This window comes from Sorghum bicolor, chromosome 4 (genome assembly GCF_000003195.3).
Source record: "Sorghum bicolor cultivar BTx623 chromosome 4, Sorghum_bicolor_NCBIv3, whole genome shotgun sequence".
Classification (NCBI taxonomy): Eukaryota; Viridiplantae; Streptophyta; class Magnoliopsida; order Poales; family Poaceae; genus Sorghum; species Sorghum bicolor.
The window spans coordinates 2,523,024-2,660,374 of record NC_012873.2 but is presented as its reverse complement, the minus strand read 5'-3'; the positions used below and the strand labels follow the sequence as shown (position 1 = coordinate 2,660,374).

At 44.8% G+C, this 137,351-nt stretch overlaps 16 protein-coding genes across 30 annotated transcripts; 7 read left to right on the top strand and 9 right to left on the bottom strand.

Moving 5' to 3' along the window:
• Positions 7,825-10,226, bottom strand: LOC8069940 (protein O-linked-mannose beta-1,4-N-acetylglucosaminyltransferase 2). The gene is made up of 3 exons (XM_002451449.2): positions 9,845-10,226; positions 9,598-9,684; positions 7,825-9,464 (listed from the first exon to the last, which is right to left on the bottom strand). The coding sequence occupies exons 1-3, from the start codon at positions 9,969-9,971 to the stop codon at positions 8,179-8,181; spliced, it is 1,500 nt and encodes a 499-aa protein (XP_002451494.1). The 5' UTR covers positions 9,972-10,226; the 3' UTR covers positions 7,825-8,178.
• LOC8069939 (wee1-like protein kinase) lies at positions 18,509-22,717 on the top strand. The gene is made up of 10 exons (XM_021459259.1): positions 18,509-19,109; positions 19,203-19,263; positions 19,375-19,441; positions 19,636-19,902; positions 20,105-20,169; positions 20,259-20,368; positions 20,450-20,490; positions 20,571-20,716; positions 21,461-21,814; positions 22,441-22,717. The coding sequence occupies exons 1-10, from the start codon at positions 18,703-18,705 to the stop codon at positions 22,537-22,539; spliced, it is 1,617 nt and encodes a 538-aa protein (XP_021314934.1). The 5' UTR covers positions 18,509-18,702; the 3' UTR covers positions 22,540-22,717.
• On the top strand, positions 23,051-31,762 carry LOC8069938 (mitogen-activated protein kinase 13). 5 transcript variants are annotated; one of them, XM_002453224.2, is made up of 11 exons: positions 23,580-24,288; positions 27,622-28,028; positions 28,114-28,241; positions 28,314-28,373; positions 28,656-28,805; positions 29,518-29,673; positions 29,752-29,889; positions 29,967-30,040; positions 30,866-30,967; positions 31,086-31,329; positions 31,424-31,762. In XM_002453224.2, the coding sequence occupies exons 2-11, from the start codon at positions 27,632-27,634 to the stop codon at positions 31,445-31,447; spliced, it is 1,473 nt and encodes a 490-aa protein (XP_002453269.1). In that variant the 5' UTR covers positions 23,580-24,288; positions 27,622-27,631; the 3' UTR covers positions 31,448-31,762. The 5 variants fall into 5 exon arrangements, with proteins under 5 accessions (XP_021314937.1, XP_021314935.1, XP_002453269.1 ...); XM_021459262.1 differs by lacking the exon at positions 23,580-24,288 and adding an exon at positions 23,051-23,558 and having other exon boundaries at positions 28,114-28,373; positions 31,424-31,687; XM_021459260.1 differs by having other exon boundaries at positions 23,577-24,288; positions 28,114-28,373.
• On the top strand, positions 36,072-39,566 carry LOC8057526 (CASP-like protein 4A1). The gene is made up of 3 exons (XM_002453223.2): positions 36,072-37,079; positions 37,224-37,359; positions 39,234-39,566. Exons 1-3 carry the CDS (start codon positions 36,127-36,129, stop codon positions 39,423-39,425), a joined length of 1,281 nt encoding a protein of 426 aa, XP_002453268.2. The 5' UTR covers positions 36,072-36,126; the 3' UTR covers positions 39,426-39,566.
• LOC8069937 (L-aspartate oxidase, chloroplastic) lies at positions 39,604-44,440 on the bottom strand. Its single transcript, XM_002451448.2, has 8 exons — positions 44,124-44,440; positions 43,692-43,850; positions 42,927-43,281; positions 42,517-42,759; positions 41,524-41,580; positions 41,320-41,400; positions 41,104-41,165; positions 39,604-40,860 (listed from the first exon to the last, which is right to left on the bottom strand). The coding sequence occupies exons 2-8, from the start codon at positions 43,820-43,822 to the stop codon at positions 39,825-39,827; spliced, it is 1,965 nt and encodes a 654-aa protein (XP_002451493.1). The 5' UTR covers positions 43,823-43,850; positions 44,124-44,440; the 3' UTR covers positions 39,604-39,824.
• LOC8057525 lies at positions 54,480-55,696 on the top strand. The gene has a single exon (XM_002453222.2). It carries the CDS (start codon positions 54,588-54,590, stop codon positions 55,440-55,442), a length of 855 nt encoding a protein of 284 aa, XP_002453267.2. The 5' UTR covers positions 54,480-54,587; the 3' UTR covers positions 55,443-55,696.
• LOC8057524 (phosphopantetheine adenylyltransferase) lies at positions 59,902-63,299 on the bottom strand. Its single transcript, XM_002451447.2, has 6 exons — positions 62,886-63,299; positions 62,361-62,432; positions 61,513-61,572; positions 60,696-60,790; positions 60,536-60,605; positions 59,902-60,450 (listed from the first exon to the last, which is right to left on the bottom strand). Exons 1-6 carry the CDS (start codon positions 63,096-63,098, stop codon positions 60,283-60,285), a joined length of 678 nt encoding a protein of 225 aa, XP_002451492.1. The 5' UTR covers positions 63,099-63,299; the 3' UTR covers positions 59,902-60,282.
• Positions 63,937-67,624, bottom strand: LOC8057523 (transmembrane protein 53). Of its 2 annotated transcripts, XM_021458328.1 has the most exons (5): positions 66,915-67,624; positions 65,914-66,016; positions 65,488-65,696; positions 64,431-64,683; positions 63,937-64,347 (listed from the first exon to the last, which is right to left on the bottom strand). In XM_021458328.1, the coding sequence occupies exons 1-5, from the start codon at positions 67,487-67,489 to the stop codon at positions 64,321-64,323; spliced, it is 1,167 nt and encodes a 388-aa protein (XP_021314003.1). In that variant the 5' UTR covers positions 67,490-67,624; the 3' UTR covers positions 63,937-64,320. The 2 variants fall into 2 exon arrangements, with proteins under 2 accessions (XP_021314003.1, XP_002451491.1); XM_002451446.2 differs by having other exon boundaries at positions 63,937-64,683; positions 66,915-67,580.
• Positions 70,516-74,216, bottom strand: LOC8069936 (proteasome subunit alpha type-1). Its single transcript, XM_002451445.2, has 2 exons — positions 73,674-74,216; positions 70,516-71,212 (listed from the first exon to the last, which is right to left on the bottom strand). Exons 1-2 carry the CDS (start codon positions 74,022-74,024, stop codon positions 70,751-70,753), a joined length of 813 nt encoding a protein of 270 aa, XP_002451490.1. The 5' UTR covers positions 74,025-74,216; the 3' UTR covers positions 70,516-70,750.
• On the top strand, positions 75,407-79,281 carry LOC8057522 (phosphatidylinositol/phosphatidylcholine transfer protein SFH12). 5 transcript variants are annotated; one of them, XM_021460327.1, is made up of 9 exons: positions 75,407-75,803; positions 76,209-77,007; positions 77,119-77,196; positions 77,321-77,422; positions 77,552-77,601; positions 77,737-77,830; positions 77,993-78,094; positions 78,175-78,885; positions 79,028-79,281. In XM_021460327.1, exons 2-9 carry the CDS (start codon positions 76,321-76,323, stop codon positions 79,061-79,063), a joined length of 1,860 nt encoding a protein of 619 aa, XP_021316002.1. In that variant the 5' UTR covers positions 75,407-75,803; positions 76,209-76,320; the 3' UTR covers positions 79,064-79,281. The 5 variants fall into 5 exon arrangements, with proteins under 5 accessions (XP_021316002.1, XP_021316003.1, XP_002453266.1 ...); XM_021460328.1 differs by having other exon boundaries at positions 78,169-78,885; positions 79,046-79,281; XM_002453221.2 differs by having other exon boundaries at positions 78,169-78,885; positions 79,043-79,281.
• Positions 80,318-84,932, bottom strand: LOC8057521 (phosphatidylinositol/phosphatidylcholine transfer protein SFH6). Of its 2 annotated transcripts, none has more exons than XM_002451444.2 (15): positions 84,777-84,932; positions 84,511-84,652; positions 83,336-83,633; positions 83,130-83,229; positions 82,761-83,027; positions 82,595-82,672; positions 82,408-82,509; positions 82,270-82,319; positions 82,086-82,185; positions 81,872-81,970; positions 81,649-81,765; positions 81,366-81,492; positions 80,881-81,284; positions 80,611-80,685; positions 80,318-80,520 (listed from the first exon to the last, which is right to left on the bottom strand). In XM_002451444.2, the coding sequence occupies exons 2-15, from the start codon at positions 84,542-84,544 to the stop codon at positions 80,491-80,493; spliced, it is 1,881 nt and encodes a 626-aa protein (XP_002451489.2). In that variant the 5' UTR covers positions 84,545-84,652; positions 84,777-84,932; the 3' UTR covers positions 80,318-80,490. The 2 variants fall into 2 exon arrangements, with proteins under 2 accessions (XP_002451489.2, XP_021315999.1); XM_021460324.1 differs by having other exon boundaries at positions 80,321-80,520; positions 80,881-81,278.
• LOC8069935 (uncharacterized protein At4g10930) lies at positions 97,895-106,268 on the bottom strand. Of its 2 annotated transcripts, none has more exons than XM_021459177.1 (15): positions 105,995-106,268; positions 105,752-105,910; positions 104,451-104,536; positions 103,704-103,794; positions 103,500-103,549; positions 102,887-102,959; positions 102,673-102,782; positions 102,513-102,578; positions 101,782-102,389; positions 101,428-101,476; positions 100,135-101,341; positions 99,983-100,057; positions 99,118-99,598; positions 98,445-99,028; positions 97,895-98,345 (listed from the first exon to the last, which is right to left on the bottom strand). In XM_021459177.1, the coding sequence occupies exons 2-15, from the start codon at positions 105,815-105,817 to the stop codon at positions 98,133-98,135; spliced, it is 3,759 nt and encodes a 1,252-aa protein (XP_021314852.1). In that variant the 5' UTR covers positions 105,818-105,910; positions 105,995-106,268; the 3' UTR covers positions 97,895-98,132. The 2 variants fall into 2 exon arrangements, with proteins under 2 accessions (XP_021314852.1, XP_021314851.1); XM_021459176.1 differs by having other exon boundaries at positions 105,752-105,894.
• On the top strand, positions 108,948-112,963 carry LOC8057520 (cyclin-T1-1). 3 transcript variants are annotated; one of them, XM_021460076.1, is made up of 6 exons: positions 108,948-109,399; positions 109,563-109,644; positions 110,853-110,987; positions 111,104-111,282; positions 111,379-111,527; positions 111,639-112,963. In XM_021460076.1, the coding sequence occupies exons 1-6, from the start codon at positions 109,209-109,211 to the stop codon at positions 112,562-112,564; spliced, it is 1,662 nt and encodes a 553-aa protein (XP_021315751.1). In that variant the 5' UTR covers positions 108,948-109,208; the 3' UTR covers positions 112,565-112,963. The 3 variants fall into 3 exon arrangements, with proteins under 3 accessions (XP_021315751.1, XP_002453265.1, XP_021315752.1); XM_002453220.2 differs by having other exon boundaries at positions 108,949-109,399; positions 111,107-111,282; positions 111,639-112,890; XM_021460077.1 differs by lacking the exon at positions 108,948-109,399 and adding an exon at positions 110,168-110,630.
• On the bottom strand, positions 116,813-119,292 carry LOC8069934 (zinc finger BED domain-containing protein RICESLEEPER 2). The gene is made up of 4 exons (XM_021458938.1): positions 119,139-119,292; positions 118,810-119,044; positions 116,989-118,040; positions 116,813-116,880 (listed from the first exon to the last, which is right to left on the bottom strand). The coding sequence occupies exons 1-4, from the start codon at positions 119,290-119,292 to the stop codon at positions 116,813-116,815; spliced, it is 1,509 nt and encodes a 502-aa protein (XP_021314613.1).
• LOC8057517 lies at positions 119,907-122,254 on the top strand. The gene has a single exon (XM_002453219.2). The coding sequence runs from the start codon at positions 120,009-120,011 to the stop codon at positions 122,010-122,012; it is 2,004 nt and encodes a 667-aa protein (XP_002453264.1). The 5' UTR covers positions 119,907-120,008; the 3' UTR covers positions 122,013-122,254.
• Positions 122,703-129,236, bottom strand: LOC8069933 (probable LRR receptor-like serine/threonine-protein kinase RKF3). 2 transcript variants are annotated; one of them, XM_002451439.2, is made up of 3 exons: positions 125,762-129,236; positions 124,685-125,687; positions 122,703-124,314 (listed from the first exon to the last, which is right to left on the bottom strand). In XM_002451439.2, exon 1 carries the CDS (start codon positions 129,117-129,119, stop codon positions 127,149-127,151), a length of 1,971 nt encoding a protein of 656 aa, XP_002451484.2. In that variant the 5' UTR covers positions 129,120-129,236; the 3' UTR covers positions 122,703-124,314; positions 124,685-125,687; positions 125,762-127,148. The 2 variants fall into 2 exon arrangements, with proteins under 2 accessions (XP_002451484.2, XP_021315738.1); XM_021460063.1 differs by having other exon boundaries at positions 124,685-129,236.

The window sequence follows — 137,351 nt, the reverse complement described above, 5'->3', positions numbered from 1 at the left end:
CTTTATAAATGTGTCTAAACATTCGATTGGATGGTTGATAAAAAAATTAGCTCTAACCAAACGGGGCCTTAGCTATTTGGCTAGCTATTCTCGTATAAACATGAAAAAAAGAAAAATTAGTCACTAACGACAAATAAATATTCAATCTACTAGTATCATTGCACGGGTGACGACGTCTCACCTCATCTGCGTGGATCTGGCGGCCATGCATGAGAGACGGGACGCACACAAGCAGCTCACTGATTAATGCGACGGAATCTCGTTATGATGAAAATAATAGATACTATATATATAATAAATCTTTGGTCACAATGACACGACGCCTAAGTTAAGTCGTGAAGACATGAACAATATTTTATTCTGCTTTTGTTTTGTCTGCATTTTTTTGTGAGCTAGGGGACACGAGGAAAAGACTATTTGGTCGGTTGCTTTCTGGTAGTTGAGCGGTCCGTCCTCTCCGGATATGGAAACCAGTTGGGCAACCGCTGCGTTATGTCATGCCTGCCCGTTCCTAGTACTAGCACTAGCAACTATAGCAAGCTTTGATCAGCTCCAAACTTCCCGTGTCATGGGTTGCTGCTTTCGTGCTGATGCGCTTTAATCTCCTAAGTTTTTTTAATAATGTTCTCCTATGCTGTTCAAATGAAATTTGCACACAACTCCTTACATTTGGGTTATGCACGGTACTGTTATAGTAGTTCAGTAAAAAATTCATGTTATTGACTTTTTTTATATATGTTTTCAAGTATGTACTTTGGTCACTAGTAGTTCTTAAGAGGATGGATAAGCATATGAAGAAATAATAGGCAACGGAACTACTAACTTCATTACAAATTATAAGTCGTTTCATTTTTTTGAGAGTCAATATCTCAAGTTTAACTAAAATTATAAATAAAATTATAAGGATTTATAACATCATAAGAAGTATACTATGAAAATATAAGTGATGAAGAATCTAATGACACTTATTTGGTATCATAAATATTGATATTTTTATTATATAAACTAGATCAAATATGAGATGTTTTGATTTTCCAAAAAAGTTAGAATGCCTTATAATTTGGAATAGAAAAAAATAATTTTCTACACGAATGTACACGCATGCCTTTTGCAATCGCACTGTTGATCGTCAAGGTTTAAAAAGTTTAACCGGCATGTCTTCCCACTTGGAAAAAAAGGTAATAAGTACGAGTAGTTGGCAATAATAAACAGGCCTTCTTTAGTTTCGAAAATTTTTCGGTTTTCAAAACTGTAGCACTTTCGTTTTTATTTGACAAATATTATCCAATCATGAAGTAACTAGACTTAAAAGATTCATCTCGTGATTTACATGTAAACTGTGTAATTAGTTTTTATTTTCATCTATATTTAATGCTTCATGCATGTGTCACAAGATTCGATGTGACGGAAAATCTCGAAAAGATTTTGGTTTTTGGGTGAACTAAACAAGGCCACAGTTGCAAATAACAAACCTGTGCACTAACAAAAAAAAAGAAAGGCAAAGGGTTTAAAAAAACAAAAAGAACTCGTAAAAAAGCACGACAGGGCAGTTTACAATTAGCTCAAACAAACACGAGCCATCGCCGGGGGTTGACGGTGATGGGCTGATGATGATGTGCGAGTGGGCCAATTTGGGAGTTGTTAACCTCGGCGGTTGGGCCCACTAATCCACAACCACGAGCAGCGCACATGCATGCGGCTTGGCTCTCTCTGCTCCAGCAACGGAATCTATGGCGCGTCGTCTTGCGTCCTACCTGTCGGCCATGCCAATACCATGCGTGCCGTGCCACGCACCGAGGTCGGCGGACCGGCGGCCGGGACACCGACATGGCCGCCGGGACAGGGCAACGACGGGAGACCGGAGCAGCAGGGGTGAGAGAGAGGCTGCACCCGCGGTGCATGCAGTACCCTAAACCCTTTGTTGTTAGCTTAGCTTAGGTATTACTTTTTTTAAAAAAAAAGTTTAACAAAGTTTATACAAAATAGGTGAAACTTATAGTTGGTTATAGGTTTATTGTGACGTAACATGTCTATCTGTCTATAATATTCAAAAAAAATAACATCAATATTTATATCTTAAGCTCCAATATAGAAATATATTCTACAATACAAAATACAGGGGTGTACCTACCGAACTTGGGTTGGTGTGTGTACCAAAGCCAAGCCGGCTATAGAAAGGCCCCCTAATCTTATGGCGAGAGAATTAATCATACTTTTCCTGATACGTTTTTGTTTTTTTTAAGCATCTCCAAAGGTTTTGCATAATTGAGTTTTTTTTGTATTTGTTGTTGTTTGCAAACTCCAAATAAAATCCAAAGTCTAAAAATAGGTCATCTCTAAAGATTTTGCATAATTGAGTTGACAATTAGTCAAAGTGGACCCGGCCACGATTTTTTTTCTTCGCGCACGCTCGCGATCGTCTTCCCACGCGACTTTCCTTCGAGCGCGTAAAGTCGCCGCCGGTTCTCGCGTTTTCCTCACAGGTCGCGCCGCCAGTTCTTCGTGCTCCCCTCCGCTCGTTGCAGGTGCCGTCGCGATGCCGACGGATGCGACCTGCCCCAGGTAGCCGACTGCTTCATCATTAATCTGCCTGGAGGGCTGGAGGCTGTCATGGGAGGGACGGAGGGCGTCCTTGAACTCATGGTGTGAGGCGACGGTTTTCTGTCGCGATGGAGTCCCTTGCGAGTTCTGCAGCGGACGTCGGCGATGGTGTTGCTCGCGATCGCGGTATATGACGCGAAGAAAGTCCGGGTCGCGCGGAGGTCCGAGAGACGCGCGCGATCGGCCTTTTGCCAAGCCGTGCGCATATATGCCAAGTTTGCTCTCTCATTTGCCAAGTTGTCCAAAATACAAACTACAAATGCAAAACCATTGAGTATCTCTTTTTGCAATTTTTGACAAATTACAAAAATATAAAGTCCAAATGTAGAACCTTTGGAGATGCTCTTAGATCTAGTTGCCTTGTAACCTCTGTAAATTTTGTATCATCATATTTTGTACATTTTCATAAATGGAAAGACAAAATAATAGGTAGAGGACTCCTCTGCCAACTTATTTTAAAAAAAAACTGCCCACAACACGGACACTGCCACAAGACAGCCGGAAGGTGGAAGCTCGGGCAAATCTCAAATTATCGATTCGATTTCTTCCCTAAATTCAGTTTGTTTTGACCCGTAAACTGTGGTTAAATTTGAAAAGCTAACCTTTTGAAAATCGACTCTCTCTTTCTTTTTTTTTGGGGGGGGGGGGGGGGGGGAGGGGGGGCATCCACGATACATTCATCACAGCTTCACAGGTCGGTCGGTAGCAAACTATAGCGGTGATGATGCCCCGCTAGAATTTTCAGCTCGGCGAAATGTGCAATATTTTTGTGATCTTGTCAGGGTTCATCTGCATCTGCAATAATTCTTGACGGGCACAGCATGCATGCATGCATGTTTGATACGTGGGCGTCTGAAGTCTGAACTTTGCTTGTTCCACTGTACAACTTGGCTTCGGCCTTGTTTAGTTCTCAAAAGTGAAAACTTTTCGGAACTGTAGCATTTTCGTTTGTTTGTGACAAATATTATCTAATCATAGACTAACTAGGATCAAAAGATTCGTCTCGTGATTTCCAGCTAAACTGTGTAATTATTTTTTGTTTTCGTCTATATTTAATGTTTCATGCATGTGTCACAAGATTCGATGTGACGGGGAATCTTGAAAACTTTTTGGTTTTCAGGGTGAACTAAACGAGGCTTGGCTTGGGTATTTGTAGTGGTATAGTAATGGATCGGAGTACTATACGCGTACGACCTGTTGCTGTTAGTGCTGTTACCCACTGCTGTACCGCTGCCACCGGATGGCAACAGGACGACGACGCTTCCTTCGTTTAAAATTATTATTATTAGTGTAATAATATTACCTCAGGCCGAACAGAACCAAGGTCTTGTTTATTTTTCAAAAAAACATTATAAAATATTTTAGATTCTCAGTCATATCGAATCTTATGGAGCATTAAATATATTTTGTCTGTAATTTGTAAAACGAATCTTTTAATTTTAATTAGTTTATAATTAAATAATATTTATCAAATACAAACGAAAATGTTAGCTATTGTGTCTATTTTGTAAAAAAAATTGAAACTAAATAAGGCCCAAAGTACCTCACCTCACCTGCTGTGCCGCTGTGTACTAGCCCTGTTGTCCCTCACCAGCAGCGACGGCTGAATCGGCAGATCCATCTCCATCCATGAACATCCATGCATGGACCGTGGCTGAGCTGAGCGAGTCATCCAGTTGGCTTGTTGTTGGAATTAATGAGCTAGCGAACGAACTGGTCCGGGTGATTCGTGGATGTGTCGAGTCTAGGAGCTAGGCGAACAACGGGTCGATCGGTCGGACGCGATGGCACGCACAATGCAAGTACTACACAGCTAGCTGCGTCGTCAGTGTGTGCGCGCGCGCGCGCTCCGGTTGCGGCGTCCACGTCAGACCACGCTCTTGTCCGAGATGCCAACCGCCTCCATTCGTCCGTTTGTCCGTTTGTTTGTCCACCCCGTAACTTGATCAGCATCAGTCCTGCAGGTACAGTCCTATCACTGTCCTGTGTCTGTGTTTACACGACGACAGGGCAGAGATTACAAGAGATCAAAAGTCATCTCACCAGCCCCTCCCGTTCGTTCGTTCGTTCTCGAACCCATTTCAAAATTATAAGATATTTTTGTTTTTTCTAAGTATATTTTTTGATATTGTATCTAGACGCAATGTATATGTAATCCATAGCATAATATATGTATCTAAAAACGTCACGTCTATAATTTGGAATGAAAATAGTAGGAGACATTGAGCTGAGTAAATATGATAACGAGTACTTCCTCCATTCCAAATTATAAGACTCTTTTTTGATCTCATGATCTAAAATTTCACCACTAAACTTTAGACCACTTTAGAGGCTCAAAACAATAGATGTAAAGTGTTGTCTAAAGGTTAAACTATCGAACAAAATCTTTACACTACACACAGTAGTGTGTGCCACACAAATCTATAGACTTTGAAAATGTATTTCTAAGGCCTTGTTTACTTTACCCCAAAATTTAAAAAACTTTTTAAGACTTTCCGTCACATCAAATTTTGCGACACATGCATGAAACATTAAATACAGATAAAAATAATAACTAATTATGTCTGTAATTTTTAAGATGAATCCTTTGAGCGTAGTTAGTCTATAATTAGATAATAATTATCATATACAAACAAAAGTGCTACAGTTCCTCGGCTTATTCGCTTGTGCTTATTAGGCGAATCTATCAGTCATTCAACAGTATTTTTATCTCACAACAAATCAGCCAACAGTATTTTCTACCATGATTTACCAGCCAAACAAACAAGGCGTTAAGGAACTAAACAAGGCATAAGTCCTTAAGGCCTTGTTTAGGTCACCCAAAAACAAAAAACTTTTCAAGATTTTCCGTCACATCGAATATTGCGGCATATGTATGGAGTATTAAATATAGACAAAAACAAAAACAAATTGCACATTTTGCATGTAAATCCCGAGATAAATCTTTTGAGCCTAGTTAGTCCTAATTGGACAATAAGGCCGTGTTTAGTTCCTGATGGAAAAAATTTCGCAACATTGTAGCACTTTTCGTTTGTTTGTGATAACTATTGTCCAACCATAGACTAACTAGGCTCAAAAGATCCGTCTCGTAAATTTCGACCAACTGTGCAATTAGTTTTTATTTTCATCTATATTTAATATTCCATACATGTGTCTAAAGATTCGATGTGACGGGGAATCTTGAAAAAATTTAGGTTTTGGGGTGGAAGTAAACAAGGCCTAATTGTAAAATAAGGCCTTGTCTAGTTCCTGAAAAAGTTTGCAAAATTTTTCAGATTCTCCATCACATCGAATCTTTAGACGTATGCATGGAGTATTAAATATAGATGAAAATTAAAACTAATTGCACAGTTTGGTCGGAATTGACGAAACGAATCTTTTGAGCCTAGTTAGTCCATAATTAGACAATATTTGTCAAATACAAACGAAAGTGCTACTATTCCTATTTTGTAAAATTTTTTGAAAGTAAACAAGGCCTAAAAACAAAATGCTACAGTACTCCAAACTAAAAAATTTTGGAAACCAAGGCCTTGTTTAGTTCCGAAAAAATTCAGATTTCGGCACTATAACATTTTTGTTTTTATTTGAAAAATATTATTCAATCATGGACTAACTAGACTCAAAAGATTCATCTCGTGATTTACAGGTAAACTGTGTAATTAGTTTTTATTTTCGTCTATATCTAATGCTTCATGCATGTGCTTCAAGATTTGATGTGACGGGAAATCTTAAAAAGTTTTTGGTTTTCAGGGTGAACTAAACAAGGCCCAAATAAGGCCTAAATGTGTAAGGTCTTGTTTAGTTCACCCAAAAAATCAAAAACTTTTCAACATTGTCCGTCACATTGAATCCTGCGACACATGCATGAAGTATTAAATATAGATAAAAACAAAAACTAATTGCACAATTTGCCTCTAAGACCCTGTTTAGATTTGAATTTTTTTGGGCCGAAGAGAAAAAATTTTATGGAATTAGGGTCTGAGAACTAAACGGGGCCAAAAAATTTGGGGTAAAAATTTTGGGCTGCAACTGTGCACGCACTCCCATAAAAGCCCACGAATGACAACTGCAATGCGGCCCAAGTTGTGTCAGAAAAAAATTTGTCAAACTAAACACCTAAAATTTTTCGCGTGTTTTGACCACAAAATTTTTTATCACTTTAGCCAAAAAATTTCAAATCTTAACAGGGCTTAAATCGCGAGATGAATCTTTTAAGTCTAATTATTTCATGATTGGATAATGTTTGTTAAATAAAAACGAAATCGGTACAGTATCAAAATAAAAAAAAACGAAGATTCAATATGACGAGAAATCTTAAAAAAGTTTTAAATTTTTGGTGGTAACTAAACAAGGCCTATGGTGCCACAAAAGATCGGACGTTGGATATCCACGCCCTGTACCCGAGGGCGGACTGGCTTTTTCCCATGGGCTACACGGTCTACGACACGCGGGGCGGGCTACACGGGAAAAGCTCGGATGGAAGCTTCTGGTTCCCACTTCTCTCGTCTCCGCTCGCTTCCTTCTCTCGTCCCCGTCCAAGGTGACAACACGGTGGGGCAGTTGGCCGTTTGCCAGCCGGCGTCGCACTTCCGCGAAAGGGACGCGTGCGTGCGTGCGAGCGTTGACGACGAGCCATGGCGGGCGGAGAAGGACCCAACGAGGCCGTCCGACCGGCAATCACGCCCGCGATCCCGTCCCGCTCGTCACGAGACGGCCCATCCTCCGCCGCCGCCGCGGCATCCTCCGCCGTCGACCCGTCCTGCCGAACCGCGCCGCGACAAGCCGGGGAGAGCAAGCCGGGCCTGCACGGCAAAGTCGCCGACCTTTTCATCGGCTTCGCTCCACTACCGCCTCATCCATCCGCGCGCCTCCGGCCGCTGTCCGCGGACGTCGCCGTCGCGGTGGGTGTGGGTGCGCTTCCGCTGCCGTGGACGCTTCCATTGGCTGGCCAGTGGCCAAACCAGGCTTTGCCCAGTCACTTCTGCTGCTACCACTACCCATTCATCAACCGACCCGATTCCATTTGGAGGCAGGCACAGAAATCAGAAATACGATCCCAGCCACCGCGATAGGGAACTTGCATACTCCTACTACACGACAATGGGCTGAGCTGACAAAAATCCTGAAGAGAAATTCAGAAAATGGGGGAAGTTTCATGATCCTTGCTGGAGTAATTTAAATATTGGCATAATGGCATCCATGCACATGAGTATGAGTAACCAATAATCACAAAAGGGTTTACTTCCTATTACTATATACTAGTATAAAATTAACAAATCAACATCTCTGCTGGATTCAGCTGGCCTCTCTCACTGTATACATAAATTTATAACAACAACTTGGTCTTGCTTTGGTTGCTCATCATTTTCCCATGAGATTCCTTATATGTAGTAGTAATAATAACACAACAAAACAATGGATCAAATGAATCTTGCTAGTAAAAAGGAAGCAAAAAGGGGAGAAAGACGAAGAAGAAGATTAAGTCAACTTGAGAGCATACAGCGGGGAGCCGGGGACGATGGATACACCAACCTATCTACCTCCTCCCACCTCCGGACCGGGCAGTTGGAGCTCCGGTCACGGAGACGGCAACCGGCTCATTGCCTCCCGCAGCGTGGCTCTGAACCTGTCAAGATCCATCCGGATGTTCTGCTTGTCCAGGTACGCCGTCTTGAGCGCGTCCCAGCCCTGCTTGTGCACGGCGTAGGGGTCGGTGAGCACCTGGTGGTTCCTCGGGTACTGGTCCAGCAGCGAGCTCTCCTCCAGCTTCACGTTGTAGTCCATGTAGTTCACCTCCATGTCCGCGGCGGGGTCCTTGAAGGTGACGCTGGTGAGCCACTCCAGCCCGCCGAACGGCACCACCTGGATGAGCACGGCGCCGCGGGGCAGGAACACCATGTTGGTGAGCCCGGCGCCGTGCACGCCCACCATCACGTCCGCCGAGTTCACCAGCGCCGCGAACGTGGCCATGTCCGTGTGCTGGTCGGGCTCCGCCACACGCACCTCGAACCCGGCGTCGGCGGCGGCCCGCGCCATCTCACGCTCGTTCAGGAACCGGCGGGAGCCACGGCGGGAGATGATGAGGAGGCGTGGCTTGCCGTGGCCCGTGGCGCCGCCGCGGGACGCCGCCTCGCGCTCCAGGCCGAACGCGCGGCGCAGCGCGCGCTTGAAGTCCACCACGGAGACGTGGCCCGGCGACCGGCGTGGGTCGACGCCCATGTCCTTGTGGAAGGTGGCGCCGGCCACGATCCGGGGGAAGCAGTGCACCTCCTGGTCGTTGTCCACGTCGATGACGTCGTACTTGGTGAGCTGCCGGAAGAACGGGGTGAACTTGGCCACCCACCACGGCTTCATCCCGCTGAGCAGGAACTGCACGCGGCCACGGAACTGGTGGGTGCTGATGAACAGCGGCACCAGCACGTCGGTGTAGTCGTGGTACAGGTTGCCGGAGAAGCCGCCGTTGGAGAAGAGGAAGCCAGGGACGGAGTGGTTCCTGGTGCACGCCGGCGCCTCCGCCGCCGGGAGCGGCTTGAGGGTGTACTCGCGGACGTGGGCCATGGCCACGGGGTCGTGGTAGCGCGCGTACGGCTTGGTCTTCCACTCCTTGTCTATCCCGCTGACGTAGATGGCGGAGCGGTTCCCGTCCACCCGGATGTCACCTGACGCGTCGCACCGCTCCGACCGCTTGCTCGTCATGTAGCACGTCGGCTTGCCCTTGCCGCCCTTGCTCACCTTGCCCCTGTTGCCGGCGGTGGCCGGGACGGCCGTCGGCGTCGTCTTCGTCACCGCAGGCGCCGTGGTGGTGGCGGGGGTCGCCGATGCCCCGTTTTCTTCTTCTTCCTCTTCCTGCTCGTCCTCCTCCTCTGAGAGACCGCAAGAGAGAGAAAAGAAATTTGTCAGCGCAGACCGTGGGGAGGCCGAATTTCCGAGAGATTAGAAACCCTGGAGCTCGATTTGGTTCCGGGAGCAGAGCAGAGCAGAGCAGAGCAGACAGACCTCCGGGCGTCCTGGCCGGCGACGACTCCTCCGGCTCCATCCTGATGCTGGAGTTCATCTGCTCCTGGAGCTGGTCCTCGGCCTTGCCTGCACGAACCACACCACAGCAGCGTCAGCAAGGGCAGCTCCCCACGCAGTCCCCACCACCATCTCCAGACAGACGAAGGAAAGGGACGAGATGAGAGAGGGGAAGGTGACGAGCGAACGCACGCACGCACGCACACCGCACACGCAGCACGCAACGCACCGAAGGGGGTGGCGCAGTATCTGGCCTTGACGATGCTGAGGACGCAGAGGGACAGCAGCATGGCGCCGATGATGACGCCGTTGCTGACCCGCCGCGGCTCCTGCCGGGTCCTCAGCGACGACTTCATCCCGCCCTCCGCCGTCCTGCTCCTGCCGCTCGCCGCCACCGCCGCCGGCCCAGATCTGAGGGGGGCTGCGCCGCGCCGCGCCCAAAGCAGCCCCCTTTACTCCCGACGAGACGCCGCCCGAGGGAGGGGAAGGGTGGGGAGGAGACAGGAGAGCGGGCGAGGTGGCAGGGGGGTGAGAACGCTAGCCAAGCAAGGAAGGGAGGAGATGCCAAGCTGAAAGGGAGGAAGAGACTGGTCTTAAGCTGCCGTGTCGAGCTGGATCTACGGGGCGATTAGACCATTAAACAATGCGGTAATAGGAGAGTTCGCCATCAGCTTACGGCGAGAAATTGATCCATACTGTTACTGTTCAGGGCATCTATCTAGGCCTTGTTTAGTTCCCAAAAATTTTGCAAAACTTTTCAGATTCCCCGTCACATCGAATCTTTAGACGTATGCATAGAGTATTAAATATAGATGAAAATAAAAACTAATTATACAGTTTGGTCGAAATTTCCGAGACGAATCTTTTGAGCCTAGTTAGTCTATAATTAGACAATATTTGTCAAATACAAACGAAAGTGCTACTATTCATATTTTGCAAAAAAAAAATTGGAAGTAAACGAGGCCCTAGTGCAATAATCTAATCCTGGCACTTGTAAGCGAGGAGGCAGGCGGCCATCGCGAGTTCGCAGTCGGTGGGGGGCTGCAGGCTGCAGTGCAATGCAGGAGCAGAGCACGACGCGGTTGACCGGGCGCGCGGACAGCGAGGCGGCCGGCGATCGGGGCAGGAAGCATCGAGCGGAGGCGAGAGAAGTGGGTGGGGCCCAGTGTGGAGGGCCGTTGATTCGTCACTGGACGGTAGGGACAGGGGACTGACGGCCGATTAGGAGGGAAAAGTAGTACTAGTACGTAATCTGCTTGGCCATGTGCTAATCACAAATCAATCGGCCTCGGACCGCGTCTCGTGTCTGACCACGACCACTGACGCTGACGCTCCCCTATAATCCTCTGACCACGGACGGACGGGTGCCGTGGCGACTGGTGGTGCTGGTGCTGAGGTGAGAGGGTGAGGTGTCTCCATCCTGTGCTGCTTCTTCCTTCATGGTGTGACAGCGCTCCGCTGCTGGCCGCCGGTTCGCCGTGATGCGTTCACGTTGCTGCGACTGTGAGTGCGTAAACAGCTAATACAATTTTGTTATCGTTTAGCTATATATAGAGAGAGGGGGTGAATTATCATTTAAATGTTATATTGTTATATCATTTTCAATTGTGTAAGATTGTTGCCTAAAATTTCTTAAAAATTAAGACACATGAACAGCTAGAAATTAAGATTGTCATATCATCATTTGAATTCTGACAAGCAGACTGATAACGGAAGTATGTGCCTGACCGAGTCCTCAGCCCAACGGGCGGCCACGACGCACGCGGAGCGAAGGCGCAGCAAGCGGCCAAGACGGAGTCATGGCGCAGAGCGCGGTCACGACGTGCATGCGCATGATGTAACGGCACAGACGGCCGAGTCTTCCTTGTATGTAGGATCGGGAGACTGAGAGCTGAGCGCCACCTGATGTATAAGTACCTGAACCAGTGAATCAATACATGTGTGGCTTGTGTCTATTCTTCTTTATGGTATCTATTAGCTCGGCTGATCCCCTGTGAACACCCTCCTCTAATCTTCTTCCTCTTCCGCTGCTCACTCCTCCTCCACCGCTGCTCACCATGGATAATGATGACAATCCACTCTTCGCGTTTGCCTACTCTAACCATGGCTCTCCCTCCTCTGCTTCCAGCGCTTCGTCTGCCTCCTTCACCGCACCAGCAGCTCCACCCCATCAGCCTCCCTCCGCGTCCGCTCTCATGATGGTGAACATCAAGTCCCACGTCCCAGTGGTACTTGACCTTGTCAATCCAAACTACCAAGAGTGGCGCTGCTTCCTCGACTCCGTCATCGGGAAGTTCGGTCTTCTCGGCCACATTCAAGGCGCCCCGACAGCTGCTCAACGCGCTGATCCGGACTGGGCGATGAAGGACCAGTGCCTCGTCAATTGGCTCTTCAACACCATGTCGCGTGACGTCATGCGCATAGTCCGCGTTCCCGGCGCCACGGCCTTCACCATTTGGAGCGCCGTCGTGGAGCAGTTCCGCGACCATCAACTCCACCGCGCCGTGTACCTGGAGGCTGAATACCGGAGTCTGCACCGAGGCGAGCTCAGCATCACCGACTACACCGCCAAGTTGAAGGAGCTCACCGACGCTCTTGGCGACCTCGGCCAACCCGTCTCCGATGCGTCGCAGGTGCTGAACATGCTGCGGGGTCTCAACCACAAGTATCGCCGCGCCACCGGCACCATGACTCCCCATCAGCTTCTATTCGGCACTCCCCCCACCTACGATCACCTGCGTGTATTCGGGTCCCTGTGTTTTCCTAACCAAACGGCGACTGCGGCGAACAAGCTCTGTCCGCGCTCAGTCCCATGTGTGTTTCTCGGATATCCTGCAGATCATAAAGGCTACAGGTGCTACGACGTGGCAACGCGACGCGTGATCACATCACGACACGTCGTCTTCGACGAGCTCCAGTTCCCCTTCCGCCAGGCGAGCCAGCCGCGCGAGCCTTCCACAGTGGTCATCCGCGACATCGACCAGATTGTAGCGCCCCAGACCACTGCTGGTCTTGGCGACGCACGCCTACCCAGGCGGCGCATCATCTCCGACGGCACGAACAGCTCCGACACGACGACCGCGCCGCCGTCCTCGATCCAGACGGTGCCCCGGTTTGATGACACACCGTCGTCCTCGGAGGAGCGAACGTCGACCGCACCGTCCCCAGCTACATCACCCACACCATCGGCGCCTCGGTTCGACGCCACACCACCACCTTCCTCGACCTCGTCCTCCTCGAGCGGCACTGCTTCGTCAACACCACCTCCAGTTGCTGCAGTACGACGACACCCGATGGTGACCCGCGCCAGGGACGGCATCCACAAGCCGAACCCACGGTACGCCATGACGGCAGCTGCACCAACAGTCTCGCCGATCCCCACGTCGGCGCGGGCTGCTCTACGCGATCCAAACTGGAAGGCGGCCATGCAGCAAGAATTCGACGCTTTGCAGGCCAATCACACTTGGCGGCTCGTTCCACGCCCGGACCGTGCAAACATCGTCACCGGCAAGTGGGTGTTCAAGCACAAATACAACCCTGACGGCAGCCTTGACCGCTACAAGGCACGATGGGTGGTGTGCGGCTTCACGCAGCGCGCCGGAATTGATTTCGGCGAAACCTTCACTCCAGTGGTGAAACCGGCGACCATCCGAACCGTGCTAACACTTATCGCAGGTCGCCGGTGGCCGGTCCGACAGCTTGATGTCTCCAACGCCTTCCTCCACGGTCATCTCGACGAACGGGTCCTCTGCTAGCAGCCGATTGGCTTTGTTGATCCAACACAGCCCGACGCCGTTTGCCTCCTGTCCAGGTCCCTGTATGGCCTGCGGCAGGCGCCGCGAGCCTGGTTCACAAGGATCGCGGGGTTCCTGCACACCATCGGTTTCGTCGCAACTCGATCAGACTCTTCATTGTTCGTACTCCGTCGCGGCTCATCGACAGCGTACCTGCTCCTGTACGTCGATGACATGGTGTTGAGCGCGTCCTCCGACGCGCTTCTTCAGGACATCATCGCCCAGCTCCAAGCCGAGTTCGCCGTCAAGGACATGGGACCGCGGCACTTCTTCCTCGGCGTTGATGTGCGACGTCGCGGCTCCGACTTCTTCCTGTCGCAGACCAAGTACGCCGAGGAGCTACTCGACCGCGCGGGCATGATGAACTGCAAGCCAGCGGCAACTCCGATCGACACGAACGCCAAGCTGTCCTCCACCGCCGGAGCTGCAGTTCGTGATCCGAGTGAGTACCGCAGCATCGCCGGGGCACTGCAGTATCTCACCATCACGCGGCCTGACATCGCCTATGTCGTTCAACAAGCGTGCCTGCACATGCATGATCCGCGCGACAGCCACCTCGCCATCGTCAAGCGGATCCTGCGATACGTTCGGGGAACCACGGCCTATGGCCTTCATCTTCGTGGAACGACGTCGACACCAACCATCATCGCCTACTCGGATGCCGACTGGGCCGGCTGTCCGGACACACGAAGATCCACGTCGGGATACTGCATCTATCTCGGCAACGCCCTCATCTCGTGGTCGTCGAAGCGACAGGCCACGGTGTCCCGCTCGAGCGCGGAGGCCGAATACAGGGCTGTCGCGAACGCGGTGGCCGAGTGTATTTGGCTACGACAACTCCTCGGCGAACTCCATATCGACGTTCCCAGCGCCGCGAACGCGTACTGCGACAACATCTCCGCCGTCTACATGAGCAAGAATCCGGTGCATCATCGGCGAACCAAGCACATCGAGCTCGACATACACTTCGTGCGGGAACGCGTTGCGTTCGGGGATCTCCGCGTCGTGCACGTTCCAACCGATCAGCAGTTCGCCGACGTAATGACGAAGGGCCTGCCAACTACGACGTTCAACACCTTCCGGTCCAGTCTCACCGTCGGGCCACCCGACGCTGTCACTGCGGGGGGGTGATAACGGAAGTATGTGCCTGACCGAGTCCTCAGCCCAACGGGCGGCCACGACGCTCGCGGAGCGAAGGCGCAGCGCGCGGCCAAGACGGAGTCATGGCGCAGAGCGCGGTCACGACGTGCATGCGCATGATGTAACGGCACAGACGGCCGAGTCTTCCTTGTATGTAGGATCGGGAGACTGAGAGCTGAGCGCCAACTGATGTATAAGTACCTGAACCAGTGAATCAATACATGTGTGGCTTGTGTCTATTCTTCTTTACAGACCACGGCATCAACAATTCAACAATGCTGATCGGTCGCACCGTACCTGCAGCTGTCCTCGTACTACACTACACATCAAAAAAAAAAACTTTGCTTCCAATCCAAGGCCGTGTTTAGTGTTTAGTTCGTGGACGAAAAGATTTCGCGACACTGTAGCACTTTTGTTTGTTTGTGGTAATTTTTGTCCAATTATAGCCTAACTAGGCTCAAAAGATTCGTCTCGTAAATTTTGACCAAATGTGCAATTAGTTTTTATTTTCATCTATATTTAATACTTTATGCATGTGCCTAAAAATTTGATGTAACGGAGAATCTTAAAATTTTTTGGGATTTTGGGTGGAAGTAAACAAGACCCAAACTAAACATGAATCCCTCCGGTACACACAGTGCATCGGATCCCCGATCAGCTGATGGCCGACCACCGCACGACATTCGGGTACACGTGTATATAATGTAACGACCTTTGATCCGTACGTGATTGCGCTGCACTTGCTGCCACGATCGGCGTCCGACCCAGCAGCGGCAGTCAGGCACTCGGGCTCACTCGAGCCCCGGCGGATGGGCCTGGCCCCGCGCCGCGGTCCACGGCACGGGCTCGGGCTCCTCGTCGTCGTCGGTTGCCGCTGCTCTCCGTCTCGCGCTCCACCGTCGTGCCGAGCACTCCGGCGCACGTTGCCCGTCGGGGCACATGTGACGGCTCGTGTGTGTTGGGATCGGACGTGACGTGAGGGTCTGAAGGATCCAAGCTGGAAGCATGGCATGCATGTCACGGTCGCCGATCGCCGAATATACTACTACTAGTATATAATATAATAGATTTTATTACTGTATGGGCGTTGCTTATTGTGCTTGTGCTCACTCTGTCTAAAAACGACAAAAAATAAATACAATTCTAAAATATGAACCAATTTAAAATCTGATGACATCTTTTAAAAAGTAAGCATTATAATACGAAATGAGTGCTATTAAATCAATGTAAATTATTTTTTTTTACAATCAACTTATTCGAGATGAATATTTTTCTAGAACTTATTCAAATTTAAAATATTCATCTTGGCGTGAATATACGATTTCAATCTTTTGATATGTTATATGCCATCGGGATTTTAAAATATAAGCTGTTTGTAGTTTCGTTGGGTCAAAGTTTACGGACAAACATTCTGATACTCCATTTTGTTTCCAGAATCGTGAGTTGGACTAGTTTTGTTGTAGGTTAACTCCGCTAACATTGTCTAAGCTTAATTAGTTATAGCCAAACATCTTAGCGCGCAGATGCAGCGCGACAACAAATAAATACGCCTCGAAGACATATTCTATGGTGTAGTATAGTAGTGGTTAACATAAGCACATCTTAAATATCATCTTTTAAGAACAATGGAACTAAAACCTTATATGTATGTTTTCGATATTGATGCATTTATCTTGTTTACTTGTAAAATATTTTGCAAAATGTGAATAGTACCAATTTCGTTTGTATTTGATAAATATTGTCCAGGTCTAACTAGGCTTAAAAGATTCGTCTCGTCAATTACAACCAAACTATATAATTAGTTTTTATTTTCGTCTATATTTAATATTTTATGTATTGTTATATACGTTTAAAGATGCGATGTGACGAAAAATCTAAAAAAATTTGTAAAATGTTTTGAAACTAAACAAGGCCATAAACTTGCATCGATCAAACATTGGTGAATTGACATGTACTCGTATGTTCCTAACCGACAGCTACGTGTAGACTACGTAAGAAGGCCGACATGCTGACTCCCTTGCTCGTTTACACGGAGCCGTGTCGTTTATTTTGAAGCCATGTTGCTGCATCTTGTTTTTTTTTTCTTTCTTTCTTTATTTCTTGCGAGCAATATCTACTGCCCTTTCTACCCACCAAAGGGTGGTACTGCTACCATCTGGCTGCTGCTGGTACTCGATACCCGGGTTGTTGCCGGCTAGACAAATGCGTCTGTCCGTATGCGCGTTCGAAACTATGTATATTGTACGTACGTACGCCGCCACGTTTGGCACGCACAACGCTGCACACAGGAAAGGAAAAGAGGAAAACACACAAACACACACGCTAACGAGAATTCCGGTGTGACGTCGGTGTCGCGCCCTGCCAGCCTCCCGGTCATGGTCACGAAATACTCAATTATGATCTAAATTAATTATTCTTTCATCTAAAAAAAACCTACCTGTCCCGTGCGTGCCCATCCGCTTCTGCCAGCGTGCGACCAGTGTGATGGTGTGTCTTCCTTTGTCAACTGAAAAATCATGGATAGAATACTGTGTATCGAAAATTTAAGTGGCATTTTTTTTAGGATTCTGAGAGTCTAAATCCTAGAGGGCTTCATGTATGCATGATTTTTCTTTTGACAATTTGAGAGCACGTTTTTTTGAATCCCACAGTATTAATTGATAATCCTTTAAAAAAACAATGTTAATTGATAATACGACATATTAGCATTACATGTTATAGTTGATTCTTGTCACGTCACGTACTTTCCTGTGATGTATTTTACATTAGTTATCTTTGTTTCTAAAACTGCATTGGTCCAATAAATAAAGACACATTTTAGGCTTTTGTCCTAGAACCCCCAAAATAAAGAGTCATCAATCATATGCCGGCTACATCACCACCTGCCGCTCACCTAAGACAAATGGTGGGTCCTAGCTTATGAGTCTTATTTTTCAATGACGAGTACCTTATTCGTGTTCACATATTATAGGTGACATAGTAAACATAGCAACATGGAAATTTTTGTTGTAGAATGGTTCCTCATCCTCGTTTTTGCAACGAGAAAAATTCTTTGTTCCCACTCATGTGAAACCTCGTGAGGAAGTTTTTCTTTACATTTTCATTCTAGGGTTGGGATCCCCATCCTGAAGACATGAAGAGCATGTCTTTAGTTTAGATTTCTATGAAAAGATTATATGACCTTGTCCCCATCCCTTAGTAGAGAAATTCATGAATATTAACGTCTCTATATAGCAGACATCTCCATTTTTACATGGCAGTCTTAATAACCATCAAATTAGATGCAAATAATATGTCTTTCTCTCTTTGAAACAAGGTGCGCATCAGGACCTATATATGATTTAATCATTTTTATCTTTACATATTACCATATCTCTAGCTCAATATTTTCCAAAAAAAAAACCTACTGAACTCAATCACCTGCTGTCATTACTCGACAATGTTAATGCCTACCGCGCAGATTTATCCAATTGGATCATTGATCGGGCCCCTTTGTGTGCATCACTCACTAGCAAACTTTTTTTGTCGAATGTGCACAACAATGCAAATTCGCGCATCTTCTCTGGAGATCTTTCTACAGGTCGAGTTTTTTTTTTTTTCCAGGGGAAATAGTGGTACTGGTACAGCTATGAGCATCCACGCGGATTCCGCGTCATAAAATGAGGCCCAAAAATGGAAATATTTCATTTAGTTTTTTTTAGAATCAAATATTTCATTTTTACCAAGTAAAGGAAAGAGTCACCAATTGCTGGGCCGGCCCAAATTCGGGCCCAACACCCGAATCAAGAAAGAAACGCCTCCACCCAGGCCCGACAGCACGCATTCCGACCGGGGGAGACGCGACCGAGGCGGCGAAACGCCGTCATGGCTCCTCCCGCCAATTCCACCAGCGCAGCTGCGCACCCACTCATTTCAAATTCCCAATTATTTTATCCCTCCCCGTCCGCGCTTCTCTCTCTCGCGTGCCGCCCTGTCAGTGGAAACCCATCTCCGGCCCCGCCGCACCCCCCCTTCTCGCCTCCCCCACGAATCCCCCGCCCCGCGCGCGGCGGCCGCAAGGGATCCGAATCGACCGCGGGGCAACAAGGGGGCGCGGCGAGAGAGATCTCTCTCTTACTTTCTCCCTCCGCACTCACTCGCTCTGCTCCCGGCGATGCTGAGGACCAAGACCCCGCGGTCGCGCGGCGGCAAGGCGCGACGCGCACCCGGGGGCGCCTCGGCGGTCAAGCCCGCCAAGGCCGAAGGGAGGTCGCCGTCCGGGGAGCTCTCGCTGCAGCTGGAGCACGTCTCCCTCATCTCCTTCCTCTCCGACCGCCGCCCCGCCGCCTCCGCCGCTGGCCTCACGCCCTTCGAGGCGCTCCTAGAGGAGGAGGATGGGGATGGAGAGGGGCTGGGTTGCTACCGCGCCGATCTAACCCCGGCGCCGCCGCTTCCCCAGCCGCAGTCTATGCCCCCGCCGCCACCGCCGACGGCGGCACAGGTCCCGCAGGCATCGCCGATGGACGCGGACGAGACCATGGAGGAGAAGGATTGCTGCATCCTCAGTCAGGATTTTTTCTGGTACGTTCTGGACTGAGGCTCTGTGTTGGTTTGCCGAGTGACACTGTGTGTGTGGTCTCAGATTAACCCTGTTCCTCTTCCCTCTGTTTGCAGCACCCCAGACTACATCACGCCGGAGATGCCGCAGGTGGCTAACGAGTTCGACGATGACAAGGTGGGGAAGATGAGATTTTTCTCTAGTTTGAGTGTGGGCATGCCGTTGCAGTCATAGTGTGCTGTGTTGAGCAGCTCCTGTTCCCCTAACCGTTTGTCTGGTTTTGTGCAGGAGAACATCCCTTGCCCCAAATCTCCGGAGAAGTCAGCCAACCCTCGGAGCAAGCGGTACAGAACCGGTGAGTGAGAGTTCCACCCCCCAAACTAATTACCGATTGATTGGAATGTGAAATCATTTCTGCCACAATATCCAATGATCCAACTGTAATCCGTGACTGCTGTAAACTCAATCTACTGAGTGATCTACTGTGTTTCTCCGTTTCCTTGCTCCCTTTTAAGTGGGTGAGTGGTTGAATGCTGCTAATATTTGCAGATTGTTCCCCTAAAGGTCTGGAATCCACGGACTTTTCTTTCGACCATCAGATTACTCCGGTTCCGTTTGACAGTCTCACTCGAGATGATTCGGAAGAAGAGCAGCCGATGCAGCCTGCGCTGGAAAAGAGGGGTGGTTATGTCTCCCAGTCAGCAGTGGCTCTGCGCTGCCGGGTGATGCCTCCACCATGCGTCAAGAATCCATACCTCAATACTGATCCATGCATAGATGATGCAGTTTACGGTGGGAGGCAATGCAACTCAGCAGGTATCGTTATTGCATTTTGTGCTATCAGTAATTCAAAAAGTATGTACATTTCCCTGTTATGCATCTGTGTGAGTCACTTGTACATATAATATTTGACTATAACATGCCTTTTCAGCCTCAGCGTAATAAAAATTATCAATATCTGTGTCTTTGTAATGAATGCTCAGACAGAGCTAATTAGTTTCTTCTGTAATGTAAAAAGGTTTTTCTCCTTCAATTGGTGGTAATGGTCTTTCACGCTACCGAACTGATTTCCATGAAATAGAGGTATGCTCTGAATATATATTACCATGTTGCAGTAATCCAAAGTGATCTATGTTTTTATTCACTGATATAATGGCATGCTCAATTCCCAGAAAATTGGCTATGGCAACTTCAGTGTCGTGTTCAAAGTTCTGAACAGGATAGATGGGTGCTTGTATGCTGTTAAACGGAGTATCAAGCAATTGCATAATGATATGGAAAGGTAGTCTCATAGTAGCATTGTGTTTTACCAGAAACAGGGTTGTTCATCAACTGATGTTGCATGTTGTATCTTCCGTTGCAGGAGGCAAGCAGTGAAAGAAGTCCAAGCTATGGCAGCCTTAGGTCACACACGAAACTTTTGGTTCTTCATTTTTAGCCGCATTTGCTAGGACGGTTATAACATCTGTATCATGTCTTTCCAGGTTCTCATGAGAACATAGTTCGATATTTCACCTCTTGGTTTGAGAATGAGCAACTTTATATTCAGATGGAACTCTGTGATCACTGTCTATCTATGAATCGGAACCAGCCAGTGAAGCATGGGGAAGCCATGGAACTGTTGTACCAGGTTTGTAGTTTTGTTGTTTACCAATTTTATCCCTTCTTCCACACTGAGCCTGGTCTTGTAGGATAAGAGGCCTAAGCCTTACCACTTTTGTTTCTTACCCAATAACTTTCTAGAACATGGCTCATTGAGGATGTTTCACATCTTAGCTCCTATGCTCAATAACTCATTTTAGTCTGCTAATTTGGTTCAGAAGGAATATCTTCTGGGAACTAATCATGCGGGTTACAAAACTGTTGCAGCAAAATTTCAATTGGAGAAAAAAGTAAAAAACACATCGATTTGCCCTAGGTTGAATTAAAGAGATATTTGATTGATAGATTTGGTAGTTTGATGTTATAGTTAGATCTACCACTCCAGCTTGTTGACCAAATACAAACTCCAGTCTGTAAAAGATGCCAAGAAATATATGCTGCTATTTTTGTAGTGTGTAATATATATAATCTACAAAGTCCATATGTTCTACTTGTGCAAGCTTTTGAATTGGACTATTGAAGCAATCCATCTCAAAGTTGTCTTTATCAAGTGAGGAAATATGTCATCCTATTTGTTGGACATACATTAGTGATGTTTCTTTTTTTAGCCCCTGTGAAGTTCATTTAGCATCATTCCTTTTCGATTATATCTGGTTCTTTCTTACAAAAAATTACATCTGGTTCACTTCACCAGAAAGAATTTTCATCTTACTTTTCATGTGTATATCCTATCTCGGGAACAATACTAACATTAAACTTTGTGAATCTGAAGATCTGCAAAGGCTTGGATTTCATGCATGAACGCGGCATAGCACACCTTGATGTGAAGCCTGATAACATATATGTCAGAAATGGTATTTACAAGCTCGGGGATTTTGGCTGTGCTACACTTATTAACCGAAGTTTGGCAATTGAAGATGGAGATTCACGATATATGCCTCCAGAAATGCTGAATGATAAGTATGAGCATCTTGACAAGGTTGATATCTTTTCTCTTGGGGCAGCCCTCTATGAGCTTATAAGAGGCACCCCGCTTCCTGAGTCTGGGCCTCACTTTACAAGCATCAGAGAGGGTAAGATCGCATTACTACCAGGGTGCCCAATGCAGTTTCAAAGTTTAATTAAGGTATAACATCTGGCTTCTTCTACCCAGCTGCTAACTTTGTTTGGCCTTTATTTCATAATATGCAGGATGAAGATAAAATGCTACTATTTATGCATAACTTTCTTAATTTTTAAATCTAGGAACAAAAAATTTATCCTAGCTAATGAAGTATTACCTACGTCATACCTATCTTCTAATTCTAAACCTAATCCCATGGATCATTAGTGTATAAACACAATATGAGGTTGGAAGTGGTACTTCTGATTCTTTTGTTGAAATTCTATTGTGATCGAACATATGACACATACACTGGCAACTCTCAACTCTAGGGGAATACATGCAGGATCTTGTTTTTGTGGTTCACTTTTGAGCAAGTTTTTAGTAGTTCTATGTTAAAGTGGCAGAGCCATGGGCTAGTTGATAGTAAATTTGCTTTTGTACATACCTATTTTGTTCTTAAAGTCGGAGCTATTGTCTCTGATTCAGTTGCTTGCTTATTTACAACTTTGGAGGATTCTGTATGTTCCTACCATGTGACCTTAGCAAACTCTGGTATCCTGGATTCATACCATTTTGCAGAAACATTTCTTTGTAGCATGTAGCATGTGAAAAATAGCCTAAAACATTCTGTCACCATCCATTTTCAGTCTATGATGGATCCTAATCCCGTGAGGCGGCCTTCAGCAAAGGAGATCCTGAGACACCCCTCCTTTGAGAAGCTCCACAAGGCCCCAGCGAAGAAGTAGAAACGCCGCTCTGCGCCATCAGATCAGAGCAGCCGGCAAGGGAATTGCGCAGCTGTCACATTCACCATCAGCTGCTCCCAATTTTGTATATCTATCTATATGTGTGTGCTGTGTGCCCTGATCTGATTGTAAAAGATTTTTTAAAAAAAATGAAGCACGGATCTGATTTTAACGCCAAGAACTTGAGCACGAGCAGCGTCTGTAAAGGCCGTGGCTGCTGTTGTGTTAAGGTTGCCTCTTTGTTTCCTGATGCTATTTCGCCACGGCTGTGCTTGTGTAGTTGTGTGGAACTTTAGAAGGACTGAACCGTGTGCTTTTGGTTCTTGCACTTGCATGCATAGCTCATCCTATTTTTCACTGTGTTCTCAATTGCATCTGGGATTCTGGGCAGTGAATGTTGAATTGAATTTTTTTCCCTAGTTAAACTTCGCTTGTCAATAGCCATCAAAACATTCAGTTTATAAACATAGGATTTGCCTTCGAAAATACTTTACGATCTCATACGTATTTTCAAATTTTATTACTTAAAGAAAATGGTACTAGTTAGCATCTTGACCGGAAGAAGCTTTGGATGCGATTTGCCTCGCTAGACTACTTGTGCGTGTCGACCCGGTTCCCATTTTCCTGGCGGCGGCGATGGCATGTTGGCAAACGCCTGTGCCGCTCTGCTGTGCGTGGGCGGTGCGACTCGCCGGAGACGGAAGCGAAGCGGAGCAACGCGGCGAGTTGAAACCACGGTATGAGCGCGTCTGTAGAAGCAGGCAGGTAGCCGCCGCTTGCCGTCGCCGTTGAGGTGCTATGGCCAGGGCGGTCGGGGCCCTCGTCGACGGAGTCCGCAGGCGCTTCCGCCACCGCCCTCCGGGGTGCCCGTGCGCTCGTCGGCGGCGGTGCGGCGTGACCCCACCCCACGGGGTCTAGGACCCCGGCCTCGTCCCCATCACCCGCCACCGCCAGCCATCCGCGTCCCCAAGCTGCGCGAGATGGCGCCGTCTCCGCCACAGGATACTCAGCCCAACAAGGTCAGTCCTGTTCCTATCACGACGAGGTCAATTCAATCCCAACAACCCCGCGTAACCCATCCCATCCCATGGATGGTGACAACAGACATGGAGTCCTCTGCTCCTTCCAGGACGCTCGGTTTGGCAGGTGAACCGTGAACCGGGGAACCTGGCCTCCATCTAGATTGGGGTTGATTTCATCTAGCCCTTTCTCATCTTTGACTGCTTCGTGTCCGTGCAGTGTTACCGAAATTTCTTCACTGGTAAAGTGAATTACTAGTACTAGTACGTGCCTTGCCTTTTGGTTTGCTGACGAGCGAGGCATGACCAAACTGGAGCGTCTCTTCAACCAACTTTGGCTGGATGCGCTGAATTTTGCTGCTGTTTTGATCTCCTCTCGGTCTCACCGCAATCCTGCACCCACACTCCTATCCAAGATTTCCCTATAATAATTCACCTCAAGTGGAATGGAATTCGTGATGCTTATTCCGGCCTGCCTACCGCAGCGGCGGTTCTACTCACTCGTTTAGGTGGCTTCTGGTGTGGGTGTTCTGAACAAATACGACTTTTGCCCACGCCAACCACACTCTGCTCGTGCTGTCTGTCCATTTGCTTGAATATATTCTTTTCATTGTCATGTGTGCCGTGGGAATTGCTCCATTCAAGTGCCAGCTCTGATAAGTGTTCGTTTCTGACCATGCAATCTCTCATCCGGATTGGATTGGTTTCAGCTGTTGCTTGCTCCAGGAAGGTGCGTTTTCTCCCATCCTTTCTGTGGAACTCGTGCCCTTTCCTCTTTTCGTATCATAATAGTACTCTTTCTCATCAAGTCAACCTTTATTTGATGCTTTATTATAACGCCCCTCTGTACTAGTTTCAGTCTGACTTTTGCAGTTTTGCTTGGGTTGTCCTGCGATAGCCGCAGGTGTCCTTGTCCTTCTGATGTTGTTTGCTAATTCTACTGATAAGATGGCTTGCCTTGCATCAAGGAGCCAGTTCCTTTTTAATATTGATATAAGTCTGACTTTTGTTGGACATTGCATTTTCTATTAGGCTGGGGCAGGATGTTAATAAAAGAAACGTTATAGCTATTGGCCTTATGTTCTTTTGCTCACTTCTCTATTTTGCTGGTGGATCCATGAGCATCCTGTAGGCCTTCTTTTAAAGAAGGTACTATGGTTCAGCTAGTTTCCTGGAAAAGCCTTTGCAATTGTGCATGGCTCTTGTGTGGTCACATGTCAGCTTCACCTTGTATTGCTCCTTTTGCTGTATGATTACTTGGTCGGTGCAGTTCAGATCTCCTATTACATTTATGTTTTCTATAAACTGCAGGCCCTCTTCATTTGAGACTCATTTGTTACTGAGTGAGTTCTAGATTCGGTACTTATTCATTGTTCTTGCTCTCATTCTAGTTTGATTGATTTAACCTTTTTCGACTGGTATCGCCATTTCTCTATGTTCTTCTAGTTTAGCACCTGTTGAGTTGTTCCTTTTGATGTCTATTGTCTTCCGTTATGCTCAAAATGTTCTCTTTTGTGCTGCGGGGTGTTTCATAATGAGCAGTCATGCCATGCTTTTTCACAACATTCAAGCCATCTAGCTAAACAGATTGAGCATGGCTGAGACCTGATCCACGCTAGGTCGCTAGTTATTGGGGAAAGCATTGTACCTCATCGAAAGAAAATAGTTTTCAAAGTTCCATTACATTGGGAACTGAATAGTATCATCACCAGGGCATTTGGTGCACGTGCACCATCCATAGGTGCTGCTTGAATAGATTACATGCTACTTGCCAGCAAAGTCAAAGAGTGATGAATCTGTGCTGCAACCTGAATATGTGGCGATTGCTTAGTTGGTTGTTGGGATTGTAATGGTTTCGTCATCACGTTCAGAGACAATGCTGCTGCGTTGTTTCGTTTGTCGAAGTAGTTTGAATTTTCATAGTAGTGACTAGTGAGGAGCTATAGAGCATTCAGACAATATTTGGATGTTAATGAGGAAGGAACAATAAACTGAAATAAGCTGTCTGCATACTTTCTTGTTGCTGGAGAAGAGGATAGGGAAGAGAATGCATGCCTTCGGCTACTTTGCGTTGTACCAAAAATGAATTGCAGCCCTTAGTTCATGATAAAAAATATAAGATTAATGGAAAGGTTGAACGTGTGTTCATTTTGGAAGAAGTTGCCAGGGAGTCCAAGTAATTAAAAAATAAGTATTGGGCTTAGCTAAACTGAACTATGCAGATTTTTTGGGTTTTGGAAATACTAGTTTACTGGTATATTTGGCATATTTGAAATTTTCTGGAAAATGAATAAATAATTTTGAAATTTGGATAGTTTCTTTTTCTTTACACTTTTCTAATTTTAGGCTGAGAACCACATACATCCATGAACTTTACCCATGTGTCACAACTCATTTTTTAAAAAAATATTTGGGATTAACCCAAGAACCTTTTTTTAAAGTCTGTAATGTGCCATCATTTCTTGACCCAGGTAATGTGCCATCATTTCCATGAACTTTTTTATTGTTGGTGGTTTTGCCGCACTACAGATGCGATCGGCCAATCTGATCATGTGACATTGATTTACTGGCTTTGTAGCACCTAGGCAATTCTTATACATTTAGAATACAATACTACATTACTACTAAAATTTTATCATCTTGTAATGTTATAAGCACCACCATAACACCAAATGAAATTATGAATGTGAATTGATGCCATGTGGTCTCTACCTACAACATGAACAATACCAAATTCCATTGGTGTCAAGCTGGATTTTAGCAAAAGCATCAAGAGTATTTCTGAAGTATGTAATTTATTTTGTCAACAGTCTAAAAAATATTTGGATTTTTCTGCATTTTCCTCTGGATTTGTGGATCTTGGATCCGCTCCCTTTTGTCACACGCATTCTTCATTTTCCATATCAAGCGTGAAAGTCACGTTTAAATGGTGATGCATCAGATACGGTGTGGATAGCTGGAACCCCATTGATCTCTTCATTGCAAATTAATATATACCCCTATTTTTTGGACAGCTTTACCCCTCTCCTCTTTCTATTCCCTTTCACTTTCCCCTTCCTCTGCCCACTCTCTCAATCCCTAGCACCGCTTCGTAGTTCGTTGATACTCTTCGTGCCCCCGATCCCTTAACCCCACATGTCCCTGTTCACTCTCTGCATCAACTGTTCTGCTTGCCGTGGCATCAGACAATACCTTTCTGGGTTTGGTGGGCGGACTTCCACTGGATCCCAATCAGCTTATCGCCTCGCCTCTGGTGAGAACTAACTCGTTTCCGCTTAAGCATGCGATGTGAAGTAATCTTATTATGTAATTCAATTTATTCCGTATATAGTTCAGATCTGGTATCCGCTCATAGTTGTATATCTGGATCTAGTTAGTTCTAAGTTACACTGCTTTCTTCAATCTAGCTGTAAGGTGCTGGTGTTTCCTATGTGGCCTTGGGTTTTGGCATCGATTTTTTAGTATCATCTTTCCTTTTTCCTTCCTTTTTTGCACCTTGATTATTCTGTATGCAGGCCACATGCTTACTTTCCTTTTCTTTTCTTACAGAAGCTGTGCTGTGTGTACTGATAATTTTGTAAAATATGTGCCATCTGCTATGAATGTTTTTTCCTCAGCTTTTATGATCCAGTAGTTGGCAGAGGTTATTCACTGTATTTTTTCTTCAGCATGGCATTCCTTGTAATTGTTAAATGCTTGTACCTAGTTGACTTGTTTCTTTATTACTAGATTCATCACTTAGTAGTTCCTTAGGCACAACAGTTTGATGCTACATGAGATATATCAGTAGTTCTATTTCTTTGCTATGCCTCTGAAATTCATGATCTTGCTTGTCATTGGTCCTTTGAAATATCCTTGGCCTCACTTGAATTACTTCCTCATGTATGTTGTGTGTGTATATATATAAATTTTGTGCCACTAAGGTTTGCGTGATTCAGCAGGTTCTTGTTTTGTCCTATATAGTTGTTTCTTCAGCTTAGTATGCTCTGTTCATATGTTTTTAACTTATTTGCAAATTCATTTTCTGGACATAAAAACGTAGTGCATATTCTGATCTTTATAGAACACTGGACATGGATTTCTTCACGGAATATGGGGAAGCGAGTCAGTATCATATCCAAGAGGTCATTGGCAAGGGAAGTTATGGAGTAGTTGCTGCTGCAATTGATAGTCACACTGGGGAGCGGGTTGCGATCAAGAAGATAAATGATATTTTTGAGAATGTCTCGGATGCTGCTCGCATTTTGCGGGAAATCAAGCTTCTTCGGCTGCTTCGTCACCCAAACATAGTCCAGATTAAACACATTATGCTGCCCCCTACCCGAAGGGAGTTCAAAGATATCTATGTTGTCTTTGAGCTCATGGAATCTGACCTGCATCAAGTGATCAAAGCAAATGATAACCTGACTCCAGAGCATCACCGCTTTTTCCTGCATCAACTTATTCGTGCTCTCAAGTACATGCATTCAGGTTTGTTAGGAACATATAAAATAATTCACCTCATCATCAACAGTCACCCCTATCTTTCTGATATATATGATCTATATCACTGCAGCCCATGTATTTCATCGTGACTTAAAGCCTAGGAACATACTGGCCAATTCAGACAGCAAATTGAAGATTTGTGACTTTGGACTTGCACGTGCATCATTTAATGACTCTCTTTCAGCTATCTATTGGACAGTAAGATCCTTTTCATCAATCATTCTTTTTTTGCCCCTTATTTCATTAACTGTTGTGCCTTGCAACTTGAAGGATTATGTCGCAACAAGGTGGTACAGGGCTCCTGAATTATGTGGCTCCTTTTTCTCCAGTGTAAGTTGTTTGTTAGCTTCTGATCTTACTGGTATCCTTGTGGTGGACAAATATGTGGCATGGATCATGTAGTTAAACTTTTACCATTACAGTGATACACCTTTCTAGATATTTCTTGTTACATCGTTTAATGATTGCTGTTCTGTACGAAAGTGAAAATTTTTGTAAGAAATGCTGAAGCTCCGTTGCACTGGGCACCATTTATTTATTATTCTGCAAAGTTCTTGTTAACATCTTCCTATTATATCATCTTCACTAACACTGTTGAATTTATATGTACAGTACACCCCTGCAATTGATATTTGGAGTATAGGGTGCATTTTTGCTGAAGTTCTCACTAGAACCCCATTGTTTCCTGGGAGGAATGTTGTGCACCAATTAGACTTAATAACAGATCTCCTTGGAACACCATCATTTAGATCCTTATCCAAGGTATGCCAACATATGTATGCATAACTTAACTTACTGTTTCTGTCACCTACTTGGTAGTTTTCTTTTAGAATATATTTTGTTTTATTTAAAATGAAGTGGCATAAATATACATGATCTCAGACAGTAAAGAGACAAAACTCGGTTCTTTGTAGATGCTCTCTATATATTAGTGTGTCGCAGAACTATTTGTTCATCAAACTTTGAGTAAAACTCGGTGTGCCATTGCATTAAGGAAAGCTGTTTGTGTGTGAATGGATTCTCTTGTTGTGGGAGATGCTGTGTGTTTTAATGAAACCAGTTAGTTGAAGTTAAGACCCATAATGAAGTTGCATAAATAAACGCGATCAAGATGTAAATATGATCTGGTAACTTCTGGTTGGGTCTCTTAAAAATCAGTCGGTTTTTCTACATGATTATGGGTGTTTCTAATTTTGTACTGAAGGTAGCCAATCCAAATTTTGGCTACTTTGACCAATTTTGGCCACCATTTGGTTGGATGCCAAAATTTGGCTTGGCACCCTCCTCTTTTGGCCACCTTAGTTCATTTTTGTGGCCAAAGTTCACCAGATACATGACTACAAAATTTTGGTTTGGTTAGATGATGCCATAAACCAAACACACCTTGTGAATTTGTGATTCTGCTTTCTACTGACATTTTGTATTAGGACATCAGTATTCAGATGATGATCTCCATATTTTCTGTGACATCCAGATTCGCAGTGATAAGGCCAGGGAATATTTGCTTTCCATGCCGAGGAAGCGCCCTATTCCTTTTTCTCATAAGTTCCATAATGCTGATCCTCTGGCTCTCAGCTTGCTGGAGCGTTTACTTGCATTTGATCCTAAAGATCGACCTACTGCTGAAGAGGTATACTCTTTGGGGCAAAACATGTTATTCCTCATGAGTGCACCTGCATAAAGTTTATACCTTTGTAATCTTGGCCAGGCTTTAGCTGATCCATATTTTAGTGGGCTGTCTAAAGTGGAACTTGAGCCTTCAGCGCAACCAATTTCAAAGGTTGACTTTGAATTTGAGGGAAGAAAACTAACAAAGGCAGGTGTAAGAGAAATGATATATCGGGAGGTATGTAACCATTTTCGTTCTGGGTGGAACATATGTTACTGTCAATATTGGATTTCTGATCTTCTCAGTGCAAACAGATTTTGGAGTACCATCCACAGATGCTTCAGGAGTACATCGAAGGTGGAGAGCAAATTCACTTCCTATATCCAAGGTGCAGATCTGTACTATTGATTTTTCCTATGTAATTCAGTGCAGAAGTACATCTACCATTGGCATCTGTACTCTTTATGCCCAGTTGCTCAGTGCTCAATATCTTTCAATTTCTTTGGTGATTCGATTGAGAATTACAATCTTAGAATTACTTTGTATGTTCTCAATTCTTGTTTCTAAACCCATTTTTCCCAGACATTGCAAATTTATTAAATATACATCTGAAACATCTAACACCACACGTTACAATATAAGGATTATTTGAGAGCCTGGTGTGTTTCTGAATGAACTTTTGAATCTGTTAGCAATATCTATTATACAAGTACTCCCTGCGTCCCAAGTTATAAGTCATTCTAGTTTTTCTAAGTACATCACTACATTGTTTTTGCTATATATGCTATGTCTAGATACATAATAAAAGCTATGTATCTAGAAAAATGGAACGACTTATAACTTGGAATGGAGGGATTATGTTTTAAGAGGTTGCTCGGTTGCTGTTTTTAATCTTAGGCAGTGCTTTGTGTTGTGGTTCAATTAACTGTTCTATCATCTGTGCCAGCCCACCAGCAGTAGTATAGGAAATGGTATCATATCAATCATACTAACCAAAGCCATGGACTTGGCATTTAATTGGACCATCTACCTATTAATGGAATGACACAACTCTCCTGTGTGTTCGAGAGGAAAAAAGAACAACTCAAATTTGTAGAAGTATGATCTGTATAAGCGTCTCACAGTTTAGTTTGAAGTGAAACTATTGGAAGGTGTTAATCTTGTTTAATACCTGAAACAGTGGTACTTTTTGCTAACTGGTACACCATTGCAGTGGGGTTGATCGCTTCCAGCGACAGTTTGCTCATCTTGAGGAGAACTACAGAAGAGGAGTAGCGAGTACCCCGCCGCGAATAAAACCCACATCTTTGCCAAGGCATGTACATGAACCCATTGTGATACTATTAATAACTGCAGTTACGACTAATAGCTGCAGGGTGAAGTTATCTTTGATCTTTATTTTACTGGCTTATGTGGTTCTGTAATTGTGACAGAGAGAGAGTCTGTTCATCAAAAGATAGTCATAATCAGGACTCTGACAACGAAGAGCAGAGAGCAGGATCCTATGTTGCCCGAACAATAATAAGCCCCCCAAGATCACAAGAGGAGGGCCGCAAGCTTCAGTCCAGCTACCAGTGCGCCACAAGCACTGCTGATTCCTGCGCCAAGAGCTATCTGAAGAGCGCCGCTAATATCAGTGCTTCCAGGCATGGCATCAAAGGGAAAACTGGCCGAAAGGTACTTTACCACCAAACATTATACCTCGACTAAAATTTCATCTAGGGAGATTATTGTTTCTGTTTACCCGAGAAGCTGACTGTTTCCCTTTCAGGAGAAGGAATCTCCGAGGCTGTGAACGAGGCGGCGCTGCCTCATGAACTGTTAGACAAGGTAAGCTAGGGCCTAGGGCGCTCTCCTATGACAGAACTCAGGAGCAATATAATGGCACCAATGCAACTGCAACTTTTGTAATGTCGGTACAAGTACAACTATGTAGGTCATCCTTGGTCGCCCAAGCACCCTGCTTGGAGAAATTAGACTGGTGTACTGTTAAGTTTTGAGATCCAACTGCTAAGATTCTGGCAGATCTGTTAACCGCACTCTCCTTGGTTTCCCAAAATTTCATGATCGGTAAGAACTATAATAAATCTCTGCTGTGGTGCTACATCTATACTGCTGCTAGCACAGTAATCTGTGACTGTGAGAGGCAGCTGCAGCCGCAGCGGTCGAAAATGGTTTCCGAACTGCTCGTAAAACGTCATGCCGAGGCGATGAACCTTGGAAGTGCCATGACAGCTGCAGGATTCAGTTCGGGAAATGGTCAGCTGATGAATGCAACGCATGTACACTACTACCGGTGAGCCCCAAGTGGGGGCAGGTGAACTGTGTCTGTGTCACACTGTCACAAACAATGCCTGGCCACTGGCACACCAACACGTACGGTTGTGCACTTTTGCCGGATACGTAGGTTTCATCAGTAGCACAGCATGTGCATGAGTGAAGACTGAGGTGAGCTGAGACACGGTCAGCTGCTGTTTGTAGTAGCATGGCACAACCGAAACAACCACTCCACCAAGTGTGATGTGATGACAGCCTAAGTTTATTTACTGGCCATTTGAAAACATGCATACTCCAGTTGATTTACAGTGAAAAAACAAAATCACTCAGAAGGAGAAGACACATTGTCACGATAAGATGAAACAAAATCTATCTAGCCCAAATCAAATGCAGCACCTCTTATCTATAATAATTTTCGTAACCTAATTTAAACACTACCACATGAGCTAAGAAAAAGAGGTGCGAGATTTTTTTTTTCGTTATGCTCCAGGCCGGAGCCCCGACAGCCGGCCTGGATTCTTGATGATTCACGCACGTTCTGGACGACGAGCACCGCATGCTCAGTTGTGGTTCTGCGACGGGCCGGACGGCGGGGTGGGAGCGCCGCCGCCGACCGTCGTCGTCGCCCGGCGCGCCGCCCCCGTGGCCGTGGCCACGCTGTCCCTGGCCAGGTGGTCACCACCGCCGTCGAGCGCCCGCACCCGCGCAACAGTAGCTGCACCGTCACTCGTCCCCTCGCGCACTGGCCTGCCGGCGCCGCCGCACGGCGCGCTGGCGAGCACCAGGGCGAGGAGGAGCGCGACGACGACGGCGGCGCCCACCCGCTGCGGCGCCGGGACGCGCAGAGACGACGACAACGAAGCTTCCGCCATGGTGATAGATCGATCGAACGAGCGAGCGACGAGTATGATGGGCCGGCGGCCGGGTGTGGGCGGGCGTCGCCGGCGATGAGCTGGGGTGGAGATGGTCGATCGAGGAGGATGGACCGGCCGGTTCTCGTGTGTCTTGGTTGGCAGAGTGAGAGTGATCGATCGAGCTCGTGGCGTGGCTGGCAGTGGCAGTGGTCGCGCGCGGCCGGCGAGGAGGCTGCTGCGTGCGTGTATATAGACAGAGACCATGCGGTGGAACTGGAAGTGCACAACAACGGGAGCGGCCCTACGTGTCTCGCGCGTCTGTCAGTGTGACCGAGCACGCATCTTAATTGCCATCTTGGTCTTGGGCTAGCCGCTGTTGATCCGGTGCGTGCGTGTTTAGAGGAAGAGGAGCATGCATATGCATGCACGTAGGAAGCCGTCAGTGTTAGCCGTTAATCTGATTGATCTTCATTTCATGAAGAAAATTAAACGACAGCAGAGAGGCTAGCTAGCTTCAGGCATATGCCGACTGTCAACTCAACTGAGCAGCTAGCCCAAGCTGACAGTTTCGTGGGCCGTGATCGTGCTTGATTCGGTTCGGTCCAGCCCCACTGCGCGTTTTATTTCGGCTGCTTCAGTGTCTTACCAGGGCCTGAAATAGATAAGCGCCTATGCAAACGGCCTCTTTTTCTGCCCAATCTTCAAGTTATCAGTAGTATTTTTTTCTCACAACAAATCAACGAATAGTATCCCTAAAAAAAATTAACGAATAATATTTTCAGTCAATCATGACTTTTCAGCCAAGTGTACAAGACGAAAAGGATTAGTGTCGTTTAAAAGGTAAGTTAATAAAAAAAAGTCCTTTAGAAGGTAGGAATTTCAACGTGAGTCTTTTTTCAAAAAAAATAAAAAAGGAAAGAGAGAAAAACCATGTTATATGAAGGACCATAGGCAGACCAGAACTCGATGCATTTCACCAAATGGACCTGTGGTTCAGTGGTAGGGTTTGTTAGGTGGGATGTACCCACTAGTCAAAATGGCAATGGGTACCAGAAACCCGAGTACCCGACGGGTTTTACCCGATAAGGACGCGGGTATGGAATGAATTTTGTACCCGCGGGTACGTTGTTGGGTGAAATTCTTTACCCATCGGGTATGGCGGGTACGGGTGTGGAATAGTAGTACCCATACCCGCGTACCCGTGGGTAAGAAATACCCGCAAAATGAGTAAGCAACCTAAGCAATTTAGCCCATATAGCCCATGAACTGATTGACTGAACGTGGGAAGTGTTGAGCGGCTGGTGTGCTACTAGTGCTACTATTAATTTGCTGGAAGTTGTTATGTTTAATTTCCTATAAGTTGTGATATTTAACTTGCTGAAAGTTGTTATATTTCTATTAAACTCGGGTATGTTTTCGGGTATGGAATACCCGTCGGGTAAGAATTACCCGTCGGGTGCGGGTACGGAATGAATTTCTTACCCGTCTGTTTTCGCGGGTAACCCGATGGAATAGATTTTGACCTGGCGGGTGCGGGTACGGGTGGCAAGTACCCATCGGGTACGTACCCGTTGCCATTCCTACCCACTAGGGTTAGAACATCTCAATCTCTTATTTGCATACTCCCTCCGTACTCGATTTTGTTGACGTTTTAGACAGGATTGTGCTACCAAAGAATGATTAAGTAGGGGTTAGTTTTCCTATTTCGCCCCTATTAAATAGCATTGCGATTGCTTCTTTGACAATAATCTGCCATAGCTCGAGTGGCGTGAGCTCCGTGGGCCGAGGCTGGAGGTCGCTGGTTCGAGTCTTGGAGCCACCCTTTTTCTTTTGCATGGCTACAGCCCGTGTTGCGGCCTTTAATCACGCTCGTGCGAGAGTCCACAAGTCGCTCACGCGAGAGACAAGAATAGGCGACGTTCAAGTAACGAGGCATATAGTGATTAATGGCTAGAGTTGAACGTATGCATGCAAGCCAAGGGCAAACCCGTCCAGGCAGGGCAGCGCGAGCATATAACGTCAAGCTTTGCGAAATCGTGGAGGGAGCCCAGAACGTCAACAAAATCGAGTACGGAGGGAGTATGTACGATCACGCGTGCGTGTAGAGTGTGTGGACTGTATGCGTTCAAGTTGTATCTTCTTAAAAGAAAAAATACTAGCAGCAGAGAGAAAAATATAGGGGGACTCGAATGTTGAAATTGGAGTTATTACAAACACATTTGCCCCGTATCAAAGTGACTTTATAATTTTATGGTGCACCCCTGCTACTTTGTACCAGTACTTAGCAAGTGTACAATGACTAGGTGAAAGGAAGCAAGCAGAGGGGGGCATGCATGGCCTTGTTTAGTTTCCATCTAAAAACTTTTCATCCATGAAACATTAAATGTATACGAAATCAAAAACTAATTGTACAGTTTGGTTGTAAATCACGAGACGAATCTTTTAAGCCTAACCAGTTCATAATTAGTCATAACTGCTACAGTAACCCACATGTGCTAATGACAGATTAATTAGGTTTAATAAATTCATCTCGCAATTTCCATACGAGCTATATAATTTATTTTTTTATTAGTATCCAAATACTCTTTCTAATATTTTATAAAACATTTGATATGACACTAAAACTTTTCAGTCCCAACTAACAAGGCCTTGTTTAGTTGGCAAAAATTTTGGATTTTCGGGTACTGTAGCACTTTCATTTGTTTGTGGTAAATATTGTCCAATCATAGACTAATTAGGATCAAAAGATTCATCTCGCGATTTACAGAAAAACTGTGTAATTAGTTTTTGTTTTCATCTAAATTTAATACTTCCCGTCACATCGAATCTTGCGGCACATGCATAAAGTATTAAATATGGTCAAAAACAAAAACTAATTACACAGTTTATGTGTAAATCACGAGATGAATCTTTTGAGCCTAGTTAGTCCATAATTAGATAATATTTATCACAAACAAATGAAAATGCTACAGTAGCCGAAATTTTTTCATTATGACAAGGCCTGACTATCTCCAACAATCGTCACCCAAAATACAAGACCCATTTGTCATTTGGGTAGCGCTACAGGTAAAAGGTTCCATACCTATTTTTAGTCTTCTCCAACAATAAGACCTAAAAGACAACACTATCTGCAAATGGGTCTCGAAGAGAGAGGATACCCAAATTTGGGTTATGTCTCTCCTGATACCCAAAATGGGTCTTCTGTTTGGGTACTCTGTTAGAGGCTATATGTATTGTGTTGGAGCCCCCATTTTAGAGTTCCCAAATGGGTCTCCGAGACAGCCTAAAGGAGAGAGAGGACCGGAGGTCGTCGGAGGAGGAAGGAGACGCGAGGCAAAGTTGGATGACAAGGGAAAGCACCACCGGCTGGAGAAAGGAATCCACGGCCGCACTAGGCACCCCGGTGGCAGACTGGCAGTGCGTGCTCCTACTGCAATTCGGAGCCCTGCAGCAAAAGCTCCTCAAAGCTTTCCCCCGGGCCGGGCCCCGACCAACAACAACACTTGTACCAGCGAGACCCGAGCGAGCAAGAAAGAAACCCCACTCCCAACCCCCTCCCTCCACCCACATGGCGCTCCAGGCGCAGGCCACCGCGTCGCCGTCGCCGTCCCCCTCGCCGACGCGCGGGAGGACGGGCAGCGGCGAGTGGCCGGACGACGCGGAGAAGCTCCCCATCGCCGCCACCGCTTCCCCGGCCCGGTCCTCGGACGCCGTCGAGCTCGTCGTCGTCGCCTCCACGCGCCACGCCGCCGCCGCCAAGTACGTGCCGCGGCGGTCCACGTCGCACACCGCCGATCCGAACCCAGGCCGCGGCGGCGGCGGCGGCTCCGCCGGGTGGTACTCGTGGAACGGCGGACGCACCCGCACCGCGGCACCGCCGCGTCACGCTCGCGCCGATCCGCCGCCGGCCCCGCCGCGGCGCCAGCAGCCTGTGGAGGCCCCGCCGCCCCCGCCCCCGCCCCCGCCCCCGCCTGCGCCCGCCCCGGCTCTGCCTCCTCCGGTTCCCCCTTCCCCTCCCGCCCCGGCTCAGGCTCCGGTTCCTCCTTCCGCTACCGCCCCGGCTCCTGCTCCGGTTCCGGCTCCAAGGGCCTCGTCGCCTCATGTGCAGTTCAGGTCGGCCGACCAGGTCGTGCCAAACATCCTGTCGCGCAAGCGCCGGGCCGCGGCGATGCAGCGCACCGCGCTGCTGGCCAGGGGCGCCGCCGCGGGGCTCTGCCTCGCCGCGCTCGCCGTGCTCGCCGCCGACACCCGCAAGGGCTGGGCCCGTGACTCTTACAGCAACTACACCCAGTTCCGGTACGCGCGCGCACACAAACAGATGCGCCCAAAATAAATTCCCTTCGATTCCGTTTACTCGCATGTTAGGGTTCTATTTCTATATATCTTGGGTTGGCGATTCCGTTTAGGCGTCAGACATTCATTCTGCTGCTGCGTGCGCAGGTACTCGGAGGCCGTGAACGTGATCGGCTTCATCTACTCGGTGTTCCAGTTTGTCGCGCTCGTCGAGCTCATGAGAAGGAACAAGCATTTGATTCCTCATCCCAAGCGTGATCTCTTCGACTTCACCATGGATCAGGTTTGTTTGTGCCTGCCTCGTGTTGCCTTTACCGTCCTATGCTTCTTTAGGGCTGTGCAACTGCTTGTCCTGTCCTCCTGATTATTATTTTGGGGAGGAAGAGGAATCAGGATGAAGTCATCTTGCCGAAGCAAAGTATAAGCTTTTTAACCTGGTGAAGATGTCTTACTTGTGACTAGTGATATACTCCGTAGTTACTTTATGCTCCATTTGGTGCCTCAGTCACTATCAGCATGGTTAGATCATTGCCGCCTTGGTATGCACCCCAAATGTCTGCATTTTGATTGTCCTATCCCGTGCTAAACTTTGCATCATCCAAATTTGCGATGAATTGTTATACCTGTTAATAGCTACTTATGTGAAGTTGAGTAGAGAATACTCAGCATCAGTGTGGAAATAAAACCTAGCTGATTGATGAATTGTTATGGCTGTTAATAGCTATTTATTGAAGTTGAGTAGAGAATACTCAACATGAGCGTGGAAATAAAACCTAGCTGATTGGTTGCTGCATACTACTTTGCATCCCTGACTACTCCTGTTACTTTATACATGAGTATCAGCAAGATCATTGCCATGTTCGACATATTTCATTTTCACGTTCACTGCATCCATGTTCACATGTAAACTGAGGGAATGAGCAACTGATGATCTTGCTTAGTTAATATATCCTCAAGCAAACCGAAATTATTTCACAGTGACTATGTGCTCAAGTGCATAGAATTGCAGGATCATTAGCTGGCCCCTTCCTGGTTTCTTATCTGAATTGAAGAGTTACAAGACCACAATATTGATGTGTAGCACCTTTATTGTGGTGTCACTATACTAGTGTCAATTTTACTTCTTATTTTGTCAGTTACACAAACTTGAGACTGCCTCCTTGATGCTTACATTTGAGGTGAGTCGTCTCAATTTTCCCTGTTTCTGAGCACGTGATAGCTAGTGCCAGAATTGACTTCAGTGGAGGGTTAGATAGATAGTTTAGATGGCCAACTTCATCAACTATCCCACAATCACATTAGTTTCAAGGTTGACACTGGCAGTGTTATTAAGTCGTCTGATTAATCATGATTAGTCATCCTAATCGCTACTCTGGACTCGACTAGGAGCTACAACCCAATTAGGCTGATTAGTTTTCTGGCCGTGTGATTAGTCGCCGACTAGGGTTGAACAACCAGAAACATAATGCAATTGCTGGGCAGCTGAGACATCGGGTGTATCTAGGATGGCTTGGGCCACTTGGGCTTTTTTTTTTTTGGCCCAATTTGCAACCCTTCTCATCCTAGCTGCTGCCCGTCTGCGAAGATGAGCTCCTCCTTCGATGGTACTTTCTCCATTCCTCCATTTTCTTGAGATCTTATTCCTGAATCTTGACTGCTGCAGTAGCAGTGTAGCAATTCCTCTTTCCTCTGCTTGTCTGCCATTTACTTATGTGTATGTCTACTGCTACTGGTGGGTGCTGGCTTGTGGCTTGGCTGCAACATTTGTGTAGATTTGGTTATGTATATGACATATATTAGTCCTGACATTGTGACATATAGGGGGGCGACTAGGCTTGACTAGTCGCACTGGTCGACAACTAATCACGACTAGTTGCCTGGTCGGTCCCTTCGCGAACAGAATCAACTAGGTGACTTGATAACACTGGACACTGGAGTAAAATCACCATCGGTCAAATTTTATCAAAACTGTGCATTGGAATTTCTCCGTTTCTCCCCCTTCTCTGCCCCAACTATATGAATAGAGAACTCTTAAGGTAGTATGCAAATGTATACCCGAATTCCCAGAGATGAGCTTTGCTTTCTTGATGTTTTCTGCTTTTCAATTCAATCTCTGCAAGTGGATGCCAATGCTGATTTCTTCTTTTGTTATTTCAGGTGCTAACATACCTTCTGATATCGTCATCGTCATCAGCAACTGCTCGAGTAAGTGATTTGATCGACAACTGGGGGAGTGATCCCTTCCCCAGCATGGCGAATGGCTCCATCGCCATATCTTTCCTGGCATTTGCAGTTTTCGCCATCTGCTCCCTTATCTCCGCATACAATCTGTTCCGCCGAGACGTGTAGCTGCTCTTTGTCAACTTGATGCCCTTCTATGGCCAAAGTTTTCAGTGCGGACTTCAACATTGTGTTGTACTTGTACATGTATATATATGTGATGGGAACTCTAAACTTCTAGCAATAATATTATCAACATATTGAAGGGCAGCTGACTTCTGTGGTCAACGAAATTCAAAAGTTCTAGTGACTCTGAATCAAAGTAATTTTACTGCATGACATCAACACCAAGGTAATCAATTGGTGTGCAATCACCCACACACCTATACTATACTACGAATCAAGGTTGAATCTATCATTTCCAGTTCACTGGATTTTGTGTCGATTGAAAGAGGGCTAATTCAGCCCAGTTCTTATAAGCTAACGAACCCCCAAGCCCCAGCTCGATGAACTGCAAGACATTGCCGTCTACTTGCACTGCAGCTGCCTCTGCAACGGCTTGGAGCTCCACGTGACCTCCTGCACGGCGGCCGGGAAGATGACCGTGGGCTTCCTCCTGCTCTCCTCCAGGTAGGGGAAGTCCTCGGTGAAGTGCAGGCCGCGGCTCTCGCGCCTGGCCAGCGCGCTCTTGACGACGAGCTTGGCGCAGCAGAAGAGGTTGCGCATCTCGCAGGCCTCGATGCCCACCATGGTCGGCTTCCACCCCCGCCGGAACAAAAACTCCTCCCACTCCGACTCCATGTCGCCGATCTTCCACTCGGCCTGCTTCAGCCGCCCCGTCGACCGCACGATGCCGACGTACTCCCACATCACCGACTGCAGCTCCGTCCTGGCCTGCCTCGTCCGCTCCACGATGTCCGACAGCGCGCCGTCGCCCAGCGACGACCACGGCAGCGTCGGCCGCGCCCATCTCGCCGCCAGGGAAGCGTCGCCGTCGCCGTCGCCGTCGCCGTCGGCGTCCAACATGTGGTCGATGGACGGCTGCACCGCCCTCCTGGCGAACACCAGCGCCTCCAGCAGCGAGTTGCTCGCCAGCCGGTTCGCGCCGTGCAGCCCCGTGCACGCGACCTCGCCGGCGACGTACAGGCCCTTCACGTTGGTCTCCCCCTGCAGCCCGGCCCGGACGCCGCCGCACATGTAGTGCGCCGCCGGGACCACCGGGATGGGCTGCCGTGTGATGTCCAGGCCGTACCGCAGGCACTCGGCGGCGATGTTGGGGAAGTGAGCAAGAACCTTCTCTCTTGGCTTGTGGCTGATGTCCAGGAGGACGTAGTTCTCGCCTCGCTTCTTCAGCTGGTCATCTATGCTCCTCGCAACCACATCTCTTGGCGCCAACTCGGCGCGATCGTCGTACATGGGCATGAATCTCTCCATGGACTGATTGTAAAGAATTCCTCCGTCTCCTCTGACCGCTTCCGTTATGAGGAATGCATTCTCTCTTCTTGTCTTTGGCTTGATTGGCAGGCCCTCATCTGAAAGTGCAGTTGGATGGAACTGCACAAACCTGACAATGCAAAGTAGACACTTTTTTAGTTATGATATGAACACTAGTCATATAATAAGTAGAAGAAAAACTGAATTAGGAACAATTGAAGGCGTAGAAATTTGCAAGGTACCTACTGCTACAAACAAACAGAATCCTAGTGTATAAATTTTAACTAGCGAATAATAGGGATGGCTACAAATTTTTATATGTTTTATATTGAGACAAAAGGGGTGAGGATATCTCAGAGCAACAGAAACTCACTCCATATTGGATATTACAGCCTGAGCACGATGAGACATCGCGATTCCATCCCCTGTAGCTACCTGAAACATCAAATTTCAAGGAATCTGTTCACCTACTAATAATTGTATACTACTGAAAAAGCATGTTGGCTTTAGCAGAATAGACAACAGAAAGATAATGACAGACGTTGGCTTAAATAAAAGATATTAAAGAGTGCAGTATCCTGAACAATACCAGTGGATTGGTGGTTGTGGGATATATATGGCCAACTCCTCCTGATGCAAGCAGTGTCACTTTCGAGATGAAACGGACTACCTGGATAACATAAGAACAGTTTTTGACAAGAGTGGTGCCAAAAGTTTATAACTGAAACGACAAACGACACAAGAGGAAATGAGGCACACTTGTAAAAGAGTGTAAGAAAACTAAAAGATATACCTTCTGAGTTTCAATGTCTATCGAATCCACTCCATAGCAATATATTTCACCATTTTTCTGCAACAGAACAGTGCATATTAGTCAGCAACCCCTCCTGTTTCATCTAAAAAAAATACTTTAAGTGGAGAGTTTACAATTGGAGGAGGAAATTAGGCATATCATGGCACAGTACATATTTACACCTACATGACATAATTGTAATTGGCTTCGTTTCCATAAAAAGAACATGTAACAAGGTCATGGAAGTTCCTGTGACTTAAAAACAAATTAATTCAGCAAAGGCATTGAAAGTTGGGAAATTGAGCAAAAACAAGGACAATGTGTCAAATTTGAGTGTAAATCTGAGAACAGAGGTGGGGAAATGATCAAATAGAAAGGCAAATTGCAAGTTAATCACCACCAGAGTATGACATTTTAAGGTTGCGTTTTAGAGGCCACAAATAGAAAGGCAAATTGCAAGTTAATCACCACCGAGTACGACATTTTAAGGTTGTGTTTAAGAGGTCACTATCGACAAACATGTGGATCGAAAAGCGACGATAGAAGGCCATTAAGATCCGATCTCTTGGCCTTGTCGCTTCCTGCACTGTTTCCTGAAAAGTGAGCACTTCAACAACCATGTTCTGAAACCTTTTTTATACTCTGGACTGCTTTAAGCCTACGGCCACTAATTATAAGCAAGTTCCACTATTTTAGCTGTTTCTAAAATGTTCTGTTATTTTGTTGTTTTGTAAAGTCAGATGACGGAAGGAAATCATTAATCTGGCCAATCACCAGTTCGCAAACAGTTTTGTGTAGTCCAAGGCTAGTTGCCAGGTACCAATATATATGTTGATGAAGGCAATCAGGAAAACAACATGCACACAACTATATAGAAGGCAGCGTTCAAAAGTAACAGAAGGAAAAAACCACATGCAAAAACACACCCAATGGAGTATTATCCGCCAAATAAACTAGAGATCAATGACTGGCATAAGAAGAGTATATACCAACCTGGCATGTCAATAGATCAATAGCAAAGTGATGACCAAACAACGATATGTTATCATCATTGTCAACTGCTTGAAGTAGTGCTCTTTCAATCTCTCTTCCAGTCATATCAGCAGAATGGACAATCCTGTTGTGAGAATGTCCACCTTCCCTTGCAAGGTGCAGCCTACCGTCTTCACCATGGTCGAATGAGGCACCCATGGCAATTAGTTCCTTGACACGCTCTGGACCTTCTGTGCAAACTACCTAAAAAACAGCATAAAGGTTATTTATTAGCTAACAAATATGAATTAGCAACTGTACAAATGGAGGGAAGAATTTGTTCACAAGCGATGATTTGCTGTAAAATGTGTCAATACGACGTTGAGAACATTGAATGACTACTGTGAGGATGGTGGATGCTAAAAGCTTACCCTGACGGTCTCTTCGTCACACAGATAAGCCCCGGCAACAATTGTGTCTTCCATGTGACTTTCTACAGAATCCGAGGGGCATAGAACGGCGCTAACACCGCCTTGTGCATAGTTTGTGTTGCTCTCATAAGGCTCTGCCTTGGTGATAATAGCAACAGAGCCGTGCTTTGAAACTTCCAGAGCATACCTTAGGCCAGCGACACCACTGCCAATAACCACGAAATCGAAGAATTTTGTGGTATCATCTTGCAGGCAGGAAAAAGTAGAGGCTCTGGTGGCGCTGATCCTGTGTCTCACATGATGCTGGGAGACAGTAGCAGATTTTGCGCCCATGAAACGAGGCACGGTACCTAGTCTGCTTAAGCAGAATTAACACACTGTCATCAGACTAAACAATGCAACAGTGATACCACAGGAAGGAGCTGTCACATGAGAGGCGCAAATTGCTATAACTAACTCGATTAACTGAAAATGCTTTACATGTTTGGTCCTTATTTTAGCTATAAATTCGGTCAGCTTGGAATTCCTATACGGCTTCTTTTCCAAAAGTAGTAAAGAATAAATGTGGAGAACAACTTTAAGCGATGAAAATCAATGCCCGAAAGTTGAACAGCTTGATTAAGAATGATATATAGAACTTCAAAGTAAAATTAAAAAAAAAAGTCATCAGGCTATTAAACTACAATATGCTGTTGGGATCTTTTGGGGAAAAAAATTAAGCATTTGACACAGCGCCTGAAGAACAATTGACAGTAACAACTTCACCTGGAGATATCAAGCTTGGAGCATCTTCTGAAAGAGAGAAAAGGCAGTCCCGAAGCTTGCATGTGCCCTTTGTCCACATGCATCGCCCCTGCGCAATGGAGGCTCGCAAAGCCGTTCGTCAGGTTCGCCATGGCGGCCTCCTTGGGCCTGCAAAAACAACTAGACCAGAGCACCGGGATTGATCAAGAACCTCGGATTTCACGGAGCGGAGGCACGAAAGCAAGAATAATCCCGAGGAATAAGGAGCAGCAGAAGCAAGAATTCCGAGGAAACAACGAGGCAACGGTTCCCGAGCGGCAAGAAGAGGAGATCTAATCATCCCCCGGCAAACGACAAAAATAGTAATAAAAAAAAGTAGCTTTCGAGAGATCGGATCAGACAATTTTAACCAAGAACAGAGAAGCCGCGTGGAGGAGTGGACTGAACTCTCACCTGTGGCTGTGCGAGAGACGCTAGCTCCTGGCTCCAATGGCAAAGGACACGACGAGGAGGAGAAGGCCCGGGAATTCCAGAAGCAGCAGCGCTGGAAGTCACGGCCTTTGGGGCTCCGAAAAGAGCGAGCGGGGGCGATGGAGCGGCTCGGGCGGGCAGCGGTTTATTGCGTAGGGACGGCGGCGAGGGAAGCCACGGGAGAAAAAGGGAGGGAGGGAGGGAGAGGGACAGGCTGGGGAGAGGAGGCAGGGTGGAGCCAGCCAGAGGCCAGAGCCAAAGAAAGGGCAGCGAGCGTGGACGGGAGATGGTTGATGGCGCTTCCGCTTGGCTCAGAAAGGAAACAAAAAAGACTAGGCGAGGAAAATTCCTGGCACCCCGAGGCGCCACATCGGCGGCGACGACCGATGACGCCGCCGCCACCACCTCGGCTCGCGTAGTCGTGTGGGTGTGGTGCCAGCTTCTCGCATGGACGGGACGGGACCGGGAGGTTCACCGGATCTTGGGCGTCGTCGCCGTGGGTCCCCGCTCGTGCTCGCTTTTGGCATTCTGGGGACGGCGTACCTAGGCGCGCGGCGGGGCCCAGAGAATCACGGCGGCCGGTGTGGGTCAGCCGCCGTCGTGGAGGTTGTGGCGGCGGATTTCTACGCTGACTTTTGCTCCATTTTTTTTCTTTTTCCTTTATTTAGGAGGTCTCGAGGCCAAGACAGGGACAGGATGCGGAATTCCAAATTTCCACCACAAAACCAGCCCACTTGGTTGCTGAAACTTGCTCAAATACATCAAATCAAATCAAATCAGAATACGTGTTAATTTGTTTTCATAAGATACTCTACCCATTTTAAATTATAAATTATTTTAACTTTTTTAGGTATATTTGTTTTGTTATTTATCTAAGATTTAATATATGTCTAGATATATAACAAAATAGATAAATCAAAAAAGTTAAAACAATTTATAATTTAGAACGAATAGAGTAGCTAGCTAAATAGGCTCGCCAGTCTATTTTTCATCTCTATAATTTTATTGTTAGAATCGATCTTATGCTAGAACTTACATTGTTATTCAATAGCTTAAGAATACTTAGTACCCTATTTAACTTTGTTGCATGGCTAGCTATTTTCTTTTCGCCGGTGGGATGCACACAAGCCCCTTTGAATCGCATGTTTTTTCCTGTTTATGCTGGTTCTGTAAAAAAAAAAAACTAATCCTCATGACATTCCTGTGTTTCAAAGCGACCTAGATAAACTTTCATGTGTTTCTATTCTTGTCCAAATTAGGCCCTGTTTAGTTACCCACCAGAAAAAATTTCATCCATTTCATCGAATCTTTTGGACACATGCATGAAATATTAAATGTAGATAAAAAAATAAACTAATTACACAGTTTGGTTGAAAATCGCGAGACGAATCTTTTAAGCCTAGTTAGTCTATGATTAGCCTTAAGTGCTACAGTAATCCACATGTGCTAATGACAGATTAATTATGTTTAATAGACTTGTCTTGCAGTTTCCAAACGAGTTATGTAATTTGTTTTTTATCAGTTTCTAAAAACCCCTTCCGACATCCTTCTGACACATCCGATGTGACACCTAAAAAATTTTTCATTCCCAATCTAAACAGGGCCTTAAGCCTTGTTTAGTTCCAATTTTTTTTGCAAAATCGATACTGTAGCATTTTCGTTTGTATTTGACAAAAATTGTCCAATCATGAACTAACTAGGCTCAAAAGATTCGTCTCGTCAATTTCGACCAAACTGTGCAATTAGTTTTTATTTTCATTTATATTTAATACTCCATGCATGCGTCTAAAGATTCGATGTGACGGAGAATCTGAAAAATTTTGTAAAATTTTTTGGAACTAAACAAGGCCTTAAACAACTGTCCACCTCCTATTCACGTCCCAGTTGTGCCATCTGTCATTTTGATAGCACACATGTGTCCACATCATAGATGTTGTCTTGTAATGCATCGCCTTGTACTCTCCCCATTTATAAATATATGATTTTTATTTTCAAAAACCAAAATATAAAAATAATGATATCTATAATGGTGCATTAATATCATTTAGCTGATCATAAATATGGTTATAGTATATTTTTGTTTAATAAATTCATAAATATTACTAATATTTTCATAAAGTTAGTTAATTAATGTAAAATGACTAGATTAAGAAAAGAATTGTAACTTTTTGGGATGAGAAGTGCTTACTATGAAATACTCTAGAAGAAAAGAGAAACTCATGACCTTATGTCAATAATTAAAATTAGGCTACATTTGGCACAACTCCGCTTCATTTTATTAGTGAAGGCACTTTTTTGCGCTTCAGCTTTATGAACGACTCTATTGATGGAGCTAGAACCGTTTTGGTAAATTATTTTCTTAAAATATGCTCTCATAGAATGGCAGTAAGGATGAGGTGAAGCTACTATTTTGGCTCCATCTCATCTTAAACTTCTATGAGAACACGTTTTTAGGAGCTTGCTGGATGAAACCATTTTGTTGTACCTTATTTAGCACAAAACGATTCGAAACGACCTCTTGAGCCAGTAGAGAAGCCCTGTGAAACGGGGCTTAGTACTAGTGGTTAGTGGATCCATATAGAACCCTTTATTATTATCTTTTTAGATAAAGGATATTTTATATCCGGCTTCATCTATCGACTGATAGAATCAGGCTAATTATTACAAAGTTTGAGTCCACCGGCCAACATGCCGCTAAAAAAAGTCGAACTTAAAATAAAAACAATTGGAATAGAACTGACTAAGAAGAGGAAATAGATCTAGTTGATAGCCATCCATTGGAATTGAAGAACTTCAAAGCTAACATCTCAAGATATCGCCCCGTTGAAATCAACTCATTCCGTAGATCCTCACACCGCTGCAATTGTGCCCACTGTCGAAGCCAATGAGTTCCTCTGAAAAGAATCTGCAAAAAAGATTTTGGTCTACTTTTATCAAAAATCACCTCGTTTCTTGTTAACCACACGGTCCAGCTAAGCGCCGCCGCTGCTATCAATAACAATGAGTTTAGGTTTTTATTACCCCTTTTGGACCATCTATTAAAAAGGTCAGACAAACTTAAGGGGGGAGATATGCCAAACAACATATGTACCGCTCGCCACAGAAATTTAGCATAAAAACAATCCAAAAAAAGATGTCGAATGGTTTCTGGAAGGTGACAGAAGGCACACGTCGTGTCACCGATCCAGTGTCGCCTAACAAGGTTATCCTTAGTTAATATGACACCTTTTTTTAGATACCACAGAAAAACTTTTATTTTTGTGGGAATTTTAATTTGCTAAATATCTTGTGAGACTGTAATCCCATTGTTAATTAACGCAGCGTACATGGATTTTACAGAGAAGCTGCCAGATGAATGTAACGCCCAGACAAAAATATCCCTTTCTTCATGTAAGTTCAATTCCTGTACAGAATTGACAATTCTGTGCCAGTCCCTTAGGTTTGCCCCCACTAAATTTCGGCGAAAAGAAATATTTAATGGGGATGAACTAAGTACTTGTGCCACAGAGTCTTGTTTTCTTCTTACAATATTGAACAACGCTGGGAATCTATCTTTTAGAGGTTTATTTCCCATCCAGGTGTCAAACCAGAATCGGGTTTGTGACCCGTCTTTGACCTTGAATGAGCCAAAACCCATGAAGGTGTCTTTAACATTCATCAAGCTTCTCCAAAAATGTGAGTCTGTAGGTTTTTTAACACAACTCCCTAGGGTCTTATCTTTTATGTATTTATTTCTTAAAAGTTCCTGCCACAAACCATCCTCATTCAACAATTTAAATAACCATTTACTCAACAAACATTTATTTTGGATGTCTAAATTTTGAATACCTAGTCCACCTTGTATTTTAGGCTGGCATAATAGTTCCCACTTGGCTAGTCTATATTTACGTTTATGTTGGTCGTTTTGCCAGTAGAAGCGTGATCTAAAACAGTCAATTTTTTCTAGCACTTCTCTTGGGAGTTCGAAGAAAGACATCATAAACATCGGTAAACTAGAAAGCACCGAGTTTATTAAGGTTAAACGCCCCCCGACTGAAAGCGTTTTATCTTTCCAACCACTGAGTTTCTTTTCAATTTGCTTCTCGATCATTTGCCAATCTTTGTTTTTTAATTTCCTAGTATGCATCGGAAGACCAAGATATCGAAAGGGGAACTTCCCAACTCTACATCTAAACAGTTGCGAATAGAACACTTCATAATCTTTTGCTTTACCAAAACAAAAGATTTCACTTTTGTGAAAGTTTATTTTGAGTTCTGATAGTTGTTCGAAAGTACTCAGAATTAATTTCATATTTATCGCTTTCTGAACATCATGATTCATAAAAATCACCGTATCATCCGCATACTGTAGGATAGACAAGCCATCTTGAATAAGGTGGGGAATAACCCCTTCAACTTGTCCTGATTCCTTTGCTCTAGAAATTATTACAGCCAACATATCCGCCACTATATTAAATAAAATTGGCGACATTGGATCCCCCTGCCGCAGACCTTTTTTTATTTGGAAATAAGGACCCAGTTGATCATTGATCTTAATATTAACATTTCTCCCTTGTGTGAATTGTTCTACCCAACCGCACCATTTTTGTGAAAAGCCTTTCATTCTCAGTGTTTGTTGTAAGAAACTCCATTTTACCTTATCATACGCTTTCTCAAAATCATGAATCGTTTCGTGAAGAATTACAGCCCCTTCCATGATATTTCTACCAGGTAAAAAAGCTGTTTGTGTTGGTCTAATAATTTTATGGACTACGGTAGATAATCTATTAGTTGCCACTTTGGTAAAGATTTTGAAAGAGACATTCAACCAACAAATTGGCCTATATTGTTGAATTACTTTCGCATCCTTCTGTTTAGGTAGCAAAATTATGGTGCCGAAGTTGAGACTATTTAATGGGAGTGAGCCATTATAAAAGTCCGTGAACATAGCCATCAGATCATCCTTTATCAAAGACCAGAAGACCTGATAAAACTCTGGCGGAAACCCATCTGGCCCTGGTGCCTTATTATGTTCCATTTGGAAAACAACACTCCTCACTTCGTCTTCAGTAAAATTGGCTGTTAAAAACTCATTTTCCAGAATCGAAACCCGAGGAATGTCCTCAGTTTGAAACTCATCCATGTAGATGGTAGAGTTCTCTGATGGGCCAAAAAGTGACTTATAATACTTGGTGATATGCTTTTTAAGTTGAGCATCACCGGTTATTATATCATTCCCATCTTCTAACTGGAAAATACGAGTTTTCCTATGCCTACCATTTGCCAACAAATGATAGTACTTCGTATTTGCATCTCCCTCTAATAGATATTTTACCTTAGCCCTTTGATACCATTTAAGTTCTTCTTCACGGAGAAGGTCAGCTAGCCTTTCATTTAACACATGTTTTAGATACAACTCTGTTTCATCGAGAGTGCAGTTCTCTGCCTTTTTATCCAATTCATCTAGTTTGTTTAAGAGAGTCAACTTTTCTTTCTTATAGGCCCCACTTACATCCTTTGCCCATCCTCTGAGATACTGGCATAATCTTCTAATTTTAGCTTGCCACCTCTGTATAGGAGTACCATAAGCCGGGACAGCCTGCCATACTTCTCTTACTAAATCACAGAATCCATCTCTCATCAACCATCCTAGTTCGAACTTAAACTGGGCTTGATAAGATGAGGATGAATTATTTGTGCAGCAAAGTAGTGGAGTGTGATCAGAAATCTCTCTAGATAGGGCAGTTACAGTGATATGTGGGAACTTTGACTCAAAATCCGTACAAACCAATATTCTGTCCAATTTTTCGAAAGTTGGACATTGTAAATGATTAGCCCACGTATATTTCCTACCTGATAGAACTAGCTCCCTAAGGTTTAAAGTGTCAATCACAGCATTAAACAGAAAGGGCCACCTATCATTATAATTATCAGTACTCTTCTCATCAGGGCTACGAATAATGTTAAAATCACCACCCATGATAATTGGGCAAGTGTCTTTTGAACATACTCGCACAACCTCTGAAAGAAAATTTGATTTGAGTTCTACCTGAGCTGGCCCATAAATAGAGATTAAATTAAATTTAAAGTCATCTTCCCTCTGACGAACTTTAAAACGGATAAAAAAAATCCCCTTCTTCAATCTCACCAATATCATAGGCTAATAAGTTTATCCCTAGAATCATGCCACCAGATCGGCCCCGTGGAGCCATGCAATGCCAAAGAAAATCTCTGCCAGCACAGATATTATTCAAGGTAGATTGCGGAAAATTGGCTCTGCCTGTCTCTGATAAGACAATAAAATCTAAATTTCTTTCTTTTGTTAAGTCAGATAAGAATCTATATTTTTTTGGGTCGGCAAACCCATTACAGTTCCAAAAAATACCTTTCATTTAGAACCCCTTTTTTTTATTATTTTTGGATTTTTTTCTTGTTCCACAGCGTGACCTTTTGATTGGTGATATAGGGGTCTGTAAACACAACGGGTCGCAACCCCCACCACCTAGGTCTTCAGAAACCTCTGAACAAATGAAATTTAAGGCTTCTAGATCTAAAATTTCTTCCGTGGAACATAAAGTAGAAGCATCGTTAAAAGTCAGATCCTCTGCTATGCTAATATTCTCGTTCAATCTATGAGCTTCTAACTCTCTCAGAGAATTCAAAGATGATAAAACTTCTTTTTGGCTAGTACCCAACGTTATCCCTAAAGAATTAATAGAAGACTGCAAAATAGAATCATCAACAGTATGAAAAGAGTTTGGGAGAGTTTTGTTACCTTCACCTGGAGAGGAGTCCAAGTTTTTATGAGCTTTTAATTTGGACGCCTTCTCAAGAGAGTGTTGATCTGAAGTTCTCGCATTTCTTTTACTGGATCTTATCAGAGGCACTGTCCCACCATTGAGCACATTAGCATTCCAATGACCAGTTCCATCTTCTGTTAACCCGCACTGAGCAAGCACTACTGTTGGTTTCTTATTTGCTTGGACAACTGCTGGTGCTGATTGTGCACCTATATCCTTGCTTTGAAGAATCCCAGAACCAGCACCCTTTTCTTTTTCGACTGCACTATTGTGCTTACCGATCTGAGGTTGCTGTTCCTTAGGAGCATTCACTTCTGTTCGTCCCTCTTTTTTGCCATCTTCATCCATTGGATCCTCTTCTTTTCCCCCTTTTGGATCATCTAGGGCTGCTGATTATTAGTTCTATTATTCTTAGCTGGGGTTGCTGATTATTTGTTCTATTAGCTGTGGCTGCTGACTAATAATGTCTTCATGAGCATGAATGAATCCGTCGATTCAGCAACGACAAACCCCTTGCCTAGCACAGTGGCGCATGGGAGCAGCGAGAAGGTGGCACCAGCATGGCATGGCACGAGACGCGTGACATGACGGCGCCAGGCCACTAGCCCAAGGACCTCCTGTGTCCTGTGCTGACTCTTTTTTTTTTAAAAAAAAAAACTGTCCTGACGCTTTTTTTTTTTGTCCTGATTCCTGAGTCCTCCTGGCTCGGAGCGACGAAGCGAAACTTACGTGGGCCTCCGTCTTCCCGCCTTGCCGTATTTCCGGCCCAACCGATCAATGGAAGATGGGCCCGTGGGCCTGCCAACAACGAGACAACATGTCTGTGGGCTCGGCTCAATTTAAGAATTCCAAACTTCGACCACGAAGCAACTAGAATCATTGATCACGCTTTGGAAGGAAAACCACAACATTTAACTTAATATAAGCTAGCTATATAAGATTATTATAAAACTAGAAAAGATCATCTAATCTAACTTAATATATGCTAGCGATCCCACCACGCTCAAAGAGCGAGCTCTGACGAAGAAGAAGAATCGAGGGAGGGAGTGGAAGAGAAGAGGATAGCACTTATATAACTTAGGTTTGCACGTGCAAGTTTTTATGGGGTTGCTTGGTTCTCGATACGCGCTTTGCCTCTCCTCACTTGTTGCGTCGGCATGAGCGACGAGGTGATTGATCGGGCGGGCGAGTAGATTTTCCTTTCTCACGTGAGCGAGCATATTCTTGGCAGCACATACTTAAAAACAGTCAGGGTAAAAAAACCAAACACTTATCCATTTTTTGGCTATTCTAGCTCGGTAAGGCCAAACAACGCATAGCAAAAAAGAACTAAGTAGCCCCTATTTTTTCGCTAGTTATCCATCACGCATATACTAGTACTCACTTCGTTTTAAATTATTAGTCACTTTGAATTCTTCTGTATATGTATTTTGTTATGAATCTAGATATATAATATATGTTTAGATACACCTTAAATTTTAAGTATTAAAAAAATTTAAAGTAACTTATAATTTAAAAACAGAGAAAGTATAAAATTATACTAATTTTACTAAATCGGACGTCTTCCTGAATGACCATGTTTGAAGAATGTCCACCGATAAAGATAAAGCGCGAACAATGTCCGTCGACAAATACCACAACTAAAAGATGTCTACGAGCAAATTTGCTCTTAATGAAATGGTGTTTTTTTCCCCTCACCATCACGTTTTTCCGCGCGGAGTACTGTCACACATGACAGATGAGATCATGAGATGACACGCGCACGGGGGGAACGAGACCGGGGCCTTGTTTAGTTCAATAAAAAAACAAAAAGTTTTCAAGATTCTCCGTCACATCAAATCTTGCGGCACATGTATGAACCATTAAATATAGACGACAGCAAAAACTAATTACACAGTTCAGCTGGAAATCGCGAGATGAATCTTTTGATCTTAGTTAGTTCATAATTAGATAGTATTTGTCACAAACAAACGAAAATGCTACACTACCGAAATCCGAAATCTTTAAGGAAGTAAACAAGACCCGGGAAAATATACCACGCGGAGCCGGGTGAGTGCCCAGACAAACGAAAGGTAAACGACGTGGGATGCAGCAGAGGCAGAGCAGCATGGCCCTGTTGGGTGCCTTGCCCTGTTGTTTAGGGGCTCTTTGCCTTGCAGTGCCGCGGAGGCGGACCGGAAGACCCGAGGGAAAAATGTGTGGACCCCACGTCGTCATACAGACATATACACCCATGGAACCATCTCTTCCAGAAGACGACCCAGCGGAGCGGAACCTTGCGCACGCACGGGAGGAAGGGGGGCCTTTCCGCGTTCCCACTCGTAGACGCACATGGCGCTTCCGTTCATTTCCTGGCTGCTTCGCCTTGCCGCCCAAGCATAGCAACCGGTCCCCGTCCCGGCCGTTCCCTCTCGCACGGATCTCACTCCCCGTGTCCACGTCGCCGTCGAATCTTCTTCCTCTTGCTGCCTTCCCCACCACGCACACTACTGTTGTATGCCACACCACCACCAATTTAGGCACTATTTAGTTCCAACTTTTTTTACAAAATAGACATGGTAATTTTTATTTGTATTTTACAAATATTATCTAGTTATACACTACTCCCTCCGTACCAGGATTAGATGACGTTTATGATATGATTGTGCTTACCGAAGAGTCATTAATTAAGGGCTAATCTTCCGGTTTAGCCCCTATTAAATGGAGCCGAAGGTATTCCTAGACATGAGTTACTGGGATGGTTTCGAGGTGTGCGTGCGTGAGGGCAGCGGTTCGAATCCCACGTCCTGCGTCTTTTTTGCTCTGCGACTAACGATGCGGCAGGGGCATTCCAGTCCTCCAGACTTCTTCAGAGCTACAACAAAAATTCGTCTCATAAATTACGATGCAGCAGGGGCATTCCAGTCCTCCGGACTTCTTCAGAGCTACAACGTCATGTTTTACGAAATCTATACAAGTGCCCAGAACGTCACTTAAATCTGGTATGGAGGGAGTATTTAGATTTAAAAAATCCGTCTCATAAATTATAAATGAATTGTATAATTAGTTTTATTTTTTATTTATATTTAATACATTATGTATACGTCTAAAGATTCGATGATTTTGTAAAGTCTTTTAAAACTAAACAAGGCCCTAACCAGCTCGTGAGTTGCGGGCAGCTACCTGCTTTCCGTTCCGTTATTGCTTGCGGCCCGCTCCCCTCCCCCGCGTCACCCGATCCGTCGCCTCAGCCCCCCCCCCTTCCATTCGTCTCAGGCCTTGTTTAGTTCTTAAAAAAACTTTTGCAAAATTTTTCAGATTCTTCGTCACATCGAATCTTTAAACGCATGCATGAAGTATTAAATATAGATAAAAATAAAAACTAATTGCACAGTTTGGTCGAAATTGACGAGACGAATCTTTTGAGCCTAGCTAGTCCATGATTGGACAATTTTTGTCAAATACAAACGAAAGTGCTACAATATCGATTTTGCAAAAAAATTTGGAACTAAATAAGGCCTCACGCGCATTCCCATTTCCCTTCCTTTATAAACGCCGCCGCCCAACCATCTCCTCCCACCACCACCACACAGCCGACGAGTAGCTCCGCGCCCCCACTTCCACCCAGTGCACGCACACGCACACGCAGCCGCGGCCAGTCAGCTAGCAGCCGCAGTCAGCCCACCCCATGTCCGCAATGGCAACGGCGCCACCTTCCCCAGCCCCGCGCCTCGACTCCGTGCTCAGCTTCAGCGACGCCCCGGCCTCGCCGGCCCCGGCCGAGGCCGCCGCCACGCTCGCCTTCTCCGACGCCGGCAGCGGCAGCGACACCGACGCCGAGGACGACGCCGACTTCGAGTTCGCGTTCGCGCCGCCGCTGTCGCCGCGCGCCGGGGCCTACCCCGCGCTGGCGCCGGCCGACGACCTCTTCGCGCACGGCCGCATCATCGCGGCATACCCGCTCTTTGACCGCCACCTCGTCAACGACGAGGCGTCGTCATCGTTGTCGCCGCCGTCGGACCTACACCAGCAGGCGTCCACGGCGCCGCCGTCGCCGGACACGTACTGCGCGTGGGCGCCGCGGTCCGCGCCGGGGTCGCCGTCGCGGGATTACCCCCCGCCGGCTGCGGCGGCGGCGGCGTTCCCCAAATCGTCCTCCACCGGTGAGGCACGCCGCTTCTGGCGCCTGCGGGACCTCGTTTCCGGCGGCGGCGGCCGCTCCCACAGTGACGGCAAGGAGAAGTTCGTCTTCCTGCAACCCAGCTCCAGTCCCGCCACCAAGGCCGCGGCGGCGCCCCTGCAGAAGCAGGGGAAGAAGAAGACGAAGGGTAGCACCGGCAACGGCAAGGCCGCTGGGGCCACCGAGATGGACATGGCCACCGCGCACAGGCTCTTCTACGGCAAGCCTGCCGCCGCCGGCGCCGCCGCGCTCGCCAGCGACAGGACCAAGCAGCAGCAGCAGTCGTACCTACCCTACCGCCCCTCCATCGTCGGCTTCTTCACCACCGCGCACGCGCTCGGCCGCTCGCACCACCCCTACTAGCTTAGCGTAGCTACCCGCCGCCGGCGATCACCACCAAGCTGATCTCCGAAGAAAAAGAAAAAAAGATTCTTTCGTTCATAGTAAATACTACAGTTCCTGCTAGCAGCTATGGTTAATTCCATATTTCCGTCCAATTTGTTCATCAGCTGTTCTTTTTTCGCCGTGCATTCCAATCCTGTGAATACAAAAAAAAGAAAGAAAGAAAAGAATTGCGCGCCATTGTTGACTCTGAATTCGTCGTATATTACAATATACTTCGTCATCATCCATGTGATTTTATTATTAGTTCCGCCACCGTGCTGGTTAGCGAAAGCGACCTGCTTCATCTTGGATAAGCAACTACTGTTCATCGTTCTGACCGCGACCACGTACGATTGATTGGTCGAATCTGTCAGCCTAAATTAGCCAACAATACTCTTTTTGTCATGATTTAGGACGCAAAGGAACAAGGCGATCGTCGGCCAGGTCAAACTCAAACGCTGGAGCAGCTGAATCGTCGCCGCTTGCATCGCATCAGGATTGAGGAGAAGCTTCTGCTCTGATGCTTGCGTACGCACGCACGTAGCAGCCTGCTGTTTTGTTTTTTTTCAGGCATGTGCAGTGTGCACACACGTTCTTTCTGCATTTGACTGGTGTTGCTGTGGACAAATACCAGGTGTTTGGTAAAGGTGTTCTCTGTTCCCTATCGGAATTCACTTCCAATTCGTTGTTCAAAAAAAGGGGTTTCATATTGTGAATCGCGTTTCTGAGTCAAGAGTTGTTTTCTTCGGACATACTAGAATGCTCTGAAAGTCTGAATTGAATTTCTTCGCTTAAAACCCGTTTCACCAACAGCTAAGCCTTAGGCATTGTTTAGATACACTCAAAAACCCAAAATTTTACAAGATTCCCCATCACATCGAATCTTGCGGCACATACATGGAACATTAAATATAGATTAAAAAGATAACTAATTGCACTGTTTATCTGTAAATCACGAGACGAATCTTTTAAACCTAGTTGCTCCGTGATTGGATATTGTTTGTCAAATAAAAACGAAAGTGCTATAGTGTCAAAATCTAAAAAGTTTTTGAATCTAAACAAGGCCATATTTAGTTAGTGAAAAATTTTGGTTTTAGCTACTGCAGCACTTTCGTTTGTATTTGGTAATTATTATCCAATCATAGACTAACTAGGTTCAAAAGATTCGTCTCACAAATTACAGGTAAATTGTGTAATTAGTTTTTATTTTGATCTATATTTAATGTTCCATACATGCATCCAAAAATTCGATGTGACGGGGAATCTTGAAAATTTTTGTAAACTAAACAAGGTATTAGGGCCTGTTTAGATTGGAAATGAAAATTTTTTGGGTGTCACATCGAATGTGTCGGAAGGATGTCGGGAGGGGTTTTTATAAACTAATAAAAAAACAAATACATAGCTCATCAGGAAACTGCAAGACAAATTTATTAAGCATAATTAATCTATCATTAGTATATGTTGGTTACTGTAGCACTTAAGGCTAATCATAGAGTAACTAGGCTTAAAAGATTCGTCTCGCGATTCTCAACTAAACTGTGTAATTAGTTTATTTTTTTTATCTATATTTAATGTTTCATGCATGTGTCCAAAGATTCGATGGGATGGGATGGATGAAAATTTTTTGGGTGGGAAACTAAACAGGGCCTTAGTTGAGCTCGAATATTTGAAGCAGGGCAAGAGTGTGATTAAAGATGATCTAATCTAACAAGAAATACGCTACTCGTCATAAAAAAAAAGAGAGAAAGAAAAAGTCGTAGAACAACCTATAGGCTGGAATTGGAACCATTCCTGATCCAGCCGTCTTCTAGAACGTTGTTGACCTTACTAATCTGCAAGTAGATTAGGTTCAGAGTTGAACGGTTATATATAATATAAAGCGGGTATTGATTTTATTCCCCTTCTATTTGGTTTGACGAGGTGAACAGCTAAAGCTATGATGATTAGTGCTGCAAATCTAGAATGGCCTTGCATTGCAGCAGCCCTGCAGGAGGATACGGTCAACGCCGTTGGCTAAGCGGGCTAAGCAGTGAAAAGAACCACTAATGGGCCAGGATTTTCAGAAGGCCCACGGTTCGCATTCCTACTTGCTCACACATCGGCCCGGCCCGGCCCATACAGCCCAGCCCCAATCCCACACCCTCGTCTTTATAACTCGGCCGTGGCCGCGCCTTCTTCTCAGCGCTCACCTGGCTCGCTAGGGTTCAAGCCTCGCCCCGCCGCCGCCACCTACTAGAGCCCTCGCGCTCGCCCTAGCCCTAGCCCTAGCCCTAGCCCTTCGCTGCGTGGCTACTCCTCCAGCCGCCTCCCGCTCGTTGCGATCTGCTCGCCTCGGTCGTTCGGCGGTGTTCATCCGGCCTTGCGTTCCCTGGGTCATGAATCCGGTTTGTTGTGATCTGGGTAGATAGAACTAGAATGCCTGCGAATGGGTCTGGGTTTCGTTTTGTATTCATTCATTCATCAGATCCATGTTACGATATATATATGCTAGAGGTGGTAGCTGTGATGAGCACTGCTTTCTTCTGACACCTCTTGTATGAGCAGGGATTCCGATCCCTTCGTTGAGCAGATTCAGCAACTCTCTGAGCTTCTCCCTAGCAGTAATTTTTTTTCCTGAGCTAACTTTCTGCTTTGCTGTGTATGTTAGCATCTGATTACGGACTCGTGAGATCGTTTCATCTAGCTCTTTATTTTTTTTCTAGATTAGGCTGATTGTGCTGTGACGAGTTATTGCTTATTTCTGACACCTCTTGTATGAGAAGGGATTGGTTCCTTCCTTGAGCAGATTAGCAACTCTCTGAGCTCGTCAATTTTAGTTTGCTATTGTTCATATGCCCTTCGTTGAGCAGACCTTGGCAGCTATTTGAACTATTACCCTTGCACTAATTAGTGATTTTGCATTCGTCGTTTTGTCTAGTGTTACATGTATCTTTTCTGTCCGGTATCAGATGATGAAAACTCGAAACAATCTTAGGACACCTTCTGACACAGCATCGTGCTGTGAATGAGAAGGCAATTCTTTTCTGATGATGCTATACTTCAATATGTTAGAAACCGCATTTTATTTTGGAAGATCTGTATCTGTCATAATGTAGTTCAGCTGTGTAGTCCCTGTGAGGATCTCAAGACCTACCGATAGGAAGTGCCGTTTGACACTGTAAACAGCAGCTGCTTCTCTCAGCTGCAGCTGGTCCATCCTTACCATAACCTTTGTGGTTTGGTCTGGCTGGAGCTCCCCATCTGTAGCTGTTGGTTTCAGCTGTGGTGTGTGATTTAAATCGGGTCTCTGAGGGATTCTACAGAACTGCCATTATGTTTTATTTTGTTTGTTTGTATTTTGCTAGACTCTAGATCTTGATGCCATTGCTGAAATAGTTTGGGCCTGATGCCACTTCTCTGGTAGCTACGAGCTTTGACCAGAGATGCTATGATTAGGCCAATACAAAGTTGTTTCAACATTTCACATGTTGATAGGAACCTGGGGATGGCTTCTCTATCTGTCCACAGAGCCGGTTTCTGTGATTACATTCGTAGCTTTATTATAATTATTTTAATGCTTTGCTTTTAGTTTATTTTGTTATAATTATTTTAATGCTTTGCTTTTAGTTTATTTTGTTCTGTCTATTCTATGCATATGGCAATGATGACAAAGATAAGGCTTGTTTCTCAACATTCGCAGTAGCCGCCTAAGAGCTTTTGCCCTGCCAGGCTTGAGAGCTTGTGCTGTTAAATCCTTCCTTGGATGTCTGAGCCATATCTGTTCTTGTCCAGCTCTTCATTCTTCAGTACAGTCTGTATATTGTGTTGTTTTATTAGTTGTTGTGCATTGCAAATGATGAAGAACTCAAGGCTTGTTTCTCTACATTCGCAGTTGCCGCCTAAGAGCTTTCGCCCTGCCAGGCTTGAGAGCTAGTGCTGCTAATTCCTTCCTTGGATGTCTGATGCAATGCAATACTCATGTTTGTTTTCCTTACAAATTTTCCTCCATTTCTTTATGTGACTTGATTTCTGAGCAGTGTGTCCTATGATGACAAAATCAAGGCTTGTTTCTCTACATTCGCAGTTGCCGCCTAAGAGCTTTCGCCCTGCCAGGCTTGAGAGCTACTGCTGCAAAATCCTTCCTTGGATGTCTGAGGACCAATGCACTCAAACCTGTTTCATTGAATAGTTGATTAAATCTTTTTCTTGCTGGTTCTATTGTTACTAAATGCTGTCTTTTGCTATGTTTGTCAAACATCATTCAGAATTTGCCAACTGTTTCTACTGCATCACCAATATGCAATGGGTCTGTTGTCATATTCTGTTTTGAATTACAGTTATGGTGTGAACCTGATTTTGAAGTCTGAGCTCATGCTTATTTTTGATTAATATTCAATAGATAAGTCTCAAGAACAATTCTGTTTTGTATAAGTTTCAACAATTTGAAGAAGTGTGATTCTTGATTCCACGGTCCACATCATGCCCTGCCGTTTTCTTACAAGCCTAATCATGAGCGTGGGATGGTGAAAGCTGCAAAGACTGGTGGTGTATTGCTTGATGGCCTCTCTTGGAGTCTCAGTATAACACTTCAGCTGTGCTGGGGGTTTCTTAGTTTCTCAATGGTAGATTATCCTTGGTCAGATTATGTAAAAGAACTGTAACTTTTCTGTATTGAGCATTACATGATGGAGCAGAGCGTCGTGCCTTTTATATGTTAAGTAGAACAGAACATTTTTGGCTTTTGTACCTCAAGTTTCACATGAATAAACAAGAGTACTGTTGCAAAACCGTAGCTCATCATTCTGCTCCATGTGACTGCCGCCGCTTGATGTCTCTTTGCTTATTCTGTTGCTGCAATTCCCTCGCTGCTTTCAATTTTCTGAATGCTGTGACTGCCTATTGCGGTTTCTTGTTGCTGCAGTTCCCTCTCTGCTTCCATCTTTCTGAATGCTGTGGAGCTTATCTTATTTCCAGTCGATTTCTCTGGTACCAGCTCTACCACCTCGATCTGCAAGATTTTAAACCATGAGAGGGTCTGGAGTCTGATAATGTGTGAGATTTCTCATAACAATTAAAAATCACTGTAACCAAACCTGTAACTGAGTGAGCCCTCTCTCTGCTCTCTTCCTGTTGACAGCGTGTCCTCCTGGCAATGTCTCCTTGCTGCTCAAGATTTGCGTACAATCATCATCAGCTTAAATGTTGTCAATAGTAGTGCTGTTGAACAAATATTGTATCAGAAAACATCCAAACCTGACAATTATGGCCTCAAGACCTTCGTCAACGATGGAAGGGCCGTAAGGGTCCACGATCGGCTCCACATGAACATCAAGGTCAGGCTTTATGGACTGCAAATGGAAAAGAGTGGCTAAGATGATTTTGTGCACGAACCTTGTTTCTATTATCATGGCAATTTAAGTTGAACACAGCTGCATCATACTCAACCATTGTGCTATAGCTTAAAGGCACCTATGTGCATGGATATCCAATCCAACAAAAAAAAATGTAGTCTCGTAAATAGGGATGGAAGCAGGGAGCAACTCAACCATTTCCGTGTCCATATTTTTTCTAAACCTGGACAAATCATGGGCTATTTTTTTCTTCCACCAATTAGCCCCTATTAGCTCGTCCGTGATCAGTCCATGTTTAATCTTATTTGGTATCTAGTATAACCAGAACTAAACTTTAAAGCTGGGCCAGCAGCACTGCAGCAGAGCAGGGCCTCTTGGCCCAGCGGGTAGTGTCGTTGGACTTGGGCCCTCACGTAGTACCTCTCCATCTCATAGGGAATTGACAATGGAATGAACACTGGTTTGTTTTTTTTTTCTCACCACCTAAAAACAGGCAGGAAACCCTCACCTATTTTCTATCCCACTAATTCAAGTTACTCCCTGTTTTCAGTTTGTTTCTTCCGAAATACAGAAACTGGCGGGATAAAATAAAAATTCCCACCCGTTTCAAAAAAAAAAAATAAAATCTACATGTGATACACTAACACTAAATTGCTTGATTTTCAATACATGAAGCTGCATCCAAGCATAAGAAATGTTTACTGGATCAGGGGGGATACCTTAATATAATCCTTGACATTTTGCATCCGCTTCTCGATTGGTTGTATCAGGTAGGCATACTGCAAGAAAAGAAGGCAGCCAAAGCGAAAGATGCCATCAAATTTCTAAGCTCATAATACTAAAAGCCTAGATTCTTCAGCCGCATGGCATGACCACAGATCACACATGCAGCTCACATGCAAACTTCGAAGGGAATATGCCGTTGAATTCAGCCAGTGGTTATTGGTTAACCACCCAACCTCCAGACTCTAGTCCTCTACCAAACTTGTGAGAGGTAGGCATCCAATTTGGCACCTGTCCAAGTTCAATGAACTTGCATATCGAATCAGTAGAACTTCCCACCTGAAATACTAAATCCGGCCATTATATTTGATAATGACATGGTTTTAGTGCTTGATATCGACCTATTCCTGTGGTGTCTCTCGGTCTCTGATTGCACTAGATTACTTGTCACTTTGTCAGACCACCATGCCTCATCATATTGGTCCCATTGTGCTCGTTGGCTGGTGTGCTATAGTTAGTAACACTTTTGCCCTCTCTATAATCTTTGGAATGGGATACCCAAATAAAGTTCTCTAGTTTGAAACTAGAAACGATGTACTACTCCGTCCGTTCTGATTGAAACTTCAAACGCCTTGCAATTTGGAACTGACTGGGCATGTTTTTGGGATCATTTGAGGCATGCAGCTGGTAGGAGTTGAGACGTCTCACATCTCAAAATTTAAAAAGCTGATGTTGCTGTGGCATCAGCTGAACACTATGGTCAGGGTTTATTAGCGTAGAAGCGAGATTTATTGTTTACTAGTGACTGATGATATATGCATCGGCCAATGACGCGAAAGCTGACCTGTTTCTTGGCGAGCATAGGTCCGTCGCAGACGCCGATCACAATCCTCTCCCTCGCCAGCTCCGCTGCTGCCTGTCACAGCATCGATCATTTCTTTTATATGTTTTTGGAAAAGTCAATACATTATTTCTTTACATGTTTTTGGATTCGGAAGAGAAGAAAATCATCGTTGTTAATTTACTATAAACTAGTAATAAACAAACAAAAAGAAGTTGTGTTCTTCCATGTAGGCTCAACTACCAGCAAGAACAAGCAGGAGCCCAAGGAAGGATCAACTGAAGTTTTAACGCTACGAAGGCACAGAAAGGACGATACCATCACCAAGGGTGAGAGCAAGATCACACAAGATTCGATTCCAAAGAGCTCAAGAACAGACGCAGCATCCATCCATCCATGTCTTGTGCATGGTTTCAGGTACTGGCCGGAGCCGGACGGGATTGGGCGGTGAAAGTAACGGGAGGAGCAGAAGAGAGAAGGAAGAAGAAGCAGAGGGCGAGAGTAGGGTCTTTGTTGCCCGTACCGTACCTTCAAGAAGAGATGGTGGCCCTGGTGCAGCCGGTCGAAGGTGCCCCCGATCACGACGGCAGCGTAGGCGGCCGGAGCCGGCCGTCTCCCCTCGGCCTCCTCCTTCCCTTTGCCGTCGCCGCCGATGGCGGCGGCGGCGGCGGCAGAGGCGTCAGCCACCGTGCCCACGATCGGTCCGTTCTCTACTGCTCCTGATCCCTCCTCCATGGCCATGGTGTGCGCGCGTCTCTCGGCAGCGGCAGCGGCAGCGGCAGCGCGTGCGCCGACCGAACAAACAAGTTTTGGCTCGTTGGTCAGGGGTTGGTCAGTGGCGTTGGCGTCGCGGGTGCCCTCTGGTTTTGAGGCTCTCCTCTGCTAGTCCTGTTTGACTTTGACACTGATAGATGGGTCCGGTTTCGGACTCGTCGCCGGTAACATAAGGTACCCGGTTCTACTCGTCGTCGGTAACAAAGCCACGGTGAAATCGACTCGTGATGACTTTGCCAAAGCCACGGCGAAATCGACTTAGACACCGGCCTTGTCAGTGAAATCGACTACGTGATGAGTGACTGCCAAACTCACGGTGAAATCGAGTCGTCAGTCACGGTGAAACCGACTCGTTGTTGGTGATTAAAAAAAAAAAACCCAGGACGGAATCGACTGTAGGCTGGCCTCCACCTCGCCGCTCGCCGTCAGGCGACGCCAAGAGCCTAGCGGTAGGCTGTTAGGTGGTGCTGCTGCTCCAGGCCAAAGAATGTGTGTGTGCTTGCCGCCGCAATCGCCGTGTTCGCGCCGGACGTTTTGGCCGCCAAACAGTTGGCTTGGTTGGACGCCGAAAATGAACTCGCTTTGGCCATGTGTGGCGAAGGTGTTTGGCAAGTGCGGCTCGGTGATCTGCGGCGGCCGTTGAACGCCGTCCAAACGCGCCCGGTCCTGGCAGAGACTAGAGATGGAACCCGAGTACTGTTAGCTGATTTATTATGAGGTCCTGGCAGCGACTAGAGATGAAACCCGAGTACTGTTAGCTGATTTATTATGAGAGCATATTGGACTGAAGCTTGCACGAAGGTGATGCTCCACCACATGATTGCATTGCATCCCACGAAGGTGAAGCCACGGTATAATGATGGGAACATAAGCACACGTTGCCTTAATACAACTTCAGAGTTCAGAGTGACGCTATGGGACTCCGTAGCAAGCAACTTTAGGCGTCCGAATATTGTACAGCTCGCGTTCAAAAAGAATTAGGGTACAATTTCATCTTTGGGAGCCTACCATCAGATTCAGAGGGGAAACCAAATACCTATCCATTCTCAGAACAAGGATGAACAAAAATGGGTGCGCAGAAATTCTGGCTCAACATCTATTCCTTTCAATGCGTGCATCCGGTGGAACCTCCAGGACTTAAGCGGAGTAGAACCAAGGTGTTCGACGAATTAACAGCAGGTAACTCTCATCAGGGTGTTGTAGCTGCGGCTATGCTCTGAGAACACACCAAACCAAATCAATTCAGATAGCTGCTCGACAGGGCTGCTTGTTAGTCGGATCGAAGGTTGGTCATGATACTTTGATCGTGGAGCAGATCTTGAGGAACTCGTCGATCTTGGCGGAGTACACGTGGGGGAAGCTCCGGTAGTGGTCTACGTGGGGCGACGAGACAAAGTTGTGGGCGAATACGCTGCGCCCTAGGCTTCTCTGCGAGTCCATGAAGCTCTCCACACACTCTGCTGGTATGACTCGATCAGCTGAACTGTACAGGTAGAACTGGGGGCAGGAAGGCTGTTTCTCTGAAAGAACCGAGAGAGTCCTGCGCAGTCGCCTGTATATGATCAGCAGGCAAGCAACAGTATCAGATAACAGAATGGATTACATTAGTAGATCTGTGGAAAAATAAGATAAGGTGTACAATAATGCTGAACAAGAGAGGGGAGAAAAGAACACCATGAGTTCGACTTAGGTCTTGTTTGGATCCGACAAGCTAATAGTTACTCCATGAGATAGGGTGAATCCAAACAGGCCCAGGTAACAGTTCAAACAACTGTTAGCTGGGCACCTAGCTAACAATTATCTCATTATTTGTGCAAACCTAGCATGTAATTAGTAGTCAATTAACTAAAATGCTCTCCCACCAATTAATAAGTATTTTAGCTAGGAAACAGTAGAAAAAATTGTTTTTTTTTCTTTGGGGGGGTAAAACAACAATTCAACCACCTATTGGATAGTCGAATGCAATCACCACGCAGCTAATAGTTAGCCAGCTAAATAGCTGGGAGTTACTAGCTGCTAATGGATTCAAACACCCCCTAACACAAAGAGTAGCCTCCTCTCTGTTACTAGTCTTCTATCATTCTTTTAACAGCAGTTATTACTGCCTCTTTGGCCTTTTTGACCCACCGTTTGATTCAACAATTGTTACACTTGTTCTCCTCTTAAAAGATAAAAACTTCTGGGTTTTGGTTTGATGAGTCTTCTGAGGCTTTGAGATCACATTTAAATACTCCCCTCCCTCCGTGTGCTCCCACCCAAAAAGAAAATAACTAATATAGTTGATGAGTGCTGGTTGGCACAAGGCAGTTCATGGCACTTTAGCAGAGCAGTGATTCATAACGGTAATTGCACTTACTTGTTTACATCAGGTACATAAAGAACAATCTCAAAGAACTTCTGCAGAGTTGACAGAAGAAAGCATTCACCCCATGAAGGTTGCGTCACATTAGAGGTAACTTTGTTCAAGGTGCCATTTACAATAGGTCCATCAAGAGATTCAGCTGTAGGTCCTGTCGTGGAACTACTTTTCTTTAACATTGCAGCAGAGAACCCAGCTGCCCAGACCTGAGTTTAATGTAAAAATGAGAACTTCCAGGCAAACAAGCTTAATTGCATGAATGAAACCGCAGGCAACCACAATACTGGATAAAAAAATGACCAAGATAGAAAATATCTACTTGTAAATGTATGGAGGACCTTGGAACATTTTCACCTAGCAAGTTAAAACTCTATTGTAATCGTATATTTGATTCAGTAAGAAAAAAAAGATAGGTACACGAACCTCTGGTCTTATCTCTAGAACTGGTGCAGAGTCTACAATACATCCTCTTATTCTCTCAGTTAGGTCAGCTCTTGATTGTAGATTCTCCAATACAGCACCATAGCTGGAAAGAAAGCAAAAAATGCTTTTATGCATAGTCCATTTAATGCATCACTGTAGACATTAAACAATCCAATAATTGTTTTACTATGATTTGAAGTAAGACATCCATGACTAGATTCAGAAATCAGAATATTCACCTAACTACCCCAAAATGAAGTTATAATAATGAAAAATAATGAGCTCCATTGAGAACTACAAGGACAGAATCTCCTGTGTGTGTATGTAGTTCAGCGCAACAGGTACATGGCCAGATGTTTTTCAGAATAATAAAAACGATGACAACAAGCCCATAACACAGTTGACGAATAACAGATCACCATAAGGAAAAATGTGCACAAAGCAACAATGAGAGCATTGCCAGAGAATCAGAACTGTGGCATCAATATCATGCAGTATTTTCATTGTCAGTTAACCACTAATGCTCACTCTCACCATTTGCCCGAATTCTATGTCACCACTGGGACTGGGAGTGGAAATACATGCCCTGGAGAACCACAAGGAGATTCATTCTACAACAAACCAAAGAGACGATGAAGATTTTCTCCTAGGCACGATGGCACAACCACTTTTTAGTTTCCCAACTAGAAATGGATGTGCAGTAACGTACTAAATGCTCCCATCAAACTCGTGGTATCTTTGGCGAGGCTTGAATCGTGCAAATTCTATCCATCAATCTCATGTACCAAACTAAAGTTTCATAACAAAAACGTGTCACATGACAAGCTAGAGCCCCCATGTCAGTGTGCAATCGAATGAGGAACGCATGATGCGTCTCTCAAACGCCATGGGAACTAACTATCCGCTTTCGAACATTCCAATTTATAACTGAATTATCCACACTACAACTGCGGCGCTTCAGGGAGAAGCGGAGGGGGTGGGGGTGGGGGTCGATTTCTTACGCGAGCCATCCGGTGTTGCTGAAGGTGTGGAAGAGGAGCGTGCGGCGGCGGTCGGCGTCGCACCATGCAGCGATCTCCTCGGAGAGATCGGCGACCCTGAGCTCGACGCGGCGCCCGAGGTCAAGGCCGACGAGCTCGCGCACGGGCACGACGAACCGCACTGCGCCGACCCCTCGCTCGCGGTAGAGGTCGGCGTAGCGGCGCAGGTGCTTCTGGCGCGCGCCGAGCCACCCGAGCAGCACGACCAGCGTGGTGCCCCCCGCGGCGCCGCCGGCGGCGGCGAGCGGCGAGTCCGCGGAGTCGCCCGGGGGTGGGTCCCACTCGATGAAGGGGTCGGAGTCGGGCGGCAGGAGATCGAATGGCACGGAGGCCGGCGGCGAGCCGCCAGAGGGGACGGAGAGCGAGGCCGCGGCGGGGCAGGCGAGGCTCGCCCGGCCGCGGAATGGCGCCGGGTGGCGCGGCGGGAAGGAGAGCGAGGCGGACACCGGGGCCCGGACTTGGACGCGCCTCAACGCGACGCGCCGGTGCCCGGCCGTGACGGCCGCGGCGAGCAGGCGCGCGGAGGCTGGCGCCATGGCTGATGCCGGAGGCGGACTTGGTGGAGTCAGAGCGGCGGCGAAGTGGCGAAGGCGACGAGGGACAGAAACGAAACGGGGAGGTTTATGACGGCGACGGGAAGGGGTTGGGGTCACTGACGCGTGGGGCCCACGCCAGCGCCACACGGGCGTCAGATACGGTGGATCCCCGCGTGGTGGGAGAAGGGTTGGCGGCACACATGGCCGCAGTTAATTCGGGCGCGCATGTGGACACGCTGACATGTGGGCCAGGAGAACAGGAGGGCTTTCAAGTTTCGTGTGCTGGACGTGTGCTGGGATCCCCACTGTGTACTTTTATTTTTATTCTTTCATTAATTAACACGTTAAATATATATATATATATATATATGATGTTTATGATAACTAGCAGTACCATGTTTTGGTTGCCCACTGGCCACTGCACAATACAAGAAGAAACTATTAGTAGTTTCTATAGTATATATGATCTCATATCAAAAAAGTTATCTTTTCTAGTACAAGATTTTCTATAACATATGACATAAATATTGATAGAAACCATGTTTGCTCTCCCAATATGGTTACAGTAGTTTCTTGTCCATCGATAACTGTGAAGACCAAGTTTTTTATTTAGACTTAGTTTTAGTGTTCGGTTCGCTTGAGCTTATTCTGAATTTATTAGTGTGTTTCTCTCACAACAAATTAGTAAACCATACTTGCTATGGATTTTTTTCCTCTTCTTATTAAATCACTTACAGCATCAACAAATTACACACGTGGCAGTGTAATTAATATTTATAAAATATCATCATAGTTTCTGTATTGTGAGTGTCCAAGAAACGAAGACGGTAATGTCATGGTGGCACCATCAACCTTTGCCATCCTCTTCACACATGGGTTTAGAATTTAGATATACCGATTGTGGCGTGATCTCTAGCGACAGGCGACAAGTCTCGTTTAATTTGAGCATGCAAGATAAGTCGTATGCCTTTTTACAGGAACCAGGGTGATTTCATTAAACCCACTGGCGAAGCTATATGTATGATAGTGGTGCCGATGTACTTCCACAAAATATAAAATCAACGATGAAGTCTTATTTTTCACTATATACGTGCCTCTATATATGATCTAAGTTCATGCACCCACAACACACTCACATCTCCTTTTAATTTATTATAGCTTCACACTGATTAAACTTGCAGTTTAGCTAAATCATTGGCCACCGAACCCAGAATATACAATGGAGTACATTATGCGATACAAGAGCATGCCCTATACATCTGATATGGCACACTCATCCTAGCAAATCCATGAGCTACTTTAATTTGTTACATTCCCTAAGGACACGATCAACTCACGATTTATGTACATGTCCTGAAGAGTTAATCGTTTTTTTTCCTTTGCAACTGCGAGATGATGGTCGGCTGAATGTAGAGCGGACTCCACCTGTACAAAATAAGATTTCATGACAATTTTTTGTTTTCCTTAGTCACGAGCAGCTTTTTATGCCTTGAGTGCAAGCCAAGATTTCAGTGTGCATATCATTGTAAACATGTTCGACACGTTTGGCAATAGTTTTTGCTAGGATGGAGCTAGGATGAAAAATCAAGGGGCCGACTAGTAAGAAACTGTAGTATTTCACTGTTTGGTTGGAGATTCAACCGGTACTGTAGTATTTTTGTTTTATTTGGCAATTAATATCTTTGGACTAATTAGACTCAAAAGATTCGTCCCGTAAATTATTTCTCTAGTTGTGTTTTTAGTTTCGAAAATAGTCTATATTTAGTACTTAATGCATGTGCCCAAACATTTGATGTGATGAAAAATAAAGTTTACCGTGGCGAATCAGATGGAGCCTAAGCTTCCATGGGTCAAATAAAGATTTATATATTAGGTACTCCCTCTATATTAAAAAATAAAGTCGTTTTGAACAACAACACAACCTCCAAAGTATAATTTTGACTTCTTATTTTTTATAAAAATACTTATCAAAAAGCAATATATGTATATTTTTATAAAAATATTTTTCAAGAGAAATTTGTTTATATTGTTTTCACATTACCAAACTTAATAATTTAAAAGTTATTTATGATTTATATTTCTAATGTTTGACCCAAACTTTATTCAAAATGACTTGATTGTCGTTTTTTGAGTACAGTGAGAGTAACTCATATGAAATGTTTTGGTGAGAAATTTATCGATCGACCACAACGCAGAGGGGGAGGGCTTGTCCGTATTTCTATTCCTTTGTTTATTTTTGTCACTTGGATGTGTACTTCGTAGCCACATTTCTATTTCCTTTATTTATACAAATAATAATGAGTGCAAACACTAATAATGCCGAAAAAGGAAAAACCTATTCAAACCCAACACTGCAGAAAACACTCTATCATACAACCATTTTACGCTCAGAAATTACTGGTATTTTGTTTTAAAATAGATGATAGACTAAATGCTGTGGGACATCCACGTTCGGCCGAGTCAAGATTCAGAATGGGTGCAGTATCCCAACCACAGATCAAGTTCAGAACTGCATTCGTCTTGGCGGGAACATGATGGAATGGATGGATGAAATGTATCATGTGCTGTGCAGAAGACCAGGAGAGAAAACATTTGGCGAGCGTCGAGCCAGGAGAAGGCGATGGCGTCCTACTCCTAGGAGAACATGGCCGTGCTTCCCCAGCAGGCTGGCTCTGGCTCCCATGTACGCAAACAGAGCGGAATGAATCACCACAGCACGAGCACGGTTACCACCAGCACGGCACGAGCACAGGACAATAGTGGCACCATGGCAGCCACAGCTTATTTAAAACTGCTTAAAATTCTATATCAGGTAGAGCTTGTTAAAAACTGCTAAAAAATAGCTCTAGTTGATCCAAACAGCTCAACTTGTAGTCTAGCTTATAGTCCATTTATGTTATCTAACCATCCAGCTAATACAAAGCTATTAGATGACTCCTCAAGCTATTGCACTTTTTTTTAAAACTATTGCAGTTTATAAAATGTTTAGCCAATCAGAGCAAAAACACTTCAGGCGCAATGGTATGCACGTCTAGCTGGCCTCCAAAACCAAAACGTTATGTTTGCATCACATGATAAATAATCAGTCCAAATCCAAGCAACTGCAACTGTTCGTCGGGGAGACCATCGCAAAGTTTTTTTGGAAGCAAAGAGTACACAAGAGTCACAACACAATAACAATTTTCTAAAGAAGCAGTCTAGTCTTTGGGAACTCGGAATGCAGTGTAAGGGTGGGTTCATATGAGGCCCCTAATCCCAGGCCTAGATGTCCATGGGTGCAGCAGCATCTTCTGAGCCCCTCTCCTCCTCCTGCATGGAGGAAGAGGCCTCCACGGGCGCCTCCTCAGCGACCTCCATGGAGTCGATAAGTTCTTGGATCCTTGCCGCGCCAATCATCTCGAATGGCTCGATGGTGCCATCGTCCTTCCTGCCGACAATGGCCACGGTGCAGTTGGAGCTCGACAGCTTCTCACCTTGCAGTGTCTCCTTTATGGCAGAGAGGGCATCCTTGATGAGCTGCTCAGGGGTGTAGTCCTTGTAGCCCTGGAACCTGCGCTCCAGGAAAGTCTTGGCGGCTTGAGAGCGAGAACCAATGGCGAATGCCTGGTACTCAAAGTAGTTCCCGCTGGGGCAGTTGTAATACAGATGAGCTCCCGACTCATCCAGTCCAGCAACAAGGAGGCCAACACCATAGGGCCTCTTCCATGACCGCTGTGTGCAAACCTGCAATGGTATTAAAAAGGGTCAATACTCATCCACCTAAAATAGAAGAGCATGCATGGACATAAGAACATATTGATTCTTGGTTCCCCTTAAGAGCCTTCGATGTAAACAAGATGTCTATATCTTATCTGGACCATCTTAGACTACAAAAGGGACCAAAACTGAAACAGACAAAGAGACAATTATGGGAAGGACAGAGCTAAGCCTAAACTGGAGCTGAAGTATCATAATCAAGACACTACATATTATATGTTTACACGAGTATGATCCGAATCAAATGGAGGATGTGCAACAAATGAGAGAGATATATCAATGAACCAACATTAAGTATTCTTCCACAAAATGTGGACATGATATACAGTGCAAGACCACTCAGTAGTACACCCCCACACCAATACTACGTTGGTGTGCTAAGTATAACAAAGTTGTTTCTGAAAGTGATGAGTTGATTCAGCTGATCATCAACTTTGGATTCATAATTCACAATAAGCATGTTTAGAAAGGACATGCATAGACCATCCGGTGAAATGACCAAAATATAAGCATGGCTATCAGGAAATCAAGTTGTGATTGCTCAAGTACGATGCTATGATAACAAAACCAATTGGAGAATGTGTCTAAGAGTGAATGGTAGATGTAGCACTCAACTGGAATCAAGAATCCTGTTCCAAAGTGCAGATGCAGTACTGGGCACAACTTCACATTACAATAGCTAAACAGATATGGTTTTTTCTGCAAAGATATAGCTCTGCTGGGTAAACTACTCCACTACAGCTATAACACGCTAGCCTTAGCTAATTATCTAGCTCATTTACTTTCTATATGACAAGCTTTACTCAGTCCTTAGAATTGTTCTGGTTTTTTTTTAATAGAACTTAACACATGAATCAGAGAGAATCAGACTTTATCTTCCACAAAAGACTCTTGCCAATTGGGGAGTTGCCCAACTGGCTCTTCTTGAGGTCAGATTTTCGAGCTGGTACAACCTGTCATCCTAGCCCGGCCAAGCAACACTACCCTAACCCTAAGATCCAAATGTACACCAGTATGGAAGCACCCAACTCCAAGTCAATACTATCTCTGATGTTGTAGCTTTATTAAGCTTAAGGGAGTGAATCATAAATCATAAGGAGACAGTGTACATTTCAAAGAAAACATCAGAATGAATTTGCTAGCTGCATTGATTACAGGTCATGGACTCAAGGAAACATAGCAAGCCTTCACAACAGCTCATAAGGCTTTGCTCTTTAGTCATTATAAGAGGTAAAAAATAGTTACACACATTTAAGGTACTGTTTATAAGCTATAAATGATCCGCATTTATACAATATACAATAAATATATAGAAACATGGCAGAAATTCGCTCATTATAACAAAGCTCAATGGTATGGGCGTATGGCAAATCACTAAAAGTGCAATGACATGCAACTAAACAGGCAAATGCAAGCAGGTTCAGTGTAGTTTGTTATTTATGAACAAGTGCAAACAAGATGGGAAGGCAAAATCATCAAGTGAAACATAACAGAGAGCATGCTCACAAACAGCTACTGGTGCAATTGGATTCGTCTCTACAAAGGCAACTATGTCAATGACATTATATTACACACACATGTAACACAGTAAAAACCTTATTTTTGAAAATACACATACAGTTTGACAAAAAAGGAATTAGTTAGAAAACCATAACAGATCCAAGACAAACACAAACTTCTTTCCAAGCATTAACAAAGTAACAATGGATGAATAACAACCACAAGAAATAGAAGAACAGACTCCTGCTTGATTCAGGTAAACCAAATATACCAAATTATCAATTCACTGTCAAAACCATGATTCTTAATCCTTGAATAATCTTCCAGTAACTGTAATTAGTATTTAGCTTCTTTTGTGCTTCTCTTGGTTGAGCTATATTTTCCTCAGTCTGTTGCGATATATAAATTAGCCAGTTTATGTGCTATATTCGAAATCAACTTTGCTGAATTTCTGAAAACTATGGGAAGAAAATAAGGTGTAGCTAAGGTATCATGTTCAATTGCCCTTCAATTAAAAGCCTACCAAGTGTCTCCAAGTTCAACTTAGTGTTGGTGTTTCACAAGTCGCAGTAACACCAAAAGAGCAAATTCAACAACATTTGCAAAGCCTAATATCATACATAGTTGGTGTTTGCAGATAGATATAAGCATCTCAACAAGATAAGATTATATTTAGGTAACGCCCTCGGCTATAAACACTCTATTGCCGTAAAGGTCTAATAAATCACATCCGCAGGACATCCTAAACGGCCAAACTTTAATCGCAGATCGGAGAAACAATCACCGAACTTAAGCACAGATCCTGACTCGTACAGCAACTCAAACCATGCGAATTCTAATGCTCCCTTCCGCCCGTGGGCTCGTAAGAGAAGAGATCGGGATCACGGGAGGGAGGGTGAGTCTGAGATGCGAAAGGAGGCGTACGGACCTGCGCCTTGTCGGCGAGCTTGAGCGCGAGTCTGGAGATGGGGAGCGGCGCCTCGTAGACGAAGGAGTGGTTGATGCACTCGTTGCGGAGGAATCGCGAGAGGACGCGCCCGTCGGCGGTGAGTCCGGCGAGCGCGACCCCGGCGTGCTCAGCGACGCGGAACACCTTCCGCTGGTAGGAGGAGAGCTCGGAGGCGGGCTTGTTGACGGCGGCGAGGACGGCGTGGGTGCGGGAGCAGAGCCCGACGCAGGCGGAGCCCTGCTTGACGGCCTCCATGGCGTACTCCACCTGGAACAGCCGCCCCTGGGGGCTCCATGTGGTCACGTCGGTGTCGTACTGGTTGCGGAACATCCTCGACGCTCCCCTTCTTCCTCCTCCGTCAACCTGCTCGATTCGACGATCCCCGAGTGCGCCGGCGGGCGGGCGAGTGTAGGTAGGGTTTGGGGATCTCTTGCGTCTCGCGTGCGATTTTGGTGGCAGCGCGGCCCTTCTTCTTCTTCTTCTCCAAGATGGGACTTGGGGAAGAAAAGAAAAGGGTGGGGCCCGCGTGGCAGTGGGAGGAAGAAAAGACTTTGCGGCTGGGAGACGGGCTTCTTTTCCTCGTCGGAAAAGGGACTGTGTTTATATGGGCCGTTTGAGCCGCTGGAATTCGATTGGGCCTAATCTTTTTATGGCCCGCAGAGGGCCCATGAGGAAACGACCAGTAGTTCTTCTGGAGGAGAAAAGCGGAGCCTGGCAGTGCTCCCTCGCGTGATTTTACCAATCTTAGGTGTTGTTTATAGTTCACCCAAAAACCAAAAAATTTCTAAGATTCTCTATCATATCGAATCTTTCGGCACATGCATAAAGCATTAAATATATATTGAAAATAAAAACTAATTGCACAACTGTAAATCGCGAGACGAATCTTTTGATCCTAGTTAGTCTATGATTAGACAATATTTGTCACAAACAAACGAAAGTGCTACAGTAGCGAAATCCAAAATCTTTTCGCATCTAAACAAGGCCTTATTGTTCTTGCATTGTATTGTCACGCCTTGGTTCCAATGTAATTTAGTTTCGCCCAAATTGGTCACATCCTGCTGGCTTATCTGTTGATTTCTGCTGATTTCAGGTTCATGCTGTTTTCAAGAAAAAAAAAAGATCAATGGAGGCAAAGTTGGAATTCTCCCAGGACAGTCCACCAATTTCGCTCATTTGCGCGGCAAAGCTTGTGGGTCTACTCATAACCATTGATCCTAGTTCTCGCTGCTGGCTCCGCACCCACCTCACTGTCTCGTTCTGGGTAACTTCTTGCTCCTCTTCTCAGCAAAAATGTCTCTTTGGTCACTTGCTGCAAACAGCATACTAGCTTTGGCACAGTTCATTTGGGTGGGATCTAAGAGTTGTTGCATCAAAATAAAGATAGCCTGATGCCCTGTTAGTTGTACATGTTTATTGCAGCAACAGATATTGTTCTCAGGTGTATATCTAATATAACTTGATTTCTACTTTGCTATTCTGTACCCGTTTATGTGAGTTTCAACAGTGAGGGTGTCCAGACTCCAGTCCCCGTTTGTAGTTCATGATTGAAAATCGGACAAACCTGCAGGCTCAAAAATGTAGTTTCTATATACCTTGTTAAGTCTGACTTTGATTTAGGAAAAAAAATTAATACGGATTATAATTTGAAACAAAATGAGTACTAATACTAATAGAGTGGAGGACCAAATCTTTCAAGTTCACGTGTGTATATCCATCGATAGATTTCGATGATAACTGAATCGATGCAGTAGTGTAGAAGCAGCAGTACAAGTCTGCATCATCAGATTCAGATGAATGCCATCACATTATGAGATGCTGTTAATTACGTACACAAGCAGCAGAACAGAATCATGTTCTGTCAGAACAGAATTGGAACCGGCGCAGCTGCGACTTTGCCAGAAATAGCTAGTGGGGACGACACCTCACGACGACGAACGGGGAAGCTTGCAATCTCCTGAGACAGGCAGGCGCAGGCCCGCCATGCATGCATCACCCGAGCAGCTTTGCAATCGTCAGCCACCCTTCTTCTTCTTCCTCCCTCCTCCCCCCGCCTTCTCTCCGCCCTCCTCCTCAATCTCCTGGTCGAGGCCGCCGTACGTCTCCGAGGTAATAAACTCTTCGCATCGATCGTTCCGTTTGATAGTAAATGAAATTTGCTCGTTAATCTTTCCACCATGAGCATGCATGCGTCCATTATGCTGTTCGGAACGAACAATTCCTGAATAATCAGCTCGTTGTTCTTGGACATTGGATGGAAGTCCTGCAATCGAATCGAATCGAATCGTTCAAGAAACTTCTGGCTTCGAGTTCTTGTTCCCTCTCCCTAGCTAGGAACGAACTTATGAACACATATTGATTGGTTGGTTGATCATTGATCTAATCCGCAGAAAAAAAGAGATGAAATCTGGTTTGAAAATCTTTTGTTGGTGCCTCCATCTTCATGCATGTATCTTGATCTCACCTCGCGCGCCATTAATGGACGTCTGTTGATGATGAATCATCGCTCAGCAGGCCGGTGGTGGTAGCAGCAGGGAGGCGCTCGGCCCGTCCGTAGCCGCCGCGGCCGCCGCCGCAAGATCGACGACAGCGCGCGAGGACGTACGCCACCACAGACTAATCCCACATGTCCTCCACGCCCGGGGCCGCCGCCGCCGCCGCGGCGGCGGCGGCGGCGGACGGCGGCGGCGAGGGCGGCGCAGCGCTGTCGGCGTCGGCGTCGCGCACGTCGTCGCTGCGCCACCGCGCGATGAGCGCGTCGTCGAAGCTTCTCCGGAGCTCGCTGAGCCGCAAGTCGATGGGCCGTCGCAGCAGCAAGGTGATGTCGGTGTCGATCGAGGACGTCCGCGACGCGGAGGAGATGAAGCAGGTGGACGCGTTCCGGCAGACGCTGGTGCTGGAGGAGCTCCTCCCCGCCCGGCACGACGACTACCACATGATGCTCCGGTTCCTGAAAGCGCGCAAGTTCGACATCGACAAGTCGAAGCAGATGTGGTCGGACATGCTGCAGTGGCGCAAGGAGTTTGGCGCCGACACCATCATCGACGACTTCGTGTTCGAGGAGATGGACCAGGTGCTGGAGCACTACCCGCAGGGCCACCATGGCGTGGACAAGGACGGCCGGCCGGTGTACATGGAGAAGCTCGGGCAGATCGACACCACCAAGCTGCTGCAGGTCACCAGCATGGACCGCTACGTGCAGTACCACGTGAGGGAGTTCGAGCGCGCCTTCGCCGTCAAGTTCCCGGCGTGCTCCATCGCCGCCAAGAAGCACGTCGACCAGAGCACCACTATCCTCGACGTCTCCGGCGTGGTCCGTCCGAGTCATCGATCTCGATCTCTCCGGCCAATATATAATCCTCCACCGCAGCAGCATCCATTGCTTGCTTCTTCTCATCCATGGCCCTTGTGCTGTCGTCTCCAGGGGTACAAGAACTTCAACAAGGCTGCGAGGGACCTCATCGGCCGACTCCAGAAGATCGATGGAGACAACTACCCTGAGGTTCCTGACACACACACAAACACACACACACACACAATTTAAACAACAAAACTTGTTGGTCCAAGCAAATTGCAATATTCTGCTACTAGTGCTACATTGGTGATTTCAAATCGGTGATGCGCAGACGCTGTGCCGGATGTTCATCATCAACGCAGGGCAGGGGTTCAGGCTGCTGTGGAACACCGTCAAGTCGTTCCTCGACCCCAAGACCACAGCCAAGATCCATGTAACCAACCGATCGCCTCATCGCAAGCCTTTGGTTCCACTTGATCATCAAGGGTTGCATTTTGCAATCAATCACATGTCATCATGACAGTTTTTGTAACCCCTGCTCTGCTCTACTCCGATGGTGCAGGTCCTTGGCAATAAGTACCAGAGCAAGCTCCTGGAAGTGATTGATGCCAGGTTTGCTGAACAAACTGAACTGAACTTGTGTTGCTGATGACTGCAGCAAACCAGCATGCTTGATGCACATATCTAATCTAATGTAACAAGCAGACTAACTTGTTCCTGTGCTTAACTCTTCCGATGTCTGTGCAGCGAACTGCCTGAGTTCCTTGGCGGCACTTGCAACTGCGAAGGCGGCTGTATGCGCTCTGACAAAGGGCCATGGAAGGACCCTGAAATCTTCAAGGTTCTACACTACTTTCCTGGACATACCTTGTCTAAAATTTTTAGTTCAGTCATGTACTGAACTAGTAGTTCTGTAACTGTCTTGATGAAGTTGGAAAGAAAAAAACAACAACAGTAGTCTGAACATTTCTTATTTGGTATGATGCTGTTCCTGGTTCTTCAGATGGTCCAATGCGGCATGGGGAGATGCGGGATGAACAGCGCAGACCCTCACGACGCCGACGAGAAGCTCATCACCGAGGACGCAACAGTGCCCGTTCCCAAGGTGGTTGTCGTCATGGCACCCAACTCACACAATCTCTCTTTTTTTTTTTCCGTTTTCTGACTGATCCAGTGCAGAAGCAGGACTCGATGCGCCGCAACGCCGGGGATTCTCCCAAGGTGGCGCGCGACAAGATTGAGCACCCGCAGATGTCCCCCCTCCACGAGATGAAAACTGCCAACGACCCGGCACCTCCTGCCAAGGACAATTTCGACGGCGGCGGCCTGTTCCCCGGCGGCATGGACAAGGGCGGCATGGACTTCAACTGGAGCGGCGAGGTGAGCGAGGAGAAGCTGCAGATCGCGCGGGACATGTACGCGCAGCTACCGGACGCGTACAAGCAAGGGGACGCCGGGGACCGGCAGGTGGTGTCGGGGTTCATGGCGCTGGTGATGGGGGTGGTGGCCATGTTCCGCGTGGGCAAGATCGCGCCGAAGCGCGCCATGGACGCGGCCATGGGCATCGCCACCATGGAAGCCATGGCGAAGAAGACGCGGCAGATGCAGATGCAGCAGCAGATGCAGCTGGGCGGGCCCGACGCCGTGGTGGTGTCGGCGGCGCAGTACCAGGCGCTGGTCAAGCGCCTGGACGACCTGGAAGGGAAGGTGGCGGCGCTGGCGGCGAAGCCACCGGAGGTGCCGCCTGAGCTGGAGGAGTCGCTCAAGGCCGCCGCCGCCCGCGTCGAGGCGCTCGAGACGGAGCTCGACGCCACCAAGAAGCTACTGGAGACGTCGAACGGGCAGCAGGAGGAGGTCCTGGCGTACATCGAGAAGAAGAAGAAGAAGCGAGGCATGGTAAGTGATGCTCTTGCTTTGCTTGCTACGGTAGCCCTCTGTCCAATGTGTGTGTTTCTGATGTTGGTTGGCGTCGGCGGGCATCGCCATGCGTTGCCCTCGCCACGTACTCTGCCGATTGTCTGAGCTGATTTCATTAAAGTTTTGCCTCCAACAGCAGAACCCGTTCCGCTGGTGATGAACAGGGGAGGAAGAAGGCAAGGGAAGGGGGCGATGGCGTCAACAGCAGAACCCGTTCCAGTGACCAGGCCCCTCCTGGGCAGTGGATTGGAGCCCAGTATACATCCGTGTTCGTGTCCGTGTGACTTTGTGTGTATGTGTGTGTTCCCCTCGTACACTTATATACGGAGTATATAATACAAGAAATAGAATGGATACACTCTCTCCTTGCCAAAATAGATGTACAAGCTTAAAAAAAAGATTTCACTTCTCACTTATTTTTAAGCGGCACCCCGGGGGGAGTATATCACGTAGCTTTCTCTTTGGAGCGCACGATTTCTTAAAACACATGTAAAAAAAGAATAGTATTAACACTGAAATTTGGCCGAGGCTAATTTCAAGAGGTCCATGGTTTTGGCCCAATCTAAGAAAAACTCTATAAAATAACATAATAATAATAATACCACATTGATTTTTGAATAGGATAAAATCACCCATGCTACCTATAAAATAGCGGTACATGGCTGATTGAGGGATCCAACAACCAAATCGTCTCTTTACATCTATATATATACAACTCTTTTATTTCATCTTCTAACCTTATATTTGTTGTTCATCATATTTGATTCGACGACCAAGAATGTTTGCCATAGGCTTACGACTGACATAGGGCAACTTCCTTGCCCCCATGGGGTCCCTCTCAGCAAGAGCTTACCTGGCAACGTCCTTGCCCCCATGGGGTCTCTCTCGGTCTCTCCGGCAGCAGCTTCAACGCTTTTGCAGGGTTGCTCGGAAACTAGCCATTATTCCTCACGCAACCGTTTCTTTTGTTAGTTTGTTTGGAAACCAGCCTTTAGTTGTCCTGCTATAATAACAAGCAAATAAATTGTATCTTGACTGGGCTATAGTAACAAGCAAATGCAGACATGACACAGGGGGCCTAAGCCACTCGCTGTCCTGCTGTAACAAAAAAATAACTTGTATCTTGACTGTGCTATAATAACAAGCAATCGCAGACAGAAAAAAAAAAAGGCCATCGTGATTTGCCTCCATCACACCAACGCTCTTCCAGCAAGAGCTGGCTGCTGGCCTGGTCAATAATTCACCCAAAGTCATAACAATCAATCACCGATCGAGACCGAGGTAATCAAGCCACTGCTTGACCGTACGCATCACCTAACCGTCCACCTACCATATCATCGGCTCGGCTAATCAACAACCAATTATGCTGCAACGAACAACCAGATTGCGAGACCGGAGGCAGCAAAGCTCATGATGCAAAAAAACACATTTTATTTATGTCAGAATTTTCTCAATTTACAACGGAAACCTGTTGATTCACATGTGTCAGGAAAATGAAGGGATCGCTGGTTACATCTCAGACGCCATCTTTGGCATCTCCTCTCAGGAAGCAGCTGGGCAAGGACAAGTATCTCCCTCCTTGTCCTAGTAGCAAAACATTGTTTTCTTCTTTCTCTGCAACAGGAAGCAAGACCATTAGAGACTGATAAAGATGTCAGGGATTATAACGCGGATAGGATAACATCATGATGTAGCACTACGAACCTGAGCCTTGGCAATCTCCTTGCTGTCGATGTAGGCGAGCAGTTCCTCTTGCCTGATAAGAGCCTCGTGCAAAGCCTAGAGAAATTTCACAAATGCACATGGTAAGCAGCTTGCCGATGAAACTGCTGAAGCTAATCAAGCCACAAATAATCCTAAGTAAACTTTATATAGAGGTGCATGATGAGCTTTAGAGTAGTATGCTGGTATAAAAAAAAGCAAGAAGCAAAACCATGTGCTACTATTGTGCAATTATAATGAATAAAAGATTACCTTCTTTGTTACAATTAGTTCGGCTTCCAATGCATCCACACGACGCACGGCAGCGTTAAGCAACTCTTCTTTCTCGCAAGGCATTTCAGAAGGCTTTTCTTGAAGCATCTGAACCTTCTCTTCAAGCTCTCCCAGCCTTTGCAAGACCGCGGCGAATAGGTCGGCTTCAGCGAATCCAGGGATCGGTGAAGGAGGACGGAATTCCTCTTTCTGGATGGAGTCTGGGTACAATGCAGAGTAGCTTTCTTCTGATCCACCTTTATATGGCAATCTCCTTGTGGCAAGATCTTTGACTGATCGAACCAACATTACAATAGCCATAAGACAAGCCATCAGAGTTGCAACGATCTTATCCCAGGAGCGATCAGATGGCTTGGACGCAGTTTTCACAGAAGAGTCTGCATCTAACAAAATATCAAATGTCAGGTACTAGCAAAAACCCAAACAGATCTTTCAGACAACAAATTAGATTAACAACAACAAACCTTGGGGCACGAATGGTGTCTTTCGTGGTTGCTCTCTCTTCCATGTAGCATCCACAGCCTTGTCAACAACAGGTACATCATATTCAGGGAGACGAGTAGAAAAGCTTGTAGCCCTGACCATTTTGACCTAATAAAGAGACAAAGACAACATTAATTCCACCTGGCATAATCCATAGCCGTGGCAAAGGGCAATGGAGAATGGGTTTTAGGTTGCAAGTTCTAGTGATAGACTGGCATTTGCAAACGCAATTGCAGAAAATATGTGAAAAGATCAACTACTAACCTCTTCACGAACTGGGGTCAACTTAGGATGTGGTATGTAACTTCTGAGAGCTTTGGGAGAGATAGCATCGTCAGCTTCTGAGCCAGACTCAGCAGTTGATGTGTCACTCCCTCGCATCTATCATTCCACATTTAAGCATGGTTTTAACAAAGCAGCCAATTACTGAATTTCTGGTATGGAAAATTCTGGAAACGAAATCAATGAAGATTGATTCGAAACTTACTGTGTGGTGCTTCGGTTTGGCATAAGTAATAAATTTTTCCTCGCCATTGGAAATGGTTACAATTTGACGAGCACATTGAACCTCACCACTTTGGACTATCTGGTATCAGTACAATAGGTAAGAAATAATAAATACATGAGAATGAGAAGGTTATACTGTGAAGTTAGCAAAGAACATATAAAGAGGATCAATAACATTTTCTAATGATACATGCCTTAAGTATGTTTGGGTCCTTCCATGGTCCCTTTTCAGCCTTAAGGCAGCCTCCGTATTCAGGACAGGTACAAGTGCCACCAAGGAATTCCGGCAATTCACTGAGCATTTTATATGAAACAATAATCATAAGCAATCAATTAAGAAAAAAAAATCCCTAAAAGAGTAGATTGAACATCACTTACCTAGCATCAATTATTTCAAGCAGCTTACTTTGGTATTTGTTCCCAAGAACCTAAAAACATAAGAATATCTTAGACATTAAGCAATGTTATATCAAGCAAAAAAATAGTTCTGTAGTCTGCGCCTCAGTGGAAACTTACATGTATCTTGGCGGTAGTTTTGGGATCAAGGAAGGACTTCACAGTGTTCCATAGTAACCGGAAGCCCGGACCAGCATTGACAATAAACATTTGGTATAGAGTCTGGAGATGCAACAAATTAAACCAATATATTCCAAGCAAGAAAAAAAAAGCAACAAAGAGTGTAGAAAGGAATTGAGGATCATACCTCTGGGTAGTTATCATTGTCAATTTTCTGCAGTCGCTGAATTAATTCGCGTGCAGTTTTGCTGAAATTCTTCAACCCCTATAAAGCATAGGTATCAAATTAGCTCTCATCATCTGTCAAGTTTCATGAAGAGAAGCATCATGAAAGTCAATCTTCAGTGACATACCACGCCCTGGACATCAAGAATTGTCGTGCTGGAATCAATGTGCCTTTTTGCAGCAAGAGAGCAAGCTGGAAATTTAATCAAGAAGCTCCTCTCAAACTCCTTGACATGGTATCGCACATACCGATCCATCGTTGTGACATTCATAAGTTTGCTAGGGTCAACCTTTCCAAGCCTTTCAATATAAACAGGTCTCCCATCTCTGTCAACTCCATGATAACCATGAGGATAATATTGCAAAACAGTGTCCAACTCAGTGTATTCAAAGTCCTATGGAAAACATAAAATAATTTCAGGTTGTTGTTTTAAGACAGGAGCCATATAAGCCAGACAAAATTTAAAACTGTCTTATGACTAAGCTCAGCCACTAACCTCCACAATCGTATCAGTGCCATATTCCCTCCGCCACTGAAGCATATCAATCCACATTTGCTTTGCTTTGTCGATATCAAATTTCCTTGCTTTCAAAAATCTAAAGACCAGATTTAGTTAGGGACGAGCTGTGCACTTGTTTGGAAAAATGAGAACTCACACATCAATATAAATAAAAGGCACATCATAATTTAGTGGATATATACCTCAGCATCATATGATAGTCATCATGTCTTGCAGGCAACAGCTCATCTAAGAGTAGTGCTTGTCTAAATGCCTCAACAGCTTGCAGCTCCTCTAGATCACGCACATCTTCAATAGACACAGAAAGAACCCGACTACCACTCTTCCTCCTGTTCTTTTTTAATGAATGTCTAATCTTAGTCGATGCATCTATTGCCTTTTTCTTCAAAGAGCCCATTCTGGTCTTCTTTTCATCTTCAGAGACTTCAAAGTCTGACTTATGGTCTCTGCGTTCATCATGGCTTGAGCACCCCTCAAAACCTGAAAGGTTGCACCGGAAAGAGCTAAATGAATACAAATAAGCTGTGAAACTGAATTGAGAAGTTCTCATCATACTAGCCAGTGAAGTGGCAGAACACAACAAGCTTCCCAACAAAGTGATTATTTGCAGCAATGAATCCAAGTATCCAGCTAAGGTTCCCCACTAAATGGTTCTGTGTTTACAACCTTACTGTAAGCAGTAACACTGAGGCCTCCAACTATTCCAAATTGTATGCAAGTTTCAGCATAAGTCCTATCCGTACGTTGAAATTTATTCAGATTTGCACTGGTTCAGAGCCTGCCACTATTGAACAGGTCAAGAAAAATGGCGCTGTCCGATGAGGAAATCAGTTTGAAACCTAGCGGTTGACTACTTGCCTGGGGACAAATCCCACACAAACACAACGCCTAGAAGTTTATTGTCAAACCGACAAATCCGGCTTAGCCAACCTCTCCTTCGTAGGAAGCTACGCGCCCATCTCGCCTGGCCACAGAAACACCGAGGAGACATATACGACGCAGCACTGAACCAGTCAAAGCGCATGCGCCTCGCCCTTGCCGCCGAACCACCAGAAATTCCATTGGGCAGACAAGCAACGCCGCGTGAGAGCCGCAGAAAAGGACCAGGGCGAACCCGGCGAGCTCGCCGACGCCTCAATCAGCTAGCCGGATTACGAAAATCAACGGAGGGGGATGGGGGGCGGACTGTATGAACGCCGCAGGTCGAATTCGCACTACGCGCGTACGGCCTATGCGCCCGATCGACGAGGGAACCCGAACCCAGCAGCGACCCACCACCGTGAATCCGCGAGAGAAAATCTAGGGGAGGACAAGCCAAGCCGTTGAGGTTCAGGGGAGGAGGAGCCTCGGAACTCACATGGCCGCGCGAGGCGATCGAGGTGGCCCGACATGGGCGCGTCGTCGACGGGCACCGGATCCCGGTCCTCCGGGCGCGAACGGATCCTCCCGCTCCCTCCTTCCGCCTCCGCCTCAGCCTCCGAATACTGGAACTGAACCACCTGCATTCATTCCCGCTCGTCAGAAACCCTAGAGGCACCCACTCCGAACCGAATCCAAAAACCAAAGGGGAGCAAAAGGGGTTCGTCGGCCCGCCTGAGATCCCCATCTGCCCGCGCTCCGTACCTCGCTGTTGCGTCGGCGGGCGCCGGCGACGTGGGGGCGCGTGGGAATCCTTGGCGAGGGGGGATTTTTTGGGGGGGGGGCGTGGTGGCGTCGAGGAAGAGGAGGCAGGGATGGGACGAGGCGGGGGCGGGGGCGGAGGCGGAGGAAGAGTGGGTGGCTAGTGGGAGTAACTTTAAAGTAACGGAAAGAAGAGGAGGAGGGAGGGAGCTGAGGAGAGAGAAAAAAGGAGCGAGGAGGGAGGAAGGTAGGGGACGAGGTGGGGCAGCGTCCTCCTCCGGAAATTGGGGGAAATACGGGGCGGGTAATCTTTTGCTTTGGCCTTGTTTAGTTCACCCCGAAATCCAAAAAGTTTTCAAGATTTTTTGTCACATCGAATCTTGCGGCACATGCATGAAACATTAAATATAGACGAAAATAAAAACTAATCACACAGTTTGACTGTAAATCACGAGACGAATCTTTTGACCCTAGTTAGTCTATGATTGAACAATATTTACCACAAACAAACGAAAGTGCTACCGTTCCGGAACTAAACAAGGCCTTTGCTTCGGGCTCGTTTGCGTTTCAGTCCCTGGGTTTCTGCAGAATGGGAATTCTACTTTGGCGGCGGCAGCGGCTACTTATGATGATTAGGAGAAAAGAAAAGGTCTAAGAAATACAATTTTGGGCACTGTTTGGATTACTATAAGGGCACTCACAATGAAGACTCTATCATAGAGTCTAAAGTTATTTATTACCTCGAATAATATAGACTTAGAGTCTAAATAAGACTTGGAGTCTTATTTTTTCTACCTCTTTCTTCAATAAATATGTTGTCACATCAGCAAAATACCATAAATAATATGTAATTAATTGTCTTGGACTTGGTGATAGAGTCTTACATTGTGAGTGCCCTAACCTGCATTGTGAATTGAAGCAATCCCTCCATTCCAAATTATGTATAAGTCGCTTTGACTTTTTCTAAAACTGATGGAGTATTTGATCTTGAATTTGTGGTAGATTATTGTTGGTTATAGTAATAAATACTGTACGTATTATGCTAATTAGTTTGACGACATTTTACATAAAGTGGGCAAGCTAGATTTTTCAACACCCAAAAACTCCAAAAGCACATGTCATATGGATTAATTACATGATCATCGTAATCTTGTGATTGTAAGAATCTAGCTACAACATGAACTAGCATGTTTGATTGCAAATCAGATCAATTTAGCATATTACTCTCTCCATTCTGAAATATAAGGTATGAAAGGTTTTTAATTTGCCCTTAATTATAAAGGATTCTGGATTGCTCAACCCATCCATGCATGTAAACCTTTTAAATTTAATCCACACATGCCTTTTAAACAACATCTTGCCCAAAATTCTCATGTAGTAATTGGTAACCGAAATTGATGGCATCTATACGTGCCTTTTAAACATCATCTTGCTCACAACGACTCATGCAACTAGTAACTAAAATCAATGTTAACAACTAAAATAACTAAATAGTAAGAGGTGAGTTAGTATTTTTTGTCATATTGTTTATTTTATTCTAAACTTGTTTGAATACGTTGTATTTCAGAATGGAGAGAGAGTACTGTCTTTAGTTACATATTATAGTTCACTTTTTCTCGAGGAAAATAGAGCTTTGTTTAATACTTAGGAAAAAAAGAACTTTATCTCTTTTTTTGGTTTTTGAGACAGTATTTAATATCAACTCAATTAGTACAGAACATTAGAGGTTTAAGTTTTTTCCAAAGTTAAACTATATAAGTTTTGTTCTAAAAAAAGTTCAATAAGTTTGGCCAACTTTATATATCGGTGGGTTTGATATGCTTTGATTTAGGAAAAAAATGTGAACCCCTCATTTTAGGAGCATAAGGATTATATTTTCATCTTACATACGAGATGTAAATGTCCAAAGACAAACCATAGCTTGCAATAAGAGCATAAATTTTGTACTGTTGGGATTCGTGATTTTGGTGTGGACGAATACACAAATGCATTTCTTCTATTTTTCCCATGCATATGTACGAGCAAATGCATTTCAAGTAGCAGTGCTAAAAGGTAAAAGCGCAAGCGGTAACCCATAAAGTTCGCAGCAGATATGCTTGAAACGATGACATGCATTGTCGTCGAGGATATAGTACTCCTTAGGCCAGTCTCATTAATATAGAGAAGTCTGAGCATATGTAAACTATACTAACATGACAATATTGATATAGAGAAAGAGTAAAACATGTTCTGTAGAGATGAAACTAATCAATCCAATACATGAAGGACTGGAAACCTCAACATAAAGCCTTTACTGAAACTTACTCCTACACCTTGTAAAGGTGGACAAAAGTAGGCCCTCATTTAGAAATTCGGGGACGGAATTGACGCTTCCTGTGCCCTTCTTGGAGTACTAATACTGCAGTAACAATCGCTTTTAAATATGCTATAGTATGCCATAGAGCTTTGCTCCCCCTATGTCAACTCAAGGCTTTGTTTAATTCGCGAAAAGAAAAGTTTTTAAATACTGTATTATATTTATAACTATAATAATTAGTATTTAATTATATACTAATCAGATTTAAAAGTTTCATCTCGTATGTAAACTATATAATTAGTTTTGTAATTTATATATAATGCTACGTGTATATGTTCAAATATTCCACTTTTGATGAAAAGCTATACATAAAGCTGTGGGCGGTGAGAAGAACCGGAGAATAATCGATCTGCAAGATTCAAGGGTGGCCGGCCGGGAAGGCGGTGTAAAGAGAAGGAAGCGCATTCTTTTGGAACAACCAAAAGTTTTACGAGTATTTTTTTTTAAAAAAAAAAAGAAACAAGGCCATGCATGCATTGTGTGTTTGGCTTTGGCAACGAGGCCGGCTGCTTTTAATTTGCTTGTATCGAACGCGCATTACCAGCAGTTTCCTGCGATGGGAAAAAGGCACGAGAGAGATTTGCGTGTAATAAAAAAAACAAAGAGAGATTTCGTGTGGGTGTATCTATCTTCCAGAAGATACACATACCGGGATTGTTTTTGCATCCCACTAGGATTTAGCCTTAGGTTTTACTGTTAGCCTATGATTAGTGTATTATTAGACGACGATGTGATTTTTGCTTGCTTGGTTTGGTTTAGTCGTCCCTCGACTAAACTTTAGTTTAGGGACTAGACCTTTGTCCTAGGGTGTTTTGTTTAGGTAACTAATTAAAAGAGACTAAAGCTGATGAAAAAGACCAAACGCCCTCTATTAATTGTCCAGGATCTTAGTTGTTGTCGCAAATATGAGGGCTAGAGTGTCTTTTTTTGCCCTTAGCCCCTTTTAGTCACTCCCTAGATGACTAGATAACTAAACACCTTTTAGTTAATTTTAGTTAGGTTGTCGGTGTTTGGACTCGATGTCCTAGCACCGGCTAGTAAATTTGTATCTGCATGTCTTCGATCCGAATGATGTGTAAGAAGAACACAAGCGATTTATACTGGTTCAGGCAAGAGGTGCCCTACGTCCAGTGGGGGGAGGAGATATTGTATTATCTTGCATTGAAGTGCTTGTAGTAGAGGTTACAAGCTTGGTGAGAGAGGGAGTGGATTCCAGGTCTCGGAGTGGAGTGTTGTGAACTTGAGTATGTTCTAGCGCTGGTGAACTTGTCTACTTGTGGTGTTGTGTGTTGCCGTCCCTTGAACTGGACCTTACCCCTTCCTTTTATAGTCACAAGGAGGGGCTAAGGTTACATATGTATGTATTGTATCGTTCCCGTTGAATTCGAGGCCATGCGGGGGTATGGCGTAGCACTGTGAAGGGATGGTCTCCGTCCTTTGGCGCTGTAGCCATTCGTGGTAGCAGTGCGAGGCGTGCCCATCTCTGTAGTCGTCGTGCCAAGCCATGCCCGTCCTCTAATCGGTATGTCCAACCCTGTAAAAGACATGCCAACCTCATTTCCCTTGATCGTGAGAGAGACCCGAGACCCTCTGGTTTGGGAGTAGTGCCTTGAATTTTGACGAGGTTGTGGGCACAGTAACTTGGATTGATGCTTGCATGCCCGCACAGGTCTCTGCCGTACGTACAGTGATAGGAGTCGGTAGCACAGTAGGCGTCATGCCTCACCCTATGTAGTTGTGGGCGTGGTAGAGATTTAACCCTTGTCTTATCCGGATGTACCGCTGCCCTGTCGTGGGATCGTGGCTGACGTCATGGAAGGTCTCGAGTGCGCCAATGGGAAGAAAGAGTCCGAGCCCTGGGGTCGGGCGAGTCGGAGATTGCTGGGTCTGGTCTCGCTCGAGGCCTCATTTGTCAGGTCTCAGCGCGAGGCGGAGAACGGATTGGTCTTGGTTTCGTCCAAGGCCTTGTCATTGTGTCTCGGGCGTGGCGGAAAACGGTTGGTAGTTAGCTTGACCTCTTATCAAGAGGACTAGAAGAGCTTTTTAGTTTTCCGCTCAGGGTATCTCGGATTATGGTGCCCGACACAGGTGTTTGGCTCTTAAGTAACTAAAATGGACTCAAGTTTGTCCTAGCTAGATTAACGATTTTGTTCGGTTAAAAATCAGTTGTAGAATATATGGATAGAAATTAATTAATTTATAGTAGACTTCGTTTGTGCGCACGTACACGTAGCACGTGTCCACTATGTCCGGGATCCGGACGCACTGCATCATCCATTCATGTTCATGATTCATCTGTGTGAGCGTTCGAAGGAGCATACGGTTACGTAGTTACTCCGTACTATACGGTAGCATACGCCTACGCGCACTACACGAGTTGCGTCATGCGAATCGAACATTCCACAGGGGGCTACGCGTAATAAATAAATAAAAAAGCGAGCACGCGCCACAACAGTCTGCCTCCACATTCTGTCTGTCCCTCAAACGATTTTTTTTTATACTCCCTCCCTCCGTCCACGAAAGAATCAATTTCTAGTATCCGTGTCAGTCAAACTTGTTAAAGTTTGACTAACTTTATAGAAAAGAGTAATAATATCTATAATATAAAATGCACATTATATGAAAATATATTCTATGATGAATCTAATAATACTAATTTGATACTATAAATCTTAACATTTTTTCTAGAAATTTGGTCAAAGTTTAAAAAGTTTGACTTAGGACAACTCTAGAAATTGACTCTTTCGTGGACGGAGGGAGTAGTAAAAAAAAATATCAGCGAGGTTTGACTCGGTACGCGGGTGAGGGGCCACCCGGTACTGGCGTTGCACGTGGCGCGCCCGCGGGGAGCGGGAAGGGCCCCTTGGGGCCCACCCGCAGTCTGCCGGCCCGCGGTGCCGGTTTCGCGGCTACTAGCCCCTACCATGGCAGGCAGGCAGGCAGCGCGCGTAACGAAACGCAGCAGAGCGCCATGATGGCGGCATCATGCGCGCGCGCGCTGGTGCGTCGGCGGCGGCACGGGAGAGGACAGGAGACGACGGCGGGCAGAGCTGCTGCTGCAGGCTGCAGCCTAGGAGTAGGCACCAGCACCATTCTGTCGGGACGGTGCAGGAGCTGGGCCTTATAAAATGAATTGTTTGTATTAAATAACTATTATTTAATTATATATTAACTATATTCAAAAAATTTGTCTTATAAATTATAAGTAAAAGATACATTTAATTATTTTTTATTTATATTTAGTGTAACTTAAGATTTAATATAACAGAGAATTTTAGAAACTAAACATAGCCATGACGATGTCGATATCGACGAAGCCACGCGGACCCAGCTGTCAGTGTGAGTGTCAGCGCGGCGTGGTGGCCGTGGCTCCGTCCGCACACCCGAACCGGAGAAATGGAAGCGACGGAAACGGGAGAAGTGGCAGCCGGAGGCGGCTTGCATTGCAGCTAGGGATGAAAACGGTCGGAAACGGTCGAAAAACTCCTAAATTGTTTTCTACTTTTACATTTGAAATACGAAAACGAAAACGAAAACAGTAAAGTCGGACACGGAAACGAACGCGAACTTACGAAATATCAAGAATTCCGAAAACGAACTAATTCGAGCGGATTTATGTCGAACACGGTCGATATACGAAAACTCAATACGAAATACCGATATGTAGTACCAAGTGTATGACTAAGTATATATACGATCAAGTTTAAGAGCATGTAATAATTAAAAGTGCATGATCCTTAGTCTTAGGTATTTAATACAAGAGCCCACACATAAATAAGAACAATCAATTAATAGCTAGTAGGAACGCAGGTAGCCACCAGTAGAAAGAATGCAGATGCATGATGAATAGTCTGTAGTTAGGCTGTGTGACCGTGCAGTGGACTAAATTCGGTTTAAATCAAATTTTGAATTCGAAATATTTCAAATTAAAAGTCGAAAAGTAGAAAACGGTCGAAAAATGTCTAAACCGTTTTCTACTTTTACATTTGAAATACGAAACATCTAAAATACGAAAGCGAAAACAGTAAAGTCGGACAAGAAAATACGAATTCGATCGGATCAAATATAGAAAGCGGTTCGGTTTCCTTTCGGTTTTCATCCTTAATTGCAGCTGGCCGACAGCTTGGGATTCTCTGCGCGGGGACAGTGACAGTGCCAGCCAGCCATAGGCCTGGGTGGGGTCCGCCTGCCGAGAAACAGGTGCAGTCTTGACTGTCACCGTGACCGTGTGACGTGACGGGCTCGCACCTCGCAGGGCAGCGCACGCACGTGACGAGCAGTAAGCGTTTGCATGCATGCATGCATGCATGAGCGAATTGAATCGATGTGGATATTTTTTTTTCTGGTAGGGGAAATTGAGGCCTTGTTTAGTTCCAAAATATTTTACAAAATGGACACCGTAGTTTTTTTGTTTGTATTTGACAAATATTATTCAATTATGGACTAACTAGGCTCAAAAGATTTGTCTCGTCAATTTCGACCAAACTGTGCAATTAGTTTTTATTTTTGTCTATATTTAGTACTTCATGCATGTGTCTAAAGATTCGATGTGACGGGGAATCCGAAAAATTTTGCAAAATTTTTTGGGAACTAAACAAGGCCAGAGTCGATGTTGATGAGCGATGAAAGCGAAATTGTATTTGGGCCTTGTTTAGTTTCTTATAAATTTTACAAAAAATTTTAGACTTTTTATCGTATCAAATATCTTGCTATATATGCATAGATCATTAAATATATATTAAAAATAATTAATTCTATAATTTATATAGAATTTACGAGATGAATATTTTTAACCTAGTTAAAAATCTATAGTTAAATAATATTTGTAAAATATAGTGTACAAACAAATTTTTTCAAAGATTGGTCCCGACTCCGACGACTCGTGCCGGGCACCGGAGCAGGGAGGTAGGACGAGGGGGCAGATTCTCCAGTTCCTCCATTCCTCGTTCATATTTTTTTTGTTTCTTTTTTTCTCTTACGTACATATGATTGGTATATACGTATACGTAAAGTAGGGCCTTGTTTAGTTCCGAAAAGTGAAAATTTTTCGGCACTGTAGCACTTTCGTTTGTTTGTGACAAATATTATCCAATTATGGACTAACTAAGATCAAAAATTCGTCTCGTGATTTACTGTGTAATTAGTTTTTGTTTTCGTTTATATTTAATGTTTCATACATATACCCCAAGATTCGATGTGATGGGGAATCTTGAAAACTTTTTGGTTTTCAGGATGAACTAAACAAAGCCTAGGAGTATCTAACACTGACACGTTCTCCCCTTTGAGCTCTGAGGTCAACAAACGGTACTGGCCTGGCAGGCAAAAGCAATGTGTGCATATCCCATTACGGCCTTGTTTAGTTCGCTCTGAAAACCAAAAATTTTTCAAGATTTCCCGTCACATCGAATCTTGTGACACATGCATGAAACATTAAATATAGACGAAAACAAAAACTAATTACATAGTTTAGCTGTAAATCACGAGACGAATCTTTTGATTCTAGTTAGTCCATGATTGAATAATATTTGTCACAAACAAACGAAAGTGCTACTGTACCAAATTTTTTTTCATTTTTCGAAACTAAACAAAGCCTACATGATCATGCATGGCGGCGCATATATTATATATATAGGAGTACTCGTATACGGCGGAGTCAATGTACGTATCCCGGCCGCCAACTCTTCCAACTCCTGACTTTCAAGTTTATTTCCAGTCCAATTATTATTCGAACGGGCTCGATCAAGCTCAAGAGTACGTACGTACGAGTAAATCCATTCATCATTTCGTCGTCTAGTAAAACTAGCTAGCTATAGGCCGCAGCTAGCATACATCGCTTGACCAGCTCATCTCAGTCGTTCGTGTTTCGTTCGGTTCGTTCTTTCCGCCCACCATGCAAGACACAGCACGTCAGCCACTTTGGTCAAACGTTGCTTGCGTCTTCTCAGCAGGCAGGCCCTTGCTAGCTAGCTAGCCACAGAGTCGGAGTGCACTGGCTTCCAGCTTCCAACCTCAGGCATGATCGAGCTTAAAGTATACTCCTACGTATATACTCCCTCTGTCCCAGTAAAAGTGTCGTTGAAGCACTCGGTGCGCCTACCAAGACTGAAGGAAAATGACCATATTGCCCCTAGCATGTTCTTCTCTCTCCAGTCTCCACTCCTCGGTTCTCATCCAGACTGGAGGGGACAACGCAGACCGGCGCCGGGAAGAGAGGCTCCGACTCCAAGGGAAACAATAAAAGTTGTAGGCATGCAGCTTTCTTGTAGGCTTCAGACTCTAAAACAACGTTTTCTTTGGAACAACGTCCAAACGCTACGACGACATTTTTATTGGGACAGAGGGAGTATATACTATCGTTTACAAGTTTCAAATTTTGAACACAAGCTAGCTGACCAGCATCATAAATTAATTAGTTCCTATCGTGACAGTATATATTGTTATATATAATAATGTCATATGACTAGCATATACTACAAATGGTCAAATATGGACGTAGCGACGACCTGCCTAAAGTCAGGTCATATGTCCTGATTATTTAATCGTGTGGTGTTGTGTCCGTCGATGTGCTCGGCGCAAACAGCCTAGGCATGACCCTAGGATCTGCCATGTCAACCCGACTAGCTCAACAAACATAAAGCAAAGAAGCACAAATTTCAGATCATACAGCCATCCTTGGTATCAACAAATCCACCCTTCATATTCATAGTAGTAATTCTCACTAACAAAGAGCTCAGGGCGCGCTGCCACCACCACTGAAAGTGTAAGAGAGAGGAGAAGCCCCAGCCTAGGAGGGTGCTCCAAGGAGATGGTGGAGAGTTGAGAGGAAGGAGAAGGTGGCATCAACACTAGAGTGAGGATGACTTAGTTAGGGTATGGTTTGATTTGAGAATTGGATGTTATACATAGAGTAGGGTAGAATAGCCATTTTATAGAGTCGTGCAATATCATCTACCGTGTGTTTGGTTGGAGAGCGGAGCGAGCCGGGTCGGAGCGAACCCATTCTCGTGGCTGTTTGGTTGGAGGATGGGAGGGTTGGGTTGGCTCCAGGGTGGAATATTCCTCTTAGATGCGGGTTGGACCCGTCCGTCAAAATCTGGCAGACGGAGCCGCTCCAACCGGGTTGGCTCCCAGCAAACACTGAATTCCTTCATCCAAACACTGGATGGAGCCGCTCTGTCCCCAATCCTTCAACCAAACACTGAAACGGGTTGGCTCCGTCCCCAAAAGCAGAAGTGCAACCAAACACTGGATGGGTTGACTCCGTCTCCAAAAACTGGGTTGGATCCAACCCAACTCACTCAACCCCCAACCAAACACACGGCTAGTGGGCCTAGGCAAGGAGACCAAACACGACACGCACCATGGGTCAGGTCGACCCAAGCACAAGTAGGAGCAAGTCGTGTCATGCTCGGGTCGGTCTGTGTGGTGGGCCATGGACCCTGTGTCTTCTAGTCATCTCTACATACCATTAGCTTTCATGATAGCTTTCATAAGGGCCACTCCAACAATTAGCTTTTAACCAATGCTCTAAGTATTTTTCTCATATTTTAATAAAAGAGAGAGAAAACCTAGCTCTTATTAAGAGCTAAGCTCTTATGCATATTTTAAGGTGATGTGAGAATGTCATGTGAGCCTATCCATGTTAAAAGTTACTCCCTCTGTCCCGCTTTGTGTGTCACTGTGGCAGCCAGTACTTGTGTCCACATTCACAGCTTGTGTTGTGTACCTAGACTCTCTCGATCTCTCCACGTCCTTTTTAATCTCTGTTGTAACTTGTTAGAAACCAAAATAACTCTGATAAAAGAAACAGAGGGAGTATCTGCTAAAAGTTAGCACTATTGAAAAAGTCCGCAGCTAGTAACTAGCTTTAACCATTGCAGGTGCTCTAAATACTTAAGGAGTACTCTTTCCTTTGGCTAAACTATAAGACATTTTGATTTTTTTAGGAGCATGGGTTTATATATGTATTTAGATATATTGTATATATCTAAGTGAGTAGAAAATATTAGTATCTAGAAAAAGCAAAATGGCTTATAATTTAGAATAGAGTGAGTAACTATAATCCAATGCAACAGCTCACAAAAATCTTCCAGCTAGTATACGGAGTACTACACAATGTACTAGCTAGTACGTAGCCTGCTCCTAGCTAGCACCGAACTTTATAATAGTATATACGTAGGGTTTGGCGAGAGTAGAGTCCCGCATGGTTGCCACTTGCCAGTTAAGCTAAAGTACGATATCGTAAAAAAAAAAGGTAAAGTACGATCATATCTACGGAGTATTAGCTAGCTTGATTAGAACAAAGTTAATAATAGAATTAAGTGTTTGACTATAAGTCAGATGATTGGAGACAAGTTATATAGTAAGTAGTCTTATACTTGTTTCTAAGATACATTTTTCTCTATTCTTTCCTTACAACCCTTGTTATTTGGTCTCACCACTACTTATACATCCGTGCCTAGCTTGATGTTTGTATGAGAGTCAATCTATCAACTGTCTCATATCTTCTCTCCTCCGTATTAATATTAGCTTGGCTATAAATCAATTATTGTATAGTTTCTTAGGCAATCGAGCCAGCTCTACTAATCATGCATGTCTCTGATCTAACATAATTTTCTTTATTGAAAAAAAACCTTAGATACAGCTATAGCTAGCCCCATCATTCGGCCGCGCCGTGCCCTGTTCGTGCTTTTTTGACTCATCAGTTTTTTTAGCATTAATTTCCTGGACGGGTCGGCCGGCCGCCACATTGTCGCGGAGACTTTCACTTGTAAGTCATCACTAAAAATATTATTCATTAATTTATTATAAAATTAAAATATTATTAGCTAATAGAAAAAAAAGGGCTTAAAAAAACGAACGGAGCCTAAGAGTATTTGTTCGACAGCATCACCTTCGACATCTATATTAGGAAAAATCTTTCGAACATACATACTATATGTTTAGTTCAAATAATACTGATTTTCCTTTTAAAAATATAAAATGATCATTTTTAACGTGTATACAGCTTGAGCTATACAGTATACCTCTATGGATTTCCAGAGCTCAGCCAAACGTACTTAATTGGGAATAGGATCTCTGCCTGCCATTTGTCACCGATGAACTTGATTGAATTGAAGCAAACTAAGCCGGCCGGTGGCGTTGATTCAGGCATGCAGCAAGCTGACACACGGTGGTCCATCCATAAACCATAATTCCATATGCATATATATATGGATCATCCACATGCATCCAGCTACCATTCTATTGTAGGTAGCTGCTGACAATGGAGTTGCCTGAAGCAATTTTTTGATTCTCCGAAAGAGTGATTCTGACGGAGGAATAGCACGAGGAGGCAGGAGCAGGTGATGAAAAATGATTTTAGAACGATTTCGATAAAATTGAACAGAGATCCGGTTTTTTTTTTTTGTTTCTATTCTATATATAGGGTATAAATGGAGAATCTGTTTGATTGAGTAGGGGTGATACTCCGATGAACGCTGCCAAATTAAACACGGCCCTAGCTGCGTGTCCTGCGCGTTGGTTGCCGCGCGCTCATTTGCTTGATTTTTGTTGTACGTACGTTCACACGGTCCATTTGGTAACAACGGCTAATTAATTAGCAAACATGATTGCCAATGATTAGTAGCTAGCTAGGTGTTGCCGTGTAGCTGTAGGAGATAACTGTACCTCGGATTATATGTATACATCGATGCTCTGGATAAGTGGATGGTCGGCCAAAACACATTTGTGTCCACGGACAAGGAAACGAACGAAGGAAACGAACCTAGCTGAACATTTTGTCCATGGGCGTACGTATAATATATGGCCGGTGATCCGGTTGGCCGGGGCCCCATGTGCTTGTGGTGACGTCGATCGTGTTCGACGAGTGGGGAACTGCTGCATCGATCTACACCAGGGGCCGGACCGGAACCATTCAGCGTCAAGTTCATGGTGAACGCACGCCCATGGCGGACATGCTCACTACCGATGCCGGCGCGCCGAGAGCCCGACATTGAAGGTGAGAGTGGAACAAGTCTGCCATGCCATGTATCCCATTTTTAATTTTAATCAAGAACCATGACTGGACCAATAATAAAGCACGTACATCGACATGAAGTACCACTGTTCCTACTGTTTGGTTCCAACCAGGGATCGAGCTGTAACGGCAATGTACGTATCATCAGGAAACCTGCACTGTCAATTGCAATTTCAGAGAAATGTGACTTTGTTCAGTTGGCATTCCACATCTGTGGTTCCCTCTAGCGCGTGATCGGATAACGGAGCGGTACAGCTCTCCTCTCCCCCCAAGTACAGCTCTCCACACTTGTCAAAAAAAAAAGTACAGCTCTCCACCATTTTCTTAGGAACGACCAGAGAGTGAGCAGGGCTTGTTTAGTTGCAAAATTTTTTTGGTTTTTGGAACTATAGCACTTTCGTATTTATTTGACAAACATTGTCCAATTATAGAGTAACTAAGCTTAAAAGATTCATCTCACGATTTACATATAAACTGTGCAATTAGTTTTTATTTTCGTCTATATTTAATGCTCTATGCATGTACCGCAAGATTCGATGTAACGGGAAATCTTGAAAAGTTTTTTGCTTTTTTGGGTGAACTAAACAAGGCCCAGTCCTGTCGACTCAACAGAAATTTACGTACGGGATTAACCAAAAAAACCGGAAGTTAAGAATTCTATAGTTTCGAGGCTATTCACGGTACGGGATTAAGCATGAGCTAAGAATTCTATCGCTACGAGTATTCAGCATGAGTGATCACTGGTCAGATTCGAGCAAAATTTCTTCAATTTCACCTGAAGCATTTGTTCCTGTCAAAATGGAGTCACGAATGAACTTGTTTCCTCAGGTGCAAAACGCATATGTAAAAATTATTTACGGGAACTTGTTTCCCGCCTGTACACGATTAACCATATCCACATAAGTCATTTTCATAGATTGCTTGCTCCAGCACGAGAAAACAATACCTATGCATTGCGATCACATTTTACAAAATCCCGTAAGAGTCAACTGATCTTCTGCTGAGATGCCTCAACGTACTGCAGCGCAAGCTTCTTCACCTTGTCACCCTCCTTGATCAAAAAGTTGGCATTTTTGGCATCGCGGTGGAAGCTCATTACCTTGTCGGTTGTTTTCACGACGGCCCACTTATATTGATCAACCGTGATCACACCGCTCTTGCAAAGTGGCCTGATCTGCTCTTTCACAAACATTTCAACCTACATACATGATGCATTGAAAGAAAAAGAAACATGCATGAAGTGAAAATTTGGTGACACCTACAAAAAAAACTGTTGCCAATCAAATAAGTGGGGTACCTTCTTATATGTAGAGTTTGAGGCATCTGGTGTATTTTTACCAGCTTGATCAGATGCCCGCTTCTTCGGATCATCTCCAGCTTCAGCTGCATGTTTTGCTTTGTCTGCTTTCGGGTCTTTGCTGTTTACTGATGGTTTGTCACTGCGAGATTTCTCTTTAGGGGCCTCTGAATTCTTTGGTTTGCTGATCACTTCACCATGAGATTGATTAGGTGAAGTGCTCGCTACTTTTATCATCTCTCTTGAAGCCCCTGCATGCCCAGGAACTTTATCAGGCACGCTGCAATCAACTGAAATTTCTTTACCAGGTCCACTTGATTTTTCGCATTGCTCACTGCACCTATCGACTTCAGTCAAGTTTGCGGCATTGATTTTCTTTGCTGCCACGTCCTCAGTTTCTCCCTTGCTTGTCAACTTCTGTTGTTCCTCAGAATTACGTTCATGTTGCTGACTCATAGTGTCAAGGCTTTGGCAGTTTGCAGCATCAAGATCAGTAGGCAGCGATGAATTATCATCTTTCAGTGAGGATACATCCTCGGGATTTGACTGCAAGTTTTTGCTCGGTTCCTCTAGCCTGGATTCTCCTGCATTAACCAACATAATATCTTTCAGAATTAGTATTTCCTTTGTGAAAGCATAGGACAATCAGAAACTGTCATGGAATTAGAGTTACCTTCAACCTCCGTGGTCCCTCTGTCAGGACTGTTAGGAGGGGAATCAAAGAGGCCCGCTTTTCTTAGTGCGTCTTCAGCACTGCTGAAGCTAACAGTATCCTTGTGCACAGTATGTTCTAGTGCAGTATCATCGCCTAGTTCACTCTTTTGATCGGAGACAGCTGCTCTGTTTAGAGCCTCTTCCACATCACTGCCACTAACATTGGTATCCTCAGATGTAACCTCCTGTGATATCTGATCACTGCCTGATTCAGTCCTTTTGGTTAGATTTGAAGTGTCATTATCAGATTTTGCCTTGGCATGCTGGCGAGTAGCCTGAGAGCAAAGATTCACATAAATTGATTTGCTATTTGACCTTTCATAAATACCCATTTCTACATTGACAGCATCAGCAATGGCCAATTCAGTATCTGCACATCTGCGAATGACATCCAAGTTTGCTTTCTGCAAATAATGCTCAGCAATGCGGTGAAGTTGTGCCTGAGATACAGAAGTCCGATTAATAACATAAACAGTTGATTTAAAAGAAAATACAAGCACACATACGCTTAGAGCAGTTATAGGTTGTTGTGCTGCAGGTTCTTTTAAGCTGATATTGAAAAGTACTGGTGATAAACTCATGTTTGGCAAATCAGTTAACAGTTCAGTAAAATCTATCATTCAGTGGTTAATCCTTCTCTATTTTCTCTCTAATGAATAATAACTAAACCATTTTCTGTTATTTGAAAAGTAATAATATCTAGTTCAGCAACAAGGTGTAGAGGACAGCTAACCAAACATTAGAAACTATATATCAAACAGCTGTTTGAGTTTGACCAAACAAGGTTATCTTGAAAGATGCGGCAATGCCAAACATATAATTACCTGTCTAACTGATACCGGAACCTTTTTGTTGCTGCCAGCTGCAAGCTGCGGCCTCATATCCATCGGAAGTTGTGCCTAGGAAAACCAAGTAGATGAGTATTTGTGGAGTTGTAAACGAACTTTAGAAACATATTTTAAAAAATGGAACATACTAGTAGAGGGAAGTTTCCCTTGAGAGCATCAGTGCCTCCAGTTTGATCTTTGCTTGTAGCAGAACTGGCATTTTTTCTTGCCAGGATCTCAAGAGCCCATTTTCTTTTGTCCTGCTTGATATCACCAGAAGATTGGTTTCTCTTATCCTGGGAGGGCTGGCTATTTCTATTTTCTCTTCTGCTAGATGCTTCTTTATTCAGAATTGAAGAGCTTGATGCTTTCCCAGTGCTGCTGGGTGAACTGATTTTCATTGTCTCGGTGCCTGCTGCAGGTATATTAGAAGATTTGTTACCATTAGCTTTAATTTGGCTACTTTTATCTAATGGTGCACATCCTGCAAGGGCTGAGAGAGGCCTAATACCATCCTTCCTGGGAACAACTGATGCATCAGCTAAATACAACCTGGACAAAATGGAATTGTTGTTATTCTCTTCCTTTTTCCCCTTAGCACTTTCCTTGTCCATTTCAGAGGATTTCTTGAGTAGCTGAAGTACTGATTGCAATGTCTCAATCTTTTCAGGATTTATTCCTGGGGAGCAACGGTATTTCCAGAATTCAACTTCCCAATCACGATGCCAATCGCTTCTTCTTCTTCCTGTAGATGTTCCATACAACTTTTTGGTCAGGTTTTCACGTTTCTTGCCCTTCTGAAGCAATGATCTCCTTGTTCTCAATAATTGGTTGGTATTAGTACTTTTGGCTGGTCCATCCACTGACTTTCCTATAGCTGCACGGAACGCACTCAACAGTTTTTCATCAAAGGATCCATCCTTCTCGAGTATATTAGTGCCTGTATCTCTAACTACTTCCCTGATCTCTTTCTGTAACTTTTGAACCAAGGCAGACGATTCTTTTCCTTCTTCCTTTCGGAAGATCTTTTTCACTCTAGGACCAGGCTTATCTCCTGCTCTTCTTCCTACAGGCTTAGCCAGCTCTCTACCAGGATCTCTTCTGTAAACATCACCTTCAACAATGCTCATTATATCAGGAATAGATTTCTGTTGTGCGACAGACTCTGGCATATCATCGTCGGTAGCTTTTACAGGACTAGTAGTATGACTATGTGTTGAAGAAAAACCAGAGCTTCCAATTACATTAATGTCCTGCTCTTGCACTTCCAATTTTGCTTTCTTCGCAGGATGGATCACTTCATTTCCAGATTCCATGTCCTCGTGTTTCATGTCATCGCTATTATGCCCATCATGCCTGAAAAAAAATAAATAAAAAGGTTACGCAAATGATATGGACAACTGACATGAAACAAGTGAGATCAAGTTCCTGAGGATTTTCACCTAAGTGGCAACTGTAGGTTCTGTGCAGTTTTCATCTGCTGAACTTCATCTGTATAAACACATGAATGTTAGTCAAACTTACCAGCAGCAGCATTGATAGAAGAGAATATGTATTCTGAGTGCATAACAAGAACAAATGCGGCACAAGAAAACTTGATTGCAACAGCCATCTCATAGGCACATGAAATGTCATAGTTGCTGAAGTAACTAGTTTGACAAATGGTAAGAAACACAGTGACCAACATATGAATACTTTTCATGGTCGCAGTTAGTGTAATGCCCGTGGGCCGGTAGATCCAAATAAAGCAAGCTATCAACATTCCATATCTGATTATACAAATGACCACAACATACCTGACAAGAAAGGTTGTGGAGATTTGGTTACAGGAGATAATTCATTATTGCTTTGCTCCACTGAATTCTCCTCTCCAGTACTTTTAGCCTCCTTGCCGTTATCTACTACTGGACAAGATGACACAAGCTTTGGTACTTCTAACCGTTCAGTTGACATGTTACCCTGCTCTGAGCTAAATATGGTTGTTGCTGGCTCACGTATTGGTGAAAATTGTAATGATGTTTCTGTTGGCTCAGGATAAAGAGGGTGAACAACATTTGTTTCAGAAGGTTTATTCTGGGATGTACTGAAAATATCTGTGTTCCGCAGGGAACTAGCATCTGCAACAAGGGCATCTTTGGAATGACTTGGATATGAACTGCAGTTAAATGTTTCATGTGCTGTCTTAAGTCCTAGTGAAGTTTCTGATATACCACTCCTAGTTTCAGAATGCACACCCACCATTGATACAACAAGGGCAGTTTCTCCCTCATCAGCAACAGATACTGACACCCTTCCAGAAAATGATGCATTGGTAGCTGTCCTATCAGAACCAATCATACACTCCTCACTGAAGTTTTGCTTCAAGATTACATCTGCCTCATGTTCCACTTCATTAAACTTGCATCTACAAATGGAATTGATAATTCAGTATCATAAGAGTTTGAGCAAGTTCAGCATGATTACTAATTATTACTACTTGCAACTTTTTGGAAATGGCGATTCAATAGAGTCAGAAGATGTACATTACCTTGGGCAGAGCCATGAATTGTCAGATGCCATTGCTGGATTGAACCCCACACATATAGCATGATACCTGGTTTAAAGTTAAGGATCAATGAAATTAGAAGAGGAATATGGTTCCTAAGTCCCAATTAATAACTTCATAAAGGATAACAAAAAACAAGTACCATTTATCACAGGAATCACAAGCAATAGATGTATCTAAAGTTGAATCATCCTCAGCTGCCACAAGTCCATTCCGAATCTTGCAATCACCATCATCCAAACAAACTACTGCCTGGAGAATGCGATAAAACAGAGCAAGCCACACAATCAACTTTGTGGGACAGAGGAGTATGATTGTTTGGAAGGAGATGATGAGTGTTGTCTGAGTATTGTTACTTCTGCATCAATATAGTATGATGGGAAGGAAAGTGTGCTGTTTTCCTCTTGCACATACCAATCATCATCACAGCTGCACGAGAAGCGTTGGTTCAAAACAATGAGTAACATAATAGAAGAAGTCATGACATGGTTTTAATATTATTTATTCGAGCATTGGTTGGAAAAACATAAGATTGGAGGAATCATAAAATAAGAAATATACAATCAAGTCATTATGGAAAAATCATATGGCATGAATTCCCATGAAAATGATGTGCATACGCAGTTACGCACAGGCATCCGGGTATATCAGAAAAAAATTCCTGCTTCACATGTAAGGTGACTCAAGTATCATTTTTTGTTACTTTGCTCGAAATGATATCAAGGGCAAGCTTTCACTGGTATTGTGATTCAAAAACTTCAAACCGATCCTCTATTTTTATTGATAATGAAAACACAACATCCTGAGATAAAAGGCAAAAACATATGATAGAAATAGGCTGCCTAAGAACTTAGGAGGAAATAGGGGGAGCGCAGAATATATATAACATAAACAATTAAGGATACTAGTGTTAAAATAACATGTGTGTATACCACAAGTAGAAAAAAAATTGCTGCTATTGGCCTATACCTGGTTAAAGAGTATTCATCTTCGTCGGTAGCTCCAATTGTACCATATACCTTCACCAATGAAATAGCAATATCAAACAATTAGTGCAATCCTACCTTCCAAGGTGAGACATTGAAATAAACTTTTCTACAACAGAATTCTTCCACAGGTATTATGAGAATTCAGCAAAGGAAAGATTGACAATAAAATATATTTGCTACTTACTGGAGTGCATGTTATGTGTTGGAATTCACTTTTGCATAGGGGGCACCGCTTTGTGATGGCAGCCCAGTTATCAATGCATGTATAGCAAAACCTGGCATTTGGAATTCAGATATCTATGCATCACATTACAGTTTATAAAGGGATTTTCATAAATTTCAGAAACCAATTAGTTCCTCCATTCCAAATTATATGACGTTTTGGCTTTAATAGATACATTACTTCTAATATGTATCTAGGATAATGTATATCTAAGTGCATAGCAAAAGCTATGTATCTAGAAAAGCCAAAACATCTTATAACTTGGAATGGAGGGAACGCTATATTGGTACTTATTCTAATGCAAGTACTTTTCTAAACTTCTTATATTATGCTGCATAAATTAAGTGCCAAGAGAATAGAATGAATGGTTACTAATCCAAAGTAAGAGCATGCAACTCTAGCAGACAGGAACATCATTTGGAACTGAAGTGTTTGACCTTCAAATATAACAGGCAAGACAAAGAACTGAAATAAGCAAGTAACGGTGATTATAGCCACAGATAGCACAGGATCAAATGAGAATGACAAGCTTAGGTTAGGTATCAGGACTACAGATTTCATTATCAAATACTGATCTGCCAAATAATATATATTCCAAGTCCCCAAGTAGTTAAACAATGTTGATCCTGAAGAACTTAATGCAATATGTATTAACAGGAGGTGATGAATCAAATCCTAGAAACTACAAATATGCAATCAAAGACCTACCAGTGTGAACAACAATCCAAGACTCCTCTGTCGATGATGATGTCTCTACAAATGCCACAACTCTCATTCTCCGATGAAAATTTTCCCTGCAAAACAGTTTGATGGACCATATTATAGGACAAACATAACTGTGCAAGGAAACATGGACTAAAGACTAGTTAGCAGTACTACTGCACTAACTGGACTATGCTAATCTTACCAAGTTAGCAGCAGTATATTTCTCTTACATCTACTTAAAACATTTTGATCCCAGAAGAAGCAAGGTTGGATAGTGACATCTGTGACGTACAAACCAGTGGCAGAGCTCTGAGCCTGCCAAGACTAGTGCCAAAAGTAGCGCATAAAGCAATCCACCCTTATTTAAAATTTGGCATATAGATAGAAAATGCTTTTTTTTTCATTTGTTGAGTTCAAAATTACCTTAGGTCATAATTTACAAGTTACAACCATTATCACATGGTGTTTCTTTAGGTCCTAGGCAACTGATAATGCCAACAAAAAGCTTTCCAACCTAACTGAAAATAGATACTCAGTAAACATATCCACTAGAGGAAGATATTAGTTCGACCATAATACTTGGCGCTCGATAGTAATCTTATTATCTAATTCTAGAACAATTGAACAAATGTAATGCAAGATGCAATATAAATAAAACTATATTTCCTTTCACTGTGTGCTATTGATTCTAACAATCTAGCTTCAACCAAAATAGAAAATGGATGGGGATTGGGGAGTGATTGAACAAGAGCAACAGAGTGACAGACTGAAGGATTGCAGAAAGGTGGTGAAATGTGCAGAAAATGGAATTCCCATGTATAACAAAGAGATCATTGTTAGTGTGGCTTTTCATATCTCCAATCCCCCATCACAAGGTGGCAATGTCCAGATAATTCAAAAACAACTTGCAGTTTTATGTAGGCATTGCTTCTTCATGCTATAGCAAGTTAGCAACACAACTAGTAGCCATTGTGGTGAACTGACACAGTGACACCATTCCATACCCTGCAAGCAATCATAACCTACTCTATATCTATATAACAAACGAATCATGGTCTGGTTGAACAACAAAATATACACTCCAATATAAGGAAGAACGATAGCATGATAGCTTCCGGGAACTACTATCTGCATAGCTTTAGTTCATTCCTCACTGAGCAACACAATTAGCAATACCAGCAACTCACTGAGCAACTCAATTAGCAATACCAGCAGCAACCGAAAAGGAAATTCAGCAACAGCAAAGCAATATTCACTCCACTAGTTCACCAAGCACAAGTAAAAGCTTTGAAGGCGCACAGTACCAGGTCTTCCATCTGTCCCAGAGTTGCGCTCGACTCTCCATCAACGTCCATTTCCCACGGGAACATCTTGGTTGAGCTTTGGCACGAGCCAAAATCAGCAACTATTCAAGCTGGGTGGAGCCTCGCAGTATGATCGCTTGCCACTGGAATTGGGGTAACCTGGAACCAATCAGTGCCTGGGTATCACCGGCTCCGGCGAGCGGGCAGCCCTATCAGCAATGGGAAGTTGGATTAGATGAGTACCCCTCCTCGATTTGGCGCCCGCGCCGCCCCCAGTGGGCAGTGGTCCTCTCCTCGATGTGACCGAGCCGCTGCCTGAGCCCCGATGTGGCCGCGCCGCTGCTCGATTTGGCCAGGGCGGCCGGCGCTACGCACGATTCGGCGAGCTGCGGGTGGCGTGATGCTTAGCCCACGGCTGGGGCGGCCACATGGACTGGGATGGAGCGGGGTGTTGGGCGGCGTCGGCGACTCGGCGTCCCAGCGACGCCGCCGGTCGTGGCTTCCTCCAGGAAAAGGAGGAGAGAAAAGAAAAGGTAAAATGCCGTTTCGTCGTTGGGCCATATCATCTCGATGGAACGAACGCTCGGCCCAACCCAGCCAGACATGAGGGCGTCATGACCCTGGGCCTTGTAGAGGCCTAACCAAACCCGATCCGGTACTCAAAGTTTTTTTTTCTTTTTTTTTGGCTCAAAAAGACCTCGAAGATTTATTTTTTTTTTCACCAAGTGAGCATTATTCGTTGAGATTTTTTTGGCAAACGTAGCTTTTTTAGACCATCTTCAAGAGTATCATTTTTCTCCAAAAATATGTAGTTTTGCAACTCCTAAAAAGATATTGGGAGAATAACCGAAAAAGTCATATTTAAGAGTCCCCAATAATCTACTACTAAAATATAAAAAATAATTTTACATCAGAAAACCATATACTATTTCTAAATCATCGTAACCACTATTATATATACTTTCTTTACATTTGCATTAGGAATTATTTCCTACTCTTTATTCTTTCAAACACCCTTCAACCTTTAGATCGATCTAGAAGACAGTGCCGGCAAGAGCGATGCACGCAAGAAAGGGCCGTATTTTTATGCACGATGGTAGCCTATTTGCCAATTACTAAAAGATGTGGAAGAGACATGGGATACTCTTGCATGTGAGTTTTTCTCTTTTTTCCTTAAGAAAATGTGGATGAGAGAGGGATACAGAGTACTCTTGGATATTTAGGTAGCGGGTGAGATTACTATATTTTTATTTCATTCATTTCAATTCAAGTAGGCTTTGGGAAGGATAATGATAAAGTCATGCGTCGTGATAAAGAATTTTCGTAGGTCAACCAAAAAAAATTAAACTTTTTTTTATTATATGCATGTGTTTTTTCTACTCTTACAGTGCTTACTATATTTGTGTTTATGCGCTTATAATATATAAGGTCGTCTCTAGTAGCACTTAGAGCTAGCCGAATAGTGAAAAAAAATAAGAAGCTAATATGAAGCTAAAAGATAATCTCACATATTTCACAAAACTTTTCTCACACAACATAATGTCTCCGTGGCGGAATCAGCGATTTTAATTAAGGGAAGCCGAACAAATATGCTCATATTTTTTAGTGTGATAAAATATACATCATTATATGTTGAAGATTTTTTTTCAAAAAATCACTACTTGTTTTTTACCAAAATCATCATATTTTAATAAAAAAAAAGGTGAAATCAATATTTTTTACTATAAATATCAATATCTATACATTATGCTTGGGGGGCACTGCCCCTGCTGGTCCGTGGTTCCGCCACTGCAATATCTGCTACTCTCTCTCCCTTCAATGTTACCATAGCGCATCTGATGTGTTGAAGTAAGCAGGAGAAAGACGATAAATATGTGTGCTCCACTTAACAAATGTTCAACTGTGTACGAATAATAATGTTAGTAATGCAGAAAATTACCATAGTTTCTATGGACATTAACTATACTATCAGCTAAGCATGTTGCTGATGTGGTAAGATAGTTATTGAAGAGAGAACAAAAAATCATATAAAACATATCTAAATTAGAAACCGTATCTACATGAGAACCAAGACATGAAGGGATAAATAGAAAAAGAATATATGTGATTAGATAAAAACTTATTTTGTAGAAACTATACATTGAAATCATAGTTTCTTCATATAGTATTTATAGAAATTAATAGCTATAACATGTAATTTTTAGTATTGGGACTTTCGCTCCGTCCTCTCATCAAGGCTTTGTTTAGTTCTAAAAATTTTTGCAAATTGGTCATCGTAACACTTTTGTTTGTATTTGATAAATATTGTCCAATTATGGAGTAACTAGGCTTAAAATATTGGTCTCGCAAATTACATATAAACTATATAATTAGTTTTTGTTTTTATCTATATTTAATACTCTATGCATGTGCCGTAAAATTTAATATAACGAGGAATTAAAAAATTTTGCAACTTTTTTTTCAACTAAACAAGGGCCAAATGTGGAGCAAGAACATCCGTATTCGGCCATCCTGAGATGAAACCAGCGCATAAAAAAATTGGAGTGGATCTATCACGTTCCTTGGTCCTAGACTCCTGTTAGAGATAGCTGCAAGAAGCGTGACGTCACGGACGTCGAGCTGGCTCCGCGAGGTCACAGCGCGTGCCGGAAACACACAAAAAAAAGAATATCCGAATCCAACACGGGATCGAGGTTGTGTGCCGTCCGTCTATCCATCCAGGCCTTAGTTCTCATTCTCCATCACATCGAATCTTTCGACACATGCATAAAGTATTAAATATAGATAAAAATAAAAACTAATTGCACAGTTTGGTCGAAATTGACGAGACAAATCTTTTGAACCTAGTTAGTCTATGATTGGATAATATTTGTCAAATACAAACGAAAAAGCTACAGTGTCAATTTTGAAAAATATTTTGGAACTAAACAAGGGCCCGAACCCCGAAGCGGACCCACCCGTCATACACAGAGTATTACCACACGTGCCGCTTTGGATCCGAACGGGCACCGCAAGGAAAAGGGAGGGCAAGCAACGGCCGCCGTTCCGACTTCCGATCCGCGTGCTCTGCCCCTGCCCCTGCCCGCTGGCCCCGCTCCACCTCGAACGAACCGCACCGCCACCCCCGTCCCGTACGCGTCCGCGACTCTCTCTTCTCTCTCTCCGCGTGGCGCAGCCGCCAAGTCAAGTCTCCTCCGGCCCCGCCGCCTCTCCCGCTCCGCTCCGTTCGCCAGCCACCCCACCAAAACACCCCACCCACCCACCGAACCGGACGTCGAACGAGCCCAACCAACAATCCCGAGAGCCTTGCTTTGCTTGGCCCTTAAGCTTTCGGCGTCGCCGTCAACCCTCGCCGGGACCCCGATTTCATTTTTCCTACTACCGGCGGCCAAGGTCCGGTCTTTCTTCACCCGTGTCCGTGTGTGTGTGTGTGTTTGCGGCGGAGGCGGTGATCCCGATGGGCGCCGCGCTGGGAGAGGAGCGGGAGCAGGGGGGTTGCGGCGAGCGGTACCCGTCGTGGTACGTGAGCCGGGAGGAGATCGAGCGCGGCTCGCCGTCGCGGCGGGACGGCGTCAGCGCGGCCGAGGAGGCCGACCTCCGGGCCACCTACTGCTCCTTCATCCGCGACGTCTGCATCAGGCTCCAATTGTGAGTGATTGCCCTTCTCCCCACTTTTCCCCAGTCGCGGTTTCATCGCTGGTTGTGGTTGGTTGGCTGCGTTCGGTTCAGAAAGACCGAATTATTGCATCGCATTGTGCTCTCCTCTGCCGGACTTTCACTGACCAAAGAGGTCCTCTTTCTGCCGTTGCAGGCCGCAGATTACAATAGCCACGGCGATCATGCTCTGCCACCGCTTCTACCTCCGCCAGTCTCACGCCAAGAACCAGTGGCAGGTAAGATATGCGCAGTATAATAATTATATAATAAGAGAATGCGTGCCTACTTACTTGCCTATTGCCCTCGTGGCAGCACCCACCCAATATTCCTTTGAGAGGTTTTATATGCATCCTGCACATTGGTCTCTGGAATAAACAAGCACTGTTAATTAGTTCCTTTGCTTTATGAACATAGGGTATACTGTAACCACTCAGCAAAGCCGCAACTTATCTGAATTCACCAATTCATGGGGCCAAACTGTTATTTATCACTAATGAATGAATTATCACCGTTCACCCTTAAGCTATTTGCTTGCCATATATAATGTATATATAAGTGCATCCTTAAATGATTGGAGTAACCGAAGGAACAATTTTAATGTATTTTTTCATATATGAGAACCTTGACCTTCGGTGCAACAGCTTTCACATTTCAGCAAAATGAATCCTGTACTTGCCTATTATTTTCGAGCAGGGCCCCTAGCTAACTTTTTTCTTTCATTTTCACGGAGAGATTAACTAATTTCTTTTTCTTGTGTAGATACAAAATATTTTCATTATGGCTATCAGACCCTAACATTATGTGACTTTGTACCTTTGCTGGGGGTTAGTCGAGAGTATTGTGTGTCATAAGAAAACACAGGAGTTTGTGGGTCTACAGATATATTCAAGGTGGCTTCATTTGAAATATGTCCACATGTGTGTACTTCACTCGGGTACACATTAAGTGGTGTACTGGTCGCTCGGGTGGTATAAACTGCCATGATGCTTCTTTTTTTAAAAAAAAAGAAAAGAAAAGAAAAGAAAAGAAAAGCTGAAACATGAGTTTGTAATCATTCCTGAGGAGTCGAGCAGTTTCACCTTCACAAATAAGAGGTCTGGGTGTGAGTTTTAGTTAAAGCAATTTACCCGGAGCACCTAAATTGCAATTGTGGACGAAGGTGTGACCTTTTGGAGCAACTTTATCGAACTTGAAGCAGCACTTTCTTATAATACTCGTATCAGTAAGTATTAGCAACTTGTTGTACTACTATCTAATTACTTCGTAGTAAATTGTATCAAATTTAGGCTCTACATATTATTCTTTAGGCCATGAATATATCTCCCCTAAAATACTGCACACACTTGAGTGCTCTATTTTCAGCAATACAATTTTTTACCATTTCCTCCATTCTCTTGGTTTGCTAACAGTTGAAGATTACTTACCAACCCTCTGTGTTTTTCAGACTGTAGCAACTGTTTGTGTATTTCTTGCTTCAAAGATGGAAGACACACCTTGCTTATTAAAACACGTGGTCATCGTGGCATATGAAACAATGTACCAGAAAAACCCTGATGCTGCTAAGAGAATCCACCAGGAGGTATCTAATTTTCTTCACCTTTTGCACTATTATTATTACTCCTTGACACTTGGCCTGTTGCTTTTGTGATGTTTGATTGACTTGTTTACTGTGCAACTTTTGTTTCCAATAAAAAGCAGGAAGTTCTTGCAAAGCAGAAAGCGCTGATTTTGGTGGGGGAGACACTATTGCTTTCAACCATTAGGTTTGATTTCAATATACAGCATCCTTATGAACCACTAAAGTTCGCTCTGAAGAAACTGGGAATCGTCCAGAAGGAACTAAGACAATCTGCCATGGCTCTCATTAATGATATGTAAGTTATTTGAGCTGTTCTTTTAAACATTCTTCTTGGAATTGGCAATCTTGTTTTTTCTCCCCTCTGAGTTGGTTTGACACTTAATACATGCAGGCTTCCAACTACTTTAGTTGTGCAGTTCAAACCACACTACATAGCTGCTGGATCACTATGCCTTGCTGCCGAATTTCACAATGTTGATCTTTCCCAGAATGAGATAATATGGTGGCATGTGTTCGATGTTGCTCTAGATCCGTTGAAAGGTACACAGCAGATAAAGTTATTTTCTTGTTATCTTTCACTGAGCTATATCAGTTATGTATTCTCACTACCATCACTTTCCTGTCATGCCTGACAATCAAATACATTTGCAGTTGTTGTGCAGCAAATGTGTCAGTTATTTAAGAAAAGGGCCCCATGCTCTATGGGTCCTGTTATCAAGCCTGTACCAACTTCAAGTGCAATGGATAAACATCAGATCAAGCTGACTCCAACTCTAACTCCAAGTCCAATGGATAAGCATCAGATCTTGATTCCAACTCCAGCTCCAATATATAGACATCAGAGCAAGCCGATTCCAACTCCAATGGATAAACAGCAGAGCAATCTAGCTTTTCATCCGATGGATAAACAGCAGATGAAGCCAGCTCCAACTCCAATGGATAAACAGCAGATCAAGCTGGCTGCAGCTCCAGCTCCAGCTCCAATGTATAGACATCAGATCAAGCCGATTCCAACTCCAATGGATAAACAGCAGAGCAATCTAGCTCCAACACCGATGGATAAACAGCAGATGAGGATGGCTGCAGCTCCAGTGCTGACGGATAGACAGCGGATAGTAAGCGCCCCAGTTCCTGCTCTGAGGCACACACAATCTTCAAGGAGAAATTTTAGCGATGGCAATACAGAAGTTTCTAGTTGTGTGACTACCAGTAGTTCATTTAACAAGAATTCCACAGGCAGGTCACCAAGGAATGAAGGGAATTGGTACCGAGGAAAGAATGAAGAGAATCCGTATTGGCGAAGACACATAAATCATAACTTGGAGCATAGGTTAGAAGAACGGTCTAATCAGAGAACTCTGAAGTCTGATCTTGCTTACCTTGTTCGTAGTGGGCCAAAGGATACAAATGCAACAGAGATCAAGAATCTGACCAGACAGAAGAGAAGAATTCAAGAGGTTGGAGGGCTCCCAACTCCAGTTTATATGACTGATACAAACGCTTGGAGGCAAGGTAGTGGTGTAATTGTTTTTGAAACAACTTCATCTCGGCAGAAACAGAAGGTCGAGAGAAGATGAACCATAGGAGTTGCTATTTTTATTTGGTAATATATGCAGAGACTCGGATCTCTGCTAGACTGCTGCTTTGAGATAAAGGTGTCTAATGTGGACGGGTCTGTAAATTAAGTCACTCGTGCACATCAAATGCACCCAGCTTGCACAGAAATGCCATATTATCTCCATGTACAAGCCTATTTAGTCTTATAGGCACGAATGGATAGTGATGGAGATAGCTGATCTTGGGCACCTAGTGTCATCTTTTATTTTATACTGAGCTGTGTGGCTCAGACAAAACAAATTTTGTGGTGTATATATATAATTTTGTAGCAATGTCCATGTGTATATTAGATCGGTGCTCTAATTCTGTTTACATTTTCTCAGATCGTCCAATGCTATGTACACTGTGGTTGTCTTTACTACGAGTTCTCACTTCTCAGTTGGTGTTTTTGGTTTATCCTTTTAGTGCCTCGGTGAAAATTGCTACCCGTCTGAAACTTCCCATGTTCAACGAGGAGATTGACAGTGTTTTGGCCGTCGACACAATTACCAACTTCTAAAGGTCTAATGTAGTCAACTCAAAACATAGAGCTAGGGAATAGTGTTTGTGGACAGATGTAAGGGCACTCCCAATACTAGAAGCTACATATAGTTTCTATACTCATTAAAATTTATAGACACTATATATAGAAACTATGGTCCCAATGGATAGTTTCTATAGAATATTTTTATATCCAATCACATTCATTCTCTCTCCATTCTTAGCTAATCATATCACCTCATGTCTTGGATTTTGTGTAGACATGGTTTCTAACTTAGACTCAGTTTCTATGATTTTTACTCTCTTTTCAATAACTACATTGCCACATCAGCAAAATGCTTACGTGACACTACAATTAATGTATATAAAAACCATAATAATTTCTGCATTAGGAGTGCCCTAATATGCTTTATTAGAGAGCCTGATTTATACAGAAAGAACAGGCAGATTTTCTACAGCCTGATGGCACAGTGTTAGCCATTGTTGTATTATATATTATATACAAGAACAGGGCTACGTAGCTAACGATACCTTGACGCCAGAGCCTTTGATGCCATATTAAACAAGAGTGGGCTCTTCGACGTACATTAGCTTTTAATAGACATTGCTGAACAACTGCGTTATTGGCCTTCATGCTGAAAGGTGGTGGGTGTCTTGGCCTGTTTGGTTTTTCTTGCTAAGCTAAATTTTAGTTAGCTAAAATTATATTGTTTGCTTCGTCAATTCTTTGGCTCGCGATTGGAAAGAGTCACCAGTGCCTTTATGTAAAAAAAGACTTATCGATGCACCCGGAGACGGCATACAACAGCTTAAACTTGCAGCTAGAGAGAATCCTTCCTGAGACTGTCTCCAAAAACCCCTACATTCAGCAAAACCAGCATTCTTCACCATGCATCGCATAGTGTGCCAAATACAAATTAGTTCCAAGACTAAAAGTGCTCTGATGACAACACATATTCAGTGCTTGCAAACTAAAAAAAATGTATATTTCAAATCGTAGATGATAAAATTCAAGCATCGTTTCCACGATTCAAATTATGCCATGCCATATCGGAATACCAGATGCTGAGACTATGGCCTTGTTTACTTCCACCTAAAACTTTTCAAGATTCCCCGTCACATCGAATCTTTAGACGCATGTATGGAGTATTAAATGTAAACGAAAACAAAAACTAATTGCACAGTTTGGTCGAAATTGATGAGACGAATCTTTGAAGCCTAGTTAGTCTATGGTTGGACAATAATTACCACAAACAAACGAAAGTGCTACAGTGTCGCGAAATTTTTTTCTTCACGAACTAAACAAGGAGTTTGTGGTTCTACCACAAGACCTATCCAGGGGGTGTTTAGTTTCCCTTTTTTTCCAAAAAATTTTGGGTTTTGGTTTATCATTTTGCAAAATAGAACTAAACACTATGCAAAATTTTTGGCAAAAAGATGGTTATTCTCCATTTTAGATTTTGGTCTCAAGAGGCCAAAAAACCCAAATTGATCCTCAAGAGGCTCCCATGAGACAATAAATTCTGCATTTTAGATAAAACTAAACATGACCCTGAAAATTTTGTCATTTTGCATTCCACCATTCCAAAATAATTGACATTTTACATTTTGCATTTTTTGGAACTGGCCTTGTTTACTTCCAAATTTTTTTTGCAAAATAGGAATAGTAGCACTTTCGTTTGTATTTGACAAATATTGTTCAATTATATACTAACTAGGCTCAAAAGATTTATCTCGTCAATTCCGACCAAACTGTGCAATTAATTTTTATTTTCATCTATATTTAATACTCCATGCATACGTCTAAAGATTTTGGTCTTGTTTAGATGCGAAAAGATTTTGGATTTCGCTACTGTAGCACTTTCGTTTGTTTGTGGCAAATATTGTCTAATTATAAACTAACTAGGATCAAAAGATTCGTCTTGTGATTTACAGGTAAACTGTGCAATTAGTTTTTATTTTTTTTTCTATATTTAATGCTTCATGCATGTGTCGAAAGATTGGATGTGACGGGGAATCTTGAAAACTTTTTGATTTTCAGGGTGAACTAAACAAGGCCTTGATATAATGGGAAATCTGAAAAATTTTGCAAAATTTTTGAAAACTAAACAAGCCTAAACACCCCCTCAGCAAAAACTGCAGTCGATCACGAACACATGCGCACGAAAAAGAAGTAGTCGAACACCTCTAGCGACTAGCGCCTCATACTCCGGGCCAGAGATGGCATCTGCCACGACGGCCGCCGGCGTTAGCTCGCCATCCGCCTCCAGGAAGAGTCTCACCAGGTTCTTGGAGTAGCCGCTCACCAGTGCCGTGCCCTCTTGCGCCGCCACCACCGGGACCGGCGTGGACGCCTTGGAGGTCCCCACCGTTCCAGAACACCACCTGCGGCACCGTGAAGCCCTCGGCGGCGAACTTGTCGCAGATGCCCTCATGCCCAGCCCTGGTACTCCGTCTTCCACATGGACGCGGTGCCCGTCGTCCACCCGTCGAAGTCCATGTCGCTCAGCACAAACACCCTCTTCACCATCCTGTCCCTGCACAGGCTCTCAGAATGCAAGTGGGCCGGTCTGCAGATACCTGCAAACCGCCACACCTTGCCGCAAGCATACTTTGCAGGCATTGCGGGTGTCCGCTTGCTGCAAGCTTGCTGCCGCAACAGCCCACTAGGCCCAGTGGCTAAACCTGCAAGGCCTAGCAGGACCCACAAGTTTTTTTTAAAAAAAAAAAGGAGAGAGCGATAGCACCAAATTAACACCAAAATAATGAACTGCTCAAATATCACCAAATCATACAAAAAGCATGTTAGTACTAAATATAATCACTCTGCAGGAATAAGTGTAAAATGACTATATTTTTACATCTGGAAGCCACAATACATAAATTACTCAGAAAGAATAAGTACATAGCTGAACATAAATTAAATTACTCTTTCACTTGCTCAAAAAGGCTTGTGGAATGAACTAGACATAAAAGTTGCATTTCTCCGGGGCATCAATTCTCTCCGCAAGATGAACACATCTCAAAATTATAGAGATAACATGTATTCAGCAGTAAGATAACATGTCAGACTTCAGCAGTTTTATTCCAATCTCACCGTCGTCACCCCACTGAGCTCCAGCATCTTGCTTCCAGTTTTAAACTCTGAAAAAAATAAGCTCGAACATCTCAAAATTATGGTGCTTTTCAATTTTTACTGGTGGTCGGTAAGAAGCTAGTGGCAAATCCCAACATGTATGCAAGCCTAATCAGCTTCAGGTAGGTACGAACACGAGTTTATGAACTGAGTTTACGTTGTTAATTTGGGATGCAAAAAGTCATCTTGTGCTACGGCATAACATAAGAATACTTTCAGATGGAGGGCTAGGGATGGCAATGTTCAGCTTAGGTGCGAATTTGTTGCAGACTACAAGTAGCATATATGCAGATAAATTTAGGCCTTCTTACAGTGCAGCCAAGTCAACCTAAAATGTGCCGGATTGGACTGCAGATAGCCTCACCGGCTCACGCAGGCAGCAGTTCAAGTGCCATGTGGTCTACTGTAAGAAGGTTACTTGCTCCCTTGATGAGCCTCTTTTCATGCTCTGTGCAGCGCACACTAGATTATAGTATCTAGATCAAATGGAGTATTTACAAGTAAAATCAGTAAAGGCTAAACAAATGCATCAAAATCAACTAAAATCAGTAGCTCCAAGAAAATAAATAAACAGTACCTTACCAGACATGTACTACTGATATAACTCATTGGAGCTGCTATCGAAGTTGTCAATTGATATGATGTCTAAATAAGAAGATCCTGCAATTATAAATTGATATATGTTACAAGTATTAGATATATGCACCATCAAATGATATGTTACATGAAATAGAGATATAATCAAAGGAAATTAAAAGCATTGCATACCAGCTGCTCGAAGCCAGTCTTGAAAACATAATAGAGCTTCAACTGTGCTGCCTGCAAGTCTGGTCCTGTGATCATTGATAATACGACCGCCGGTGCTAAAAGCTGACTCAGATGGTACAGTAGAAGCAGTAACAGCCAAGATGTCACGGGCCATGGCAGCCAATGTTGGATACTTAGAAGCATGCATTTTCCACCAGTTTAGAATGTCAAAACTGTCATCATCGCATGGGAACAAATCATCACGCAGGTACCTATCATACTCACTGTTTGCATGGTTTCTTTTGGCACTTATGTGCTCGCTCCAATCAGACCAAGAGTGACCTTTATCTACAGATGTCATATCATCTCCATGGGTCTCCACGTGAGAAGAACCTCCCATTTGAGTAGCATAGGCATTGAACAGTCCTCTAATAGCTTGATCCACTTTATCAAGGTGATGGACACTTCCATGCTGCCCAAATGCTTGCTTCAAGCGAAACTCAATGAAGCCAAACTTGAAACGTGGATCAAGTACAACTGGTACACAGTTTGTCAAGTATGAAATCATCCAATACTTATCAAATTTTGCTTGCATTTCTAAAACCATGGCTGCAATGGTTTCATTTGGACTAAATGCTTCCTCTTCTAAAACTTGTCTCACACTCCAGATTTGATGAAAATAGAGGTTCGACGTTGGGTATGTTGAACCGGAGACCACTTTCGTAGCTTTCTTGAATACCTTTAACAACTTGCATACTGCATTAGCCCTTTGCCAGTCCTGAGACGAGGGGCAGTACGTATAGTTGCTATCTTTCACCTTTAACTCAAGAAATGCATCTTTGAACGGCATTGCAGACTGTATCATATCATAAGTGGAGTTCCAACGATTTGCTACATCAATTTGGGGTGCACTTCGACATCTAATTCCTAGTTCCTCAATTATATCCTCAAACTTTTCTTTTCTGGACTGAGAACCTCGAATATATTTCACACTCTCTCTTATGTTATTGATGACACCATCAATTGCTTGAAGGCCATCTTTAACAATGAGGTTAATCACATGGGCAGCACATCTAACATGAAATAGATCACCATCACAATGCAACAGATCCATCTTTAACAAATTTGCTTTCAAGATATCCATCATTGTATTGTTTGAAGTTGCATTGTCCAATGTTATGCTAAATAACTTGTCCTCAATATTGTAAAACCGAATAGTCCTCAACATTGAAGTATAAAGATTAAAACCATCATGTGGTGTTTTTACCACACAAAATTTGATTATCCTTTTCTGAACTTTCCAATCATCATCTATATAATGGCAAGTGACACACATGTAGCCTATGTTTTGATTGGAAGTCCACAAATCTGCTGTCAATGAGAATCTGAAATTACAGTTCTCAAACATTTCTTTCAACGCAGTTCGGTGGTTCTTATAGGCTTCTAAGATGTTTTCCTTAATTGTTGTCCTAGATACGGTTTCTGCAAGTGGATTTAAGCTAGCTGAATACCTACGAAATCCGTCATACTCAACAAAAGAGAAAGGCAGCTCATGTAGTACAATCAAACGAACAAGCTCACATCGAGTCAGTTTAGGATCAAATCTCCAATTAGTGAGAACAGCTGACTCGGTTGAGACTGACTGTAACTTTTCAACTAAATCATGCATCTTAAGTCTTGGCTCACAATTTTCCAAATGTCTACGCATATGGCTAGTCCCTGAAGTACGGGCAGCAGCAAATACCTCATAGCAGTGCTTACATCGACCTTGTATGACTTTACCATCCTGATAGATGGGATCCATGTCCTTCCAAATAGCAGATCTCAACTTTCTCGGTTTACCTGTCATTATTAAACAGCCCGCCGGCCACCGCCAGCTGCAGGATCTTGCTGAAGACGCCCTGCAGGATCAGCTCGTGCGGCAGCACCGCGTCCGCGGGCATCCTGGCGCGACCGGTGCGCACCTCGTCGAAGAAGCCGGCGGCCACGCGGTGCTTGTCGTGCTTCTGGAACACCTCCTTGTACTTGTTCATCGCCAGCGACGCCACCCGCGCGTACGGCCGGCAGCTCTCCAAACCTGCACGTGCACATGTACACCTCCGGGAGCTCGAGCGCCTTGCGCAGCGGCACCAGCACCTCGCGGCGGAGCCGGCCGGTCAAGGACGCGGTACGCGTAGTGCTTGTTCCGAGATGTTTGAGGTACTCGTGGCTGGACTCGCGGGAATACGCGGCGGGCAATGGCCACGCAGAGCAGGGTCGCACGGTGGTGGTGGTGTCGCCGACGCGCAGGTGCTCGACGTCGGACTTGAGCATCTCGGCGAACATCTCAGCCACTCACGCGGTCGTAGAGGAAGCGGAAAGGCCTCGTCGGACTCGTAGCGCGAGAGCGCCGACGAAATTTGATGAACACAAGGGCAGCTTGCATTGGTAACGTCGTTGTTCTTGCTAGCATAGCACTAATCATCTGTCATCAGTCGTCCACGACGTTGTCACTGAAGAGCTTGGACTTGCCAGCGCATCGAGCGCTTGAGCTTCGGCACGGACGCCACACGTACGGCGCCGCCGATGACACCGACGCCGGTGAAGCTAACACGACCATGATGCGCGACGTTGGTCAGGCACACACACGGGCGAGCGTCACGCGCTGTACATGTCTACATGACGACGGGGAGGACGAAGAAGTCCCACGGCGCCCACCACGCCGACGTCGTCGCCCAAGAAGGGCAACGCCGCGGCCACCAGGTTCCCGTTCCCGCGCGAGAACCAGCAGCCACTCGGCGCCAGGGACGGGCGGGGCCCGCGACCGACTCAGGTTCGGGTCGATGGCCTCGTGACCGATTATCCTTCCTACAGGTCTGGTGGGCCACGTCGTACGGCGCAAGGAAACGCGCCGCCATCCGGTTCTATATAGCAGAGCCGATCACCGATCGATCGAAACCCCAAATCCTCTCGAATCAATCTCGTCGCCTTCGTGTTGCTAAGCTTCACCCTAATAAATCCTAGTAGCAGAAACAGATCAGATCCGGACCAATCTCTCGGCCATGGCCGCCATCCTCCTCGGCCCTCCCGTCATCCGCGGGGCACGCCCGTCGCCACCGCCCGCCGCTACGGCTGCGGAGGCCCCGCCCGCTTCGCACCCGTTCCTCGACCTGCTCGACGCCTGCTTCAACAACGAGGACGACGCTCCAGCAGCCGGTTCTGATGCCGCCAAGGGGGGACCCCGCATGGCGCGGACGGAGAACAACTCGGCCACCTACGCGAGTTCCGGCAACCCCTGCCTCGACCTCTTCTTCCAGGTGGTCCCCGACACGCCGGCGCAGCGCGTGCGCGAGCTCGTCACCGTTGCGTGGGCGCACGACCCGCTCACCGCGCTCAAGCTCGTCGCCAACCTCCGCGGCGTGCGCGGCACGGGCAAGTCCGACAGGGAGGGCTTCTACGCCGCCGCGCTCTGGATGCACGAGCGCCATCCCAAGACGCTCGCCTGTAACCTCCCCGCGCTCGCCGAGTTCGGCTACCTCAAGGACTTCCCCGAGCTGCTCTACCGCCTCATCCACGGCGCCGACACGCGCACGCTCTACAAGGCCAAGGCGGAAACCCAGAAGATCAGACGCAAGGTCGCGGAGGCCCGCGCCGCCAGGCTGGCCGGAAAGAAGCGCGCGCACGGCGAAAGCGATGCGCCGGAGCCCAAGCGAAGCAGCGAGTCGGGAGACGTGGTTCCTGCCGCGGCGGCGGCGGCGGCGCCTATGGAGACAGAGGAGTCGGCGACGGATGTGGCGGCCGCGAAGGAGATCCCCATGACGAAGGAGGTGCGGAAGGCGGCCAAGCTCGCCGTGCAATCGCTTGAGACGTACTACGGCAATGGCGCCTACCGCTTCCTCTTGGACTGCGTCGCGCAGTTCTTCGCCGACCTCCTCGCCTCCGACCTCGAGCAGCTAGCACCCGGTGGCAGGAAGACGAAGATCGGGCTCGCCGCCAAGTGGTGCCCCACGCCCGGATCGTCGTTCGACCGGACGACGCTGCTCTGCGAGGCCATCGCGCGCCGCCTCTTCCCGCGCGACTCCAGCCCCGACTACTCTGACCTGTCAGAGGAGCACTACGCGTACCGGGTGCTCCACCGTCTCCGCCGCGAGGTGCTGGTGCCGTTGCGGAAGGTCCTGGAGCTCCCGGAGGTGTACATGAGCGCACAGCGGTGGTCCGAGCTGCCCTACACCCGCGTGGCGTCGGTGGCCATGAGGCGCTACAAGGCCCTGTTCAAGAAGCACGACGAAGCGCGCTTCGACAAGTACCTCGAGGACGTTGAGGCTGGCAAGGCCAAGATCGCGGCTGGCGCGGTCCTGCCCCACGAGATCGCCGCCGCCGCGTTTCGTGGCCAGGCCGACGACGTGTCGGAGCTGCAGTGGCGCCGGATGGTGGAGGACCTCCGCAAGAAGGGGTCTCTGAGCAACTGCATCGCAGTCTGCGACGTTTCCGGGAGCATGAACGGCACGCCGATGGAGGTGTGCGTGGCGCTGGGTCTGCTCATCTCTGAGCTCAGCGAGAAGCCATGGGCGGGCAGGGTGATCACGTTCAGCACGACTCCCCAGATCCACAAGATTGAGGGCAAGACCCTCGTCGAGAAGATGAGCTTCATCGAGCGCATGGATTGGGACATGAGCACCAACTTCCAGGCGGTCTTCGACCGCATCCTACGCACGGCGGTGGACGGTCGGCTGCCCAAGGAGAAGATGATCAGGACCGTCTTCGTGTTCAGCGACATGGAGTTCGACGAGGCGTCTGCTCGTCCTTGGGAGACGGACTACCAGGCCATCTGCCGCAAGTTCAATGGCGCCGGGTACGGCGACGCGGTGCCTCAGATCGTGTTCTGGAACCTGAGGGACTCAAAGTCGACGCCAGTGACGTCAACGCAGCCCGGAGTCGCGATGGTGAGCGGCTTCTCCAAGAACTTGGTCAAGCTTTTCCTGCAGAATGGCGTGGTGAACTCGGAGGCCGTAATGAAGGCAGCCATCGCCGGTGAGGAGTACCAGAAGCTTGCTGTGTTTGATTGATCGGTTACGGGTCATTAGTTAGGAGTTCTGGCTGACGCATGTATGAATTCTGCGCTCAACCTGGACACATGGATAGATTGCTTTTGCTACCGAACAGCTTTGGGTTTCCCTTTTACATGTCAATATGAGTTAAAGTGCAGGCTTAATATGAGTTAAAGTGCAGGCTTGTTGGAGTGATATGATTAGTTAAAAATTACGAGAGAATGAATATGATTGGATAAAAAATTATTACGTAGAAACTATCCATATGACTATGATTTCTATATGCAGTGTCTATAAAAATTAATAGATATAAAAACTATATGTAATTTCTAGCATTGAGGCTGCCGTTAAACCGGAGCAGCTAGCCTTCCACAACTAACAAAACTGTGACTATGGGAAAAGCAATAGGGTACTAACAAAAAGGTTATTAAGTAGCATCACCAACTGTTTGACAAATGACTTCTCATCCATAATTTTTTTAGTAAAATAAGAAAAAACCCTGTCCTATAGTTTAACATATAAATTTTCCATATTTTCTAACTTGACATATCTCCCTGTCTAGCGCGCAAATATGTATGCGAGCTCCGTGTTTAGCATCGATCTTTCTCCTCATGCTCAACGGATGCTCAACGGAGCTCTTCGTTCGTTTAGCGAGACTCTTCGTTTGCTTAGTGAGGCTTGAGATTTTTAGAAACAAAATTTACCAAATTATTGAAGATGATATTTTTTTCCCTCTCCATATTATTCTGGGAGTTAGCAAACAAGATTTAGGAAACGAATTTTGCTAGAGATGCTCTAATAACAAGCGATCTACTCCTGGAGTCCTGCACAAGCAGAGCACCATAGGATGCATTTATTTGTGATTGTCTGAGATAAAATTGTGATGCTTGGACTTGCACCATTAAAAACACACTCATTCCCGTGATTCCAAATTTCCCAGGTCGCCACGGAAATTAGAGTATTAAGCCCTTTTTTCATCTCCTTATGTACGTCATTGATTGCCCGGTACCACCAATAACATTCCAACATGAAAAATTGCTAGTAGAAACCAGGCTGATGGAGCTCAACCCCAATCTCTGAAGAATAGTAAACAAGACCAAGTGAAGATGCAACAGATCAAAGTGCTGGCTGGACGCTCCTGCCTGATCGCAAAGAGGACAGGTCGCTGCATGAGGGACTCCTCTCTTTGCTAGATGATCACAGTTCAAACATCTGTTGTTGATTGCAAGCCAGATGAAGAACTTGCAGCTTTGAGGAGCCCAGCTCTGCCAAATTATTTTCCATGGAGCAAAGCGAATGGAGCCATGAAAGTAAGCATTATAGGCTGATTTGCTAGAATAAATACCAGACCTGGTGAGCTTCCATTGGTGCTGATCTTCAACACCCTCTTGCAGCAAGATATTATCAACCAAATCCCATAGCAGGAGATAGTGTCTCAGGACTGGGACAGAGAGTGTACATTTAATATCTGAGACCCATGGGGGGTTCTCCAAAGCCTGTGCTACTGTGTGCTGTTTTGACTCTCTTAGCAATTGTTTTTAACAGATTAGGTGCCATCTCAGAAACTGTATTTCCTCCCAACTACCTATCAGACCAGAACAGGATGTGTTCCCCATTACCAACTATGGATTCCGCCACAGCCTTGAAAAGGGCCTGAGCATTTTGAGGGATTTGAATAGATAATCCAGCCCAAGGCCAAGAACTATCTGTCTTGTCAAGCCAAAGCCACCTAATGCGGAGAGACCATCCTGAGTACTCCAGATCATGAACACCAAGCCCTCCATGTTGTCGTGGCATTTTGAGTCGAATCCAGGAAACCAGACAATTTCCACCATTCGCTTTTTCCTGACCGATTCATAGAGAATCTTTCCATTTTGGGAGGTTATCACTTATCAGCCACCTTGTCAACCAGTTTTAACCAATCCGCTTTGCTGGTTTTTTGGGTGCTCAAAGGAAGACCAAGTTAAGTGCAAGGAAAATCCTTGATTTCACAAGATAGAATGTTGGAAACCAGTACCCAATCATCATCTGAACATTGAGTTGGAGATACTGAGCTCTTGGCAATATTGGTCACTAATACAGAGACCTGACCAAAAAAAAATCCAGCAGCTCCTTGATGAGGTTAAGATCATTAGTGTTTGGCTGTAAAAACATGACAACATCATCAGCATAGACAGATACAGTGCTGCACACGCTCCATTGCAAGAGGTTGCAGAAATCCCAACTGAGTGCCCAGACATATGAGTGAATTCAGAACATCGATCGATAACCAATATAAACCGCAGGTGGCTAACTTGCGTCAGCCACATCATACTGGTACCTATCAAGGGCAGAAGTTAATCAGACTTTTACACTAACAAAATACACATAAAGGATGGTGGTGCATACATGAATCTTAAAAACAACAGAAGGTATTATAGATTATCTTTGGTTCTCAAGGAACTGAATTAAATTTTCCATTAAAATTTCAGTTAACCTAGTAGAAATTATGAGCCAGTCTTGCCATAACATTAACTTGGTTTGTTTGCTGCATCAGATTTTTATATACAAAGTAAAAAATGGGAACTCGCTTTTAAAAGAAAGAACAATATAGAGCGCACTATAATAATATAACTATGCATGGATAGTTGAAACATGATATAGATAGTAGCAGTCTACAAAAGAAAATGAGCTCAAGAATTAACATTAACCTCTGCTTCATTGGTGACCATGAATTGTATACTGAAATCCACTGGCACCTAGCCGAATCTTCTTTTTTACATGATCATCATCATCATTAAGCCACCTTATATGCTTCTGCCCTACTTGCAGGGTGAACGTGCCCACAAACAAGAATGCATAAGCAAACTATATCTAGATTTTAAAGGATCGTTTCACTTAAACTCGCCCATGAAGTATGTGATGCCTGAAAAAGAACCTTTTGGGTTCCATCAGTATTGATTGGTCTCATGGAAGTGTTTGGTCCAATTAAACTATCAAACAAAGAAATCAACTTGGAATAGTTTGGGTCTTCATCAAACTTCATGTTGACATCAGTCTCAGGAAACTGCTTGAAAGGCTGAGGATATATGTCGCAAAGGTGGAGAAAAAGATTAAAATATTAGACAGTATAAGATACCTGGTATCCCTGCCATGGCAACCTGCCAGAAAACTGCAGCAGCAGAAATAGCAGCGACAATGGAAAGGGATGCCTCTGTACATTTTTTCGACTACAAATGCAGAGCAACAATAAAGGAAACAGAAAGAAAACACAGAGTGCATGTTAAAGTGGGAAACAATGATGTAAGCAACCATGACAATGCTTTGTTTTCCATGGCTGAAAATAAAGAAAGGAGAATGATGAGAGGTGAAACAGAATTGTGGGAACAGGGAAGAAGCAGAAAACTACAATAGAGCAACAAAGCATGCACAAATCAATTAGCACCGCTATGCAGGTAAGGAGGGCAAATAAAAACATGAAAAATTTGAAGACAGGAATCTCCATAGGCAAAACAGTAAAAATAGCCAGGGAGAATCCTTCTTGTAAGGAATAAAAAAGAAAGAGATGAAGATCAGCCTGTCAGACACATTGCCTTCAGCTAGGGTACAAGAAGGCAGAGAGGGAGAAGGTGGGAAGGAAATGAGTAAAGAAAGAAGATGACATTTATGTAAGTAAGTAGGAACTATCAATCTCCGTAGACGAAGAAGTTAATCCTGCGCACAAAGACGAGAGCTATAAAATGCAACAGTCAAGAATATAAAATAAAGGAAAAGGAGAACACACTCACCTAGATATCAGAAGAGCGCGAACTCTAGCAAATGATTGAACCACTGTAAGCCAGTATATGCTTTGTTGACCGCCGACAGTAAAGAAGGTGGACATAGATGCAAGAAATATGAACCTAGTTGGACAAAATATCCCGTAGAGTGTATGAACGGTGGGTAAACAAGGACTGTTAAAACAGGAGCGCACGGTAGACAAAAATACGCTGACGTGGATGCCCTCAGATCGCGTGAACCTCAGCTGGTTTGTAGAGGGAAAAATGTCCTTAAGAAAGCAACGGAAGTTTTATTGGATTTCAGTGTTGCTGGTCACATTAAAAAAATGTTATTGCATCTAGTTTGTTGTCACTGAAACACAGTTGTATCTAAACAACAGGTATGGTTTATATATACATTACAGTTAAGATTAAGATATGTCTGCCTTACATTGCATTTATCAAGTATTACTTAGCTTTCCAATCTAAAATAACTACTACAACAATATTTTGACTACTACATTAGTAATGTATCATGATGTCTCTAGTGATTATGCCATTGCTTAAATTGATATATACTACCTCCGTCCCTAAATATCTGTCGTTGTTGGTGTGTGTGACATAAGTTTGACTCGATTTGTAGAAAATTTGCAATATTTGTATCTCCAAATAAATTTATTAAAAAAAAATAGATTCAAAGATCTTTCCAACGATACTAATTATGTACAATAATTATTTCTCAGGAAGCGCAAACGACAAATATTTAGGGACAGAGGGAGTAAACAATAATGATAATATCAATTCTGATGTTTCTACTTTGGTTTGGTTAATTTATTTATCTTAGTGCATATACATGCATCAGAGATTTGTGTTACAAAACCTTACATCAGAGAATGTTCGTGTTGTTAATAATAAAGCGCTCAGATCCAAAAGCTTATCCTTCGGCATTTTTCTTGCCAATCTAAGTTACGTCTGAGGCTAATAACTGACATAAAACCTTGAGACTGCTAAAAACAATTTAACAGACATAGTAATAATGAATATGGGTTTATGTTTCCACCTATCCTTATGCCATAAAATACAGAAGCTGATGAAATCTTCTATCAAAAAGATTGTCATGCTCTTCCGACCAAATGATATGACCTATATATGGAACTATGAGTCTTCAACATCCTGATGAACAGTTACTGCATATTGGAAAGATCAATATGTAGCAATGGAAATATCACTAAAAATGTTCAATGAATTCACCTGTCACCCAAGAATATCAAATTTTGTGTCAGAGCAAAACTGTAAATTGCTATACAATATTTGCCAGGAGTTTGTAAGCCAATGAAACAAAATCGAGCAAACAAAAACAAATATGGTACACAGTGAATTCTAGTGATATCATTTCACTAATTGTCTAAGTAAACGGTCATGTTTCATTTGGAGACACCACAGCAGCATCCACATTTGCATGAATAAAAGATCGGAAACCAGAGGGGCTAAACAGCTGACCTGATCCACTGCTGCTGGCTGACCTCTCAATCTCAGCCAGGTTTGCAACAACAGGGATTGGCCTCTCAGGAATAATCAAAGGACTTGGTACTGAATCAGCCTCGAGTATCTTCAGGGCCTGCTCCATTGTCGGTCTTGCATGCAGCTGGGGATGTGTGCAAAGCGCACCAACAAGCACATACTTCTCCATCACCTTAGTTGGACCAGGATCAACCATTCCCTCTTGGATCACCTCCGCTGTCCTCCCCCTTCGCACCAAAGACCAAGCCCAATCAGTGAGCACAAAGCTCTGTCCCTCACTGAGAGAAATGAACGCCTTCTTTCCACTCAGAAGCTCAAGAAGCACAACACCGAAGCTATACACATCGCTCTTCTCAGTCAATTGGCCGTAGAGTGCATACTCTGGGGCAACATAACCTAGTGTTCCGGCAACCCTTGTGCTCACATGCGTCATGCCCTCAGGCGCAAACTTGGCCAGTCCGAAATCAGCCACCTTGGCCTCAAACTCATCATCAAGTAAGATGTTGCTCGCTTTGATATCCCTGTGAATAATGGCTGGCTGTGCACCACGATGCAGGTATGACAGCCCTCTTGCCATACCAATGGCAATCCTCTGCCTCACCGGCCACGGCAACTGGCATTCTCCAGCACCGAACAGATGGTCATACAGGCTGCCATTGTGCATCAGGTCACAAACAATCATCCGCTGGTGGCCTTCCCTCTGTGTGGTGGCGATGCAGTACCCACGCAGCGCGACCAAGTTGACGTGGCGCACGCTGGCCACCACCTCCACCTCATGTGCAAAGGCGGCGTCCCCAGCCGCGGAGCAGTTCTTGAATCGCTTCACTGCCACCTCGGCACCGTCGCGCAGCACCCCCTTGTAGACATTCCCAAAGCCACCGTGGCCGATAATGCTCTTCCTGGCGAACCCATCGGTGGCAGCCTTGATATCGTCGTAGGTGAACTTGACGAGCGTGGTGCTGGCGCTGATGGACTCCATGGCCTGAGAGCGCTTGCTCCTGCTGTCTGCGGCCAGTGCAGCAGCGGCAGCTCGCGCCTGCCTCCGCCTCACGACGAAGCAGCATCCCACGGCTGCGGCGAGGAGCAGCACTGCCGCGAGGGAGCCGAACGCGACGCCGTAGACCCAGGGGGCGGTACCGGAGCTGTGGGACTGAGGCGGGTTCGCCTTGAGTAGAAAGAGGCAGTAGGCAGTGGCCGGGTCGGCGGGCCCGCGTGGGCTAGCCTCGGCGCCGGCGTAGATGGAGGGGTACTGCACGCACCCGGTGACGTTGTTATTCCCAGTGGCGTTCGGGAATACAGCCAGGAGATAGGCCGCGGCAGCCTTGCTGAGCGCGGTGGAGCAGGCGGTGCAGTCGGGGACGGCGGAGAGGTCGCGGTCGCAGCTGGCGTCGATGTCCTGGCGCGAGGAGGGCGGGACGAGCGCGTCGAAATCGGCGACCGTGGAGACGTTGCCGCAGCCCGGGGAGGCGAGGACGGCGTCGAGGCCCGAGAGGCCGCAGCCTGACGCCGGGAGCGGGTAGGGGAGCGTGGCGCGGAGAGGGGACAGGCAGGAGGAGGCGTCGGGTGGGAGCACGAAGGATGATGTGGCCGCGAGGTGGAGCGAGAGGAGGAAGGCGACGGACTGCGTGGCGACCGCGCAGCGGGTGGCGTCGTCCGACGGCAGCGGCGGCGCGAGGAAGGGGAGCAGCGCGGTGAAGTTGAGCGCGCATTGCGGCGCCGGAGAGGGGGCGGCCGGTTGGGAGGCGAGCGGAGTGGGGCGGAGGAGGAGGAGGAGGGCGAAGAGGAGGAGGGGGAGGAGATGGGGGCGGCACATGGGAGGCGGAAGGGGGGGAGGATGATGAGGCCGGGAGGGAGGAAGGGAGCACATGGAGAAGAGTGGGTGGGGGCGGTTGGGGCGAGGGAGAGGGAAGGTCACGGGGGGTTGGTCGAGGAGAGGCCTCGAGGGAGAAGATGGATGAAGGATTCGCTGTTGACTGCTGTTGGCGGCCGTGGCCAGGGAAGAAGAAGGATAAGCTGCCCTGTCACGTTACTTTACTGTTCTAATGTTCTAATGGTCCAAGCATTTTCAAACCTCGCTATATATTCTTCTTCTACGTATAGTAGGAAAAAATAATGCCTTGTTTAGTTCGCAAAAAATTTTAAGATTTTCCGTCACATCGAATCTTTGGTCGTATATATGAAGCATTAAATATAAACAAAAATAAAAACTAATTGCACAGTTTACCTATAATTTGTGAGATGAATCTTTTGAACCTAGTTACTCTGCGATTGGACAATGTTTGTCAAATAAAAACGAAAGTACTACAGTAGGCAACAATCAAAATTTTTGCAAACTAAACGAGGCCTAAATCTGTACCGCGGTCAGACTGTTGTCAATGGTCTCAGACTGAAATTAGTGTTGGCTGATTTATTGTAAAAGAAAAACATTGCTAGCTGATAGAAAAAGTAAGGCCGAAAAGAAAAGAGAAACAGGCTTGGTGGTAGAACCAGCCTATATTTGTTTTTTTAAAAAGTTTTAGGTTTTGGTTCATCATTTTAAAAAATAAAACTAAACAATGTATAATTTTTTTTTAAAAAATAGTTATTATTTATTTTAGATTTTGGTCTTAAGAGACAAAAAAAAAGCTTCAAGAGGCTTTCGTAAGGGCAATAAATTCTGCATTGGCCTTGTTTAGTTCACCCTAAAATCAAAAAGTTTTCAAGATTCTTTGTTACATCAAATCTTACGGCACATGCATAAAGCATTAAATAGATGAAAACAAAAATTAATTACACAGTTTAGCTGTAAAACGCGAGACGAATCTTTTGATCCTAATTAGTCCATGATTGTATAATATTTGTCACAAACAAACAAAAGTGCTAGAGTAGAGAAATTCAAAAAGTTTTCACATCTAGGCCTTGTTTAGTTTCCAAAAAGTATCTAAAAAATTTCAAGATTCTCTATCACATCGAAACTTACCACACATGCATGAAGCATTAAATATATATGAAAACAAAAACTAATTACACAGTTTGCCTGTAATTTACGAGACAAATCTTTTAAGCCTAATTAGTTCATGATTAGACAATATTTATCAAATATAAACGAAAGTGTTACAGTACCCGAAACAAAAAAATTTACCAACTGAACAAGGCCTAAACATGACCTTGAAAATTTTGGCATTTTGTATTTCACCACTCCAAAGTAGTTGACATTTTGCATTTTGGATTCTATGGGGACCTAGACACCCCCTAAGTACAGTCACAAAATCCAAAAACTTTTCAAGATTCTTCATCACATCAAATCTTGCGGCATATGAATGGAGCATTAAATTTAGATAAAAAAAACTAATTTCACAATTTGTCTATAATTTGCGAGGCGAATTTTTTTAGCCTAGTTATTCTATGGTTGGACAATAATTGTTAAATATAAACGAAAATGCTACTGTGTCAAAATTCCAAAATATTTTGGATCTAAACCAAGCCTAAGGTCTTGTTCAGTTGACAAGTTTTTTTTGTTTTGGGTACTGTAGTACTTTTGTTTGTATTTGATAAATATTATACAATTATGAACTAAATAGTCTTAAAAGATTCATCGTGCAAATTACAGATAAACTGTGTAATTAGTTTTTATTTTTCATCTATATTTAATGCTTAATGCATATGTCGTAAGATTCGATGTAACTGTGAATTTTAATTTTTTTGGGTACTTTTTGGAAATAAACAAGGCCTAAATATGTTGAGATTTGACATCACACAAACGCAGCCCACGGGACAACTAATGTTTTTTTCTTTTCAATATCACTTTGCCTGATAAGCAAAGCCACGTGATTCATATGATGATCAACAAATATGCGAAGACTGCAAGCACACTTCGCTGAACAGCGAAGTCTGAAAGAAACAAGGAGGAGTTATCTATCCACGACATGAAGACAAGCCATCAACAATAATCCTCGTCGTCTTTCATATTTGTAGAACATAAGAGTCGAATATTCATGACTCATTTGCACTGAGAAATATAAGGGTTGTATTCATTTAAGACGGGGCTATTTTAGGCTTGTGTATATAAGAATTATGAAGATTAGTGTAACACCCTAGGTGTTAAGCATGCACTTAGTCTCACCAAAGCCCTGCATAAGCATTTCATCAAGCATAAGCATCATGAGCATGACACTCTTGAGCAAATTATGATTTTATGTGCTTTATTTCATGTGTTTTAAATATGTTAAAAATATGATACTTGCTCCTAAAATTGTGAAAAATTCAAATTAGGTTGATTTATGTGTGAGAAGCATTTAGAATATTTTTGTGCAATTTTTGGAGCTATGGAATTTGAGAAATGGAATTTATACAAAAATATCTAAAAAGAACTTAATTAAAACCTAGAACTGAGTTTTAACTTGTAATTCAAATTCTGTTTGGAATTTGGTTTTGCTTGTTAAAACAAAGTGGTAGAGTTTTTGTTTTGGAACAACTTTGCTTTTGGGTGAAAATGGTGAAAATGATTTGAAAATAGTCAAAATGCTTTTGGAAGAGGATTTGAGAAAAGAAATTTAAAAAAAAATGGAAAAGGGAAAAGGGGGCGCTAGCAGGCCGCGGCCTCGCTTCTGGCCCACTGGCCGAAGCCGGCTCGGCCCGCCCGCGCTCTCCCCTCCCCCTTCCCCGCGCTTGCGCCCGCGTCCGCGCGCGGACGGCCTCGCCGCGACGCCGTGGCGCGCCGGCAGGACTCGGCCGCCGCGTGGCGGGCATGCGGCAGCGAGGACGCGCCCCGGTCGGCCACCAAAGCGCCCCGGTCGCGCTCGCCTCCGCCACCGCTCCCATTTGCGCCCCTCAGCTCTCTCTCTCTCGCTCTCTCGCCCTCGCCCCGCACGCGCGGAGCGCCGCCGTCGCCATTGGAGCCCGAGCTCCGCCTCGGCTGTTCCTCCCCCGTACGTGCGCCATTCTTCAATTAGTTCTTCCCCGAGCTTCGCTTTCGCTCCGCCGTTGCGAAACGCTCGTCGGAGCGCTCGGTAAGGCACGGTGAGCCCCGCTCGCCCTCGCTTTCTTCTCCGGCGAGAGCTCCGCCGCCGCACGCGTGATCCGCGCGTCTCCATGCCTTCCGGTGCTGCGTAGTTGGCGCATCGTGTTCGCCTTGGCACCGCGATGCTCGCAAGCCCCTCCAGCCACGCTCTACCGAGCCGGCGTCCCGTACCGACGACGAGCAGCGCCGCCGCTCCGCCATGGCCGGTGGCGAGCCTGCTCCGGTCCGTTTTAGGCCGCGCAAATGAGTGCCCTAGGTCCGCCGTGATCCGTAGAACATGTAGAGCCGCTTGATTCGCCGAAAGGGGTCGCCGACGGTGAGCTCCGGCTCGCCGGAGCTCCTCCCCCCTCTGCGCTCTGACCAGCGGGCCCTGCTGGCAGGCGGGTCCGCTCGTCAGCGGCCGCGGGTGCACTGCACCGGGTGCACCTAGCAGATCTCGGGGTGGATTTGATTTGTTTTCAGAAAAATAATTTCCAGGAAATGATTTAAATGTTCAAAAATCCATATCTTGATGAATATAGCTCCAAAAATGGTGAAATAAATTTTAGTGTGTTCCATATTTCCAGATCTATATCCTAGTATGATTGCATGTCATGTTTGAATAACTTTTCTGTGTAAGTATAATTAATCCATGTTTTTGTTAAACTTGGAAAATGCATAGTAAATGGAATATGGCTCAGAAAAATGTGAAACTTGTTTTGCTGGCTCTGCATGTGTGTTTACTCACTAAGAAAATATTGTCACATATTATTTGGTGTATAAATGAAATTATGGTAATTTAAATGCTTGCATGGCAGTGGTTTATGATTTTTAATAATTAATTGGATCATGCAATAAATTTGGAAAATTTTGTGGGTGTTTCTTATGATATTAGACAAATTGTAAAAATATGAAATCTGTTGTTTAACACTTATATCATAGTAGGGTGATTATACTTACTCTATTACTTAATCTTGTGATTTTTGTGGTTCAAAATAAGTAACCAAAAATTATGAAAAATTTACAGTGGGCTTTGTGATTAACTAGTAGTCTCCTGTAATTTTTCTGGAATTTATTGATGAACAGAATTGCATGTGATTTTTAATAGGCTTAGAAATGAATAAAGAAAATTTTGAATGGTTGTGTATATGGGTTGAATGGATTAAGTTGGGTTTGGTGTATCTTTGAAGCATCATGTAGGTTGCTGATGTCATTTGAAAAATAATTATAGAAGAGAATGTAATAGATGTTTGATTCAATTGTTTATTCTTGGATGATGTTGACTACCTTGTAATAAGCATGATCAAGTGCATTACCTATGCATCATAACATGACTTTTTTTTGGTACTCTCTCATATAAGCATCCACTCGGGCATCTCGCACTCCACTCATGAGCATATATGCATCATACAGGCTCGCAGGAGAACGGAGTGGGACCCGAGGAACCCGAGGAGCTTCAGGAGCAGGAACCTCCGGAAGCACAAGAGCCCGGAGAGGAACTGCAAGAGTGCCCGGATCACCGACCCAGCACGTTTGAGAAAGGCAAGCCCCGGAGCATTCTAAGTCTCCCTATTCTCGCTAACTTATATAAAGTGCTATACTTATTCTACTATATTGCATATTACGTGATAGGAGTTGCCTGATACCGTTGCTGCATATGTACTCCTTGTTATCCCTACTCGTTATCTACCTTGTCCTATGTAGATAGGCGCGGAGTCTATGCTTAGCTTGCTTAGTCCGGTAGAAGTCGGGTGATGTCCTGTCACCTGCGAGATATAGGTGGATACCTGCTTGTTTAAGCAGTGGTTGCTTGGGGAAAGAAATATCCAAGTGTGGAATGTAATTGGAGACCGGGCAGGGTCTCATGGTGGGTTGACCATGGTGCTCCTGCCTGTGTCGATTAAGGACCGATCGTTGACGGCCCTCTTGTCATGTTGAACGCATGCCCCACACTTAGCTGGAAGGATAAGTCGTTCCGACCGCGAAGCCTGAACACTATCCGGGCCGGGAATCGAGCCGCCATGCGCTGTATTGGTGGTGGTTGAGGAGAACGACGAGGGCGCGGCGCGCAACCTTGGTATACCTTGGATACCTCGGTCGCCGGAACGGTCCTCGGGTACCGGCGGTGCCTGCCGAACCCGCGAATTGGTCCTGGATAGTGTAATACGGTGATCTGTAGCTCACTTGATCAGTGAGTGTGGTTTGTGTGGGGAATACCTCGCCAGCTGGTTAGAAATCGATTCGAATCGCCATCGCTCCTGGATAGTGAGCACTTGACATGAGCTTCGTCCTCGTAGTAAGGACTATGGAACACTTGGGTTATAATGAAACGGGTTTATGACTGCTGTGATGAGGTACTATCATAGTCTCATATTTGCTTGTAATAGCACAAGAGCAAATCTAGATAATAGATAATGATACTTTCAACTTGAGCAAATAAAAGAAGAAAAAGAATTATGTAGGTTCGGATAATAAAACCTTGCGGTCTTTGCAAAATGGTTGTCAGCTACCCCACTAAATAGCCTTCATGATCCTTGATGAGTCTTTATTTTAAGTTTATGACGGGTAAGTCTAGCTGAGTACCTTCTCGTACTCAGGGTTCTATTCCCATGTTGTTTTGCAGATGGTCAAATGTACTATGGGTATTGCATCCTCTGTCTGTACCCAGCTATGGGTGATGACTAGACCAAGGGCGATGGTCACTCCGTCTCTCCTTTTGCTTTTGTGGGAATGACCGAACTATGGCACTGTATCAGACTTATCGTGTGTGTTGTATTTTCGAACTATGAAGCTTCCGCTACTTGAAGAACTTGGTTTGTAATAACTTTAAGCACTCCGAGGTATTTATGAATGTTGTAATCTGGATGTGATTGTGGAGGGCGACCGCTAAACTTATTACGATCTTGGCTGTATATGTGATGTGTGGTTTGAAATCCTTCGAGATTTCACGGACTACCGGGATTATATGGGCTTAAGCGTGATAGTTCGACTATGCAAATGGTCACTATTAGGCTTAATCTCTTATAATTTGGTCGGTTCTGTTACAGCTGGCATCGGAGCAAAGTTTAGCGAGTTACTGTTCATAAGCACGTTCTGAACAAAAGTCTAAACCGGTTTAGTGAAAGATTTTAGTAATTAATAAAGATCAAGGTGTTAAACTAAGTTTTGAAAAACTATCTAGTGTGCCATGGTCATATCCTTTATGCCCAGTTAAGGACTCTAAGGTGGCTAGCTAAGTACTGACTTGGGGGTTAATGCATCATATTTTTAATTCGTCGCTCATACGGCGTGCAATAGTATGAGTGCCATTCATTTGAGTGGTAATGTATGGATCAATTCTTCCTCTACGCCATGGTAAGTGGGAGTTGTGAGAGCATGATCGGATACACTGCCGGTCTAGGGAAGTGTTGTCAGGTGCTGTGTCAGGCACACATGTTGGTGTGTCTTGGGAACAGTACCGCATGCTGGGAATTCCGTCCTGAGAGGCGATGCCGTCAATAGGGCGATGATGTGGGTAGTGGCACGTCACCTGCATGGACGGGTGTCTGTGTAGGTGAAGTGCATGGTTTTAAATTCTTGCTCTGCATGATCATATTGTGGGTGGGCTGAAATGAGTTTTCTGCAGGTACACTAACCACGTTCTCGCTTAGAACGCTAGTTACGTTATGAGAGAACGTTGTATGCCACCGCATCTACCGCTTAGTGTTAACCTTTGTTTCAAAGTTTGTGAGATCGTAAGTTCGTGCATGCATCATGTTCATTTCATATCATTGCTTACTTCCCCCTTAATTTAATCTGTCCCATTTCTAAATAAAATAATTAAAGGTAATCCTCGCTCTTACCCACGGTATTCCATTTGCAGCAGATGGCACGCACTAGGCTCACAGCTCGCAAGTCCACTGGTGGGCGGGCCCCTCGCCGTCCGTTGGCAGCTAGGAGCTCGTGACATAAGAGCAAGTTCCTAGAGGAGTTTGGGATGCCCACTTTGCTTTGGAGGGTGCTCAGTTCGATGGGGTATCCCGAAGGAAGGGAGCCTCGCTACTATTGGGATAAGGAGCCGCTTGGTGACGAGACCCTGGTGGGGGTTGAGGCAGTTGTCCCTACCAGTGGAGGAGACCCTGCTTGGGGCGGCTGGGTGTACGAGTCCCGAGGTGTCACGCCTTTCCACGGTGCCAGCAGGGCAGCTTTCGCAGTTTTGAGGGACCTCATGGAGAGGTTTCCACAGGAGCTGGCCCACGCCTTCGCTGGGGTGTTTCCCCGGGGTGACCCTTACACTTCGGTGTGGGATCAGTCCGAGGTGAATGCTCTAGAGAGGAGTGCGGATGAGGACCAGCACAGTGACAGTGCAGCTATGAGTGCCATGTACGCGTTGATGAAGACCTATGGAGGCCTGGAGCGTTGTTTGGGTCGCTTGTCCGGGTCTCTTCTCACCGTCCAGGATGAGAAGCGTCAGTTGCAGCGTGAGTTTGACTCTGAGGTTGAGAGGCTACAGGCAGAGTTGGCTCGTGTGACCAGAGAGAGAGACCAGGCAGTCCAGAAGAACAGTGAGCTGAGTCAGGACCTGCTTGCAGTACGGGAGCAGAAGGACAGGGTGACTACTGCTCACAGGAACTGCGAGCGCATGCTAGTCCATGTGCTTGGACAGAGGAATGAAGCCTGGCACGAGGAGGACACTTTGAGGGCCCGACAGCTAGAGCTAGAGCAGCAGCTAGCTAATGCCGAGGAGTACAATGAGAACTTGCATGAGGAGATCCACCAGCTGCATAACCAGCTCCACCCTCACCACCTACCTGGAGCCGCGGAGCTAGACTCTGAGGACGAGATGGACGCGGATCCCGAGCTAGGAGCAGCTGCTAGTGGTGACGAGGATGAGGATGGCTCTGGCATGGACAGTGACCACAGCGAGTAGATGCTAGGGCTCTAGAGCTAGTCTTCCCTCTTTTGTGTTGTATGTTGCGTGGCATGTCGTGTACTTTGGATCTGGGCTGTGTAAGACTTTATGAGTTGATACCGAAAGTCCAGTGTATGTATGCTGGCAAGTTGGATGTACGCGAACCTTGTTGCGTGAATGTTAAGTAATCTGTTAGTGATGTTGTGCGTGGATGATGAGTTGTTGTGCCT

Bases quoted from the DNA above. Each gene is read 5' to 3' on its own strand.
- LOC8057522 (XM_021460325.1), top strand. From the start codon at position 76,321: ATGTCCTCCACGCCCGGGGCCGCCGCCGCCGCCGCGGCGGCGGCGGCG. The intron at 77,197-77,320 runs GTTCCTGACACA...GGTGATGCGCAG, and splicing joins ATGGAGACAACTACCCTGAG to ACGCTGTGCCGGATGTTCAT. The intron at 78,886-79,027 runs GTAAGTGATGCT...ATTTCATTAAAG, and splicing joins AGAAGAAGAAGCGAGGCATG to TTTTGCCTCCAACAGCAGAA.
- LOC8069934 (XM_021458938.1), bottom strand. From the start codon at position 119,292: ATGTTCGCCGAGATGCTCAAGTCCGACGTCGAGCACCTGCGCGTCGGC. The intron at 118,041-118,809 runs GTAAACCGAGAA...ATTTCATGTTAG, and splicing joins GGGCTGTTTAATAATGACAG to ATGTGCTGCCCATGTGATTA. The intron at 116,881-116,988 runs GTATGCAATGCT...TTATAATTGCAG, and splicing joins AGACTGGCTTCGAGCAGCTG to GATCTTCTTATTTAGACATC.
- LOC8057521 (XM_002451444.2), bottom strand. From the start codon at position 84,544: ATGTCGGGCCACCTCGATCGCCTCGCGCGGCCAT. The intron at 81,285-81,365 runs GTTTGTTGTTGT...ATATTTTGTTAG, and splicing joins GACACCATTCGTGCCCCAAG to ATGCAGACTCTTCTGTGAAA. The intron at 80,521-80,610 runs GTTCGTAGTGCT...TTCCTGTTGCAG, and splicing joins AGGAGATTGCCAAGGCTCAG to AGAAAGAAGAAAACAATGTT.
- LOC8057517 (XM_002453219.2), top strand. From the start codon at position 120,009: ATGGCCGCCATCCTCCTCGGCCCTCCCGTCATCCGCGGGGCACGCCCG.
- LOC8069933 (XM_021460063.1), bottom strand. From the start codon at position 129,119: ATGTGCTCCCTTCCTCCCTCCCGGCCTCATCATCCTCCCCCCCTTCCG.
- LOC8069936 (XM_002451445.2), bottom strand. From the start codon at position 74,024: ATGTTCCGCAACCAGTACGACACCGACGTGACCACATGGAGCCCCCAG. The intron at 71,213-73,673 runs GTCCGTACGCCT...ATACCATTGCAG, and splicing joins AGCTCGCCGACAAGGCGCAG to GTTTGCACACAGCGGTCATG.
- LOC8069935 (XM_021459177.1), bottom strand. From the start codon at position 105,817: ATGTTCCCGTGGGAAATGGACGTTGATGGAGAGTCGAGCGCAACTCTG. The intron at 104,537-105,751 runs GTACTGTGCGCC...ACTGTTTTGCAG, and splicing joins TGGGACAGATGGAAGACCTG to GGAAAATTTTCATCGGAGAA. The intron at 101,477-101,781 runs GTATGTTGTGGT...GTGTTTATACAG, and splicing joins TCCACAACCTTTCTTGTCAG to ATGAAGTTCAGCAGATGAAA.
- LOC8069938 (XM_021459260.1), top strand. From the start codon at position 27,632: ATGGATTTCTTCACGGAATATGGGGAAGCGAGTCAGTATCATATCCAA. The intron at 28,029-28,113 runs GTTTGTTAGGAA...ATATCACTGCAG, and splicing joins TCTCAAGTACATGCATTCAG to CCCATGTATTTCATCGTGAC. The intron at 29,674-29,751 runs GTATACTCTTTG...AATCTTGGCCAG, and splicing joins ATCGACCTACTGCTGAAGAG to GCTTTAGCTGATCCATATTT.
- LOC8057524 (XM_002451447.2), bottom strand. From the start codon at position 63,098: ATGGCCATGGAGGAGGGATCAGGAGCAGTAGAGAACGGACCGATCGTG. The intron at 62,433-62,885 runs GTACGGTACGGG...ATGCTGTGACAG, and splicing joins GCCACCATCTCTTCTTGAAG to GCAGCAGCGGAGCTGGCGAG. The intron at 60,451-60,535 runs GTTTGGTTACAG...AAAATCTTGCAG, and splicing joins GAGGGCTCACTCAGTTACAG to ATCGAGGTGGTAGAGCTGGT.
- LOC8057523 (XM_021458328.1), bottom strand. From the start codon at position 67,489: ATGGCGCCAGCCTCCGCGCGCCTGCTCGCCGCGGCCGTCACGGCCGGG. The intron at 66,017-66,914 runs GTAAGAAATCGA...CTTTCTTTCCAG, and splicing joins AGCAACACCGGATGGCTCGC to CTATGGTGCTGTATTGGAGA. The intron at 65,697-65,913 runs GTTCGTGTACCT...CATTAAACTCAG, and splicing joins TTCTAGAGATAAGACCAGAG to GTCTGGGCAGCTGGGTTCTC.
- LOC8069939 (XM_021459259.1), top strand. From the start codon at position 18,703: ATGCTGAGGACCAAGACCCCGCGGTCGCGCGGCGGCAAGGCGCGACGC. The intron at 19,110-19,202 runs GTACGTTCTGGA...CTCTGTTTGCAG, and splicing joins CTCAGTCAGGATTTTTTCTG to CACCCCAGACTACATCACGC. The intron at 19,442-19,635 runs GTGAGTGAGAGT...TAATATTTGCAG, and splicing joins GAGCAAGCGGTACAGAACCG to ATTGTTCCCCTAAAGGTCTG.
- LOC8057525 (XM_002453222.2), top strand. From the start codon at position 54,588: ATGTCCGCAATGGCAACGGCGCCACCTTCCCCAGCCCCGCGCCTCGAC.
- LOC8057520 (XM_021460076.1), top strand. From the start codon at position 109,209: ATGGGCGCCGCGCTGGGAGAGGAGCGGGAGCAGGGGGGTTGCGGCGAG. The intron at 109,400-109,562 runs GTGAGTGATTGC...CTGCCGTTGCAG, and splicing joins GTCTGCATCAGGCTCCAATT to GCCGCAGATTACAATAGCCA. The intron at 109,645-110,852 runs GTAAGATATGCG...TGTGTTTTTCAG, and splicing joins ACGCCAAGAACCAGTGGCAG to ACTGTAGCAACTGTTTGTGT.
- LOC8057526 (XM_002453223.2), top strand. From the start codon at position 36,127: ATGACAAGGGAAAGCACCACCGGCTGGAGAAAGGAATCCACGGCCGCA. The intron at 37,080-37,223 runs GTACGCGCGCGC...CTGCGTGCGCAG, and splicing joins AGCAACTACACCCAGTTCCG to GTACTCGGAGGCCGTGAACG. The intron at 37,360-39,233 runs GTTTGTTTGTGC...TTGTTATTTCAG, and splicing joins TCGACTTCACCATGGATCAG to GTGCTAACATACCTTCTGAT.
- LOC8069940 (XM_002451449.2), bottom strand. From the start codon at position 9,971: ATGAAGTCGTCGCTGAGGACCCGGCAGGAGCCGCGGCGGGTCAGCAAC. The intron at 9,685-9,844 runs GTGCGTTGCGTG...TGGTTCGTGCAG, and splicing joins ATACTGCGCCACCCCCTTCG to GCAAGGCCGAGGACCAGCTC. The intron at 9,465-9,597 runs GTCTGTCTGCTC...GCGGTCTCTCAG, and splicing joins GCCGGCCAGGACGCCCGGAG to AGGAGGAGGACGAGCAGGAA.
- LOC8069937 (XM_002451448.2), bottom strand. From the start codon at position 43,822: ATGGCGAACCTGACGAACGGCTTTGCGAGCCTCCATTGCGCAGGGGCG. The intron at 42,760-42,926 runs GTAAGCTTTTAG...GCTGTTTTTTAG, and splicing joins GTGACGAAGAGACCGTCAGG to GTAGTTTGCACAGAAGGTCC. The intron at 41,401-41,523 runs GTATATCTTTTA...TATGTTATCCAG, and splicing joins TAGACATTGAAACTCAGAAG to GTAGTCCGTTTCATCTCGAA.